The sequence below is a fragment of the Lepidochelys olivacea genome (genome assembly GCF_965140295.1).
Source record: "Lepidochelys olivacea isolate rLepOli2 genome assembly, chromosome: 6".
NCBI lineage: Eukaryota > Metazoa > Chordata > Testudines > Cheloniidae > Lepidochelys > Lepidochelys olivacea.
The window spans coordinates 91710213-91854391 of NC_140416.1; the positions used below are offsets into that span (position 1 = coordinate 91710213).

Genomic DNA, 144179 nt, shown 5'->3' on the forward strand with positions numbered 1-144179 from the left:
TTGGGCCTGTCCTGTAGTAGGTGACTTCTGGGTACTCTTCTGGCTCTGTCAATTCATTTCTTCACTTCAGCAGGTGTGTACTGTAGTTGTAAGAATGCTTGATAGAGATCTTGTAGGTGTTTGTCTCTGTCTGAGGGGTTGGAGCAAATGTGGTTGTATCGTAGAGCTTGGCTATAGACAATGGATCCTGTGGTGTGGTCTGGGTGAAAGCTGGAGGCATGTAGGTAGGAATAGCGGTCAGTAGGTTTCCGGTATAGGGTGGTGTTTATGTGACCATCACTATTAGCACCGTAGTGTCCAGGAAGTGGATCTCTTGTGTGGACTGGTCCAGGCTGAGGTTGATGGTGGGATGGAAATTGTTGAAATCATGGTGGAATTCCTCAAGGGCTTCTTTTCCATGGGTCCAAATGATGATGATGTCATCAATGTAGTGCAAGTAGAGTAGGGGCATTAGGGGACGAGAGCTGAGGAAGCGTTGTTCTAAGTCAGCCATAAAAATGTTGGCATACTGTGGGGCCATGCGGGTACCCATAGCAGTGCCGCTGATTTGACGGTATACATTGTCCCCAAATGTGAAATAGTTATGGGTGAGGACAAAGTCACAAAGTTCAGCCACCAGGTTTCCTGTGACATCATCGGGGATATTGTTCCTGACGGCTTGTAGTCCATCTTTGTGTGGAATGTTGGTGTAGAGGGCTTCTACATCCATAGTGGCCAGGATGGTATTTTCAGGAAGATCACCGATGGATTGTAGTTTCCTCAGGAAGTCAGTGGTGTCTCGAAGATAGCTGGGAGTGCTGGTAGCATAGGGCCTGAGGAGGGAGTCTACATAGCCAGACAATCCTGCTGTCAGGGTGCCAATGCCTGAGATGATGGGGCGTCCAGCATTTCCAGGTTTATGGATCTTGGGTAGCAGATAGAATGCCCCAGATCGGGGTTCCAGGGGTGTGTCTGTGCGGATTTGTTCTTGTGCTTTTTCAGGGAGTTTCAAAAGAAATCTGATGAGGTTCAATAAGGATAAGTGCAGGGTCCTGCACTTAGGACGGAAGAACCCAATGCACAGCTACAGACTAGGGACCGAATGACTAGGCAGCAGTTCTGCGGAAAAGGACCTACGGGTGACAGTGGACGAGAAGCTGGATATGAGTCAGCAGTGTGCCCTTGTTGCCAAGAAGGCCAATGGCATTTTGGGATGTATAAGTAGGGGCATAGCGAGCAGATCGAGGGACGTGATCGTCCCCCTCTATTCGACATTGGTGAGGCCTCATCTGGAGTACTGTGTCCAGTTTTGGGCCCCACACTACAAGAAGGATGTGGATAAATTGGAGAGAGTCCAGCGAAGGGCAACAAAAATGATTAGGGGTCTGGAACACATGACTTATGAGGAGAGGCTGAGGGAACTGGGATTGTTTAGTCTGCAGAAGAGAAGAATGAGCGGGGATTTGATAGCTGCTTTCAACTACCTGAGAGGTAGTTCCAGAGAGGATGGTTCTAGACTATTCTCAGTGGTGGAAGAGGACAGGACAAGGAGTAATGGTCTCAAGTTGCAGTGGGGGAGGTTTAGGTTGGATATTAGGAAAAACTTTTTCACTAGGAGGGTGGTGAAACACTGGAATGCATTGCCTAGGGAGGTGGTGGAATCTCCTTCCTTAGAAGTTTTTAAGGTCAGGCTTGACAAAGCCCTGGCTGGGATGATTTAATTGGGTATGGGTCCTGCTTTTGAGCAGGGGGTTGGACTAGATGACCTCCTGAGGTCCCTTCCAACCCTGATATTCTATGATTCTATGATTCTTGAGCAAATGCTGTAGTTTCTTTTGGCAACCCTCGGTGGGATCAGAGGGTAATGGCTTGTAGAAAGTGGTGTTGGAGAGCTGCCTAGCAGCCTCTTGTTCATATTCTGACCTATTCATGATGACGACAGCACCTCCTTTGTCAGCCTTTTTGATTATGATGTCAGAGTTGTTTCTGAGGCTGTGGATGGCATTGTGTTCTGCACGGCTGAGGTTATGGGGCAATTGAAGTTGCTTTTCCACAATTTCAGCCTGTGCACGTCGGCGGAAGCACTCTATGTAGAAGCCCAGTCTGTTGTTTCAACCTTCAGGAGGAATCCACCTAGAATTCTTCTTTTTGTAGTGTTGGTAGGAAGGTCTCTGTAGGTTAGTATGTTGTTCAGAAGTGTGTTGGAAATATTCCTTGAGTCGGAGACGTCGAAAATAGGATTCTAGGTCACCACAGAACTGTATCATGTTCGTGGGCGTGCAGGGGCAGAAGGAGAGGCCCCAAGATAGGACTGATTCTTCTGCTGGGCTAAGAGTATAGTTGGATAGATTGACAATATTGCTGGTGGGTTAAGGGAACCATTGCTGTGGCCTCTTGTGGCACGTAGTAGTTTAGATAGTTTAGTGTCCTTGTCTAGTTTTTGTAAATGGACGGTCTGTTTATTTATAGCTTGTGTATAGATACTTTCACTCTCTCTCTTAGTGCTATGAAATGCACAAATTAAACCAATTGAAAAAGAGGGAAAATCTATCATGCAGATTTTCTTAAAAACTATGTGGGCTCAAGTCTTTTGAGCCTCACTAACAGACCTAAAATATGTCTTAAAGTTAGGTTTCAGAGTAACAGCCGTGTTAGTCTGTATTCGCAAAAAGAAAAGGAGTACTTGTGGCACCTTAGAGACTAACCAATTTATTAGAGCATAAGCTTTCGTGAGCTACAGCTCACTTCCTCAGATGCATATCGTGGAAACTGCAGCAGGCTTTATATATAAACAGAGAGTATGAAACAATACCTATTCCCACCCCACTGTCCTGCTGGTAATAGCTTATCTAAAGTGATTTCCAGCACAAATCCAGGTTTTCTCACCCTCCACCCCCCCACACAAATTCACTCTCCTGCTGGTGATAGCCCATCCAAAGTGACAACTCTTTACACAATGTGCATGACAATCAAGCTGGGCTATTTCCTGCATAAATCCAGGTTCTCACATCCCCCCCACCCCCATACACACACAAACTCACTCTCCTGCTGGTAATAGCTCATCCAAACTGACCACTCTTCAAGTTAAAATCCAAGTTAAACCAGAACATGTGGGGGGGGGGGGGGTAGGAAAAAACAAGAGGAAACAGGCTACCTTGCATAATGACTTAGCCACTCCAAGTCTCTATTTAAGCCTAAATTAATAGTATCCAATTTGCAAATGAATTCCAATTCAGCAGTTTCTCGCTGGAGTCTGGATTTGAAGTTTTTTTGTTTTAAGATAGCGACCTTCATGTCTGTGATCGCGTGACCAGGTATTGTTTCATATTCTCTGTTTATATATAAAGCCTGCTGCAGTTTCCACGATATGCATCTGAGGAAGTGAGCTGTAGCTCACGAAAGCTTATGCTCTAATAAATTGGTTAGTCTCTAAGGTGCCACAAGTACTCCTTTTCTTTTTGTCGTCTTAAAGTTAGGTATCTCGGGCCCTCTACTGGTTGAATACACAAGCAAATCTTGGACACATCCCACTTTCATAGCCAGAGGCATTAAAAGTTACAAGAGCTGGGGAAAATGGATGCACACCTTGCTCCTGCCCCAGCATCTGCCTCCAATATAAGACTGCTATAAACACACAATATTTTCTGAGAATTTTCAGAAAATGAAGCTAGTGCAGAACGCACCCAGCTACTTATTAAGTGATGTGTCACACAGTCAACCCATGACATCATATAGTTTGGGATCTGTCAGTGACTGCCCATAAGTCTCTAGCTGGAGTTCAAGATGTTGGTTTTAATTAACCTATAAAGCACGAAGCAGCTGGAGGCCTAATTACAGAACTACCACTCACTGCCCAAAGAATACTGTTTATGTGCAGAAAATAGACTTCATGCATAGAAATGCTATGTCTGGTTCTGTATGCAATGAAAACAATTTAGTATAGGCATATACAAGTTTAATATGCTTAAATGCTGGGCACTGAAATGATTGCCATGGATTCCTGATAGGCTTGCAAGGTCAGCATAAAATGCCCATAAAAGCTTAAAAATTCCTTTTGGGCTCCTGAAGAACTTAAAGTTAATTTACATGCATTTCAGCACATGAAATGTTGTGCAGGAGGCTCCTGGTCCTCCTTTCCCCTGATAAAACTAAATAAAACTTAAGCTTGGGGTCTCTGAAGAAGCTGGAAGCTCCCACGGGGATGGAGTTTGGAAAACTAAACAAACCTAGGCCAGAGGAGGATATTTCAAACGGCAGAATTTGTTAAGTAGACACAAATTGGCAAGGGGAAGGACTGCAGCTATTCAACTCAAAATCTTTTTCTTAAGTATATTTCTATGTATAAATCTTTGTCTTTTGGTCACCAAGTATTGATGGGCATAAACTTGTATTTTCAACATCTGATTTACGTACATGACAGTGAATGTTATGAAAGACATCTGCATCTAGTAAGCTGTGTGCCAAGAACATCCTAAAAGTCTCTGTCCTCCAGATTTCACAGCCCTTCCCTAAGTGTACATCACTCTTGAGTTACTGTAGCACTAACTGAAAAGCTCATTAGTTTTATTCTGCCTCCTCAGATGGTGGAACCATCCTTCTCAGAGCTTGGGTGCCTTTTAGGCTAAAATTGTTTTCTCTGAAGATCCCTTCCAAAGCCCATTTGAGGCTCCTAATCAAGTTTGACATTCAAAATTCCCATAAGGGTTTGAATTCCAGAAGTACTGCCATGCTCTTCCCTGACAATGGCCCAGGTGCTGGAAAAATGGTTTAATATTAAGAAGCCAGCCTTAGCCAAATAAGAGGGCAGGCAGCTGGCTGCCACAGACTTCTCTGAGCGCTACTCCACAAATAGCCAGTTGCAATGACCTCCCCAAATGACCTGCAATGACCTCCCCAAAGCAGCCTTCCACTCCCACAAAGGTGCACATGATTGCTTTTAAAAAAGTGGTTATGTCTGTGTCAGCTGCTAATGCCATTCTCTCCCACTCAGGCTGGCCTAAAATGTGAGCTGAGTCCCTTGGGGAACTACTGGTTCCTCTGTTCAGCTTGAGGGTAAGGAGCAACTCCAAGAAATGGTAGTCAGTGAAAAGCTCCTGTAACTTCTACCAAGAGGCTCTCCTAAGTTAAATTTCCCTTCCAGAGTCTTGTAATTCCTCCAAGAAAAATCCTCTGGATTCTAACGGCCCTCATGGTTTCTTGGTTTTTGGGAGGCGGGGGGGTGTTTCTAGGAGAAAATAAAATCAGATCACTTTCTTAGGAAGGAAATAAAAAGGGGAAGATTGGAAACTGGTTGATAACTGGGCAAATTGTCAAGATCAGTAAATCTCTTGAGCAAATGATACATTCAAGTCTCCTTCAAACCTGCTGCTATGCTGAAGGCATTATCAGTCTCCACCAGTAATAAACCCAACAGTTCCTTATGGGCTGTTAGGATATAGATATTCAGGCCTGTCTGTAAAGGCCTATACTCTAAGAATTTAGGTGTATTCTTATCACTTAGCTAGTTATAGAGGTATAGAAGAGAGAATCAAAATCACTGTCTGCTGGTGTAAGGTCCTTCTCTTACTGTGACAGTCTGAGGCCCTGTGCTTAGGCTAAGGCCTTTGGCTAAGCAGCAGAGGCAGCCATAAGCTGGGAAGGGAACGGTCACATCCTCACATTCCAAACTAGTCACATTGAAAGAAGGTGCTATTGGGCTGTTAGGAATACAATCCTGTCCTGATAATGCCTATCGCCTCCAGAGAAAGGGAAGTGCCTAGAAAATGTAAAAGGAAACTTAGTTTGATAGCATCCTGTCTGGCAAGAACCCACTTATCAATAGCTGGGATGTGAAATCCTCATTTCTTTATTGTTCTATCCCTGTAGTCCCCATTTCCCTATTGTTTGTCTGTATAATCTCTGTCTGGTTCTGTGATTGTTTCTGTCTGCTGCATAATTAATTTTGCTGGGTGTAAACTAATTAAGGTGGTGGGATATAATTGGTTAATAATCATGTTACAATATGTTAGGATTGGTGAGTTACATTTCAGTAAAATGATTGGTTAAGGTATAGCTAAGCAGAACTCAAGTTTTACTATATAGTCTGCAGTCAATCACGAAGTGAGGGGGGGGGAAATAGGAACAGGGAATGGGGCTGGGGAAATTGGAATCATGTTTAGCTAAGGGCAGGAATGGGAACAGGGACACAGGTAAGGCTCTGTGGTGTCAGAGCTGGGAAGAGGGACACTAAGGAAGGAAACTGGCATCATGCTTGCTGGAAGTTCACCCCAATAAACATTGAATTGTTTGCACCTTTGGACTTTGTTGCTCTCTATTCATGCGAGAAGGACCGGGGAAGTAAGTGAGTGAAGGAATAAGCCCCCTAACATGGGCCTTAACTAACTAGGAGGGACATGGGTTAGATGCAAAGCTGATAGCTCAAAATACTAACACCTTGGTGAGCAACACAGGATGAAACTCAAGCAGAAAAGGCCTGTGTTTGTCTGTCTTCCCTCCCCTCCCCTCACCCCCCAGAACGTTGCTGTGCTTCCACAGAGCTGGAGAATTCAGCCCGCATCCGACCAGTAATAGGAAGGATTTTAATTGGCAAGTATGCCCACAACCCAAGACAAACCAGCTGACTAAGATTTTCCAGATATTATGGTGGAGGCTTGCCCTCCTGTGTAACCATGGCATAGCACGGAAAGAGATCCTTGTGGAACAATTGATCAGATTTACCCTGAGACATCCAGCAGTAGCTCTTTAGCTAACTTTCCACTTGGTTTGTTTAGCACAGATCTATACACCACGGTGGCCTGTGAACATGAAGCCATAGAAGATGACACCTATCTATATGCCAAAAATATCCCACAGCAGTGAGTCTCAGAGCCTGGGTCTACAGACTAAGGTTTGTGCTACAATGCGAAAACTAAGTGTGTAGATGTTCAGGCTCACGCTCTGAAACCCACACTCTTCCCTGGGCTTCAGAGCCTGAGTATGAACATCTATGCTACTATTTTTAGCACCATAGCGCAAGCCTGAGTCTGTAGACCTGGGCTCTGAGACTCTCTGCTGCATTTTTTTATTTTTATGTTTTTTGCTCTGTAGACCTATCCCTAGGGGCCAAAACATCAATGGTAGAGAACAAGACTGCTCTAGGGTCCAGTTTTCAGGGAGATTATGAACAGTCACAGCTCCAGCTACATTCAGCTGAAGTTGCAAGTGCTTGCACTTCTGAAAGTCAGGCCCATGCAGTCTAAGGGTATGTCTACACTACCCGCGGGATTGGTGAGCAGCCATCGATCCAGCAGGGATCGATTTATCGCGTCTAGTCTAGATGCGATAAATCAACCCCCGAGCACTCTCCCGTTGACTCCTGTACTCCACTGCCGCGAGAGGCACAGGCAGAGTCAACAGGGGAGCAGCAGCAGTCGACTCACTGTAGCGAAGACACTGTGGTGAGTAGGTCTAAGTACGTCAACTTCAGCTATGTTATTCACGTAGCTGAAGTTGCGTAACTTAGATCGATCCGCCCCCCCGTGTAGACCTGGGCCTAGTAAGTGACTATCAGAGTGAAATGCTGAAGGAACAAGACCACACCAGAGATCTGTCCCAGCCTCCCAATAGCTGTTTCCATTGCTCAGGAGTGGGTAGCTCCAGGGGACTCCACTCCTGCTTTTCCCCAACCTGTATCTGCTCCTGCTTCCAGGAGGTGAGGGTAGGATGTGATCTTGATTATCTTAGTGGGGAGGTCTCATGAACTCATGCTTAAGTCCAGGGTGCTTCATTTTTTATATATGGGGAGGGGGAAACATTCTGTTTTCTGCTAAAGTCCATCTGGGAGAGGTTTACTTCAAGGTACATTTCACTATGGAGCCCAAATTACAGCCGTGAAAGTAATGCCATTCTTCTTTTCTGTCCACAGGGGGAAAAAACCCCACTTGTGATTATTTCAGTTGGGTCACTCTTTGGTTCTTGTTTCACTCACATAATAGGACAGAAACCCCTTCCCTGACACCCCCCTCGCCCCCCAAAAAAAATTTCCAAGCAAAAACCTTCAGAAGATTAAGAATTATGGATTTGATTTTCAGGTTTTTTCCTTCTCCATCATTAATCTCATTTCTAATGCTCCAATACCCTTGATTAAGTCCTTAGCAGGGCTGGTGTTAGACTCGCTGGGGCCCAGGGCAGAAACTAAGGCATGGGCCCCCACCTTGCCTCCCAAGACTGAACCCTGAGCTCTGGGGGCAGAAGCCTGAGCCACCTGGCATCACCTCTTGCCTCCCACAAATGTTCCTCCAAACCCCCATAGGCATACCTTACAGTTTGAAAACTGCTGCTTTAGTGTGATTTATTTCCACTTTTAGAGATTAAATTACTGTAATGGTCATGTTACATTTGCCCACAGTGACTCTATATATATGATGCAGTGCCCTGCTTGCTACCCCCCTAAAGACCACTCTGATCCTTAGTAAATATTATTTCCACGATTTTTGTTCTCTGGGGTTACATCTGTTCCCTATGTTATAAATATATTAAGTATTCTTTATTCAAATTCATGATTAAATATCACCTTCTGAATATTTATGGCCATTTTATACCCCTGACTTGTATTAAAGCTATTGGGTTGGAGGTGGACAGAAATTATGAAAGGAACTTACGGTCACTTGATATAAAGAATACTTAATTTCCTATTGCTTTAGAGATCCAACAGAGGATGTGCATGTTTCAGTCTGTTGTGAATTTGAAGCTTATGTTTTCAAACAGAACTCTGGTCTCATACTAAAGTAGTTAAAGCAACTGACAACAAGGGAGGATGGTAGGACTAAGAGCCAAGGGACAGCATCAGTGACACTTGCCTTTCACCAGCAAGGTTTAGTAGTCATTTTATAGCATTGTAATCTGCATACTTGAGGCGCTCTTCTCCCATGACAGAATATGATAACTTCCCCCTTGACCACAATGTGAGCAATTCAATAGCCTGTGTGCACAAACAATGGAAAAAGCAAAGAACCAGTTTGATCATGCATCTGTTCTACAGCAAGATGTTCCCTTACTTGTTAGTCAAAACCAGAGGAGATTGGAATTTAAAAGAGAGTTTGCATTTTTGGCAAATCCAAAACTATATGATTCATTCACTGACCCAACAGGTCTGCATGAGGGATACTCCACTGTGGGTGGTTTTGTTTTCAAAGGAACATAAAGGATATAGTTTACTGCACTAGAAATTAGTATTAATATCTTTTGAGAGTAGTGCTGTAGCATTTTGTACACTTTAGATTGCACTTTACACTGGTTTAATCAATTTGATTAAGAAATGTTTCATTTTTGTTTTAGTCTGGATAGAAATACTACAGAAAATATGTGGCCCAATTCAGCTTGTATCAGCTATTTAAAAGTAGCATTTGACTTGAGAACATCTGTTTCAGCTTCCATTTTACTTACAAAATGTCTATTTAAGAAAGACCAACAATTTAATACCAGAGGGTGAAATGTAGTCCTACCATAACAAACGCAGAGCATGAACAGTGCTTTCCAGAGACATCTCAGGGCTCTTAGAAAGGTAGGTAAGCTTTGCCACAGTTCCTGGGCTCTCTGCCCCTGTGATTGCTCCTGGTCTTCTCTATGCCCCACTCAAATCTCAGGCCTCGATCAGTCACCGGGGCAAGGTGAAATGTTATGATTTTCCTACTTTGACTGGGCCTCAGGCTGCAGTCCCAAAGTACTAACCACAATTACCTCAGCAGGCCATGTTACATTCAGTACCTACAGTTCTGATCCCTCCAGGAGCTATGACAAGTGGTAATCCAGTCACTGTGCTTTACCAAGGTTACCTGATGGTTTATGTAGAATCAAAATATTTTAGAGAAAAAAAGATCTTAAAAACTACCGTCTACATGCATGCCTATCTTTCCCTAAGACTTTCCATTTCCTGGAAGCTGGGGAAGGCCCCAACTGTGTCAAACACTCTCACAGGACCTGTGTCTATCTTCCAAGTTAGTCCGTTTTCCACACAGAGAGCTCTTCCCCTTCTCCCTTCCTTAATAGCTTAGTGTCTCCAGGCTCTCAGCCTTGACAAAACACCTGTGTAATTTTGGGATGGAGCCTGGAAGTCACCTTCACCAGTAACCATAGGTGACACGTGTGTGTGGAGCATACAGGGTCAAGTGCTCCCCCAAATCGGCCTGCTGGGGGGGCAGGGGAGGGGTGGCTCTGTCCTCCTGCTGTGCCTCCCCCCCACGCCCCTGGCCGGCATGCTTGGCCCCTGTCCCTGGCAGCTGGGCCTGGGAGGGGAATGGAGGGGGTAGGACCAGCTGTTTCTCACGCTAGCCACTCTGGGTCGCTGTTTCATGCACTGTGGTGGCTGCATATGAGATCCAGGCTGGGGAGACAGCAGAGGTGAGCCGACCCCTGCTGGGGCCCGGCTGCCAGGGACAGGGGCCAAGTGAGCCAGAACCCTGCCTCCCCTGCAGCATGTTTCCTGTTTGCTCAGACCCTGTCTCCAGCAGCCAGGCTTGGAGGGTGGGTGGCCCACTGCCGCCGTCTCCCCAGCCTGGCTCTTGCAGGCAGCCGCTGCGTGAGAAGTGGCTCTGTCCTGCTCCCCACCTGGGCCCAGCTGCTAGGGAGAGCAGCCGAACGTGGCCAGGGGGCAGGTACAGCAGGAGAAAGAGAGAGCCTCCTCCCCCACAAAGGTAACGGGGCTGAGCATGGGGTTGAGGGGTCGCTGGGTAAAGGAGACCTGTGAGGGGGGTCATATGTCCTCCCCTTTAGATTGCCTCCCCCCACCCTCAGTATGGGGAGGCACAAGTCATCTATGCTGGTAACAGCTTGGCCATTGTCTTAACTGTCTCCTGACCCTCAAGTGCTTGTTAGAGGCTGCTTATCTATGACCATGGTGTGGGTTTACTTGCTTGTTTTTCCAACAGCCCCTACTAAGCTAGCCCAATACATTCATACAATAATAATAGAATCATAGCAGTGTAGGACTGAAAGGTATCTCAATAGGTCATCTAGTCCAGTCCCCTACACTCCAAGCAGGACTATATAATAACTAGACCATTCTTGACGGGATCCGTCTAACCTGTTCTTAAAAACCTCCAATGATGGAGATTCCACAACCTCCACAGATAATTTGTTCCAATGCTTAACCACCCTGATCATTAGGAAGCTGTTCCTAACGTCTAACCTGAACTTCCCTTGCTGCAATTTAAGCCCATTGTTTCTTGTCCTATCCACAGAGGTTAACGAGAACAATTCTTCTCCCTCCTCCTTGTAACACCCTTTTATGTACTTTCAAACTATCACGTCCCCCCTCAGTCTTTTCTTCTTCACACTAAACAAACCAATTTCTTTTTCATTCTTTCCAAATAGGCCATGTTTTCGAGACCTTTAATCATTTTTGTTCCTCTAATAACCCAATATAGCTATAAAGTAAGAAACAGTTACTGTATCTGTGGTTCTTCGAGATGTGATTAGGGTTGCCGGATTACCGAACACCCTTGCCCTGCCCCTTCCCCGAGGCCCCACCCCTGCCCCATCCTTTCTAAGCCCCCCTCCCTCCATCCCTCCTCCCTCCATTGCTCACTCTTCCCCCACCCCTTGCTCATTTTCACCAGGCAGGGGCAAGGGGTTGGGGTGCAGGAGGGGATGAGGGCTCTGGCTGGGGGTGCAGGCTCTGGTATGGGGCCAGGGATGAAGGGTTTGGGGTGCAGGAGGGGGTTCAGGGTGCAGGCTCCCGGCGGTGCTTACCTCAGGTGGCTCCTGGAAGCAGCCAGTATTTCCCTCCGGCTCCTAGGTGGAGGCGCAGCCAGGCAGGTCTGTGCACTGCCAATCTGCAGGCGCTGCCCCAGCAGTTCCAATTAGCCGCGGCACTCAGGGCCTCACCTCCACCTAGGAGCTGGAGGGAAACGCTGGGTGCTTCCAAGAGCCACGCCAAGACAGGGAATGTGCCTTGGCCCCACTGCACCGCTGACTGGACTTTTAACAGCCTGGTCAGTGGTGCTGACAGGAGCCGCAAGGATCCCTTTTCAGCTGGGTTTTCTGGTCAAAAAATGGATGCCTGGCAACCCTAGATGTGATGCAGATGTGTATTCCACTTAGGTCTGTGTGCACCCAGTGCACTGGCATGGAAGCATTTACCTAGCAGTACCTGTAGAGGGGTGATGCTTGCACTTCGTGACCATATACCCAGGGGAGGGGCTATGAGGTGGTGCTACCCCAACCCCTCTTGGTTCCTTTGCACCAAAAGCCTGGAGATGAGACTCTGATGCAAAGAGACAGAGGGTGGGTCATGGAACACTCGTCTTCATCTCAAAGAACCAGTTACAGTAACTAACCGTTTCTTCCTCTTCAAGCAGATGCAGCCATGTATTCCACTTAGATGACTCACAAGCAATACTCCTCCCAGGAGGCAGGGCTCAGAGTCTGCCTAAACGAGGCCTGCAGCATCACCCTTCCCAAGATTGTATCCACCCAGGAAGATGCAGTAATGGCATAATTGTTCATAAACGCATGCATAGAAGACCACGTAGCAGCCCTGCAAACATCCCAGATGGAAACGTCATCGAGGAATGCTATTGACATTACTTGTATTCTCATTGAATGAGTTCACACCCTCTGAGGGGTAGTAGCCAAAGCTATTTCATCCACAGTCTTGATACAGTGCAGGTAGGCCCATGTTAAGGTCCCACAGAGAAACCAGCTCTCGGACTGGAGAATGTAGACGAAGAAGCCCTTTTAAAAATCTTGATACTCTAGGATTGGAGAAGATTGCCCTACCCTGAATGAGGGGCAGAAATGTCAATATCGCTGAAGATGCACTTGCAATAAACTAAATTCAAGTCCCAATGACTGAAAGTGCAGCAGGTACTCCAAGATCTCTTGGATGGACAGCAGCAGTGGTTGACTTCTGCAGGTCAATGACCAAATGGAAAACAATATCCATTTTGCTGAATAGGCCATCCGGGTAGAGGGTTTTCTACTGTTGAGTGGAACCTGCTGAATAGCTGCCAAACACTGCTCTTCCTCTTCAGTCAGCCATGCAGCAGCCAGGCCATGAGATACAGGGAGCTGAGCACAGGGTACAAGGTGCAGCCATGATGGAGAGGAAGCAATATGGGAGACTGAATTGACAGTACAAGAAGGTTGGAGAACCAGCACTGCCTTGGCCATGCCAACTGTGGGATGATTGGGATTGGGGGAAAGGCATAGAAGAGAGCCATTTGCCACCTGAGATGGAAAGTGTTGGACAGGGAGTTTGGACTGAGCCCCCTTGAGAGCAGAACAGATGACATTTCCTGTTATCCCTGTGGCACAGAGGTCAATTGTCAGAATGCCTCAAATTGTGAAGATAGTTTGAAGGATGCTTGTCTTCATGGAAACCACTTGTGACTCAGTGAAAAATTCCTGCTGAGATGGTCTGCAAGGTGATTCTGAATCCTGGGCAAGTGGTTGGCTATCAGAGTGATACTTTCCTTGATGTGAAACTGCCACAACCTGACTGCCTCTTAGCAAAGGATTCTGGAATGTGCTTCTCCTTGCTTGTTCACAAAGTACATTGCCGTGGTATTGCTGGTAGATATGTGAATCACTGAGTCCCTGATATAGATCTGAAAAGCGTGACACATTGTAAATGGCCCGAAGTTCCAGCACTTTAATATGCAGAGAGGACTTTGACTACAGACCCTGGACTTTCAGCAACCCCAGATGTGCTCCCCAGCCCATCAAGGTGTTGGTGACAACAATCCTGGTTGGTAAGGGCTAGACGAAAGGAACACATTGACAAACATTCTTGAGAAGAGGCCACCACTGTAAGGAGTCCAGGACTACTGGAGAAAGACAGACCAATCTGTCCAGGGAGTGAAGAGGCAAACAGTAATTTGTCCTGAGCTACACTTGGATGGGGCAAAGATGCAGCCTTGTAAACTGGACCACCCGAGTGCAAGCAGACAGATGGCCCAAGAGCCTCAGGCACATCCGAACTCTTGCAGAAGGTTGGGATTGCAGACTGAGGCAGAGGTGGCAAATAGCTTGAAAATGGTCGGTCAGTAGAAATGCTTTGAACTCACTCATAGAGTCTATTAGGGCCTCAATTAACTCTATTTTCCAAGTGAGAATCAAAGTTGACTTCCTAGTGTGTAGGATGAGAACCAGATGGTCAAGCAAGCACAGTGTAGTGTTGACATGAGAAAGGACTTCCTCTCTGCATCTGCTTCTCGGTAACCAGTTGTCCAGATACAGGAAAATGGGGTTCCATGTCTATTTGAGATATGCTGTGACAATAGCCATACATTTTGTAAAAGCTCAAGGGGCAGAAGAGAGGCCAAAGTGAAGCACCCCACACTGGAAAGGGTGCTCTACTATGATGAATCAAGGGAATTTTCTGTGGCTCGGTAAAATCACCACATGAAAGTAGGCCTCCTGAAGGTCTAGGGCAGCAAACCAGTCATTCTGAGGCAATGCAGGGAGGATAATTGACAGTGACCATTTGGAACCTCATGTACCAGATATATTTGTTGAGGCTGCGAAGGTCAAGAATGGGTCTTAGCCCTCCCTTGGATTTGGGCACCAGAATGTACTGGGAATAGAAACCCTGACCCTGGTGATTTGGTGGAACCTCCTTCACCGCCCCTACACAAACAGAGAGTGAACCTACTCAAGGAGCAGTAACTCGTGAGAAGGGTTGCTGATGAGGGATGGAGAGGTAGGGAGAATAGGAAGGATGGAGAGGAACTGGATGGCATAGCCTGACCTGACAGAGTTTAGGACCCAGCTGTCAGTGGTGATTACGCCCCAAGCATTATGAAAGTGGTCCAGCCTGTCCGTAAATGGAGGGGATAGGGCGGGGGGAATGTAAGAATGGCCATACTGGATCAGATCAATGGTCCATCTAGCCCAGTATCCTGCCTTCAAACAATGGCCAATGCCATGTGCTTCAGAGCGAATGAACAGAACAGGCAATCATCGAGTGATCCATCCCCTGTTGTCCACTCCCAGCTTCTGGCAGAGGCTAGGGATACTCCGATCATGGTGTTGCAACCCTGCCCATTCTGGCTAATAGTCATTGATGGACCTATCCTCCACAAAGTTACCTAGTTGGTTTTTTTGTGAACCCTGTTATAGTTTTGACCTTCACAATATTCCCTTGCAGAGTTTTACAGATTGACCATACATTGTGTGAAGAAGTATTTCCTTTTGTTTGAAACCTGCTGCCTATTAATTTCATTGGGTGACCCCTAGTTCTCGTGTTATGTCAAGGAGTAAATAACATTTCCTTATTCACATTCTCCATACCAGTCTAGATTTTATAGACCATTTCCCCTCATATGGAAGCTGTTCAAGATCCCTAATCAGTTTTGTTGCCCTTCTCTGTACCTTTTCCAATTCCAATGTATCTTTTATGTGATGGGGTAACCAGATCTGCATGTAATATTCAAGATGTGGGCATACTATGGATTTCTATTAAGGCATTATGATATTTTCTGTCTTATTATCTATCCCTTTCCTAATGGTTCCTAACATTGTTAGCTTTTTTTTATTGCTGCTGCACATTGAGCAGTAGTTTTCAGAGAACTATCAACAATGAGACTGAGGTCTCTTTCTTGAGTGGTAACAGCTAATTTAGACCCCATAATTTTGTATGTATAGTTGGGATTATGTTTTGCAACATGCATTACTTTGCATATAGCAACATTGAATTACATCTGCCATTTTGTTGCCCAGTCACCAGTTTTGGGAGATCCTTTTGTAATATTTTGTAGCCTGCTTTGGACTTAACGGTCTTGAGTAATTTTGCATCATCGGCAAATTTTGCCAGTTCACTGTTTATCCCTTTTTCCAGACCATTTATGAATATGTTTAAACAGCACTGGTCCCAGTACAGGCCCCTGGGGGACAGCACTGTTTACCTGTCTCCATTGTGAAAACTAACCATTTATTCTTATCCTTTGTTTCCTATCTTTTAACCAGTTACTGATCCATGAGAGGACATTCCCTCTTATTCCATGACTGCTTGCTTTGCTTAAGAGCCTATAGTGAGGGATCTTGTCAAAGGCTTTGAAAGTTTAAGTACACTATATCAACTGGATCATCCTTATCCACATATTTGTTGACCTCCTCAAAGAATTCTAATAGTTTGGTGAGGCATGATTTCTCTTTACAAAAGCCATGTTGACTCTTCCCCAACAAATAGTGTTCATCTATGTGTCTGATAAGTCTATTCTTTACTATAGTTTCAACCAGTTTGCCTGGTACTGAAGTTAGGCTTACCAGCTTGTAATTGCCAGGATCACCTCTGGAGTCTTAAAAAAATTTGCACCCCATTAGCTATATTCCAATCATCTGGTAAGAAAGCCAATTTAAATGACAGGTTACATACCACAGTTAGTAGTTCTGCAATTTCATACCTGAGTTCCTTCAGAACTCTTGTGTAAATACCATCTGGTCCTGGTGACTCACTACTGTTTATCACTTTGTTCCAAAACCTCCTCTAATGACACCTCAATCTGGGGCATTTCCTCAGATTTGTCATTACAAAGAATGGCTCAGGGGTGGAAATCTTCCTCACGTGCTCTGCAGTGAAGACTGATGCAAAGAATTCATTTAGTTTCTCCACAATGGCCTTATCTTCCTTGAGTGAGGACTGGAACACTGCTCTGGATGAAAGAGTCAAAACTGATGTTTGAGTTGCTGGAAGAGGGTGCATGGCCTGCCTGAACCCCGAACCCATCTGTTTCTTTCTGTAGGATCTGTGCCCCTTTCTGTGGTAGTACCGCTGTTTTGGGGAAGAGAAAGGCTGCCCAAACGTGCACTACAGACGCTACTGCAGTTGTTGCTGTTGAATGTCATACTGGTGCATCTGCAGTGCCAGTGTTTACACCCCCAAAGGACCTAACAGTAGCCCTAGCGTCCTTTAAGGAGTGCAGTCTTCTCTGTTTTATCTGAGAAAAGTGGCTGGCAAATCCTCAGTGGCCTGCTGGCACTGGGAGCGATGCTCAAGTTCTGCACAGAAAGACCTCCTCATGGTCACCGCAGAGGCCATCACTCTGGCTGAAGTATCCGTGACATCCAGCATGGACTGCCAAGAAGTCTAAGTCTCCAAGCTGCTCTTGGTGACAAATGTTTGAAATTTCTTCCTCAGGGAATTCGCTGGTCTACAAATTTAGATATAGCTGTCCAGTTGACAGTCACATTTGGACAGGAGGGCCTGCTGATTAGCAATTTGCATCTGCAAGGAAGAGGAGGTGTAAATCCTTCTGCCCATCAGGTCCATTCACTTAGTCCTTGTCCTTGGGAGTGGACTTAATAGTGCTCTGTTGGGCTCTATCGTTCACCATAGTTACTACCAAGGAATTTGGGGCCAGATAGGAATAAACCCCCTCAAATCCCTATGTGGGAACAAAGTAGCACTTTTCCATGCGCTTAGCTGCGGGCAGAACCAAACCTGGTGTGCTCCAGAGGACTTTAGCGGCGCAAGGAGCACATTGTTAATAGGGAGGGCAACTCTCCAAGGGGCTGATGGCTGCAGGATATCCACCAACTTGTGAGTGTTCTCCTGCTGGGACTCTGCTTGAATACCTAGGAAAGTGGCCTTGCCCAGCAACTGGTCCTGGTATGCCTTGAAATCCTCTGGTACTGAAGGGGAGGTAGAGCCCTGCATCGCAGAATTGTCCAGGGATGGGGATGAAGCAGTTAACTGTGCAGTGCTGGATCCTGCTCCAGGGCTGACAGGCCTGGGCAGGATGATTTTGGAGGCTTCAAGGGGAAATTTCACCGGTACCTGGACCTGTGGTGGATCAACTTACCACCACAGACCTGGTTGGTGATCTCAGCTTCGAGTGGGACAAGAAGTGGGACCTCTGTGACCCAGGAGTGCCCCACAGAATCCACAGAGGCCAGTGGTATGGATAGGGCATTGGTGGCCAGTAGGCATTGGCCAGGGGACCCAGTCCTAAGCACAAGATGAGCATCAATCCTGGTACCCTTGACGCTCCATGCATGGCCCTCACTCAGGCAATGGAGAGCAGGAGCAGTAAGATCCTGACTTAGACACCGAGGAGTCCCCAGGCTTTGTGATATAGCAATGGGATAAGGGTGCAGCCAGTCTGACTTATCCATAGCCCAGAATGAGGAGGGGGCTGGTGCTCACAGTGGAAATGGTACTGCTGGCACCAAGTACGCTTCCATTATTTCCAGTGCTGAGAGTGGTGTTGGTCCCAAAGTAAGGATCGGTACCAAAAGTAAGTAATGGTGCTGAAGCGGAGACTGGTGACTGCTGCCACGGCAACACTGGGGGCGCCAGTCATGGGGGTACCAGAGAAGCTCCTAGTACCAAGGAAGTCCTCTGTGCTGACTCTGGTACTGGCCCCATTTCCACTGAGTATGGGGTGCAGTGCTGACAGACCCATAGGTTCAGCCAAAGGGGCTATAAAAGATACAGCTCTGGCAAAGTCCTGGACCGAGGGAGAGGTTGGGACAGAAAGGCAGTGGAGGTCTGCTGCTGCATGATACACCACTGGGGTGGTAGCAGTTGGTGCTGGCATTGGTCTTGTCGGTACCAGACTCAATGGATGGATACCCCCAGGCTGGAACCGATGTCAACAGCACAGCTCCCTGCGTGGTGGGAAGAGGTTGACGGGACCTCTTCCATCATGCACACTGGCATTCACGCGGTGCTAATCTACTCTCCCCTTCTGGAGGAGAGAGACAAGTCACCACAGGACCTGGAGTGGCCTCGGTTGGCCTTATGTGAAATTTTCCTCAGAGCACTCAATGGGGAATGACTCCTCCATCTCTTCAGAGAGGTGCCAACTCCAGGATGCAAAACGGGAGCACTCTTCGAACCCAAGGGCTACCTACAATGTGACTAAGGCCTCAATGCTGAAGTAGGCTGCATGGCCTGTTTGAGCAGGTGCTGCTTCAGACAAAGATTTCTTGCCACTTGAGTCTGTTTAGTGAACGATCTACAAATTGAACACTGCTCTTGACATGGGCTTTGCCTAGTTACACCACGCACCGCATGTGGGGATCGTTACTGGGAATCCCCCCCCGCCCCCGCCAACGTTTTAACTACAACTAACACAAAGTCTAACACACACTATACTGGGGTACTAATGAACTATATACAACTAGAAAAAAAAAGTCACTGAATAGAGGATTGTGAAGTTGAAAACTACAGAGTTCCGACTCCAGCTATGGGCAATAAGAAGGAACTGAGAGACACTGGGGTTGCATATAGTCAGGGGTGGGGCTACAGCCATGAAATAGGAGCGTCCCCCTCCCCCTGCCCCGGTACTGCTAGGCACATTCTCTGACTCCAGCATGCACATACATACCTAAGTGGAATACATGGCTGCATCCACTCAAAGAAGAATCTAATTCACTGACCAGGTCAAACACAGTTACATACTATTACAGATCAGTGTTACATAGCAGCTCCATGTCTGCAACAAGCATTATTGCCATTTTAAATATTGGAAAATGGAGGTACAGAAATTAAGCAATATGCCATAGACTTGGTATATGGTACTTGTGCAGATCTGGCATTACAACCCTGGTTTCCCAATTCCCAGTGCCTTACCAACTCTGCCTCCCTGAATTAGCAGATGCAATGCTTTTGTGTGTTCAGGACAGCATTTGGAATTAAAATACAAAGAAGCAGGACTTTATATATAGTTTTAGCCTATGGTTAGAACAGTTTGTTATCAGAACCAAAGTATCTTACAGCATACAGAGGTGGTAACTTTATTTCACAGGATTAAAGACACAGTACAAAATGAATCTGTACATCTTTCTATTAACATAATTTGTTTACACAATTATATTACACTTTACCAGCCTTTATACTGCATTTCCTTAAATACAAAATAAATTTTAAAAATCCCTACAATACCCTCTTAACAGCTGCAGCTGATAAAGACAAAAAGGACTTTTGCCAGTAGCCCTTGCCTGCCCTTATGCACTTGTAGTAATTCTCAAGTCATACTAAGCCTTTTCCTTGTTGTATATTTGTGAATATTTTCTGGAACCCAAACATAAATATCATTTTATGGTTGCTTATTTAAAAAGGAAAGAGTTGGTAAAGTTGAGCTTTCCCCTGTAATAACAATGTGCCAAACTTAATTGATATATTGATGGCAACAGGATTGGTACATAATATTTTTGAACACTATAAATGCTCTGACAATACATTTAACCTTCTTGAAAAGTCACACGGAAAGACAGGTTGATGAGTTTTACTTCAGCAAGTTTATCACAACAACCAAAGTCTCATGGAAAAAGTTTCACTTTTATGTTTTGAAAAAATGATTAAGGACATTTGTATTAACACAAGCTCCTTTCTTCCGCTACTTATTCCCCATTTGAAATTATTAGTCATAGGGTGAAATATTTCCAAACAAATGAATAATGACAACTGATGTAAGCAGACCCTTGGACAAACATCACCAAGGAAAAGGTACATGACAGAATCCTAAATTCTCAACTTGGCAGTTAAATCAACTATTTAAGAGTTTTGTTTTCAAATTACAAGCAACATTTTTAAGTTGATAGGTACATAAGGTTAGTGATTTGAGGTCACTGGAATAAAATTGTCTCCTCAGATCTTCATCTTCCTAATTTCTTTCCATATGTAGAACTCCCACTGATGGCATTTGGGTACTCTACTGTTCAGTACAGTAAGCACTGGGAAGATTACATAGGTAAAGTTTGCACTTAAAACACTGCCGGGTGTGTGTGTGTGTGTGGGGGGGGGGCTAGGCTATACAATTATTTAACCCTCAGAACACAGTATGGTTCACATTCAGAAACCCTGTTCTCATTCAAGCTTCCAGAATAAAGAATGAGAGAAAAGAAATATAGGGGAAAATAAACCAAGCAGAATTTAGGGTCAGTAGATTTTTAACCAAGTACAATCTCAAATTATCACTTATTTCTGACTGAAGTTACCTAACTTCCCAGTGGTGAAGTAGTCAGAACTCGCATATTAGCCTTCAGAGTTAGGCAGGTGCATACGCAACTTTAGCAACATAACTTCATTGAATTAGAAACAGAATTTGAATGAACTGCCACACCAAGTGATTAACTGAATTTTATTTTAAACCCAATCCCCCTTCAAATTGCTCTTGCACACAACTAGAAAGACAAGGTGTGCCACTAAAAATGAAAAGATGCTCTATAAAAACAAATACCAGCAAGATAATTAAAAACCCACTCCTACTTACTTAGGAAATTGAAAGAACTGGTTGATAAACTGTGTGCACAACCTGAAATAATTCAATATTACTAAGTCTTATTTTTGTAAGAAGCAAAAATAGGCTGCAAAGTTTGGAGCAGAACAGTAAGGGATTGTCAGAAAAACTGAACCACCTTGTAGGCAGCGGACTTAGAAAATTTACTCATATTTCTTTAATCCCTGAGTTAGTTTGATGTTATTCATATTAACTAGTTTCTGCTATTATCACTTTATTCAAATGGATGCCATTTGACAAGATTAAGCCATGGTCAACAGTAGGGGAAAACTTCCTTATTGCTTATGTTGTACTCCTCAAAAGGCAATTCTATAAAATGAAAAAATGTTTTGATGATATATTTCCTTCTGTTGATTTCTTTAATGTAAAATGTGTCAGCTATGTGCAAAGCCAGCTACAAAAGACTGCTGTTATAAACCACATAGCTAGGATTAAGCCATTAGAATTTAGCTCTATTAGATTATGGATACACAATGCATTCAGTGGTGGTGAATTGGAAAATGTTTTCCATCCAGCCTTTAACTACCTCATGCTGAGCTAGAGAGATCTACAAAATCAAGGGAAGAGATAAAATACTGCAGAGGGAAAAGGTCTGGAAGTTCACTGAATTTTTTTTTTTAAATAATGCAGGTACTGGACTGCTATACATTTTAATCAGATCATGTAGAAATTCAATACTGTTCCCTCTCAAATAGAATTGAAACATCCTCCTGCCCCAGAATGCAACTTCCATGAAGACCTAGTGAGATTCTGACTCCATGCTCTTGGAGTATCTAAAAGTTTTTTCTGCATTCATAATACTGCAGTCAGCCACAAAACATTAGCTTCCAGAAACGAATATTTAGCCCTTCTCCCAAAATGCAACGACTTAACTGCAAAGAGACCTTGCCCATTCAACTCTTTATAATACATTATGTACAAACGATCTCACAGTTTCGAAGCCTTTTCATATAGGCTGGTTCTTTCTTAAATGCTGATCTACTGAACAAAAGCCTTTAAAAAGGAAGCAGTTAACTCTTTAAATGCACAATGTATGATCTAGAGGAAGCATCAGTCTTGAATATTGAAATTTCAATTTGCTTTAAAATAGTGTATCCACAGGGTATAGCGTTAATATGGAAACAAATATCCATATCTGCTACTGAGAAAAAGGAGTACAGATTTCTGCCTTCTTCCCCCTGAAAGCTATTCTCCTATATTTACTTCGTGCATTTAGCTTCCAAATGGTTATGATCAGTTAAAACAACTATCAAGAATTTTACAGAACAAGAACCTTGAGTTTATAGGTCAGATTCTCTACCCCAGGGTGGCACCTTTCCACTGCTCTGGTGACATGAAGGAGCCATAATCCATTAGGACCACCTCCACTCTAGATGCTCCTGTGTTCCAGTGAGGGGTTGTTACCAGCTGGCACATTTCCGAGCAGTTCTTAGGCTGCTCTGAAGTGCAGCAATGGTGATGAAAATCCAGATCCAATAGTAGGGAGCTGGAATTCACCCCTTTGTACCCCCTTCATTTAGATGTGCTCAGCAGATAGAGGCAGATTCTCTGCTGCACCCACTATGTATGTAGCAAGATATGTAGATTTTAGCTGCATAAGACCTTGTGATACAGGTCATTTCCATTGTAATTACTGACTGGATTGCTGAAGTTGTAAGACTAGCTGGAGAAACATGAGAGTCCCACCTTTTAATAAAAGAAACACTAGAAAAATAGTCTACCTATAACTGAGCTGAGAAGGCTTCTGGCTATGTCCCCCCCATCAGAGTCTTTTCTTAACACTAATTCTTGCTGCATTCTATGGTTAACCACTCTCTCCTTACTAGAGAGACAAGAATAAAAAAATAAAGCAGGAAGACTAACAAATTGCCTTTTTGCTCTTGTGCTAAGAAATCCCACAAGTTGCACAGAGGCTACAAGAAAATATTCACCACTTTTCCAAATGTTTGTGGAGGACATTCAGTGGAGGATTTTTTAAATCATTCTTTTATTTTACAAATGCAATCTATCCCTATTTGCCTTCTGGAATAGAGATTGGCCATTAGCAAAATGTATGCTGCAAGGAAAAAACAAAACCCTGAAAGTGCAAATCACAAAGAACAAGAAATTTGCTCACTAGTTACAGATTTTGCTTTTGTTTTTGCTTCTTCTGAATGGAAACATTCAGTCAAAACATCAAAGGCAAATAATGAGACAACGTGAACGGTGAATAATTAAAATAATTAAAGAATAATTAAAATAAGGTCTGTAGGAATACTTGGGATGCAGACAAGAAAAAAAATTCTCTCACAGTTCTAGAGGATCTCTTTTTCACTCAGAAGAGCAGAGTTCAGGTTTTCAGCGTTCCAACATTTTTTTCTTTCTACATGGGTCAGCTCATGTTAGCCAATGTTTTCCACACACTTTAAGAGATGATGAAAAAGGACTTTGAATAAAGAGAAATTGGATATAGCAGGCATCACTTTTGTAGTAGCACATTTGTGTTTCACGAAAAAAGCCATTGTGTTATTCCATTGGCACTGAAATAACATTCAAATCAGTCTAGAAAAAGTTACTTATCCCTGAAAAAAGGCATCATTCTAAGCAGCTTTCAGAATTTTATGCTTCTTTGAGCCTCTTTTGAAGGGAAAGGACCATTGATCCGTTCTAAATCACAATGAAAATAGTTTCTGCTGGAGAATACAGTTCTTTTCATTGAGATTCCGGTTGCTGCTATTGTGGAGGCTGATGTTCTGGTGGAGGTTCTTGTTGCTGCACAGCTGGCCGCAGCCCTGCCGGTCTGGGGATAGCTTGATGTTGCCTCTGTCTGTAAGCTATAACTGTTCCTAGGAGCAAAGCGATGATAGTCATAAGGTAAAGGTCCCACTCAGGTCCCAACAGCTGGTCCATGTCAAGATGTGACAATATCTCTCTGACCTAAAAACCAAAACAAACAACTCACTATTATGTTCTTCTGGCTGCATGAGTCAGAAATGTCATAGCAGTTTCAGACATCTTTAATTCTGGGGAAAGCCACCTGCATGTTTTATTTTTAGCAGTTTTCTTTTAATACACCAGTACCAATATTTGTCATTACAGATTAACCAAAATCAAGCTCCCGTTTCAACAGCTACAACAGGAAATGCTATGCACTATAAAATGAACACCTGCAACTTCTTCTTATGTGGTTACACATCTTTCATGTGAGCAAAGCCTTTAACCCACCAGTCTTAAGCCTGAGGCAAGAATAACCCATGCTGCCACATTAACAAGTAGAAACTGTTCTGCTCCTCCTTCAGACTGAAGTTTTTTTTCTATCGCATTTTCTTCCTTGGAGCTCAAGACTTAACATTTGCATGAAAACTACAGGAAAAGAATTTTGCAGTAGTTCAGGTATCATTTGCTTATTTTCTGATGAATGCTGAAGTTTTATTATTTTTTTTCTTTTCATTTGCTGGAGCCTGCCAAATGTCCTGAACAAAAGTGCAGAAGTAGAAACCAGAAGTGAAGAAACAGAGAGAAGGGGATGATGGTCTTATGCTTATGGCACTGAACCAGGTCTAAGGAAACTGAATCTAGGCCTCCTACTCTGCCCAGACTTCCTGTTTGACCATCAGCAAATCAATTAATCTCTCTGTGCCTCAGCTCCCTTTCTGCAAAATGGGTATTATCATTGCTCTCACTCTTTGAGTGTTCTGACCTTAGGGGTGTTGAGGGAATACATTAAATTAATGAACATCTGAGGCAGTCAGATAATATGGTGATGGGGGCCATATAGGTACCCAGACAAACATTTCTTTAATGCCCATCACTAAGCACTATGTGGAGACCCTGTTGAGAGAACAGCACCATAATCGTGTTGATAATAGTTTCTGACTGGGGTGGGGTGGAATTGTTATGGTTACATATAAGGGAGTGCAAATACAGTATGATCAAGCCACAAGGAAGAAAAGCAAATAAACACTGGCATGCTGTTCCTGGGATGGTAAGCTTAATTCTGGGGAAACCTGCCCACATAAGTTACCAAGTTTTGGGCGAGGAAAGTTCTCTTGAAGGGAGTATTAGCACAGCGTCTAGAACACTGATTGGGGGATTAATTATTAGGATAAAATGAGTATATCCCACACAATTTCCTGCAACTGCAGAGGTAGGAAAGGCATTGTTTTCCATTTTTTTGGAGACATAGAAGAAAACAAGACAGTGCAGAAAAGCTTATCCTAAAAGGTACGGAGTTTGGGGTGGAGATGTGATGCTTTGCTTCCACTTCTAAGGAGGTTCCAGAGTTAGGAATAAAGATTCCTTGCCATCACTCTTAAGTGTCTGCATTACTTACATTGGTTTCTCGTACATACTGCAAGGAGTAGACAATCCCGAGTTTACAGAGTGCTAGGAAGACAGGAACTTGAGCATCTGGGCTGGCTTCAGCTGCCATGTCATAGAAGCGTTTTGCAAGGTGAATATCCTGTAATTAATACATAATACACTGAAATCTATTTCCAAAGAAATCCAAACAAAATTAAGGTATTTAAGCTGGCAGTTACTTCAGGGCCAAGAGCTTCCGATACCGAAAGGAATTTTTATACTTTGCCTGTTTGCCAGATAAGAGCCAATAATGCCCATTCATTAAAAAAAAGCCTTTTCAAAGGAAGAATTGTTTTGTGGCCAACTTTATTTCATTAAGATCTGTTCTACCCCACCTCCTTCTGTTTCAGGCCATGTATTTGCATCCACATCCATACTCACATGCTGTGAGAGTAAAACTGTCGAAATTGATGTAAGAGTGGCTGTTCAATCAATATATTTTAATACACACACAGAACTTTGCAAAGCAGTAGGGGAGCCTTCATCCTAAAACACCCTTCCGCAGACACTCCTTATAGCAGACTGGCCACAGACGTTAGAGAATATCAACCAATCAAGCACCAGTATTTTAGGCTTCATTGAATGCATTTTAGAATGCAACCCTAACTATGCAGATGCTACCAAGTGACTCCATAATCTTTCTGCTTGCTGCTACATGACAAAGCCTTAATTTATATTGGAATTTTAAGAAATACAGAAAACCATCTTATATACACCTTGTGCTGATGGGTTATATTAGCTATATTACTGTTGGTTGTTTTATTTCAATAAAAGATAGAAAGGTTGAGAGAATTCCTTAGAAATCTCCCCTAGCAAGCTCTTTGTTCAAGCTGATAGAGAACACTTCCCTTTTCACACTTGTGCTATACTAGCAGTAATAAGGGAAATGAAGTTAGCCATAAAGTTTGTTAGTGCTTTTAGTTAGAATCATAGCTGTTGTGTTCAGTTTATACACTATTTTATACACACTTTGTATTTCCATTTCTTTCTGCTATTTTACGAAGGAGAATGTTTAGTGAGTTTGTTCCTTACACAAAATATTTGCTATAAATTTGTTAAGTGCAAACTCAATTTTGAACATTAACGATACCCAGTACTTGTTAAAAGCAGCCCCCCCCATCAAGAGTCTTTTTTAGAAAGAAGCTAATACAACATGGTAAACTCATTTTTCTCAAATATTAAACCAATGCAATAAAAATAGTTCTTCTCAATCCATTCTCCATCCCTTGAAAAACTTCTGTTTTTAAATCCATAATCAAGCATCTCATTTGGGACAAATTCTAGAAATATTGATGTTAACACCATTTATTTATTTATTTTTACAAACACTTCAAAAATTGAGAACTATTGAAGTCTGGAAGCACTTGTTTAAATTAAAAAGCATGAGTTGACTAACTAGTGAAAGTGAAAACAGGGTATGTTCATATCCTTACTTACTGTAAACACAAACTTGGGCTTTCCTTTAAACTTTGTAAATTGCTGTGTTTTCTTAATTGAAAGAGAGTCTGATTTCTAATTTCCTATTATAATTCTTTAATGTGAGTAACGATCTGTATTTTCTTTAATACTTAAGAAGCTGCCTGAAATTCCCTCTCCCCCCACACACACTCTCCACCTCCTGCCCCCCCAGGGGCAAATAAAGATTGTTAAAAGAACACTAAGGTTGCAAAGCCAAGCAATCAAATTTTAGGTAATGCCAGAATTAAGGCTGCCTATGCAATTTTTGGAAATTTAGATGGTAAAATTTAATAACTCTACAGAGCACATAGTAATGATTTTTGAAAGGCTTATAATATTGCCAAATTTGAATAGATTTTCATGGAGATGGCAAAAGGTACATTTCTAATTTCAAGTCCCTGTTCCAAAGCATGGGGACATGAAAGCTTTTCAAAGAAAAAAGGTTGTGTGATTTTTTTAAATGAGCAAAAACATTTTCCTAGACTCATTCTTGCTGACCCATTTGGCTGAAATCTTCCACAAAGTATTCAGCCTGAGGTAGACACCCAGCATGCAAAATTTTTTCCCAAACAGTTACAGTTTAGCAAAATGTTACAAGCAACTGAAAACAGGGTCTTCTAATGGGAAATGTTGGGCCACTTTCAGAAGAGTGTTGCTACCTGCTCTGCCTATTATTATTATAACATACACTCTCCACACACATTAAGAGAATATTAAAGTTTCAAACACAAATACTCTAAAATTATGAAGTGAGAGATTTACGGTTGCCTACTGCAACCATAATTCTGCCTCCTTGTGAAACCAACCTATGCACTGAATAGGGAAGAGGTTCTGTGGAAAATCAGTATATTACCGTGCAATTAAAGATACATAATACATACACATAAGGTGGCAAAATGAAGATAGCATAGCAATCGCAAATCTGGCATTTCATAACTTTCAGTGGCTTGACTTGCCAACCTAAATAAGTTTTTTACATGCAATTTCCTGGCTTGTTGTGTGTACGTTAAGGAAAGATAAAAATTTTTTGTATATCTGGAACAATCTGTACTCCACCCCCTCTCTCATCATCACAGTTTGAACCCCGAATCTTCGGCATTGCATCAAAGACTTCTATTGTTTGAGTTATAGGACTAATCACACTAGCTCACAACAGGAAAAGGCTGCCATCAAAGGGGGGGGGGATTTTTTGGAGAGAGGATTACGGGTCTATGGAGCCATGTGCTAGTTCCAAGAAGTGGATGAGGGGGAGCTCTGGCTTGGCTCCTTTCTTTCCCCCCTACCCCATGTAATGTTCCCACAGTGGGAGACAGGACTGTTAAGGACATGTGCTGGGTCCATGGCCTGGCTCCTTGCCATCCAGGTGTTCTGCTGCTGTTTTGGCAACAGCAGGGATCCAGCATTTTCATGATGAATTATCTTGGCATGCTGCCAAAAGTTTTCTGAGGAACCCAAGAAAGAGAAGAGAAATAGAGATTTTTTTTTAAAAAAGTTTTCTTCCTGAGAAAATTTGAATTAATTTAATTGGGGGTACAAAACAAAAGAAAACCAAAAAACCAAAGCACATTTGCCTGAGCGTATGCTGGATTTCAAAGACCTGCTGCAAAGGAGGTGAGAGATAAATAAATAAATAAAATAAAAGATCTCAAGAATCCTTTCTAGATGGAAAGTAATAGGCAACACAGAGACAGGTTGCTTCTAAATGTCCCTATAATAATGTATGAGAGTTCTGAGCAGTTCTTATATGTACATATATTCTTCTTTGGAAGCGTTAGCCCAGGAGATTTGGGTTCAATTCCTGTCTCTGCCACAGACATCTTGCAACTTTGGGGAAAGTCACTCTTCTCTGTGCCTCAGTTCCCCCAACTCCAAAACAGAGATGATAATATTTCCTGCCGTCCACACTTTGTCAGTCTATTTACATCCTATTCAGGCTTGTATATAGTGCCTACCACAGCAGGGACCAATCTCAGTTGGGGCTTCTAGGGATTACTACAATACAAATATATTTATTAATAAATAATACTTTGAATAAAACTAATAACTTATATCAAGCTGTGCTCACCTGTTTGATGCCCAGTCCTTTCTCATGCATGTATCCCAGGTTAAACATGGCTTGGGCACTATGCTGTTGCTCTGATGCCAGTCGGTAGTGAATAAATGCAGTTTCATAATCAACATCGGTACCAAAGCCATAGAAATGGTAATCTCCAAGCTTAATTCTAGCAACAGTGTAACCTAATTAGAGGAAAGGCAGAACAAGTATAAGAGACGAGTGAGATGTGCAAGGTGTTCTTCTAATTTCATTTTAAGATGCACTGATGATTTCTAGAAAAGCATTTTGTTTCAATATGTCTTGTACATCTTATCATTTGCTTTATTTTTCTTCTTGCACAATGAAAACAGAATCTTATTCCCAAGGTGTTCATAAGAGCATCACCAGCTGAGCTGTCCTGCTTTCATGTAAGTGTTCAAAGTAATAAAATAATGAAGGGTTCCATATTCACAGCAGTATTAGCAAAATAACTGCAGTTTAAGATTGACTGAAGCCTCTGGGAAATCTATAAAATATGTTTGGGTGTCCTGCATAATGGTTTGGCTACTATTTTATTTGCTAATTTTTTACCTTACAATGTCTTTATATTGGCTAATTTAAAAATATACTCACACCCCCACCGGCTCAGAAAAGAGACACTTACAGTTTTAGCTTTTTCAAAAAATACTTGTCAAATGGGTTGGTGTGTTAGTCCTTTTCATACATCAATTTTTCCATGTTTCCAATGTTTTGTTGGAGCCAACACTGCAGATCTGTGCCACATGCCCAAAGACTTTTGGTATGTCTACAATATAAACGCTATGGCAGCACAGGTGCAGCTACACTGCTGTACCACTGTAGCGTAGACACTTCCTACAGCAACACAAGGGCTTTTTCCATTGCTGCAACAAATGCACCTCTCCCAGAGCTGCTACCCAAGTCAATGGAATTCTTTCATCAACCTAGCTGCATCTACTGTGGCCTAGATGCCTTGTGCACTGCAAACTAAGATATCACCATCTGCAGTGTAATTGTAGCTGTGTCAGTCCCAGGATATTGGAGAGACACAGTGGGTGAGGTAATATCTTTTACTGGAGATTGAAAGCTGGTCTCTCTCACCAACAGCAGTTGGTTCAATAAAAGATATTTACCTCACCCACCTTGTCTCTCTGATACCACTGAAATATACCTATCTCTGGGTTGAAGGGCACCAGGTAAGCACTACAGAGCATACCTGATGTGGTGAGGAAAGTTTCCTAACCACACACAGGTAAACCTCTACTTTTATGAAAGGAGCCATGGGACATTCAGTGGCTACAGTGTGCAGAGCCTCAGTTTATAAGGACCCATTCCAGAGATCATCATCACAGTTAACTGCATGGCACTCTAGCTTAGAAGGATGAAAGGCTGAATCAAGCCTGAAGGGATTTAAATCTGGAATTCCAGCGAGCCTACGTAGTTCAGTGTCAGCGCTTAGATCATTAAATTATGTCTTTCAAGGATCAGTTCAGAGATAGTTAAACCAACATATGCTTGGAAGGATGTGCCATCTGAAAGAATCTTAAATATTTGACTTTTTCCTTCTTACCCAGTCTCTTTGTAAACAGCACCAGGACTTACTTTAATCTTGGCCAGTGGCCAGCAAAACAGCTTTCTGAAAAACAGATCTGTTCTTTGAGTCATAGGAAAACATGACCCCCAAGAGATGTGCTCCAAACCAGTGAACTATTGTTTGCACTCACATCAAGGACTATCAAACAGATTTGAGACAGACTACAAAAACTGTCTGATTATTGTCGTAGTAATTATAAATCCTTCAAAGTAGTGATTTAGAAGGGAAATCACTAGGAGCAGTAGCCATGCTAGTAGGAAAGCCTATAAGGTAGGCAGCAAGTGTAAGACTGCAGAGCTGAAAGTCACTGAATCTTGTCTAATCCCCAGAAGACTCAAGTAGTATGTGAGCCAATTCTCATATTGAAAACTGGATAAAGAGTAAGTCCTAGACAGACAGCAGAATATTTCAGTCAAGGAATGACCCAGAAAGTAACGGTCTGTCGATACTAAGTAGGTTACTCTCTCCTTTCAAATAAAACAAGTGTAGTAAAGTTAATATCCTGTAGATAAGAAACTAGACCAGGTGGTCAAAGTGAAATTGTCATCATTGAACTCTGACTTACCTTGGGAGGCTGCTCTATTCCAATGCAGCAAGGCTTGGGGATAAGTCTCATTCTCTCCTACTATGCTGGCCTCTTCTGCAGGAAAAAAAGGAAGTAATTAAGTCAAGCAGGAACAGGGCACAGAACCTCCATACTGTCTTTCTGATTATGTGCACGTCAGTGTCCATGTTCACCATTTACAAAAACCTTTGCTGAGCTGGATTAAACGGCTGTGCCTCAGAGATCATGGGTCAGATTCTGACCTTTGGTTCTTTATTCTCTGTGCTCCACTTATGGTGCAAAGGGGACAGAATTTTGGGTGGTGTAAAGCTGGTGTAGCTACCTTTATGCCTCCCATTCTATACCCTTTTCTAGGTTCCCAAGTGGACCAAAAGTACAAAGGGGCAATCCACATATGGCACAACATTACTCCAGCTAGAGAAATCTAGGGAATTTAGAGCAGCCTGCTCTAAGTTACACGCATGGCCAGTTCAGTCCTTGGGGAACTTGGGCAGCGGCTAGCACATCCCTCGGCCCACGCCGCTTCCCGCAGCCTCCATTGGCCTGGAACGGCAAACCACAGCCAGTGAGAGCTGCAATCAGCCAAACCTGCAGACGCGGCAGGTAAACAAACAGGCCCGGCCCGCCAGAGGGTTTATTCTGGCGGGCCATGTGCTAAAGGTTGCCGATCCCTGCAATAGTAGCACTATACCATTCCTTTGCAGAATGGATTACAAGTTAGAAAACATATATGACATGGTACAATATAAAGTTTATTTCTCTTGTAGACAATTTGTGCTGCAGATAACAGCTACTGTTACTCTAACGGGAGCTGGAATAGTTTGTGATAACAGCCCAAAATTTTTAGTAGCTAGATTTTCCAGCGTACTTAACACCTTTAATGAGGCCAGATTATCACAATTTTAGTTCCCATGTAGGCATCTAATACAGTGAACAGGTTTCCCCCCCCCCCCAAGAGCTCAGCACGCGACAACTCCCACTGTTTTCAATGAAAGCTGGGCAGATTTGAAAATCCAGCCTTAAAAAGCACAGTTTTTGAACACAGGAGTTGAACAATTTTAGTTATTTTAACTCTGAATACAAGTTTCAAAAGCGTGTAACCTCCAAGCATGGTTGAAGGGATAGGATCTAAGTAGTTAAGAAAAATTACCCACTGTGTGCAGTGCTAGAATCCATTTCAGAAACGTGTGGAAGTTTTAGGCTTTTATTGACACAGTGTCACACATAAAGGGATGGCTGTGGAAGTGCTGCATGGGTCAAGAGATTAATATTCCATTTAAAATTCTTTCAATTCTAAAGTATTGGTTTCAAATTTGAAATATTATATGGCAGCAATTGATACCCTATGTAAAATGCATTTGTGTCAGTCTAGTCCCCAATGGACATATGATCACTTCTTAAGAGTGACACCACAAATGGCAGTCTCAGAGTCCATGGAAACTTGTCCTCTTACTCTTAGAGGTGATGTCTTCAGGATCAAGACTGAGACATACTGACAGAACAAGCTTCCAAAATACCCTGCCACTGTTGTATCCCTTTTGGCTATCGAAGCCATCACGGTGCTCAGCGTGGCACCTTTTAGCATCATTCAAAACAAAACTATGAAATCTACTAGCAGTCAATAGGTTGACTTGGTAAGGTAATCACACAAAGCTCATAGCAGTTGTATTTTTGAGATCCGCACAAAACTTTGTGCAGGAACCCAGCATTTTTCTGATAAATGTCCAGATTTTTTTTTAAAAACCATGTATCACTCTACTTCTAGTATGTTCTGATAACTCTGCTGTATTGCCACAGACTTTACTTTGGTCACCCATTTTTAGTGAAGCTTGATTTAATTACTAAACAGTTCTTTCAAGTCTAACGAAAGAGCTCACCTGCCCAGCTAACTATTTGTCATGCTTTCTAGTCAAGAATAAGAGGGTAACAACACTTCACTAAGAAGTAAAGCTCTAGGCCTCACTCTCCCAACCTCTCCTAAGCTCATGCTCAAATAAATTGGTTAGTCTCTAAGGTGCCACAAGTACTCCTTTTCTTTTTGCGAATACAGACTAACACGGCTGTTACTCTGAAACAGGTATGTCCGACTTCAAAATGTTCATTAACACTCAGACCAGAAAAATATCCTTACAGGGCAAGAGAAACAGAATCAATAACTTCTGAATATAGGAGGCAGTCAGGATGGGGGAGAATTCTTGCTGTCCAAGAAACCTTATTCGTTCAGACCAGCTATTTAGTCCTAGGTATGCCTTGCTTGATGATGCATTGCATGTTAAATGTACAGTTACTACTAATCCACAGTGAGCTACTTTTTGACACAAGCTAGCATAGCCTCTTACTCTGATCAAGTATGAAGGCAGCATTGCTCTGTGCCACTTCGTAGCCTTGTTCTGCCAACAGGAGATATTGAACTACAGCAGCATTTGAATCACCATCTTTATAGCTATTGTAGGCAGTCATGAGTCTCTCAGACCAGCGCCCTCGTTCACATACATTCTTAAATAACTGTAGGGAAAAAAAAGAACACACAGTTATCAGAAGCTTCTTCAAAAGTTTACTGTTTAAAAGATCTGAAGAGGTACGTCTTAGATAGCCTTTGAAACAGTTTATTTAAATGGACAATAAGGGTTCTGGAAACAGGAAGAAACACAGAAGGACCTAAGTGGCTTAATAGTCTAATAGAACATCCATAACAATGGAAGTACAGCAGGAATACAACAGCCTCAAAACAAACCACTAAAACACTAGGTTTCTTCGAGTATAACTCTAGATCCAAAGGGCAGTCTCTGTTGTAGGAGGTCCATACCTCAGCCAGTGTGAAGAATAAGTGGCTAACCCAAGAAAAGTGAATACGTATCCCAGACAAGACAGCACAAGGAAAAATGAGGTTACCAGTTTTCTTGTTTCTTTTACGAAAGAGCTGTTTAGTATTCAGAATTGTCTGTATTGCATATGTTTGTGCACAAGGCCCACACATTCCACAAAATCTGTGGCAGAATCCACATTACTTCAGAACTCAGCTTTAAAAAAAAAAAAAGTTTCTAGCTCTCCATTACAAAGATAATATTGAAGCCCTCCCCAGCTGGAGAACTCAAGTTTCAAAATAAATAGGGACTACCGTCTTGGTTGTATCGTTTGCCTTCATATTAAAAATCCTCCCCCCTGCTTTTTTTTTTTTTTTTTTTTTTTTTTCTTTCTTTCTAATTTAAGTGAAGCTATTGCAACACTTCCAGATGCCACTGCAGAGTGCCACAGAATCTAGGAACCTTGCCACGGAATATATAGGTGCTTGTTCATTTATCAAGTTATACTGTGAAACAGGGTCTAAACTCAACAGGAAAAATTCAACACCAGTGGGGACTGGGCGAAGTGTACTATTCCACTGATTTCAACTGAGTTGCAGCCTACTTACATAGTCAGTAACTTTCACTCAATTTCACAAATCAGTAGAACTGGATGGGAAACCCTTTTCCTGTCCCAAGAACATTTAAGAATTTGAAAATTTTCCTGTCCTGTATGGGGACAAAGTCAAAATCTTGAAGATTTTCACAAACGGTCTGGAAAAAAAAAAATTGGTTGGAATCAATTGAAACATTGTTTCAATTTTGACCAATTTTTTAATTATCTTAAAATTTCAAAAACAAAACAAAAAAAACCTGGAATTTTTATTTCAGAAGCATCAAGACGTTTTCAATTTTTTTTCAGAACAAAACCGACTGTTTCTTATGAACAGTTTTGTTTTGACAAATCAGCATTTTCCACAAAAATAATCTATCAAAAACTCCTGACCAGCTCTACAAATTAGCCTGGGTTGTAAATTTATGAAGAGAGGGCCTCACCTCAACAGCAGTATGACAGGAGCGCATCACCCCGGTGCCAGTGGCATGCATCTGTGCCAGGTTATAGAAAGCCAGAATATGACCACCCTGGGAGGCCAAATTAAAATATTTCAAAGCCTGTTTATAGTCTCTCTTCACTCCAATGCCATCTACAAAGAAAGAAGCCATGCCTGAGGTCAACACTATTCAGAGATTGCAAATGAATACCCACAAAGGCAGAACGGCAACCAAAATGAAGGATATAGTAGTTGTGTTTTTAATTTAAAACAATTAAGAAACAGTAGCTGAAGGCAATTTGTTAAGAAAAATGCCATCAGGTAAGGTCTAAGTATTCAGACTGAAGGAACATGAAGACTATTTTACTATATTTTGTGCTAGGTGGTCTAAATTCCTCTGATGAATATACAGTACTGACTCATATGTTAAACACACTCCTACTGTCCCAGTGCCATCTAGTGAATACGTAATGCAACAACATTCTGAAGCCACTTACTGTAATACATGGAGCCCAGCTGAAGCTGTCCATCTACCCAGCCTTGTTCTGCAGCCTTCTGGAAATACTTTAATGCCAGTTCATAATTCTGCAGTAAGACAGCTTGAGTCATTATAGAGCCTAGCAGGGTGGCACACTAAGGAGATATAGCCTCATCAAAATGAGGATGGACTTGTATGCATGTATCTGTGCATCAAGAATGGATTATATGCCCATAAATGTCTATATGTTTTTGCTGACAACAGGAGAATAAATAAATTAATGCTTCTTCTCCAGCTATGTAGAAGAGTTACATATAAAACACAAAGAAGAGTTCTGTTGAGTAAGACAACAATGTGATGCAGCTGTGAAAAAAGCTATCATCATTCTTGGGGGGTGTATTAACAAGAGTGTTATATGTAAGAGACGGGAGGTAACTGTCCTGCTCTACCTGGCACTGGTGAGGCTTCAGCTGGAGCATGTGGCCAGTTCTGGGAGGCATATTTTAGGAAAGATGTGGACAAACTGGACAGAGTTCAGAGAGCTACAAAAAGGTTCAGAAAACCTGACCTATGAGGAAAAAAGTTAAAACAACTGGGCATGTTTAGTCCTGAGAAAAGAAGAGTGAGGGGGAACTTGATAATGGTCTTCAAATTGTTAACGGCTGTTACGGAGAAGATGGGGATCAACTGTTCTCTATGTCAACTGAATGCAGGACAAGAAGTATTCCGCTTAATCTAAATCTCCCTTGCTGCAGAGTAAGTATTAGGAAAAACTTTATAACTATTAGCGTAGTTAAGTTCTGGACTAGGCTTCCAAGGGAGTTTTGGAATTCCTGTCACTGGAGGTTTCTAAGAACAGGCTAGATAGACAAACACCTGTTGGGGTGGACTAGGTATACTACAGTCCTCTGCACTGAGGCACGACCCAACTAGATGACCCTGATAGTCCATTCCAGCCCTACGTTTCTATGATTTTTATGTACTCTTCAGAGTAGACTATTCTCTAGCACTTGTCTGCAAGTGTAGAAAATGGGGCTATTAACTCAGTCTTTTAGGACACCCAAGAAATCACTAAATATTTTACAGGCTCTCCAACAAACCTCTGCCAGTAGCTATAGGACGGGTATCCATAAAGCTTTGATACTACAATGGCTGATTGCAGTGCTGTGCATAGACATAATTTTTGTTTGTTTAGCTACATGGAATGGACACGTTGTACTGTTTCAGGAGAAAACAGCTCTAGAACCTCTTAGCTGCACTATTTAGCTTTGAAATAGTTCAGCTCAACTACAGACACCTTGAATTTATCTGTTTGCAGAGCTGAATACCTGGAGCTCCAGGAAGGTATATCTTGCACATGGAATCACTAGCAAGGCAAGTGATATAAGCATTTGTCCCTGCAGATTTCCATAAAAATCTATGTATAGACTTGCGTGTCCTTGAACCAAGAAATAAACAGGAATAGTTCAGAGCTACGTCTAATTGCAAGACAAAATAAAGCTGGATTTTAAAAGTATTTTATAGTAGGTTTTGTATTTTAAGAATTATTTCAGTCCTGTGACTAGTAACATCTTTAATGGGCACTGGCTGTTCAAGCTATTTGAAAATATAAGGGTATTATATTTCTCAGTACTGGAGTTTTACTTTCACGACTTATATCCATAGGATTTGAGCAACTAAAAATTGATTACCTATGAAGGAAAAAATCAGCAAATAAGATTATTATACCTCTCTTCTACCAACCAGGTATTTTAGAAATTGACTGGTTTTTCCACAAGGTGATCAGGAATGAAAAGATACTATTCAGACTTACCACTGGAACTCCTCTTCCATACAGATAAGCCATTCCTAGCCCACTCTGTCCAACTGGATTACCCTGACAACAAAGGAAAAAACACTTAAGGAGGAAAAAAAAAAAAAAAGGCGGGGGGGGAGGGAGGGAAGACCTGGCTACAAGTTTTACCAAAGTCTTTAATATGTCCTTTAATATCCTCTAGGATAACTACTGTTGAAGATTAACAGATTTTCATAAACTCTTTAAAATGCCACGGTCCCTATTTAAGGCCTATGGTGCTAGCCTCTCCTTGGCGCCTATTGTGCTACCCTTATTCTGTTACCACTCCATTGATTTCAGTAGAAAACTAGGATGTACCCAACTCCTGAAGTAAGAACCTATGCTGTGACTCTCAGAGAGACAGCACAGAACTTGCAGTCCCCAAGGGGAGGTGGCACTAAGATAGCTTTCAGCCACCTGTGTGCTCCTGAGTCTGGGCTGTTCCGAGCACTGGAGGGACCTGTGGTGTAGCAAATAGCCTTGGGGCCCTAAATTATGACAACCTCTCTGGAATGGTCAATTTATGGCATGCCGCACTGCCTAGAATCTCTACCGCACTGCATGCTATGGCTCTGCCCTGACATCCACCTCCATACACCAGGACTTGTGAGTGTTCCTCTGAAGGCAGCTTTACACAGCTGTCTTTCACAGTGCATGCACTGGGGGGAATCTCCCCCTACCAGGGCTGTTAGGATCCTGTTACGCTGGGTAAAAAGTGCTGGAGTGGTATAAAAGGTCTGGAAAGGGGGTGAGAATCTCACCCCAGGTATCTAGACAAATTCAAGCAGTAATCAAGTTGCTAATCTTAGTTGTCATCTTGCAGGGCATGGAAGAGTAAGAAAAGTACTAGCACTTTATCCCAAAACCCAAAGAACTTCACTCTCACCACATTTTATACATGCACTGTATTTCTTTCCCAGAAGGCTACTTCTGCCTCAAGCTAATCTTCCCATAAAATAAAAATTTTAAATGCTCAAGCTTCTTTCGTATTTAAAACTCAGTAAAATAATCTGAGCATATTATCAAAATAAATGAAAGCATATGATGCATGGACAAGAGAAAAACTGCAGCCCGTGGTAGAACACAGTGTCAGTTTAATTTATAGCTTTGCTATACAACCATTTAGGAGAGTAAGTGAAGACCACACACACACACAGCAGGGGAAATTTAGAGACGGGATTTAAACATCTAAACCAGAAGCAATAGTTGCAGGTCATAAAAAAATTGTTGCACCTGTTGCATTGAGCAAACTCCATGAAGCACTGTGGTCAGGAACTTAATTTTAGGTCTTATGAAATAGTCTATGTTTGTAAAGTACTTTACATTTGAATTTTTAGCTATTTAAGTTACAAAAAATGAAGTCAAAGGGAGACTTTTGTGAACAATCACGATCTACCTTTCAGCAGATATGGCCTTTTTTTTTTTTTAAAAAAAACTCAATTAAAAAAATATAACAAAACAAAACAAAAAACAAAAAAAAAACCATACCACCAAAAACATACCATATCAGCAGCTTTCTTGAAATACTGAAGAGCAGTCTCATTGCTCTGGGGTATGATATCACTTCCTTCCGAATACATCTAGGAGACAAAAGCAGAACTAACAGTTAAGTAAGGGGCAAAGTTTAATTTTAAGTGGGAGAAGTGAAGAACCTCGACTAACTTTCCATGTGGAATTCATGTCCATTTCTTTTATTGGCTGTCATTGAAAATATACAAACAATTTCTATTTAGTGCAAATTTCAACATGTATAGATAAGAAAAGATGTGGTTTTAGACTAAGGCTAAATAGTGGTCTTTTAAAAATACAAGAAAAACACATCTATCAAAAGAAATTGCTCTTTAACCAATTAGATGATGTTGATTAGGAGGCTTTGTTATTGGAAACTTTTGTATTTCATCAAAAGGCATTCTGGAAAAAGTTGAGCTACCATATTGCTCCATTAACAGTAGTGTATACCATACACACAGACCGAATATGCTGGAAAGGCTTAGGAGTGAATAACGGAGAGCTAGAACTCTTGTATTACTAAAACAATGATTACTGTGAAGTTTCTTACACCTTCCTCTAAAGCATTAGGACTTGAAGAAGAGCTCTGTGTAGCTCAAAAGTGTCTCTCTTTCACCAACAGAAGTTGGTCCAATAAGAGATTAAAACAAAGCCTCTTTAGAAAGACAAGGAGGGTGAGGTAAAGTGAATGCCTAATTGAGGAGCTTAAGTCTTTAATTAGACAACTAAATAATCATACTGATTTTCAAAAAAAGGAGAATACCCAGCAACCCTCAATGAAACAGTCATCCACATTTGCATGCTTTGGAAATACTAGTGTCTTACCTTTCCTAGAAAGGCCATGGCGTGCGAGTTACCAGCATTAGCTGCTTGGTTGAAGTATTCAAATGCTCTCTGTAAGAAAGAGTCCAAAAGTATTGTAGTCAATAAAAGCATTTCCTCTCCATAAACAAACAGTGTTTATAGATTCTATATTACACTCCACTGGTAACAGGTATATTACCAAATATTGCTTGTGATGTACAGTAAAGGTTCCAACATGAAGATGAACATCTCTTGGCATGCCATGAGTTAGCACGAGGGGTCAGAAATAATGCCATTAATTTCAATTTGCAAAGCAGCTTCATATTAACCTGTTTCAGAAGATGAATTCTCTAGGCATTTGCATAAGGTAAATCCACTCTAAAATTACAGCTCTTTTTCCATAATCCATTTTGAGAGCACTGCCTCCAGGTGCATTTTTTCCCCCCCGCCATAGAAAAAAGCTACACACAGTGTCTGAGGACAACCTGCCATTCATGAAACCTTTCTGGTCTTCTTCTATCTCCAGTATGGCTCTCTCTTTTTAAGCACAGAATGGCCAAAATTCTGACCAAGATTTTAACACTAAGTTGAGTGTCACTATTGGGAAACAGGAGCTGTTTAATTAGACAGTTTGCCCAAGTCCACTGAATGATTAAATATATGTAATAGGAGGTTCCCCCCACATAATTTGCATACCTAGACCAGCAGGCACCCTGGGCCTGGCATTCCCCCAAAATTCAGGGAGGTGATGCCTCATTTTTCCAGTTGTGAGCAGTCTAAGCAGCTGAGCCCTACTAGCCTAGCCTAACTCATCCCAAAAAAAACTTAATTGTAGGGACATGTGTGTCCGTAGGACATTCTCCAATCTGGGTAGATATTTAGAGCTGATTTTGTACTATTCTGAGCTGAATACCCAGGATTGTTTGATGTCACTAGGGAAAGCTCATTTAAATCGGCTAAATTTAAAGTTCAGTTTGACCAGAACTAGCTGCTGGCTCTAAGAGGCCTCCTTGGTTATAAATTCTTGATTGATACTTGAGGAGCGAGTGGGAACACTATCACTCTGGCAGTTACAAAACTCCATGTTAGGTATTTCAAATTGCCTTCATCTTCAGTGCAGACTCTGTGGCTGTGCCCAGTCTGAACGATACATATGGATCAAAAACAATGCTGAACAAAGGATGTTTTTGTTTGTTTTCAGTTGATTTAAAGACAACTGCAGAGTTCACTCACTCTCTTATTGGGAATTAGTCTGGAATAATCATCTTCATGACATGTCCACTCTGAGTCTTATGGGTTACACATAAGATCTTCATTTACCATCACATAAGCTTTTTAAAAATTCTGCCTGCCTTTGCAGCAAGTCAATTTCTTCCTATTGCATAAGCCAACCCAGCAATGAGCTGGGAATTGTGAACACCTGGCAGTACTGAAAGCCACACATCCATTTGCTGCTTATTCAACCATGAAAGAGTATATTTATTGTATAGCAACAATTCTTGTAAACAACAAGGGCCAGATTCTAATTTCAAATCTATGCATCAGCACACCACGAAAAGCCTCTTATGCATGCAAAAGCTCAGTCACTGAGATATGCAATGAAGTGTGTTGTCTCTTCTGTACAGGAATCTTGCACCATGTATTTTGACTTCATCTCCAATGTCTTCAACTAATGTGTAAACAGGGAGAGAATCTGGTCCTTCTACCAATCAGAATAGTGCATACAACTAGCTAAGAAAGCCAGTCACAATTGCTGTATCAACCCAACATTTAGACAACCGTTTTAGTTTTTCAGGAGGACTAGACAATTTACTCTCTTGTAAATCATTATATTTATCACTAAAGGCCAGCAATGATGTAAAATGGATACCTGGTGATTTTGCTCCACTCCTCTTCCTCCATGTAAATGTAACTGCCCAAGGCCAACCTGAAAAACGAAAACAAAAACTAAACGCATTGTGTGTCCCTGTATACAGAAGCTTTATACACAAGCAATATAATTACAAATTGAATAAATTAATCACATGCTCAGCAAACAGCATACCAAATTGTTTATCAGAGATAAAGATGAAAGGAAATAAGCTTGAAAACGAAATTATTCTGCTTTAGTAGCCACCACAGTTTGAGGCAAAAGGCTAAAGCAAATGAGTTAGCTCCTCCAGGTTTAAGATCCTTGTTACGATATAAAAAAAAAAAAGATCGAACATCTTTGAATTTGTTACCTTAGTTTTAAAAAATCATATCTTCTCAATCCTTCTACTTAACTGTGTCACTGCTGCCATACATGGTTGGTATGTTGTTAGTCCAAAGGCCACTCCAGTGTGCCATGTTTATTCCTTAGGGTGAACATTTCTAATGTAACATTAGTGCTACGTAGAATTCTGTTGGGTTCTACTGAACAGAGGCAGAAAACAGCAACAAAGGGGGATGGAGAACATTGATGGTTGCACATGACAGTTCTTCTAGTTAAATCTAGCCACCTTACAACCGCAGACAAGATACCTAACTATGGTCATATTGGTCTCTCCAAGGCCCTCAGCAGTCCTCTGCTCCTCTGTCCTGAAGGCCCTGCACTGTGACAGTCCTTCTGGCCAAGGCTCCCTCCAGAACAGCCAATTCTGCTCTTAAACTGGCCAGAGGAGTTGGAGTGTTGCAAAGCTCTCTCCTCCTCAGGGTGTGAGGAAAGCAACCATTAGAATGTTGATCAAAAAAGGAATTTTATTTTCCAAGCACACCCCCAAAAAAAAAAAAATTGTGTTCGTCAGTTTTTATTGGTGGAGTTTTTAAGTTTGAAAACCAAGAACGTTTTGGTTTCTCAACAAATACCTGAAAATTTTAACAGAACAAAAATATAATCAGAAAGCTATTTTCCATCAAAAGACGTTTCAGTGAAAAATTTCTGATCAGCTCTAGTAACCATGTTGGTCTGGGAGCAAGAGAAGAAACTGGATTCTTGAGAGCTTCACACATTTGCAACTGCTCCAACAGCCTCTGGAAGAGTCCCACCCCACTGTGTCACACTGATCATACCTGTGCTTGTACATCTCCTTTCTCTGCTAGAAACTGGTAATATTGAATCAAATCTTCCTCCAGCATCCCACTGGCCATTCCTGGATTTTCCACTTCATCTGCCAAGCGAATTCTCTGCACAACTGTGCCTCCTGTCAGAGATATATCGCTAGCCACTGGTGACAAGAAGATGAGAAGAACAAGGAAAGCAACATGAAGTTAACATACAAAGACATATAAAGTAAGCTATTTGCAGACAACTTTCAACTGAGAGCTACATTTTTGGCACACCACCAGAAAGACTGGTTTTATCGAAATCAAACATTCACTCAGATCCCATAAACTGGGCATAGGGGCCGGTATATTAGAGTAAGTACTTCTCAAGAACAAACTAGTTATGCTATGATTTTGTGTATTGTAGGCACATGATAAAGGGGAATAGACAGTTTTGGTTGTGACTCTGCCGTACATGGATGGTGCACAGTGCAAGACAGGTTAGGTTCCACAACCAACCTTAACTCTGAATTTCCAGAATTCAAAGGATGTTTTTGAAATAAATACAAAAACCTATTAAGTTTTTCTAGAAAAATCAGTTAATTTATAAGATTAATTCTGCCTGGGAATATCAATTTGAAGTACTTTGGTATCCTTCAGAATTAAAACTTTAAATTTAAAGGTTATACATGGAATAAGTTATCATAAATTGGTCTACAATATCTGTAAGAGCTAACCTACCAGTGTGTTCAACTAATGGAAGTATAAGAAAATAAAATTCTAAATATTTTGAAGTATGCCCAGACAAATATTGTAGGTAATTCTAGATTTGCTCCTTCATTAATATGAATTTTTTTTTACCATGATTAGCCACAAGTCGATAGTGAGTGAGAGCAGATTCACAACTCTGAAGGACTCCTATCCCACCCCAGTACCGGTAACCCTGCAAAGATACAAAAGCAAGGAACCATCAGTTATACAGCCACTTATTGGACATTTATGCAGTTAAATAGCCGGATGCACTCATGTGACTTTCATCAACTTTTCACAGCAGAAGAAATGCTTAAGATTAGACGTACTGTTAAATACAAGGTCAGAAGGATTTTTGGGATGTCAGCCAGTTAGTCCTAACACAAATAAATAGGGCTCTACCAAATTCATGGTCCATTTTGGTCAATTTCATGGTCATAGGATTTTAAAAATCGTAAACTTCATGATTTCACCTATTTAAATCTGATGCTGTAATTGTAAGGGTCCTGACCCAAAAAGGAGTTTTGGGGTGGGGTCGGTGTCACAAGGTTATTGTAGGGGGGTTGCGGTACTGCCTTCAGCACTGGGAAGCTGGAGAGAAGCGGTTGCTGGCCGGGAGCCTAGCTCTGAAGGCAGAGCCGCCTCCAGCAGCAGAACAGAAGAAAGGATGGCATGATATGATATTGCCACCCTTACTTCTGCATTCCTGCCTGCAGAGCTGGGCCATCAGTCAGCAGCTGCCACTCTCTAGCACCCTAGCTCTGAAGGCAGCGCAGAAGTAAGGGTGGCAATACCACAACCCCCCTAAAACAACCTTGTGACCCATCTGCAACTCTCTTTTGGTCAGGACCCCCAATTTGAGAAACGCTGGTCTCCCCCATGAAATCTGTATAGTACAAGGTAAAAAACAAACACACAGAAGACAAGTTTTCATGGGGGGAGACCAGATTTCACAGTCCATGATGCATTTTTCATGGCTGTGAATTTGGTAGGGCCCTACAAATGAATGCAAGTGTAGCCAATGAGCTTTGTGTTTTAAATCACACAAAACAACTAAACAGATTTTCATGCCTCAAGAGCAACAATTTAACACATTCTGTTTAAAGGTTTTGCATCTTATATATCATATTCTATTTGTGCATTTTATACGTGCAGTTGGAGAAAAACAAGATCTTGCTTTGGTTTTTAAGGGCTTGAGTCTCCTCTCATTTATACCAGTGTAACTCTGGAGTAACTCCATTGAAATCCCTGGAGATAAATAAGGGCAAAACAGTTGTGAAGGAGACTCCAGTCCTAAGCGTTAGCTTCCACCTTTTGTGGAAGGTTTCTGTATTAAAAAGTAATGGAATGCATAGGCAAGAAAAGGCACTTTAAACACTAGAGCATGTGTATACAAACTAAGCACCTATACTTTTAGGTGTTTAGAATATAAAACATTCATGATCTTAATAATCGAGATATAAAATTAGATAAAAAAGGAGCATTTCTATTAACTTTAGTTCTGTGAATTAGCTATGAAATCTCACTTACTAAAAACATGTGCGCTATCAGATTTCCTCCGAGAGCTCCAAAAGTGTAATAAACCAGGGCCTAAAATAAGAATAGAAGATATTTAATCATTTGCATCTGAAGTGAAATAAAAGCAAAAGCGAAGAATTGACAGAGTTACCTTAGCTTGACTGGAATTGACACCAAGGCCAGATGCATAGAGAAATCCAAGAGCCTGAAATTAAAAATACAAGCCAATGAATGTTTGGAAGTTTTAGGATTAGGTTTGTAGACTAGGAACAAAAAAAGGTAAATATGTTTAAAATGTCAAGAAAAAGGACTTGTCCCAGTTTAGAAACCTATACTGCTATGAAGTTGCAGTGACCTGGGAAACACAACAGGTACTTGAGTGCATATAAGCAGACCAAAAAATCCACTTTATTTGGGTAACACCCATGTCTAATTCAGTTGCAACAGGTTTTATTTTTAAATATAAAGTACATGATTTCTCCAAGGTCAAGTAGGCTACCATGCATTTCTCTTATGTTCTAGAAGAGGCAGTGCTGTGTAGTATCCCCTGGAGCGTAGAGCTGCAAGCCAAAGACTCAAGAGATCTAATAATGACTGACATACTTGCTGAGTTGCCTTAGGCAAGCACCTTAACCTATGCCTCAGTTTCCTCATTAGTAAAACAGAAATAATTTCTCTCTCACATGGACTGTTTTGCGAGGACTACTTAAATTTTCAATGCTCTATACAAAAAATTAAGTTCTATACAGAGAAGGAGCTGCTGGAAGGGTGTTCTCCAAGAGGGCTTTGGGACTGTGGAACTTTCTCCCCACCTTGGTTCAAAATAGCCCAGAGCTGATGGATTTTCAGATATGCTGCAAAACCTATTTGACATAAATCTGGCCGGGCAGCGTTTGAGTGTATATCCCGGGGGTAGGTGTGTTGCTTTAATTTACTGGCTGGCTGAGCTAATTCATTATTTGTATATGATCAGTTTTGCTGCTGGGTAGTAATCATTTGCGATTGTAAAATTAGTTATGACATCTAAAATTTTCTGAGGAAAAAACAAAAATAAAGTATTGTTCTAGCTCTGCCACCTGGTACAGCTGTGTGGGCCAGCAGAGGGAGAACACAGAAGATATATTTGTGTGTGACACTGTAAGAGCTAACTTCCACAGTTTGACATGTTAGGATAATCAAGAGACTTCACCTACAGCAAACAGTTAATATAATTCCACCAAAACCAGAAGCCACACCAGCTGATCAGTTATCAGTGATGGCTGCATACAGTATTTCAAAAGTAGCAAAGCTACAGGTGAATCATGAATCATGCATCAGTCTTGATCTGCACCTCACTGCCTGAAATTGTGGAGACAGGATCTCAGAGCGTTTGTCTATAGTACTGTTTTTAACTAGAGTTAATTGATAGCCAACAGGTTTATAAATACTAATCTACAGACATCTGTAACCACAATCAAATATGTAATTCCACTTAAAAACCTCTAGTGTAGATGTATGGTAGCGACGGTACTGCAGTATGAATACTAGATGAATAAGGGGCCTATGCACTAGCTCTCTCCCTCAAGAATTCCTTGTTGTGGACAGTCTTTAGTAACTGAAAAAAAAGATCTAAGTATTCCTGCTGATATTTCCAGTACTTAGCAGCCCTACACCGTAAGAGTCACTGAAAAAGTTCCATTGCTTGTAATTTGCTCTCAAGATATTCAGAGCTGCTAAACACATTGATAACAAATTCAGTGAGCCTGACTGCTAGCTCTGAAAAACCTATTGTGTTTGTGCCAGGACTGGGGAGTAAGGGAAGGGGAACAGTACTAATTTAGACAACCGGTTCAAACAATAGTCGTACCCTTTAGACAAGTTACAAATAAACTTGCATGCTGCTAACAAGCCTTTGAATCGCCTGCATTCGTGTGATGGAGCATGCTGTGAAATCTGTTCTCTTAATATCGGTGTTCTAAGATTCCAGGAGGAGGGGTTGAATTAGGTTATGGAGTGGAGTGAGGGAGTTTACTTGAATGGGGCAGGAGATCTTTGAAGTAATACATTACTGGTCATATGTTTAGACTGTATAATGCCTTTAGACTAGCACACGCACTTTTAGAACAAAAAAAAATCCCACTTAATATGATTAGTATATGCACATGGTTATATTTATAGGAATAGCTGTGTTCCATTCCATTACCAGAAGTTTATATATTTTTATAAAAGACATTTTAACAAAAACTATTTTTCAGCCTCCTATTTAGAGCAGGTGCTTCAATGACATTAAGGTCTGTGTGAGGAAGAAGATGGACGCAACAAGAGAAATTAAGGGAGAGAAGTGTGTGTGTGTGTGTGGGGGGAAACCATCTCAGACTAAAGTCTAAAGTGTCAGGATGAGGCTTTCCTTCACAATCAGATATTGATACCTTGCATAAAGTGTATGTGTAAATATTTAATGAAAATTCTGTGTTGATACCTACAGCCTTTGAAACCAAAAGTCCACAATTCTAGAAAATTTAAAACATGTATGTTTGTGACTAAAAGGGCAATTATGTTTCATCCAACAGTTGTTAAATTCCCAGTGGAACCTACATAACCTTGAAAGAGCTTAAATATCAGCAGTTATCTTTATGTAAATCCCATAGCCAAAAACAAACAGCACTGGGCCATTGACTCAGAAGTTTAAAAGATATTTGGTTGGCTAGAGTCTTCAAATTGTATCTGCCTGTATTTTCCTGACCTACACCCAAGCTGGTAGTTAGTTAAAGCGATGAGCAGACCAGAACTCGCTACTTACACACAGATTTAAAAAAAAAAAGATTTACTTCTAAATGTCATTAAGTCAAAACATCAGTTCTAGATGTCAGATTTATTTATTTAAGAGCAAAAAAGATGCTAGGATTGCAGCCCAAGAGACTTAAGCCCTGTTTATCCACAGAACATTTATAGCCCAAGGAAAAGCAGAGCCAGCTTCCCCTATCAACGTTTCTCATCCCATTCTAGAGGTGAGGTCAGTCTCCATGGCCCATCCAGCCCTTGGCCATTGCTGAAGCTGACAACATGAATGCTAAACAAAACTCCCTTTAGACCAGTGCCTCCCTACTGCAATCTGCCCATGTCCCCTCGTGAGCAGAGCCATGGCTGGGAGCCACGACTGGGGCCAGGAGCCGGCAGCTAAGGCTGGAAGTGGAGCCGCGACTGGATCGGGCTGAGCGGCGCTCCCTCTCTGACCCCCCTGGGGACTGGCCAAGGCCCTGCTGCATCCCCCCCACACATTCTTCTGCACCCCCCTAGACAGGCATTTCCCACAGTTTGGGGACTACTGCTTTAGAGCATACATACCGTTTGCCCTTTAGGAGATCCCTCCTCAGTCAGTTTCTCAAACAGCTCTTTAGCAGACTGGATGTTTTGCTTCAGGTAATCCCCAAACAATAGAGCATAAGACACTTTTTCCATTGCCTTGGTATGGTTCATGTCAGCTGCTTTCAGAAGATACTGATATGCTCTTAAAGAAGAATGTAATTATAGGTTTAGTTACCTTTAAACAAACAAAACAAGTTCTATCAGTAAAGCTAAAAGGTACAGAGGAAACTTTTCACTGCCTCACTCTGTCCTAATTATCATTCTATATCCATCACTACCTAATTTGCAGGCGTTTTCCTTTTTAAACACAGTGTGAGGGGTTGGATCACAGAAACCCCCTTGGGGCTGCCAACTGATGTGCCAAGACTACTTCTGCCCCTTCTTTCCCTGCCAGCTTGAGACTCCAGTACCTTGTTTTGTTGAGCCAGACATGCCAGTTTGCTCCAACACAGACCCAGGGTCTCGAGTCCCAAGCTGGCAGGGAAAGCGGGGGCAGAAGTAGTCTTGGCTCATCAGTTGGCAGCCCCAAGGGGATTTCTGTGATCCAAACCGTCACAGTGGCATAGTCGAGCAGGATCTGTGCACAGCTGATTGCTTTGAGATACTGGTAGTGTTTTTAAATGAGTTTTAAGTGTGGTGGCTGGAGAACAGACAGACGAAGTGGTTACTGGTTTGTTATTTTCTGTTTGCTTATTTTGGGTAAGGGAAGTAGGGACAGAAAAAGAAGCAAAATAAATAAAAGTGAGGATCAGAACAAGCTAGAACTGCACAGGTTGCAAATTGCCCAAAAAGGCTGAACACTGGACGCTGCGAACAGGGCCAGCTCTAGGTTTTTTGCCACCCCAAGCAAAAACATTTTTGGCTGCCCTCCACCCCAGCTCTGGGCTCCCCCCTTTCTCCCTGGCTGTCCCAGCCCTGGGCTCTCCCCCCAACCCCACCCGCACCCCCTGCCACCCTAGCTCTGGGTTCCCCCCTTTAGCCCCCACCAGTGCCCTCCCCCCCACCCGCACCCCCCTGCTGCCCCAGCCCTGGGCTCGCACCCCCCCCCCTGCCACCCGAGCCCTGGGTCACTGGTAACTCGCACCCAGGGCGGGTCATCAGCATTCCGCTCATGACAGTAGCAGGGCCGGAGGCTGCATCCACCCGACTCCTTCCCGGCCCCAGGACTCCCCCTGCGCTGCTGCTGGACCCCAGACCCAGGGCCAGATTTGGCCACCCACTGCAGCTCTTCCACCTGGACTTCAGCATCAGCTTGGGGGTCGGGACAGCATCTACCTGGTTGAGCGCCTGCAGGGCCAGCTCCCCCCTCGCTTCCAGACGGTCCAATGCTGGAAAGGTCAGGGTAAGCAGTGGGTCTCCTGGGCCGCGCCTCAGCCCAGGGTCTCTCCAGCCGTGGCTCCCACCTCCAGGACTGGCTGGGAATTGGGAGGGCAGAGCCCGGGGGACCGCCCCAGCAGGGGGCTGAGGAGCCGGGGCAGGGCAGCCACAGAGGGAGCGGTTGGCAGGGAGCGGAGCCCCAGAGAGCGGGACACGGGCCCTGCATGGCAGGGCACCGGTCCCCTCTGTGGCCACACTGCTGCTGCTCCTGGCCGCTCAGCCGTAGCCCCTGGGCGGCTCTGGCTGCTTCGCCCGGCCCCGGCTGCGGCACTTGCAGGCAGCTCCATGCGCCCCATGGGGTGGGCCCCAGCCCAAGTGTCCTGCGCTCCACGTGTTGGAGCCCGCTGGATGGCTCAGCCGGCGGTGCGAACCACAGCGGCCCCAGGGCTCCCCCTACGCTGCTGCTGGACCCCAGACCCAGGGCCAGATTTGGCCACCCACTGCGGCTCTTCCACCTGGACTTCAGCATCAGCTTGGGGGTCGGGACAGCATCTACCTGGTTGAGCACCTGTAGGGCCGGCTCACAAGCAAAAAAGGATAGCCCCAATGCTGCCCCTGCAAATGTGCCACCCCAAGCACCTGCTTGTTTTGCTGGTGCCTAGAGCCAGCCCTGGCTGCGAAAGTCCCTGTCTCTAAGAAGCCCCTGAGCTGAGTACATCCCAGTTTCAGTAAACTGCAGAAGGGGTGTGGCCCAGCACCAGAAAGCAGAAAAATGACTTCCAGTGAAGCAGCTACTAAACTAGAGCTGGCTAGACTGGAAGCAAAAGAGAAAGAAAAACAAACATAAGAGACCGATGGAATAAAGACAATTAGACATTAATGCAGAGGAGGCTGCCCACAAGAGAGCTGTGGAGGCCCAGAAGCATGAACTGGTTGTTATGGAGTTGGAGAGAAAACCCTCCAGCTGCTGGTTCCACTGCCCCAAAAATCCACAAATGAAAGCAACTATGTCCACAGTATGATGAATCCAGCGATATTGCCGAATATTTCATCACCTTTGAGAGACTGTGCACCCTCCATGAGATCCCTGAACATCAAAAGATGATCACATTGATAGCAAAATTGACTGGCAGAACTCTGGACATATCCAATACGATACCTATTGATGATGCTTCAAACTATGGTAAATTTAAGGAACTGGTTTTGAAACAGTTTCAAGTTACACCTGAAACCTACAGGGTTAAATTCAGGAGTCTTGAGAAGGGATCTGGATTAAGTAATGTGGCTTATCTAAATGAAATGAGAAATTTGGTAGATAAATGGGTGAGGGGGAAAGGCATTACAAGCTTGGAAGAAATGTGTGATTTGGTTACTCAGGAACAATTCCTGAATATGTGCAGTGACAATGTAAAACAGTATTTGTGGGACAAAAAAGTGACTGCAGTGGTTGAATTAGCTGGGTATGCGGACTCTTATGAGCAAGCAAGCTGCAATTAAACAAACCACTGGCAGAGGGGTACAAGGTTGGGGGAAAGTAGAATCACCATTTTACCCTGGGAAAAAGGAGGGTGGGGGCGTTCACCTCCCCATTCCCTGTTACTCATCCCAAATTTCCTGTACAAGCAGAGGGGTCCAAGAGGTGCAATCATTGTAAGTCCACTGAGCACCTGAAGAATAAGTGTCCCTTGCTGAGTGGAAACAGGCAGCTGGAAATGGCCCACCTTGATTATCACTACAAAAGGTTCCACCCCCCCCACCGTAATAGCTCACCTTAAGTGATCACTCTCTTGTTACAGTGTGTACGGTAACACCCATTGTTTCCTGTTCTCTATGTATATAAATCTCCCCACTGTATTTGCCACTGAATGCATCTGATGAAGTGAGCTGTAGCTCACGAAAGCTTATGCTCAAATAAATTTGTTAGTCTCTAAGGTGCCACAAGTACTCCTTTTCTTTTTGTGGATACAGACTAACATGGCTGCTACTCTGAAACAACACATTCTGCACTGTTTCTACTAGGGAATGATTTCTTTGATGTGGCAGAATCTGTCCCAGGGTTGGTTAGCAGTGAGAAGGAATCTTATGCTTAGGAGGAGGTCACGTGGACTGCTGGGGGAATAGGAGGGTGTCTCTTAGATTCCTCCATAGCAGTAAAGAATGCAGCTCTGGGGGCAGGGATGGTTGTGGCCAGTTCCTGTAGCCCCGAGGCTCAAGGCAAGTTCCAGAGGGAGGGGCTGGAAGAAGACAGCTCCTGTCCCATAATCATCTCCCCGGAGAAGGGGAATGTACCACCTTGTGGCGGGGGGCCACCCCAGCTACTGACTGCCAGAAAGTTGCAGGTCAGCAGGGGGCAGGGCCTGCCCTGGGCTGCACAGAGACATGTGTCCCGAAGGTGGAATTTGGGTCCTGGTGACCACTGCGGTGGGAACAGACCCCAAGGACACTGTAGCTAGAAGCAAGCCCAACCTGAGTGAAGGGAGGGCAGAGGGGGGGGAATTTTGCTGGCCTGTGAAGGGTCTGTCATAGCTGGTAGCTGTGAGCCCACAGACGGACTAGGGTCACCTTCCCTTTTTAGAGACACAGGAGTGTCTGACCCAGATGGGAGCCCAGAGTGGGAAGCCCAGACAGAAGGTGAGGGGGGACTGGAGAATCCATCCACCTTTTGTAGGGAGGATCTCTCCCAGGAGGAGGGTGAAGAATCTGCATTTAAAATGCCAGACCCCTGTCCTGTGGATCAGGGTTTAAGGGAAGACTGGGGGTTTGATCTCCCGCAAGGGGACACCCACCCCTCCAGCTAGCCTTTTGGGAATTGAAAGTGGGGTGTCCAAAAGGGGTCTTACCAATCCAAGGCACCCCACTGAAAGATGTTGTTCTTGCTACGCTTGTAAGAAATAAAACTGTCTCTTCAAGGCAGGAGGGAAAAAAAATCTCTGCATGGGTGAAACTTCACAAGGGAGTGGGGTCCAGCCCAGAGAAATTTGGGGGAGGGGGGGCGCCAAGGGCAGGCATGGGTGCTGTACACCCTTTCCTTGCCAAAGCCTCAAACACAGGGCTGAATTAAAAGCCTTCTCCAAGGAGGCAGAAGAATCTGCATCAGAGTGCCTACCAGGGGGCACAAAGAAATGGGAAAATGCATCAAACAAGCTAAATCATGTGAACAAAGCCTGTCCACCGTAGATTTGCTGTTCATCTGGTGTCTTTTGCTAATTCATATATGGCTTAAAACAAAGGAGTTAATACTAGTGGTAAAGACGTGGGACAGACCTGATTTGTGGAAGAAACTGTTGTACATGCTAGGGATGGTGACAAGACAGTCCCACAAGCATGTTACTTTTCAGTCTATACCTGTAAACAGGCTGGAAGCTTGGCACAGCAGCAAAAGCATAATAGGCCCATGCTGTGTGTAGAAGGGGAAACCGAGGCACACCACCTCATGGCATTGGTGGCTAAATGCCAAGACACTTACACTTTAACAGATATTGCTGTCTGCATTCTGTTAGCAACACTACACCCCAACCTATTCTCAGGCATCTGGGGACCAGGAACCCCAAAACTTGCTAGAACACTTATGAATGACATCATATGGTTTAAAGGTACTGAAAGGGAGTGTGACCAAAGACAAACAAGGATTTTACATGTACTGCCTCCACCGTGGACAGTGTCCAAGTCTCTGGCAGTAAGTTCAGGAGGACGGTGTGCCGGTGCATCCCATAAGGCTTTATGGAACTATGCTTGTGAATGTATATATGACATAACTGGAATATGTTTTATGCTACATATGCCATGTAACATATCTCTGTAAAGGTTATGATCTACTGAATATATTCATCCTGTTTGTATGCATGTGTCATGGTTGTATTCAAAGTTATGAATATTGGCTATATACTTTTTGATTTTAAATAATCTTAGTAAGGCATTTGGTCAGCTTCTTTAGAAAGGAATTTGCAAGTTAAGTGCTCAATCAAGAAGCACTTAACGCACAATGGATCTTGGAAGGCTCCAATCCACATAAGAAGTCTACATGAGGACATTCAAGGTAGCATATGAACCATGGCTGCTACCTGTAAGTTCTGAGTCATGCATGGACATGTGACTTGCTCATGTGACTCCAAAACTCCATTTTGTAGCTGGATTCTACACAGGGGGAGGGAGGGGTGTCCACCCACAAGAGAAAGACTATTTAAACCCCTGGGAGACCACTCCATTTTGTCTTCAGATGGCTAAAGAGAGCCTCTCCACTCCCAAGGATACCTGAAAGAAACTGGAACAAAGGACAGTAACTACAGGGGGTGTGAGTGATTGCTGGATCCAGATTAGAAAGAGAATAGTCTGTAAAAGGAATCTTACTGGAATTCCTCTAAGGGTGATGTTTTTATCTGTATTCAGTTTTCTTAGACATAAGACTTGCATGTTCTATTTTATTTTGCTTGGTAATTCACTTTGTTCTGTCTGCTATTACTTGAAAACACTTAAATCCTACTTTCTGTATTTAATAACATCACTTTTTACTTATTAATTAACCCAGAGTATGTATTAATACCGGGGGGGGGGGGGGGGAGAACAGCTGTGCATATCTCTCTATCAGTGTTACAGAGGGCGAACAATTTATGAGTTTACCCTGTATAAGTTTTTTACAGGGTAAAATGGATTTATTTGGGGTTTGGTCCCCATTGGGAGTTGGGCATCTGAGTGTTAGAGACAGGAACACTTCTTAAGTTGCTTTCAGTTAAATCTGCAGCTTTGGGGCATGTGGTTCAGACCCTGGGTCCGGGTTGAAACAGACTGGCGTGTCTGGCTCCACAAGACAGGGTGCTGGAGTCCCAAGCTGGCAGGGAAAGCAGGGTCAGAAGTAGTCTTGGCACCCCTAAGAGGTTTCTGTGATCCAACCTGTCACTCACAGTAGAATATTCAAAACCTCACATGATTAAACCACCACAAATTAAGAGAATATCCATGGGTTCACAGTCCTCCACATACATTGTTAGCATATAATGTAATATTATTCATGAGCCTTTTTAACAGTTCCCAGAGTCAGACACTACACTACAGAGGATTTTCTTCTGTTGTTGTTGTTGTTCTGGTAATGGAAGACACCAGACACAGGATCTAGTGACAAAGTGAATTTACCATCACCAGTGCTTTATAGTGGTTTCATAGGTCACATGAAAAAAACGGAGGGCATCAACTTGACTATCTTGATTCACTTCAATATTAAATCAATTTAAAACTAAAAGCACCAATGGATTCCATACAAATACTGGGCTAAAATGATTATGTAGTTGTTACTGTTGTTGTAATGAAGTAGCCAGATTAACCATGAGAAGTTTTTGGGAAAAGGCCTTTTTGCTAAATTAGTTTTGTTGATTTTGCAAGATCCATGGTTGAAATACACACAAAAGGTCTCTTCACTGTGATCCCCAAAAAGTACTATTTAAACAGATTAATGTATAAAAAAAATTGTTTTGTATACTTTAATCTGTGTAAGATATTAAACTACCTTGAATGGTTTAAAGGAAATTGTCTCACTTCTTCCTTTTTCCCTATTTGTTTGCTTTCCAATTTCCCTCCTATTCTCTGCACTTCTTCCTTTCTCCCCTGTAAATAAGTCTTTATGCTTCATGCTCCATGTTGGTTTCTTTCGCACCACTCTCTTGTAGTCTTATGTTTAATATCCTTAGAAAGAGGAGTACAGCGACTTGAAACTGAAAGACCACCGCTACTAATTCCTATAATATTTAAAGCACACAAGGAAGGATGATCTTGCAGCTAAGGTACTGGAATGGAACCAGATTTTCAGAGTCCAATTCCTGGCTTTCTCAAAGATGTCCTGCCTGACCTTGGATAAATCACTTAGCCTCTTGTGCCTCAGTTCCCGTGTGTAATGTGGAATAATGCTGCCTTTCGCATACTCTGTCTTGCCCACACTAAACTTTTGGAGGTCTTTGTATCTTACGATGTCTATGTAGAGTGCTTTAGAACAAGAGGTCCTGATCTCAAATGTGGCCTCTAGATGCTACTGTAATACACATGATTTATAGTATTTACAGTAAGTCGGAACTACCTGACGTTGCTGCTGAAGGAGAAATTGTCATGAGCAGATCTGAAGTGGTAGCTGGATTTACTAGATGGATGGAGCAAAAAGAAACCAGACTGAGCAGAATGAGAGTTTCATCTCACCCTTGTTCTTCCTTGGTTTCCTCTTTTGCATGTATCCATTTACGTTATACAAAATTAAATTGTAGTAACTGAGTTAATTAGCTAGAACAGAGAATAGAATCAATACTCAGCAGTTATATATAGTGCTTTCATGGTAATCAAGCAACCGTAGAGAAGGTCATACTGAATCTTTTTAATCTAATCTTTGAAGAAGTCAGTGAGATCCTGAGCTGAAAGGAAAAAGATCCGAGGAGAGTCAAAGGTGCCAAACAGGCACTGGATATGTCAAATGTCAGTGAATCTAGATATGGCGTTTTTAGAGTTCATACAGGGCAGCTGTTACATCCTGCAGGGGCGGTTTTAAGATATTCCTCTCTGCTGCTGAAGTAGGTACCACATGTTATAACAAAAACAAATTTCTACAATTCATGCTCTCAGCATAGGTTAGGTATAGAGAGGGCCAGGAATTTTTTGACAAAGTCTTTTTTTGATTTTTAACTGAGAAAATGCTGATTTAGCAAAAACTTTTCATGTAAACATATTAGCTTCAATGAAACCAGAGACAAGTGGTTAAGGACTCACCAGGCAAAGCATGGACTTGGACCTGGGTCTCCCACATCTCATGTGAGCACCCTAACCACTGGGCTATTGGCTACTCAGGTTGTTGGGGGGTGAGTCTCGCTTTTTGTTGAAGATTTCAAAAGGTTTTAGGTTTGTCCTGCTTTAGGATGGAATTTTTTTTTTTTTTTTTTTTTTAAATCTTGGAAATTGTGTATGTGGGGAAAAAAAAAAAAAATTCCTCCTGCCTAGCTCTTGTTACATGGCTAGAGAAAAACAATGGTTGTTGTGCTGAAGTAGAGAATTGCACTGCTTAGCAGTACAATGAACATTGTTAGAATTATCTGCACACATGCCATGCTGGAAAAAGTCTGGCTACTTTTTGTGGATCTACTCAAAGAAAGCTGTCATGAGTTTCTGTTCCTGTGAATGTTCTCCAGTTACCATTTATTCTCAATGCCACATGACTGACTTATATGAAATTCAATCTATATAACTTCTAGTATCACTCAAGTCTAAAACCCAGTGTCTCATTAAGCTTTGTCCTGGTTACAAGACATCATACTAAACCAAGTCATCCATTTTTCCCAAGAAAGATCTATGTTAATGTTCAAGCAGGGACTTACTCTTTTTTCTGTGCCTTTTTACTGCTCTCATTAAGGATTTTCATCCCAGTCTGGTAAACATCCTCTGCTTCCTGCATCTGTCTTCTCTTATTAGACTGCTCTTCAGCTAAAAAAGAAAAAAGATAAGTGATTTAAATCAAATGCAAGAGGCTGGTCTCTTAAATCTCTGTTTTTGCCAGTATTCATGGCAGATTCTTCCTTGGCCACATGATTAGGGCGCTACCAAATTCACAGCCATGAAAAACGTGTCACGGACTGTAAAATCTGGTGTCCTCCCATGAAATCTGGTCTTCTGTGTGCTTTTATTCTCTACTATACAGATTTCACAGGGGAGACCAGCATTTCTCAAATTGGAGGTCCTGACCCAAAAGGGAGTTTCAGGGGGGTTGCAAGGTTATTTTAAGGGGGTTGTGGTACTTCCATCCTTACTTCTGCGCTGCCTTCAGAGCTGGGTGGCCGAAGAGTGGCAGCTGTTGGCTGGGCACCCAGCTCTGAAGGCAGCACCCCATCAGCCGCAGCACAAAAGTAAGCATGGCAATACCATACCATGCCCTCCTTACTTCTAAAGTCCGAGCTGCCGCCAGCAGCAGCACAGAGCTAGGCTCCCAGCCAGCAACTGCCGCTCTCCAGCTGCCCAGCTCTGAAGGCAGTGCGGTCACCAGCAGCAGCGCAGAAGTAAGGGTAACAGTACTGCAACCCCCACTACAATAACCTCCGCAATTCATTATTTGGGTCAGGACCCCTACAAATTACAACATCGTGAAATTTCAGATTTAAATCGGTGAAATCATGAAATTTACAATTTTTTGAATCCTCTGACCGTAAAATTGACCAAAATGGACCATGAATTTGGTAGGACCCTACACATGATCTTGTTATTGCAAGACAAGATACAGAGGTTGTGCTGGCAATGAGGGAGAAAGTTGTCTCAATGGGCTGTTGGGTTTTTATAGCCACCCTTTTTTGTGCATTTGCCTAGTCTTTCATTTATTTTGCTATCACCAGGCTGCTCAAATCATCCTCCTGGAAGGTGGGGGATAAAGGAGAGAAAATATCCTCAAACACACATTTTGTCTTCCTTTCTGCAAGAGATAAAAGGGTCATATTCGTGCAGCAAGCCACCAACTTAAATGGGAAGTATACAGTGAATTCCCCATGTAACTCTCAAATTTTATGCATTAAGGTCACTTTCAGTTTCCATGAGCCCAGGAAGTGGGAGTACCACATGATAATGTAGGAATAGGCATCTATGTCACTAGGATGGCTCTCCCTTTCCCATTACTTCTACTGTGGAAACCTTATGTTTATGGGGACACTTGCCCACAAGGGATAAGGAGACCATTAAGCTCAGTAAATATTCTTTGATGAAAGAAATGTATCTAGCTACTCACTTTCACAGAAGCCCCACTTTTGATCTCTCTTGTAATCATAGGTTGTTGCACACCAAAGCCTGCCATCTTCCCTCCCATCAGCAGTACATTCTACATACTCCTTCTCCAGGAACAGGAAGGGGAAGTGGCAGGGCTCACTGTCTGCAGTGCCTCCGATGGCTGTCAAAACTGAAAAAAAAAAAAAAAAAACCCCAGGAATGAGATCTGTCTCTCTCACAATGTAGCAAACAAACTGTTCACCACCACAGGGGACTGTTCTTTGTATGCCAGGTTTCTGAGTTTTACCAACACAAACTCATTAAGCTGCAGTTTCATTATTCATGCAACACTATAAAAAGGGAAATAAAGACAGGACATTTTAATGTTATCTGTACTATATTATTAGCCATTTTAGATTATTAAAAGTCTTAAGATATCAAAGCTAGAATTTAATTTAGCTTCCAGTGCCCATATTCTACTTGCTCCTGTATTGCTCTTCACTCAGCTAGGGCAATGAAAAAGAATTATTAGACTGTCATTTGGTTGTAGGAAGTTTGACTTGTCGGTTCTCATGTATTAACTTGTGCAATACTGCAGTTTGAGTCTCTTAACATCATAGAGAAATATCTAGATCTAAATCTCACTGAATTTTTATGGATTTTTTTAAAAGTGGAGGAAATTTCTACTAGTTTTCATGAAAGCTTCTCATTTTATAAGCACTGCCAACTCTCACAATTTAATCATGAGTCTCACAATTTGGTATTTTCATTAAAGCCCTGGCTCCTGGAGTCACGTGAATAAAAGATACTCTCAACTTTAAACAAAAATGTAGGTTTCTAGTCCTCAGGGTTAGAAAGAAAAGTTTGAAAACATGACTCCCTGAAGGCTCAGAAACTAGAAAGCCATAAAACACTTTACATTTTGGTTTTTTTTAAGTGAGCCAAACTTATGATTTTTGAATGCTGGGTGGTATCAATAATATTTTAAAGATACATTATTATATAGGTTTTGTTTAAGTCTCCTCTATAAAAAAGAAGAGCTGTTTACATACAAGCCTTCTTCTAGAATTACTAGGAACACTGCTATGTTGGACAATTCCAAAGATTTCATTTTTGGGAAGACAATGACGTGTGAGCAAGTTAGTTGCTTGACCAACGGTACACACTAACTAGTGGCAGAATGATTTTTCTTCAGAATATGCACACAGTTATTGGCCAGCCCCAGCAACTATGGCACAGGGGCTTAGCACAACAGTCACGAATAACTGCCAATCCTGGAGTAGTCTGCAGAATTAAACTGACTACATGTATATTCTATTGTCACCTGCTCAAGTACTGAACTAAAAGATGTCCACAATCAGTGACCAACCAACTCAGCACCTTGGCATCAGCCCTGTTGAGAACTTGGATTTTGTCTGTATTGCAGTTATTGTTTTGGAAGGCCTGACAATTTTTTCCATGTCAAGGGGAAGTTTTAAAAGTTACTTTTTTGGTGTTTCCTCCTTTTAACCATGTTAATCAAAAAGCTATGGAAGAATATCCATTCACTTTTTATAAGAATCCTAAATTTACTTAGCATTATCCCCCTAAGCTGGTTTCACATAACACTATGCTAAAGTCTATGAAGTTAGAAAGGTCTTTAAGTACTGGTGACATGGCATAGTAATGAAGGGGAAAAAAATTAAGTCAGCTTAGGTTGCACCTGCTTGGTCAATGTAGTGTAAAACTGAAACTATGATAAAGAACCTCTCTCTCTCGAAGTTGCATAAATAGACAAAAGATGGTTTCATATGAACCAATAGCAATGAACATTTCCCCCTCTTCCACTCACTAGTTCACCTTCTTGGCACTCAACAGCTTTTTTCAGGCCAAGACTAAAGTTCAATGAATTTAGAATTTACCATGCCAGAGCAAACTACTGGATTCATCAAGTCTGGTTCCTGGCCTCTAGCAGTGGAAAATACTGGATGTTTTAGAGGAAGGAAAATAAATACATAAAATGCACCAAGCAAACCATGCAGCACTTTAGATGGTGGCATTAGTTTACAACTGCCTCTCACACCTTATTGCATAGCTATGATATTAGTAGTCAAACATTCAGCTAGCCATATCCTATTTCCTTACCCGCACCACCTTCTTGTTTTTATTTTAAATCCGGGCACAGTATTTGTTTCTCCCACAAACAGGTGTTTTTACTAACACCTAAAACAATGCAAGATGCTACAGTCCACACACTGTGATAGTGCTGTTACAGGAGAAAAATGGAACCATGAACTTTGTATGAGAGGCAAGTATAAGAGGAAGTTATTTATAAACTTATAAATATTAAGATATCAAGTACGGGCTAGTAAGCATATTTACTCAGGTGACAATCTAAGTGGCTGTACACAGTCTAGTCTGGGATTCAGCTATCTTGCTATAGTAGGGAATGTTCCAGGCAACCAGCTGAGGTATTTTTACAGATCAGATTTGAACAATGTGAAAACAAAGCACTTTCATGGCATTATGATGGGAAGATACAAAGTATCTTAATGAAATTTCACCTTCAATTAAGAAGCCTGGCTGACTAAACATGATGCTTGAATCTGAAGGCTAGCAACAATTGCTCATACTACTAAAAAGTCTTTTTACTCACTTTTCCCACTTCATTAATATCTTTCATCTCTGTACGATGTCATACTCATCTACAGCAACATCTACAAGTGCTCAAGAAAAGCGTAGAGCATTTTGTATTAGCAAGAGGCTACAGATGTTTTATAGAATGTCACTTTTTTTTAAGTGTATGGTGCTGGTAGAGGTTAGCAGATGTTATTAGAGGCAGTTCTGCACAATTACTGCTTCCTTTCACCACACTAATCTGCATTTGTGAAAAGGCATATGAAAAGAACTGCTAGAGACAGTGTTGAGTTAAACATTAAGTTACCATACAATCACCATTTTCCATAAGGTTAGAGTAAAAGTTAATTTACTCTGGGCACATTAAAAAAGTTGTTTCCTTTTTATGTACATCAGCCTACGTCAGGGATACCCAAATGCCAGCTGCAAGGCAAGGATATTAACCAGATGAACTCTAACTTTTCATTACGAGTTAAAAAGCTATTCCTACTCAGCTTCCCTGGAAGATCTGACAACAACTAGGCATGGTTTTTATTTGAAAAGTTACCCTAGTTTATATGAAATAAGGTACTGCCCTACGGCTCCTAAGAAGTTGTCAATGCACAAAGTTGCCTCAATGTCAAAGTTTGCTTCCATTCTCCTCAATTTTACTCAAACCTAAATACAATCAACTACCAGAACAAGACGACCACTTATAGTGTTTCCCCTCTTCCCCATATGACAAAGCTATAATCAGGCCAAAAAAGTGACTATTTCTGGGGAGAGAAAAGCTTTAGATCATAATCTATACTTCAAAGTAAGAAGATATGAGTCATGTTCATGTTAGAACTTCAGGATTTGGATTGTTCTCTCTATTCACAAGTTGTTTAAAAAAAAAAAAAGGAGCAAGGCTCTCTAACTTGAGCGAATTTTCTTGTGCTGTGCAATCAACAGAAACTATGGAAAACATTTTAAAGTGCATCTGAAGTAAATGATATAGGTATTAGCCAACATTACGGTAGGGAAAATTAAGGCTGTAATGACCATTGCATTCTGAAACCCCCTATTCAGTTAGACAATTGAGACAAATGAAGATTATTTCTGGATCCCACTAATCTCCCAAATTTTTCCAGATTGATTTTGCTTCTTGCCGTTGGTTCATGAAGCCTGCAAAATTCAAGCAAAGTTACCTGGTTTCTGCCTTGCTACATCTTCCAAGTTCTTATTTAATAGGTTTGACATTTCAAGAGAGTTAAGCTCCTCCAACATGCTCTCTTTCTCCTCTTCTTGGCTCCTATAGTGCTCTTCATCTTCAGTGGGAGAGTCTGATTCCTCTGACTCAAGGAAGATCTGACCTGCGACAACACGGGTTCCTGTGGAGCGGTCCCCGACCTGTTCTTCTGAAGGCAAGGAAGTCTAGAGAAGAAGAGAGCAGAATTTAGGAGACTAGTCCTCTCACTGACTATTGCTATTCAATGTCTACCCCTTTTTGGTTTATGAAGCCTACTAGGAAACTGAACTTAATATGTTACTTCTCTCTCTTGAGGTTAAGATAAATGTGTTGAATTGTTCCTTTCAGCCCCTATTCCCCACTTCCCCTTTAATTCTTAAAGAAACCAAAACCAGCAACTCTTTTCACAATGGAGATGTCCCAAAACTCTCACACAAAATTGGTTGCTCTTCATTCATGCAGATTTGTGTGCACATCACTTCAGCTTATATGAAAAATGGAGCTTCATTTGTGCTGATTTGGAATGACCTGTTTAAAGCTAAGGCACTCAACGACAGTATTGGAAGTATAGCAGAAGGGGAGACTAGTTCCCTTTGTACTTAAGGGAAAAAACTATCACAAGTCACAGGAAAGTCAAATTTGGACACACGGACCCAAGTGTTTAGTGGAGAGCTGACTGTATAAGGCTCTCTAAAGGGGAATCCTTTGTCCTAATGTCAAACAGCTAAGTAGACTGAAATTTCTCCTTCCAAGGGTAAACTTTTCCTGTACTATCTTGTATTCCACCACCAGTTCTTGACTTCATGTTTGAGATATTCCATCTGAATTGTAACAGGCTTTTCTATTACACTTAGTTGAAAGCTTACTAAGGGACTTCACTTGCCCTATCAGTTTTGTAATATTAGTGCTTGTAATATTAGTTTCAAGTCTATCACCCTCTGACCACAATTCTTTGTTTCCTCTCTCCTAAAATCTCCCATTTATATTCTAATATTAGTGAAAAATTAGAAGGCAAGTTGTCTATTATTTAGAGCAAAGAACTAGAATTAAAGATTGATGGGTTTTAGCTTTAATACAGCCAAATAAGGAGGGAGAAAGAAGTGGGGAAAAAACCACCACACCTAGTCTCTTTGCCTTAGTTTCCTGACCTGTAAGACAGGTATATCACCTACCTCACAGATATACTGTAAGGCTAAATTTGTGTTTTTTAAAGCACGTTGATATGCTTTGATGAAAGGAGCGACAAGAGGGAAAATGACCTTACTTCTGCAGTAAATCAACTCTCCTTATGCTTAAGGTTGTGAGTGTGTTATGGATTCTGTGACTTTCTAGGACCTCCATGACTTCTGCAGCGACTGGTGCGGCTGGCCCAGGGGGGCCGCTGCTGGGGCAGTCTCAGGCAATCGCCCTCCTCCCCAGCAGCAGGAGTTGGGGTGCATGTGGGAGTGGGCTCAGGCACGGGAGGGGGTGAGGGCTCTGGGCGGCGCTTACCATGGGGGGCTCCCCCGAAGTGGCAATGTCCCTCCCTCAGCTCCTAGCTCCACATGCTGCCTCACCGCCCCCACAGCTCCCATTAGCTGTGGTTCCCGGCCAATGGGAGCTGCGAAGTCAGTGCACGGAGCTAGGAGCTGAGGGAGAGCCATGTCGCTGCTTCTGGGGAACCCAAGGGGGCAGGTAGGGAGCCTGCCAGCCCCCACCCCATCACCAGCAGGGGTCCCAGGCCACGCGCCCCTCCTTCCCCACCAGATTTAGGCAGGGGTATATAGTACGTCATGGGTGGGTCACGGGCCACGAATTTTTGTTTACTGTCTGTGATCCATCCATGACTTTTACTAAAAATACCCATGACTAAAACGTAGCCTTACACATGCTACATTTTTAATGACTAATACTTCCATAGGTCTTTATTGGTATTACTTAACGAAACCCTCAATGAGGTAACAAATATTCTTTTTTCAAAGAGGTGAGCTGAAGCTCCGAGATGTTAAGTGACTTGGCCAACGTCATACAGCAAGTTAGTGGCAGGTTCTAAATAGACTCCATTGAGTTCTGATTTTCAGATCCTTGCTCTAGTCCAGTGGCTCTCAAAGTTTTGCATTAGTGACCACTTTCACCATAGCGAGCCTCTGAGTGCGCCCCCCCACTTATAAATTAAAAACACTTTTTTATATAAAAGTGTTTAATTATAAATGCTGGAGGCAAAGCAGGGTTTGGGGTGGAGGCTGACAGCTTGCCACCCCCTATGTAATAACCTTGTGACCCCCTGAGGGGTCCCGACCCCCAGTTTGAGAACTCCTGCTCTAGTAGTCCCACAAAGAGGGAGAAGAAAATGGAACGCATCATTCGGTGAGACTTATTGCTTACCTTTGATTCTAATGACTCATCTTGACCGCCTTCTTCATCTGTAAAGAATTTTAAAAATTAGTTCAGAAGCTATTTTAACATGTGTTATTGCCTAAATAAAAGCAATAAATTTAGCTAGAACAAAATAATATTGCTTAGCATTATTCTTTTGAGATATACTAGAGCTCTTGAGTTCACTAATACATCTAAAAGAAGGACAAGGAACTCTAGAACACACAGGTCAGTTGCACAGTCTTGTTTGTTTTTGTGATCTCAGGTAAGAGGGAAATAGAACTGTACCATAGATCTATTTTTAGCAACTTCAAATGTATTTTGTAGATTCCTGTATTTCTCATCTTGATTTGCCCTAGGTCCTGCATAGTTGATGCATTCACTCTATTGTAAACAACTTTTCTTATTTTTTGTTTCCACTAGTCTCCTTGACCAAGAGTCTCGAGTTGTCACACATGATGTGGGACCTTCCCAAGTATGAGAGGAGACCTAATCATAAAATACAACTTGGACAAGCAAAAATACAAGATAACTCCGCAAAATACAGCAGTATCTTAAAACATTGACTATTTCACTTAAACCAAGAGTCAGGACAAATAGGGTTAAAGCTACTGGTCTGTCCTTAACTCACCTTACTATGTTCAGATTATGCATTGCAGGGCCTTAGAAAAGGAAATCTAATGTACTGCAGAAGACTTGGAACAGGCTGAGTTCAGAGAGACAAACCTTACTTTCACCAATCTAGGTATGCTTTATATAAAATAATAGCTATTCAATACCTTGAACACAAAATTCTCTTTGAAGTGCTAAGTACTATATTAGCCAATTAAGGACTGCTATATGTATATAGCATGTAGAATAAAACATTTCTGCTATTAACTTACACACACTGCCTTTGAAGCAAAGACGTGCTGATGGAAAACCAACAGAAGGCCATCACATTCTGCTGCAGAAAAGGGGCTGAATACTTGCAGATTTTCTATCCCTAATAGCTCTGAAACAAGTGATGGAAACTGTGATGAACATGACATTTAATTGACTTCACAACTCTGATGATTCTACCGACACCATCTGGGAACCACTACAGCAGGGGTCAGCAACCTTTCAGAAGTGGTGTGCCGAGACTTCATTTATTCACTTTAATATAAGGTTTTACGTGCCAGTAATACATTTTAACGTTTTTTTAGAAGGTCTCTCTCTCTAAGTCTATATATTATATAACTAAACTATTGTCGTATGTAAAGTAAACAAGGTTTTCAAGATGTTTAAAAAGCGTCATTTAAAATTAAATTAAAATGCTGATCTCATGCTGTTGGCCTGCTCAGACCACCGCCAGCCTGGGGTTCCATTCACCTAGGCAGCAGTAGGCTGAGTGGAGCCTGCGGCCAGGACCCCGGCTGGCAAGAGGCCAGCAGCTAAAAACCCAGACCAGCAGTGGGCTGAGCGGGGCCGGCGGCTGGGACCCCAGACCGGCAGTGGGCTGAACAGCTCAGCGCGGTGCCACTCAGTCTGCTGCCGGTCTGGGGTTTCGTCCGCCGGCCCCAATCAGCCCGCTGACCGCCTGGGATCCCAGCCCTGCCCACACAGAGTGGGTACCTACTTTCTCCCTGGTTCTAGCCCATTCTTTTCCTCTCTCTCTGCACTGAGCTGAGGGTGGGAGTGCACTGAGCACAGGGCTGGGGGTTGAGGTGTAGGATCTGGCCAGGAGCTAGAATGAGGGAGGGGGCCCAGGGTTGGGGAAGGAGGTTTAGGTGTGGAGTGCTTACCTGGGCAGCTCGCATTTGGTGTGAGGGGTGCAGGTAGGAATGTGTGTGTGGGGGTGAGAATGTGTGGGGCTGCAGGAGTCAGGGCAGAGGGCTGGGGGAGTGTGAGGAGGGTGCAGCAGTCAGGGCATGGGGGGCTGGGTATGGGGGGGTGCTGGAGTCAGGGCTGGGGTTGTGGGGGGGTGCAGGGGTCAGGGCAGGAGGCTGGGATGTGAGGGGGTGCAGGGCAGAGGGCTGGAGGTGTGTGAGGGAGGTGCAGGGGTCAGGGCAGAGGGCTGGGGGTGTGGGCTAAGATCGTGGGGTGGTCCCAGCCCCCTGCCCAGAGCGGCTCACGGCAGGGGGCTGGAGGGGATATGCCCTGATTCCACCTCCATTCCCCAAGGCCCTGTCCCCACCTCTTCTCCACTTTCTCCCTGGAGCAGCGAGCTCACTGCGGCTCCACTTCTCCCCCTCCCTTGCAAGGGCCATCAGCTGATCAGTGGCAGGGATGGAGAGGAGATGGGGCAGGAACCCAGCATGTCGGGGGAAGGGAGAGCTTGCCTGCCCTGCAGCAGCATCCGGCAGGACCAAGCTTCTTCACCCTGCCCCCACGGGAAGGGTGGGAGGGGGGCAGAGAAGAGTGCGCCGGGATGGGCAGGATTTTTAATGGCATGCTGCTGCCTGCCGGGGTCAAAGCCTGAGTTCGGCAGCAGGCTGAGCGGGGCTGGTGGCTGGGACTCAGCAGGCAGCAGTGTGCCGTTAAAAATCAGCTCACGTGCCGTCTTTGGCACGCATGCCATAGGTTGCCGACCCCTGCACTACAGTTTACTGCCATGCAATAGCCAGTGTTAGAAGTCAACTACTAGACGTTGCTGCCCTTGCCCTTTTTCACTTAGTCTGACTTCCTGTCATGAAAGATAAGTACCATGTGCCATGTAAGTACCATGGATAAGTACCATGGTTCATTCCTGACGCACTCAGGCCTTGCCCTGGCAGATTCAATAATGGCAGTAGGAAATTATAAAACTACCATAAACGTTTAATAAAGGAGCAATGCTAGCTGTATTTTCCATTTTGAAGCAAACTATAATGCTTTTCAACTCAGAATCTCACACACTGCAATTACTTCTCCCACTACTGGAGTGCAGCACTTTCATGGTGACATGCAACAGATGTTTAGAAGCACATAGTAAATCTGCACATCAATTTAGGTAAGAAAGTGAAGAATCCAATATCTGTTTTGAAAATGTAGGGGAAATTAGGAAGCAGAACATAATCAGTTGGAATTTAGGTATGACACTCAGATTAACATCTTTACTTTCGAAAATGATATAGTTTAGGTCACATCTACACTAGTGAGCTGACAGCAGAGCAACTGTACTGAAGCAGCTGAGCTGCTGTAAGAATGCTCGTGTAGCCACTCTATGTCGACGGGAGAGAGCTCTCCCGTTGACATAATAAAATTACCTCCACAAACAGCAGTCGCTATGTCAGTGGGAGAAGCTCTCCCGCCAACATAGCACTGTGCACACTACCACTTATGCCCACAAAATTTATGTCGCTCAGAGATGTGTTTTTACACACCCCTGAGCAACAATAGATTTTGAAGACATAAGTGGTAGTGACTGTAGACATGGCCCTAGTGTTCTAAATACAGACTTGCAGACTAGCCATCAGGAATGCTATCCCATCTTGCATTTTAATCCTGACTATGACAACCTCTATGGCCTTGGGCAAATCACTTATCCCCATTTTACAGATGTGGAAGAAACTGAAATAGGAAGGTCAAGTTACAATACTATGGGATTAACTGCTTGCAAAGCACTCTGAAGATATCAACAATACTATTTAATGCTTTACAAGTACAAGGATATTTTTAATGGCCACAACTGTTTAGGACATCAGCTTTAGGTGTCATCTGCAGATTCATTGTAATCAACAAATATCAGCTAATACATTCCCAAAAGTAAGATTTTAAAATAGCATTGATAGCCCCTCATTGCTAATTGGCATTGTATATTTTAGCAATATATTTATTCATAGATTCCAAAGCGAAAAGTTACCATTGTGGTCATATAGTCCAACCTCCTGTACAACACAGGCCATAGAACCTCCCTAAAACAATTTCTAGAATTCTATCTTGATTGAAAAATTGTCAATGATGGAGAATCCACCACAATCCTTGGCAAGCTGTTTCAATGGTTAATTACCCTCATTGTCAAAAATGTACACCTTATTTCCAGTCTGAAACTGTCTAGCTTCAACTTTCAGCTTTCATGTTATACCTTTCTCTGCAAGAACGAAGAGCCCATTACTAAATATTTGTTCCCCATGTAGGTACTTGTAGATTGTAATCAAGTTACTCCTTAACCTTTTTTTCTTAGTTAAGCTAAATAGATGGAGCTCCTTGGGTCTATCCCTATAAGGCATGTTTTCTAATCCTTTAACTATTCTCGTGGCTCTTCTCCGAACCCTCTCCAATTTATCAACATCTTTCTTGAATTGTGGGCACCAGAACCGGACACAGTATTGGAATAGCAGTTGCATCAGTGACAAATACAGAAGTAAACTAACCTCTCCACTCCTACAAGATTCCCCTGTTCATGTATCTGAGGATTGCATTAGCTCTTTTGGCCATATCATCATATTGGTAGTTCATGTTCAGGTGATCATCCACCACGCCCCTCAAATATTTTTCAGAGTCACTAATTCCCAGGGTAGTTTCCATCCTGTAAGTATGGCCTACATTCTTTGTTCCAACAAGTATACACTTAACTATATTAAAACACACTGTTTGCTTGCACCTAGTTTACCACGCTAACCAGATTGCTCTGAATCAGTGTCCTTGTCCTCTTCATTATTTACCACTCCCCAAATTTGTGTGTCATCTGCAAACTTGATCAGTGATGTTTTTATGTTTTCTTCCAGGTCATTAATAAAAACTTTAAATAGCGGAGGGCCAAGAACTGATCTTTGTGGGATCCAACGGGAAGCTGATGACGATTCCTCCTTTACAACTACATTTTGGGACCTATCAGCCAATTTTTAATCCATTAATACGTGCCATGTTAATTTTATACTGTTCTCGTTTTTTAATTAAAACATTATGTAGTAACAAGTCAGACAGCTTACAGAAGTCAACATTATTACTTTTATCAACCAAACTCATAATCTCAAAAAATATCAAGTTAATTTTTCATAAATCTATGTTGATTAACTACATTATCCTCCTTTAGTTTTTTGATTAATCCAAGGACTTTATTAATTGTATGGCAAAGTCATACGAAACAAAATACCAACAGTCTAATAGGGTGTATTCCCTCCATACACATATGAAACTGCCCATTCACAACAATTACATGTGTATAGGGACAGAAATGCAAAATTGAGGTGGGACAGGTGAGGGGAATTAGCAGTACAAACCAGGACTAAATTTGTTTTGTTTTTGTCTCAAAAGCAAAACAATGGAACTGTTTCATTGCAGTTGCATCATGTAGCTTCTCTTAGAAGAAACCAGCTCTAAATTAACAGGCTGCAGGTATAACATAGTTAACAGGCTGTTACACAGACGTTCTTTCCAAACCAGACTGCTAAAAAAGGCAAAAACAATTTTAATTTATTTAGCTGTACTGGGCTCTTAAATGATTTTCCAGTTAAATTAGGCAGACTAACTTGCAGTGATACTGGATAATGCAAACAGCAAAGGGATCATTTACAGACCTACAATTCTTGACACAGAACTGCTGAACAGAACATGGACATTACAGTTATAATTAAAAGCACGCCTACTTTGAGAGAGAATTAAAAAGGATCTTTTGGAGGTGTTAATGAGGGGCTAGTGGTAGGTCACGGTTTGAAATAAGAGGGAATTATTAACCAATGTTTGTCCAGTGAATAGAATCAAAGATTATAATGTTTATGCACTTGCCAAACAGTGATTAGAGCTAATTGTTCATTTGTTTTTCTAAATGCAAATCCAAGCTCAGAAAAAGTGGGTCACTTACCATTTGCTGGATCTGTTTGAAGGGTTGCCTAGTGCTATAGATGCTAGTTCTGAAAAGGCTGATTGGAAATTAATCCTACCATTTTTTAAGCAAATGGAGGGATAGTGAAGATTATTAAAAGGTAACAAGCCGACAATACAAGACAAAAAGAACATTTTAGTTAGAAATTTAATGCAAAATTTCTTCATCAGCCCTGAACTGTCTTGTGCCCCAAATGAAATTCTACCTACAGTACTTAAGTATGAGGCATTTCATGTGGATTAATTACTTGTTTTGCCACTTCTTTTAAGCACTCACAAGCTCAAGTCAACCCAACCTATTAATGATGAAGAAAGAGGACTGATAGTGTGTACTATCCACATTAGAAGTACCTCTAGGAACAAGGGTTGGGTAAGACATTTTTTGTATTTTGTGGGAGGAACCAGAAATTAGGAAAAAAGTTGTGCAGTGTGGGCCATCTGAGGGTAGACCACCACCAGAGGTCAGACAGGTTTAGCCCAGACTCCAGGAGGAAAAAAAAAAAAATGGACAACTCAGGTGTCAATGTGCAACACTGTGGGGCAGTCAGCAACAGTAGAGAAATTCTGATAGGTTTAGTCTAGAAAAGTGTTAAAATTACAGGCTAAGATGGCTATTCATCCTTTGGAAATAGCCAGAGATCTAGTAGTGCCATAAGGAATCTCCCAAAAGCCTCATGAATGGCCCAACTTATCTCTGAGAATTAAGTTTTTCCACTCAGATTTTTGTAAATGCTCCAAATTCTGAACAATACCACACAACCAACCAATACCCAAGATATTTTAGTAATGGACTATCAATGCAGGGCTGTGTGTGTTTTTATTAACTAGGGACCATTTCTTTCATTTTGAGAGGGACAATTGATTGTTTATACTTTGGAATAGAATTTGGCCTTTACTTATTTAAGGGGGAAAAAAAAAGATAAACAAACATGAAACATTAAAAAAAGGACTTTCCTCACATGGATAAATTCTTCTGACTATACCAAATTTTGACCCAAAACGCACTTCAGGTAAGAGACTCCTGAACCAAATTTGTACACAATGCCATGCTTATTACAGCCAATCACCAGGAATGTGGTGTTTGAGTAACCATCACTTCAAGCTGTTGCCTCAGCAAGGTTAGTTTCAAATTGTCCTACTCAGTTATTTGTCCCACCACTATTCCATTAGTGCACTGCAAAGACGGTAGCCAGTCAGTATTAGTCCTCTTATGGCAACATTCAAGGTTCGTTCAAACCCCTTTCCAACTACTGGCTGAACTTTTCCAAAGCTACCTCTACAGCAATCCTCTTCTACAAATTACAATCTGGGGTTTAGACTACAAGGGAACTTTGAGGGAATATTTATTTTTGTATGATCAGACTTCAGCATACTACTTCCCACTCAAGTCAGCCAGGATGAGCACAGCATAACAGCAGCTGCCAAGAATGCCTCCTCTATCAGACAGGATGGAAAATACCTCCGGGGGTGGGGGGGAAAAAAAAAAAGAGAGAGAAAAATCCGTGCAAGACAAAGCCTCAAATTGGACCAGCAATAGTTATATGCAACAACAAAAGAATAAAGGATAAAATTTTAGGCTACAGTAATTTGGTTTTGAGATTTTAGTGAAAAGGAATGAATCAGGAAAAAAAACATTATTCTGATGGCTCAGAAGTACCAGAACACCTTGAAGTACAAATGAAATATTTCCAATATGTAACAATAGCAAATGATGTGAAACCTGAACTTGTGTGTGTACAAACAGAAACAGAAAAAAACAAAAACAAACACACACACACTCTTCTCATAAGTCCATGATTATATTAAACTTTCATAATTAAGAAACAGATTTCTTTTATCCCTACTTAACCCATCTAAGTGTTCTCACTGGAGGACTGTCTATGTATTACATAGGAAGAATGTGATTAAAACGAATGGCAGCACTTTTGAACAGCATTAGCAAGTACAATACTGTGACTGAGGTGGTGGGTAAAAAAATAACAACCAGAACTGTACATGAGGGTCTGCAGAAACACATCTCTAGACTCAGCAATTTCAGCATTTGTATTTTACACAGACTTTTTTGGAAGCCACTTATAAAGCCAAAATAATGAAATATCAGGCCTTCTCTTAGTACTTCCACAATTAGGGAACTGATTTGTTGCAGGAAGATCAGTAATACCAGGTCATGATTTATTTCTGACTCTTTAAGACATGAAATAAACCAACACATCAGCACAAGTAAGTATCATACTCCATAAACATACCTAGAAGAAACCAAAGAAGTCCATGAAGGAGGGAAAGATTTGGAACAGTCTTTTCCAGGACCCCACTAAATAACTGTTTAGATATCTCCATACCCAATGCAGATTAAACAAAAACAAGCCTATCATCCAATAACAGGGGGGAGTCCGACACCACCCGAGACTGCAAAGTCTACTGACAAGTGGTGCATACAGAACCTCAACCAAAACGGTAGATGTAATCCTTGCCATGTCTTCCAGTATCTTATAAATTTTATCTGGATTGAGCTACATCAAGAGAGTCCTCATCTAAATCACACTCTCTTTCAAACATATTTACATCTTATTCTATAAACAGATGGCGAGGCGCATTCATTTGAGGCCCAACACTTTTCTTGGCTTAACAGCAAGCATGAAGTCTCCAATAAATTACTGATTTGAGCAAAGTTTAAGGTTTTCATTAAATTAAGATTTCAAACTAGGATTGTGAGTCTTGGTTACAAGGCCAAAAACAGTATTTGATAAGCTATGAACCGAAATAGAAACCTTATCAAAAACTTTTGAATCCAGACAATTAAATTGCAGGTTCAAGAATTTGAGTTTGAGGTTGCTCAGAAATAATTTTTCCACATCCCAGATGATTTAGGATTAGCCTCCAGAAGTTATGGGTGAGTATTTAGGAATTCAAATATCCACTTGGGAGGCCTGCTCCAAGTGTGAAACAACTGAGTTTTAGCATTCAACATCAAGCCTCTAGGCTTGTACCAGACCCGTCAAAGAATGTTTCAAGTACCAATAGGCCTATTGTTGCAGGATATCAGAGAATCCAATGAAAATAGTCACAAGCCAGAACCAGTTCACAAAATAACCTTCTAAAGCAAATGTTAGTTAAGAAATGCCTTTCCAGGATCACAGTGGCTGCCAAAAATCATTTTGATACATTCAAAGTTATATCTGGATCTTGACATGATGACCATTCCAAGTTTTAGCCATAGCAACCCCTTAGCAACACCTAACACACCAAATACATATTACCTATGTATTTTATTATAGATGTTTGTACCTAACTTAAGCATCTGAAAATTAAAATCTGGTGACAGAATCGAACTCTGCAATACATAATACACAGGTGAATATGTGTTCCAAGCCCCTCTCTGTGCTGATCCACAGAGGATATGAGTTGTTACAGCCCTCAGCTACAGAGCCTTGGCTCTTTAGCTGTTCATGCTCTTAGCTCTGGAGGTCCCCAGATCAATCCCCCGTATTTCAACCAAGAGGGCAGCCAACATGCATACATAGTGCCATGTGTTTTAAACATACCCTATTGTTGAGGATATTCATCATACCATCAATTACTCACGATTTAATTTTGTATAAAAAAACAAAACAAAACAAAACAAAACCTTGAGTACTAGGTTCAAAGTTCAACTACCAGGATATCACACTCCAGAGAACACAGCCCTGTCAAAAAAATTACATGCTACATACCAGCCATGCCAATCACATGCACTTAAATATCCTGCATGTACGACTGATTGATTCATATGTGGTGGGATGAGACCAGTTTTCATTTGTAATTTCTTTATAAGCACTCTGAGAAGTGGTAGATAGCAAGTGTATTGGGTAAGTGGGGTTATGTTATCTTTTTGACTTCAGAAAGCTAGATGCTTCTGTACTACACTTTGGGAAACACACAGATGGCCAGTTATGTTATCTACAAAAGCTGTGACAACGGTATTTGAGATCCAGTACTTGAACAAGGCAACCTTCAATTTTTAACCCTCTAGCTGGTAGCATACGCAAAAGATAAAAAGTCTAGGACTTGTTTACCAAAAACTTATCAGGTTGACTATGAGGTCATCTTCTTAAGTGACACCTCCCAATATCACAAATCTTCCAAAAAGCCCATTTGGGAGGCATCTTTTCCCCAAAAAGTTCAGGGTGAAGCTGTCTCTGCCTATGTCTACACTACAGACACAACAGTGGCACAGCTGTACTGCTACAATTGTTCCGGTGTCAGGTCTCCCACGTAGCTGTTCTATGCCAGCATAACTAAACCACCCCTAACAAGTGCTGGTAGCTATGTCAGTAGGAGACGAACTCCTGCCGACATAGCGTTGTCCACACCGGTGCTTTTGTTGGTTGGGGTGTGTTTTTTCACTCCCCTGACCAACAAAAGTTTTACTGACAAAAATGTTATCGTACACATAGCCTCTGTAGCCAGATAACATCCTTTCAAGCATCTGTCTGTAAAAACATGGGAAGGTTGTGTGAACTGGAGGCTGAGAGAATGTGAAAGAGAGATAAATTAAACAATGCAATTAACAAGTATTTGGAATAACATAACGAAGCACTGTCGATGTATTATGCACACTTACAACACTAAAGACATTTTATTAACAGAAGAAACTCCAGCACTGCTTACTTACTAAGGACATGTCTAAATTAGAGAAAAGGGTATTTTTATAAACACACATTTTGGTTACAAGGTGTTTAAAAACATTGGCATCCAGTGCACACAATTCTTAACACCTTCCAGGATCCCCCTTAACGGCACTTTGCTAACATGCTTAAAAAATAAAATCACCTTTTTTTCTACTCTACATAAGAGCCAACAGATTGAGGGCAGTTGATGTGTTAACTCAAGCATGATGTTTTTCAGTCCTTCCCTAAAACAGTTTATCAAAACAGACAAGTCCATCACCAGCAACAATCTAAAGTAGAAGGTTAGAAGCTGTTGACATGTGTTCCCATCTGACCCCACACTACAAGTTAGGTCAGCCACCTGTTACCCATTCCCCTTCCCCTCATCATCTGAGCACCCCATACATCCTGCTGTCACTTATACCCCAACATCTCAACACCACCTCCCTACCTTACCCCAGACCATGGGTCGGCAACCTTTGAGAAGTGGCTCAGCATGCTACCAGTCTGGGGTTCCATCTGCCGCCCACGCTGCCTGTCTGGGGTCCCGGCTGCCGGCCCCGCTCATCCTGCTGCCGGCCTGGATGGACGGAACCCTGGGCTGGCAGCAGGCTGAGTGGGGCTGGCAGCTAGAACCCCGGTTGGCAGAGGCTGGTGGCTGGAACCCCAGACCAGCAGTGGGCTGAGCGGGGCCAGCGGCCGGGACCCTGGCTGGCAGGGCCTGGCGGACAGAACCCCAGATCGGCAGCACACATGGCAGATGGAACCCCAGACCGGCAGCACGCTGCGCCACTCAGCCCGCTGCCAGCCGGGGTGCCAGCTGCCGGCCCCTGCCAGCCGGGGTGCCGTCCCGGGGTTCCATCCATCCAGGCCAGCAGCGGGCTGCATGGGGCCCGCAGCCGGAACCCTGACTGGCAGCTGAGGGCCACTAAAAATCAGCCCGCAGGCAGCCAACCCCTGCCCCAGACCACAACCATCACTGGGTCAGCCACCCAGCTGTCCCCCATCCTCCCACCACCCCAACACACTCTCCCCACCTGACTCTACACCACCCCGCTGTCACTCATCCCCCACCATCCTGACATGCCCTCCCCAACTGACCCCACACTGCCCCATCCACCCCACTACCACCCGTGCCCCCAAATCCCACCATCCCATCCTCACTTAACCCCACACCGCACCTATCCCTGGATCAGCCACCCCACTGTCTCCAGTCCCCACCACTATCCCGACGCTTCTCTCCCCGCGCCCGTGTCGCCGAGCCACGAGTCCCTCGAAGCCCCAGTGCCCCCATCCCCGCGCCACCCCCAGCTCTCCCCCAAGGCCGGCACCCCGCGCTGCCGTCCTGGAGGGGCGGCTACCCCACGGGCAGGGAGGCGGTAGAGAGGCGAGCCCCTTGCCCCGCCCGGGAGAGGGACGTGGGGGTTACGCCCTCGGGGCCCTAAATACTGACCCGCAGTGGCTAGGCCACAGCTCAACAGCGCCGCGGCGCAGAGTAGCCACGCCAGCCGCTTCCGCAGATCCATCGCAGGGCTCCTGTGAGACCACAACGCCGCCGAGGAGCCCCAAGTCCGGCTTCCCCACCCCGCCCACCTGCCTCGAGGGGGCCAATCACGCCACACCAGCTCTACGACAACAACCAAACACTGTGGGCCATTCACAGCGCGGGCGGCCCATTGGACGATAGCTTCTCCGACATGGCCCAGTCGGATTGGCTGAGCACATTATATACCGACGGATACCTTCACCCAGCCAACCGAATCTCAAGAAGGGAATCGCAACCCTGGCAGCGCTGGCCCAGGGAGATCGAACGTCCGGACTACAATACCCAGAATGCATCACGGGCCCAGCACCACAATACCTACAAGGCACGGCGAAGAGCGCGTGGTACAGCAGCTGAGGCGGGCCCTGTGAGTCGGTTGTTGGGAGTCCCGCTGTAATTCACCCTTGACCGTGGGATGGAACAGATTTGTGCTCCCTCAGCTGGGGTGGGGCGCAAATAAGAGCTGGTGGGTTCCCAATAGCCCTGTATTATAACTAGGGTGACCAGATGTCCCAATTTTATAGGGACTGCCCTGATATTTGGGGCTTTTTCTTAGAGAGGCACCTATTACCCTCCACCTCCTGTCCCGATTTTTCACACTTGCCATCTAGTCAACCTAATTATAAGCGACGTCCGGTGTTTAAACAGAAAATTGCCGATGAAGTGAGCTGTAGCTCACGAAAGCTTATGCTCAAATAAATTGGTTAGTCTCTAAGGTGCCACAAGTACTCCTTTTCTTTTTGCAGATACAGACTAACAGGGCTGTTACTCTGAAACCTGTCCCCTACTAAATCTCACCTCTGGACGCCTTTTATCCCGCGTTTCAACAGCAGGGGGCCGGTACTCACAGGTGCCTCATCTTTCAACTCCTCTCTCCTCCCCTCTGACCCTGGCCCTTCAGTGCTGCAGAGGGGAAGCTGTCGGCTGCCAATTTTGGTTCCCCATATTTGGGAGGTTGCATCACATGACATAATCTTTAATTAAAGATTAATCTTTAATAGCTGGAGACTCCAGGACAATCCTGGAGGTTTGGCAACCTGAGCAGATGAGGCGGTGCTCAAGGGCCAGGGTTGGGAGGGGAGTGGAAAGATGCACCTTGTGAGTTCTGTGCCATTGCTGGACAGGGTCCCTGCTGACTCCAACCCTTAAGCGCAGCAATCCCATCTGCTTTCCCTGTGCAGGCTCTGTCAGGCAGAGCAAGTGTACAGATTGTGTGCCAGGGATCGGCAACCTTTGGCACGCGGCCCGCCAGGGTAAGTCCCCAGGTGGGTCGGGCTGATTGCAGCTCCCACTGGCTGCGGTTTGCCGTTCCAGGCCAATGGGCACTGCAGGAATTGGCGGCCAGCACATCCTGCAGCCCGCGCCGCTTCCCACAGCCCACATTGGCCTGGAGCGGTGAACTGCGGCCAGTGGGAGCTGTGATCAGCTGAACTTGCAGATGTGGCAGGTAAATAAACCAGCCTGGCCTGCCAGGAGCTTACCCTGGTGGGCCATGGGCCAAAGATTGCTGATCCTTGCTGTTTGCCCTTGAGTTACACTGAAGGGTGGAGTCAGGAAGGAGCTCTGTCTGGCGGCGGGGGGGAGGGATGTGTGTCAATACTCCCGGGGTATAGCCTCCTGGCTCCCAGAATCTCTACCAATGTCCCCAGCCGGATGCACAGTGCTGCAGCAGTCAAAGATCAGCAACTGCAGTCTCCAGCTTGGCTCCCAGCACCAGTGCCAAACCTGAACAGGAGTTGCAGCGGCTCTGGCCCAGCAACTGAGGCCCTGAGTTCTCTGCTACATCCAGAGCTGGAGAGAGAGAGAGAAACCCTTGGAAGAATGGGGGTGGGGAAAGGGACTTGCCTTCATAGGTTCAAGTCAAATTTGGGGTCCTCTGAGGTCTGGCCCGTGTTTTTTAAATATAATGTTGGCAACCCTACTGGGAAAGACCCTCAAAGGGCAACACCACAACTAATGCTAACCTACACCCTCTCTACCCCAAGTTCCTGAGGAGTGGAGAGCAACCACCAAGCTCCCCTGCAGAGCTGATCAGGAAAAGCTTTGTAGAAAATTCTTCCCATTTTATTTAAATCTCCAGATTTGGTTAGAATTACAACATTTGAAAACTCCCACCCAGACATAAAACTGAATAGAAAACATGGCACTGGTAGTGAATTGTGAACCTTTTGTCAAAATGTCCCTCACTTACTTTCTTCCAGAAATTTTGAAATTTAATCAGAAATTGAAAAGTGTTGACCACTTCTACTGCTAGCAAACTTAACAGGAAATAGTATTGCTCAGACTCATACTTTGTGCTATCATATCATATCATAGCGGATGATACTAAACTGGGAGGAGTGGTAGATACGCTGGAGGGGAGGGATAGGATACAGAAGGACCTAGACCAATTGGAAAATTGGGCCAAAAGGAATCTGATGAGGTTCAATAAGGATAAGTGCAGGGTCCTGCACTTAGGACGGAAGAACCCAATGCACAGCTACAGACTAGGGACCGAATGGCTAGGCAGCAGTTCTGCGGAAAAGGACCTAGGGGTGACAGTGGACGAGAAGCTGGATATGAGTCAGCAGTGTGCCCTTGTTGCCAAGAAGGCCAATGGCATTTTGGGATGTATAAGTAGGGGCATAGCGAGCAGATCGAGGGACGTGATCGTTCCCCTCTATTCGACATTGGTGAGGCCTCATCTGGAGTACTGTGTCCAGTTTTGGGCCCCACACTTCAAGAAGGATGTGGATAAATTGGAGAGAGTCCAGCGAAGGGCAACAAAAATGATTAGGGGACTGGAACACATGAGTTATGAGGAGAGGCTGAGGGAGCTGGGATTGTTTAGCCTGCAGAAGAGAAGACTGAGGGGGGATTTGATAGCTGCTTTCAACTACCTGAAAGGGGGTTCCAAAGAGGATGGCTCTAGACTGTTCTCAATGGTAGCAGATGACAGAACGAGGAGTAATGGTCTCAAGTTGCAGTGGGGGAGGTTTAGATTGGATATTAGGAAAAACTTTTTCACTAAGAGGGTGGTGAAACACTGGAATGCGTTACCTAGGGAGGTGGTAGAATCTCCTTCCTTAGAGGTTTTTAAGGTCAGGCTTGACAAAGCCCTGGCTGGGATGATTTAACTGGGAATTGGTCCTGCTTCGAGCAGGGGGTTGGACTAGATGACCTTCTGGGGTCCCTTCCAACCCTGATATTCTATGATTCTATGATTCATATCTATGCAGAGGGGGCGAACAGCAGCCCCTCATCTCCTGAAAAGTGGAAGGGCTATTCTAATTCAGCTGTGAAACAGAATGTGCTGATGCAAGAAAGCTTATTCTTGGAAGATTTGGACAGGAGCCAATGAGTAGGGAGGGACTAAGTTGCAAAGGACCTTATGGAAAAGACCAGAAAATTGAATTTGATATGGTGAAGAAGAGGGAGCTAGTCCAGAGACTCAGAGTGTGGACGGTGACATAGTCAGGAGGGGCGCTATTTCAGATTTTGGTAGGTGGGGCAATTTTAACCATGATTTCAGGGGTTACATAGGTACATGAAAACTCTAGGTTTTTTGCAGATAACTTAGACAGTAGCTGACAGGAGCATTGTATCTAATTCCTATATAAAGAAAGAAAAATATATAGAAACACCAAAGCCATATTTTAAGTTGATATGTAAATTTAGAACAATCAGGAGATAATTCAGCAAAATATTCCCAATCCCAAACCTTGAGGTATCATAAGAACGACCATACTGGGTCAGACCTATGGTCCATCTAACCCAGTATCCTGTCTTCAAACAGTGGCTAATGCCAGGGGCTTCAGAGGGAATGAACAGAACAGGCAATCAAGTGATCCATCCCCTTTTGTCCACTGCCAGCTTCTGGCAAACAGAGGCTAGGGATACTCAAGAGCATGGTGTTGCAACCCAGCCCATCCTGGCTAATAGTCATTGATGGACCCATCCTACATGAATTTATCTAGTTCTTTTTTTAACCCTGTGATAGTTTTGACCTTCACAACAACGCCTGGCAAAGATTTTTACAGGCTGTGTGTTATGTGAAGAAATACTTCCCTTTGTTTGTTTTAAACCTGCTGCTTATTAATTTCATTGAGTGACCTCTAGTTCATGTGTTATGTGAAAGAGTAAATAACATTTCCTTATTTACTTTCCCCATGCCAGTCAAGATTTTATAGACCTTTGTCATATCCTCCCCGAGTCGTCTCTTTTCCAAGCTGAAAAGTCCCAGTCTTTTTAATCTCTCCTTACATGGAAGCTGTTCCATACCAGTAATCATTTTTGTTGCCCTTCTCTGTACCTTTTCCAGTTCCAGTATATCTTTTTTGAGATGTGGTGACCAGATCCACACACAGTATTCAAGATGGGGGCGTACCATGGATTTATATAAAGGCATTATATTTTTTACCTTGTTATTTATCCCTTTCCTAATGGTTCCTAACACTCTGTTAGCTTTTTTGACTACTTCTGCACATTGAGCAGATGTTTTATGAGAACTATCTACAATGACTCCCACTTCTCTTTCTTGAGTGGTAACATCTAATTTAGACCCAATCATTTTGTATGTATATTTGGGATTATGTTTTTCAGTGTGCATTATTTTGCATTTAGTTTCCTATATCAGTAAATCGGAGCCTTAATACAAGAACTAATAACTTAACGGGTAAATAAAATCCATGCAGAATATTTGCTCAATATCATTGTCCTTACAACGTCACACCAATCACTCCCAAACACCCACATACTTTATTTTCATTTGTATTACCTTCTGGAAGAAAACATATGCACTCTTAATTTGTACATCTCATTTTTCATTTAAAAGTTATGAAATCTAAAGTAGTTGAGTTTCCCCTCAAACATTCTTCTAAAACATGGAATAACTAACAAATTAGAAAACAATTTTTTCCCCACACTGTCTTAAAAAACAGGAAAGACAAAAAAGCTTATAAAGTGATAATTAGAAAAAAAAATCACAATAGATTGGCCGATATGGGTTTCCTATCAACTCTAAGACACCTGAAAGTGTATTTCCAGTAGATAAAAATGTTATCCCCTTTTCCAATGACAGTGTGTTTTCTTTTCATATTAAGTTACTCAGTAATTAGAAATAAAGTCTTAAACATTGTAATCTGTTTATACAATGCATTAGATATTTCTCCAGCACAAATGAAAATACACTTCAATTCAAGGTACAAAAGGTGTAACGATTCAAAACATGAAAATGAATTTAAAAATTTAACTTGCATTTACAAATGACTGATCTGAAAGCCTGTTTTAGCCTCTGGAAACTGTTCAGTTCTATAATGTAATATAGAAATCCTGAATATGTATCTGCAGTGTCCCAAATGGATGATTCTTAAGTACGCCTTTATGAAAATATGACACTATGTCTTAAATGTTAAGAAAATTTGCCCTCTAAACAATGTTATTTCAAGGGCATACTCGTATATTAATGAAACTAGTAAAGAGACCTGTTCCAAGGCTGTTACAACCTAGAAGGATTAAGAGCCCTCCAGGGGTACATAGACAAATTCAAAAATGAAAACTGTGACACTGAGCCATAAAACTAGCAGGCTAAATGACCCAAATTCTACCTTTAAAGACATATTAGAAAAGTATGTAAATGGTAATTAGGGCCATTCCTTATAAATAGCTAGCAAAGCCATGTTAGATGGTTTGCATTTCAAAGCTCTAGTCTATTGTTTAAGTAGAGGTAAATACTAAAAGGTATTTTGTTAGAAATACTAAAAGGTATCTTGTTAGAAATTAATGATGTAACCAGGTGGTTCCTGTCTGTTACTATATTCTATTGATTCAGAGATCAGATGGGAATATTAACATTTAGATGGAACTTTGGTATGATATCATTGGCTATATTTCTCTTTGAAGTTTGTAGTAAACTGTCTATGAACTGCTTAATGGATAATTACCTGTGTATACATAGGAAATAGGAGGTTTTATTTCAAAGCCACAGTGCTTCACCCAAGTAATACTTGCATCAAGAGGCTATCAATGGCCTGCCAGAGATCTGTAAAATAACTTTAGGGACCTGATCCTGTTATCTCAGAGCTGCTGAAGCTTGGTCAGGGGAAGCTTGAATCACAAGACTGAGGTCTCTAGCTCCTGTCTGGATTATCCTGCTAATTCTCATTGAAGAATTTGAACAAACTCTGTCTATGGACTGCCTTTTTGGACTATAATCTGATGAACTGATTCTGGAAAGAACTTTTTGCAGTTCAGCTACTCACCATCTTTATTATAAAACTGACCTAAGAAATTTATTCATATATTTATGTATAATGACCTATTAACCAAAATACTCTTTTCATAAATCTTAGTTTAGTCAAGAAGAATTGGTTTTAAGTGTGTATTTGGGTGAGATCTGAAATATTAATTGACCTGGCAGGTAATGTGTCCGATCCCTCGGGATTGGTAGAACTTTATGTATGACGAACAAGATTTTCAGTAATCCTTATCATATTTGACTTGGCTGTCTGGGTGGGAGCCCAAGGATGGATTGCTTTAAGGGAGCTGTGTTTTTGGCTTGTGGGTAACCAGCAAGGTATTGTAGAAGCTGTTTTGTTGCTGGCTTGGTGAATCTAATTAGAATAACTACCAGTTTGGGGGATTGTCTGCCCCATTCTTCGCAGTTTGCCCTGATTGAGAATGCTCAATGTGCCCCCCCACCCCAAGTAAACAACTGGTCACAAAAACATTTTTATTTTCTGATTGAGAAGTTATAGGTATGTATAATAACTTCCTCTAATTTCCACTAGCAGCAACTGAAATGTATAAGGGAAACACTGGCTGTTACACTGAAAATTAAACTGGTCAGCTTTGTGGTAGAGAGAGAGAGAAAAAAAGAGAGACTTAAGGAGATCAGCACTCAACAGGTCTCTTCTCTTGGCCACAGCTATCCAGAAACTGCTCTCTCCTGTGTTTCATCCTACCAGCTGGGTAACAAGGAGCTATTCACCCACATGAAGTGCTTTGAGTGCCCTTCTGGTCCCAGGGCTGCTACCACTGTTGCTGGCGATGTAGGCTGTCAGCTCTTGCACTTCCAGGCATGAAGCAGCAGACAGAGCCAGGGAAATATTTCCCAGGACCAGGGAGAGCTGCCAGTCCAGCTGCTTAGGGGCAGCCCTGAAGCAACTTCTCAGACCACAACAAAGGGCTTCTGATTCCTCTGGTGAGAGCATGGAGCAGTAGTTCATTTTCCTGTTTCCACGCCACTGTGGTCCGAAACTTGGTGGTGGGGGGGCAAGTACCTCCCCCCACTTTCCCTAAATGGTGCCCTGATAGTCAGAATGACTACCCAGGAAGATGATTGTAACAGCAGTGTTCTGAATAGAAGCGGGTGTCAGGAAGGCCAGAGAGGAGACTGTTGCAGTAGTTGGAGACAATGAGTTGCTGCACAAGAGGCTTAGTGGTATGGACAGAAAGAAAAGGCCAGATATTCAGGGTGATATGGAGGAATTTTTGGATATTGTTTAGAAAGAGGAAGTAGTCTCTGAAGTTCAACAAGTGCAGAGTCCTGCACTTAGGATGGAAGAATCCCATGCACTGCTACAGGCTGGGGACCGACTGGCTAAGCAGCAGTTCTGCAGAAAAGTACCTAGGGATTACAGTGGATGAGAAACTGGAGATGAGTCAGTGTGCCCTTGTTGCCAAGAAGGCTAACGGCATATTGGGCTGCATTAGTCAGAGCACTACCAGCAGATCAAGGGAAGTAATTATTCCCCTCTATTTGACACTGGTGAGTCCACATCTGGAGTACTGCATCCAATTTTGGGCCCCCCACTACAGAAAGGATGTGGACAAATTGGAGAGAGGCCAGTGGAGGGCAATGAAAATTATTTGGGGGCAGGAGGGCTGAGGGAACTGGGCTTAGTCTGCAGAAGGGAAGAGTGAGCGGGGATTTGATAGCAGCCTTTAACTACCTGAAGGGGGGCTCCAAACAGGATGAAGCTAAGCTGTTCTCAGTGGTGGCAGATGACAGAACAAGGAGCAATGGTCTCAAGTTGCAGTGGAGGAGGTGTACATTGGATATTAGGAAAAACTCACTAGGAGGGTGAAGCAGCACTGAAATGGGTTACCTAGGGAGGTGGTGGAATCTCCATCATTGAGACTTTTAAGGCCCGGCTTGACAAAGCCCTGGCTCGGATGATTTATTTGTGGTTTAGGTCCTGCTTTGAGCAAGGGGTTGGACTAGATGACCTCCTGAGGTCTCCTCTAACCCTAATCTTCTATGATTCTGAGTCAAAGAGGATACTCAGGTTATGGGCCTGAGTATCAGAAAGAAAGGTGGTGTTTTTACACAGGAGTGGTGTGGTTAGGGTTTATAGTACACAAATACCATGGTGATGGGTGTCCTTATTAAACTAAAATAAAACAAACCTCTTGCTAGGTAGGGAAGAAGGAGTTAAGTTGTGGTCATATTAAATTTAAGCTGACGGTGAGACATACTGGAAAGAAACATCAGAGACCAGTTGAAATGTGACAGTGGATGGATGGAGATGGGTCAGGATTGGGGAGGTAGATTTTTGAATCATTGTGTAGGATTGAGGGCTAAAGCCATACGAGCACACCTATAAACCTACAAGATGCTGTGTAAGTAGATAATAAGAATTGTACTAGGAGAAAGAGAGATTAGCTTTGTCAAGCTCCCTGGAGTAGCTCATGAGCATGATCACTAACGTCAGGGAAAACTGAAAAAGGGGACAAACTTCAAACAGGGTGTGAGTTAGATTTCTACTTAGATTTCCATCAACCAAATATCAAGTGTAAACTGCTCAAGCACTATGACAGCCTTAATATGGACACACAGACAGTCCCCTTGGTTACTCAGATCTATCTTGCCACGCAGGTAATCTTCCCTTCATGATAAGATGGTCCCTTAATCAAAAATCACAACAATATTCAGGTTATTCCCATTCCTAAAGGGCTGGTCACTTATCCCAGGTCAATTTGCACCTCAGAACTCAAACCAAGGACAACACTCGTAGTCAATCCTATGATAAACTAAAGATTAACTAAGAAAAAGAAATGTGAGTTATGTACAAGGTTAAAGCAGGTAAACATACAAACACAAATGAATTAGTCTTAAGTTCTGTAGGGGCCAGCTTGCAGAAGATTGGTGAGGAGTTAAGTGGTGGACTGAGTATGTGACTGGAGGTAAGCGGAGGATGCAGGCAGTTTCAATGAACTTTGTCCGACAGACCCTGCCAAAAGATATTGTAGCATAGCTCAGCATATTTTTGCCTGTAAACAAGTCAGTTTGTATAATAAGCATAAATTGTACGTATAAGAATGTAGCCAGCTGTGACCCCATGTAACCCTGAGATAAGTGTGGAAAATATAGCACTGCAGAGGACTCCCTGCCCCTGGCAGGGTCCTGCCTGGTCAACTGTCCCAAACAGCCAGAGTCCCCTGCAGCCCCTTTGCGTGTCCTAGGGGCTCCCCGTGCAGATTGGAGTGCAAGTTCTTCCTTCCTTCAGTAAAGGATAGTTCTTAGGGCCAAGTGTCCTCCTTTCACTAGGATCTCCCCCACCCCAGCCCTTGTGGGCACAAGTTCAAAAAGGTAATAGAAGCTGCTGTAATGTGAAAGCTGGGGAACCCATGCTAAGCAGCTGCAGATCTTTGGCTTATGCTTAGTAATCTTTGCCCCACAGAGTCTAAGCAGCATGAAGACACAGTTCCTTCTTGTCAGGGAATTTTATTCCTTTCCCTTAGAGTTCAAACTGATGGGATAAGTTCATCTACACGTCACCTCATCCTGGGTATAGGGGGAGTAATCAACAAAGTCTTTTGTTTACTGATCCACAGTGGTCTGGTGTATATGGGACTTCTTTTGTTGGAGAGGAGATAACACCTCTTGTAATGAGCTAGTATTTCACACTTGGTAATGCTTCTCTTCTGACTGAAGAGTTACAGTTTTAGAGTTAGCACATGTACAGTTACAGTGCAAACTCTTAATTACCTTATATAAACTTCCGCCAGGTGGAATCAGCAACAACAGGATTCAGTATCTAGGAATTCCTCTTACCACTACAAAATGGAACCAAGCATTAGTTTTGGAAACCACCACCACGATTCAAAAGCATATGACCAAAAAACCAAACAGTTTATTGGGCAGTGTTCTTTGCCCAGTTTCTCACCTTGCTGTGTGAAAGTCAAACACTAAGTGCTCCTTTTACACATCATTCCCCTCTTCCTCCACTGCACCCCACGCACAGTTGCTGTCCTTGATCAGTGAAGATCCAGAGTTCAGATGTGCATTCATGTGAGTTTGCCAATTTGTTTACCTGCCGTGTCTGCAGGTTTGGCCGACTGCGGCACCCACTGGCTGTGGTTCACTGCTCCAGGCCGATAGGGGCTGCGGGAAGTGGCGCAGGCCAAGGGCTAGCGCTCTGGTAGCTCAGTTTGCTGTGTAGCGCCACCTGCTGTCATGTTGGGTGATAAGAGCCTGGAGGGGCTGGCTGAATCACCAGCAAAGCAGTATGAGAGAGGCCTGCCCAGCTTGGGGGTTAGGAGGCACAGCTGTTCCCATGGCTCCTAGAGTGCATGCCAGGGGTGACAACCCATCACACATAGTCTAACTGGATTTTTGCAAGCCTCTGACTTTTATACATGGCACAGAAGTTATGCCTGTGCTGTAGGGCTGGTTGTGGCATAAGTGAGTGCAGTGGGGCAGGTGTAGTGGCTGAGACAGGGAGGCAGAGATCACCTGCCCTGAAAGCCAGCGATCCATGGGTTGTCTCCTTCAAATCCTGACCTCTAACAGATCCTGCCTTCTCCCAGATGAGCACTGCTCCAGGAAGGCAGAGCTACACAGAGCCTTAGATCTGTCATCCACTTCTCTGTATTTGAGAGTGCAGAGTAGAGGATTTGGCTCATTTAAATTACATTTTTATTTGAATATATTATGTTTACTGTTATTCCTGGAGTATATGCTATTCATTTGGTTTAATATTTCCATTTTCACCTTGTTGCTAACCCAAAAGCTATGAAGTTTGTGATTTTAATTTGTCTTTGAAGGAAAAGAAGTCCCTTGAGTCATTCTTCTGTTTTGTGCCCCATCTAAAAATCTCAAGGCCAGTAATATTTTCAGAAACAATTTTAGATGATTCAACAAGTTTTCTTTATTAGATGCCAGGTTACAAGTGGTTGATTAAATAGCTACCCAGAAAAGCCGATCTGAAATGAGAAACTCAGAGGAGCCAATTAGCCTAGCTTTATCTTCATGAAAATGTCAGTTCCAAGAGCAATCCAGGAGCTGATTAGTATGGAGCATCACTCAGCTTTCATTAGCTTCACAGGTTTCTGCAGATCAACTCTCTAATATTAAAAGAGCAACAACAAAAAGGAAAAGTGTTCAATAGCCTCAGACACTGATGGATTTAAGACCCAACTGCACAGTAAATCTTAATATGTCACAGGAGCATACTATAACACAGTAATGCCTTCCTTGCATTACGTGGTCTGATCTTCCTTGCATACACAGTGCCAAGCTATGTATTACAGCCCTGGTCTTTACAGTTCTTGTGTAACAGAATTGTGGCCACATGTGTGGGATTTTCAAGAGCACTCAAAGTGGCTTAACTCTTTTTTCCCCCACTGACATCATAAGAGCACATCCATGATATCAAGAACTTTGTTTATGGTGCTGGCAGCGATCGAGCCTAATTCCACCCATTCCAAAGCAAAATCCATACCTCTTGAGCTAACAGACTCCCAATAAGCCAGTATCCATATAGGTCTTTGACAGGTTTCAGAGTAACAGCCGTGTTAGTCTGTATTTGCAAAAAGAAAAAGGAGTACTTGTGGCACCCTAGAGACTAACCAATTTGTTTGAGCATGAGCTTTCGTGAGCTACAGCTCACTTCATCGGATGCATACCGTGGAAACTGCAGCAGACTTTTTATACACACAGAGAATATGAAACAATACCTCCTCCCACCCCACTGTCCTGCTGGTAATAGCTTATCTAAAGTGATCATCAAGTTGGGCCATTTCCAGCACAAGTCCAGGTTTTCTCACCCCCCTCCCAAAAACCACACACACAAACTCACTCTCCTGCTGGTAATAGCTTATCCAAACTGACCACTCTCCAAGTTTAAATCCAAGTTAAACCAGAACATCGGGGGGGGGGGGTAGGAAAAAACAAGAGGAAACAGGCTACCTTGCATAATGACTTAGCCACTCCCAGTCTCTATTTAAGCCTAAATTAATAGTATCCAATTTGCAAATGAATTCCAATTCAGCAGTTTCTCGCTGGAGTCTGGATTTGAAGTTTTTTTGTTTTAAGATAGCGACCTTCATGTCTGATTGCGTGACCAGAGAGATTGAAGTGTTCTCCGACTGGTTTATGAATGTTAATTCTTGACATCTGATTTGTGATACTGTTGAGCCACTGCTTCCTACTGGATGGTAACACCATCCAGTTTTCCAGATCTGTACCATGGTTCAATAACAGTTATAACACAAGTTCTTACCCATCCAAAACAACAAGACCAAACCGTATTACAACATAGTTGCAGCACTACTGTCTTATGATGAAAATCCACACAGCATACTAACATTTACTGGGTGTTTGGAGAGTGTCTTTCCTAGCATAGTTTGGAAAATGCCTAAAACTATGTTTAAACATGATTGCATCCACCTGTAGGATCTGAGAGCAACTAGAAAGCCAAATAATCATTTGTCTGAAATGCTTGGTGGATGGAGAGAGAGGTACTCATTAGAGAGTTAGGGGCAAGATGAAAAGTTGAGATGTAGATCCAAACCTTCCCAGAGTTCTGGGTTGCTTTGATCCAGGGGTTTGGGGCTTATTTTTGAACTGGTTAATTCATCCTGTGTCAGTAATCCATTCAAGTCTTCAGCGTGTGTTAGTTCCAATTAATTCGGTATATACTGTCCTGTATAATCTTGGTAGATTGAGAGGCAGCAATAAAATTATCACTTATTTTAATCAATTTTATTCTGTAAAATTTTTACTAGATATTTTGGCATAGACAAAATGGAAAAAGCACTGAAAAGTAGCATGACCTAGGGGCTTCCATAGAATCTTTTCTGCAGGCATTAGACTGAGAAATGCAGGTCATGATCAGTGCCCCTTTTTTCAAATGAACTGACAAATAGTAACTACTCAAAGTTTAAATAATACTTTGTGCTTTTAAAATACATTTAATCTGAGGAACTCAAAACATTATGGGTCTTGTCTAAAGTCCATGGAAGTCAGTGATAACACTCCCACTAACTTCAATAAGCTTTGGGTCAGACCCTGTACAAAAATTAGACTCTCGGCTTCTATGTACCCTAAAGTGTTATTCCCATTTCACAGATGGGAATGAGAGAACAAAGGACCAGAGAAGTTTAGGGCTAGATCCACAGATAGATTTAGGTGCCTAAGTCAAAAATTTAGATCCTTAAAATGCCTGATCAGCTGCTACCTAACCCCATAGGTGCCTAAGTTTCTTCCAATAAAGTTCCCTAAATTTCTGCTGCTGGACACATGCACAATTGCCTAAGTCCTGATGCCCAGTGCCTACATCATGCTGAAAGTCTGCTGGGGCTTGATCTAGTGAGCATGTTCAGAGCATGCCTAGTAGCTCAGGCAGGCCCAGCACAAAACAAAGCCAGAGGAGGTGCTGCTTCCCTTATACCCCTAAGTTAGAGCACTCACTGAGGATGGAAGAGATGCAGATTCAAATCCCTGCTCTGCCTGACTTTAAGCAAGACTCTGAACTCTGGTCTCTTATCTCACAGGTGAGTGCCCTAACCATTGGTCTTTGGCCCTCTTGATGCTTTGTATGAAATTTTACTATTAATGGGAGTGAGGATTGGAACCCCACTTTTCTACATCCTGGGAGTGTGCCCTAACTGCTAAGCTATAGCGTCACTAATTCTCTGTCCCACTGAATGAATTATGGAATAATTTGTCCAAAGGGAATTTTGTTGCTATTGGTTGGTTTATGCCCTGCTGCACAAGGACTTTACACTGGGTAAAAACTGAATCTGGGCTAAAGTTACTGTGTTATTATGCATATAAATGTGTAATCCTTTTTTTTAAAAAAAAAAATCTAAGCTGTTGGACTTAATGATAAACTGTGGAACTTGCTGCCACAAGCTAAGTTTATTGTTGAAAAGCAGAGATAAAAGGAAAAGGACTGCCCCTCCTCTGACTTAGGTGCCACGGATACTGTAGTTAAGGAGAATTTTAGATGACCAAAAATCCACAATCAAGAAAGGACAACTTTGAGTAAAAACCCATTTAGCTAGGAGAAGTGAAGGCATCAATGAAAAATAAAAATAGAAAAAAGGGGACTCAGACAGCAAACAATATAAATAAGAAGTTATGAAGTGTAGATAATTGATAAGGGAAGCTAAAGATAAAGGAAAAATCCATGGCTGGTGAAATTAAGGACAGCGAGTTTAAATATATTAGGAAGAATGAACAGCAAACAATGGTATTGGTCCATTACTAGAGAGATGGAATGGTTAATGATACAGAAAAAAGGCAAAAGTGTTCAATAAATATTTCTAGTTAAAAATGTATGTTCCTGATAGATGCAGTTTAAAGTCAGTAGACTGAATTTTAACCCAAAAGTTCTAGACAAGTTGGCAAAGGAGATCACTGGGCTAATCCCAGAAGACTGGAAAAATGCTACTGTCTCATGAGAAAAATATTTTGAATTTATTTAAATTCGTGTTACTGCATACACATGTAAAATCACATTTGAAGTTAGTAGGGCTTGCCAGTGCTGCTTCCCCAGGCAACATACTAACCTCTTGTTCTAACTATACTAATCTGTTGATCTTGCAAACAATCCTGGAGAAAGGAAAATAGGTTTTCCATGTTCTTGAGGCTCAACAGTGAGCTGAGTTGATGCTTAAGGACCAATTGGCTCTGAAAAGTATTCCATCCAATCCCCTATGGCCAGAAGGATGTTACCTGTGACATGGAACCTTCAGGAGGCCTGAGATACAGAGGACTCCATATATGCAATAAAAGTAGATAAAGACTAGAATAGTGACTTACTTAGAAATGCTGGAGCAATATTAAATTGCTGCTAAAAATCTCAAAGATTTATTCATTGATTTAAAAAAAATGGCCAAAGCTCCAAAACAGCAACAAGGTCAAGCAAGGCCTCAAGAAATTCATCATTCCTACCGACAACTGGAAAAATCCTACCCACAATTGTTCAGTTCTGGAGAAGAGGGTTAAGACTGGTGCAAACACCCCAGAGAGCCCAGAATGAGGCCTGCAGGTGAGCTAGGAAGCAGTGTATGAATTAACTTCCTTCTGGTTAATAGACCTGTAGCCACTATGGGAAGGTCTTCTGCCTGTACATCTAGCTCTTTTCCCATACCCACTGCTAAGCGCCGCTGCTGGACAGACTTTGTTGTGCCTCCTTTCATCTGTCAAGATGTTGGATAGCCATATACATCAACATAAGTTACCTGTGCAGCTTCCATTGTCACTGACAGAGACAATACTAATGAGAAGGTGGCCAGAGTTGCTGCACTCCATTATTAATACCTGCTCCCAAACCCACTGAAGTCTATGGAAAGACTCCTATTGACTTTAATGGGAGTTGGATTAGGTCCTTATCTGGTAACTGCTGTACTTCTCCTAATCCAGAAGTGACATGCTTTGTTGCCCATCCACTTCCTTCTTGCAATGATTATGTGGAGACACATGCTGGAAATAGGGGTGCTGCCTCATCCCCTTGCTTGAAGTGGTTTCATCATATACAGGGTGTCAAGGTTCCTTCCCCACTCTGAACTCTAGGGTAGAGATGTGGGGACCTGCAAGAAAGACCCCCTAAGCTTATTCTTAATTGTTTAGACTAAAAACTTTCCCAAGGTACAAACTTTGCCTTGTCCTTGAACTGTATGCTGCCACCACCAAGCATTTTAAACAAAGAACAGGGAAAGAGCCCACTTGGAAATGTCTTCCCCCAAAATATCCCCCCCACCCCCCTACACCCCCTTTCCTGGGGAAGGCTTAAGAATCCTTACCAATTTGTACAGGTGAACAGACCCAAACCCTTGGATCTTAAGAAGAATGAAAAAAAGCAATCAGGTTCTTAAAAGAAATTTAAGAAAAGAAAAGGTAAAAGAATCACCTCTAAATCAGGACAGTAAATACCTTACAGGGTAATCAGATTCAAAATAGAGAATCCCTCTAGGCAAAACCTTAAGTTACAAAAAGACACAAACACAGGAATATACATTCCATCCAGCACAGCTTATTTTACCAGCCATTAAACAAAAGGAAATCTAATGCATTTCTAGCTAGCTTACTTACTAAGTTTACAGGAGTTGTAAGGCTGCCTTCCTGATCTGTTCCCAGCAAAAGCATCACACAGACAGACTAACCCTTTGTTCCCCCACCCCGCCCCCTCCAGACTTGAAAGTACCTTGTCCCCTCAATGGAGATTTTGGGTCAGGTGCCAGCAAGGTTATCTTAGCTTCTTAAGCCTTTACAGGTGAAAGGGTTTTGCCTCTGGCCAGGAGGGATTTTATAGCACTGTATACAGAAAGGTGGTTACCCTTCCCTTTATATTTATGGCACATGGTTTACAGTTTGGTTCAATGGCTCTCAGCATCCCTGAGACACTAAGATTTGAAATGCCAATTATGTTACCTACAATAGCACTTTCAGTTCCCTTAAAAAGGGTAACTAGGTTGTAGTCTGCCCTAGAAGAATTGTCAGTATTACCAGGGTGCTTGTCTCTGACCTGCGGAGGGCTCCTGTAGCGAGCGTGACTCACCAGCACAGCACCTCCTGTCAGTCATCCTGGGAATTAGCTCTGCTGCTTTCAGAGCACCCTCTGCAGGCCGCTGTACCACTGTCTCAGGCCCCTGTGTCCCTCCCCAACCCCGGTGCCCCTTTATCATGGGTGCTTCCCCCTGGCAGTACACCTTCTCTCTGGGTCTCCCCACCCAGGGGAACCCCCAACCCTGTATCCCCACCTCACCTCAGCCTGTGAGGACTCCCAGTCACCATCTAGCCCCAACTCACTGGAGCAGACTGCAGTACAAGCCATTCATCATTGGCAAAGTGGGGTTTGGACCTACTGCCTTTGCCTACCCTCTGGGCTGCAGCCGCTGCAACCCCAGTACCTGGTTTGGCCTTACACAGGGCCTGCAGCCTGAGGAGTTGCCAGGTGGGAGCTCCCCAGGTCCTCTTGCCTTTCCTCAGCCCTGCTCTGTTACCTAGCTGCCAGGCAGCTAGATCCTTCTCCCTCTGAAGCTGGAGGAAGACTGACTAGCTCCTGGCTCATAGCCCTTTTATCAGGGCCAGCTGTGGCCTGATTGGGGAAGTAGACACAGCTGGGCCACGCCCCAATCAGCCTGGGCTTGCTGCTTAGGAGCAGGGTAACTGCCCCTCTACAGCTCCCCAGAGCAAGCTAGTCTTGCTAACTCCTGAAAGGACAGGGATGCAGCTTTCCAATCAAGAACAGACACATAAAGCAGTAATTCTTAAAAAAAAACAAAAAACAAACCACAAGAATTATTTCTTTGAAGAAATCAATGGTTACAGTGTTTAGACAGGCAAGAGAGACTATATATCAGAGTCAAATGCAATGGAAATACAATTGAAAGAATTAAAATGGCACAGTAAAATAAAAAGGCACAGATTACATAGGACATTTAACATACACAGGAAATACTGTAGTTTCAATGTAACAAGCATATAGAGATCCTGTATATCCAGAGACCCTTGATCCTACTGTTACAATTTAATTAATTGTAATTGTAAATGTGGCATGAATGGCCTCTACACACACACAATATAATTGTAGCATTAGAGATGAGACATTTACTTAGTACTTAACATTAAATATTTAAATTTAACAGTAACATTTAATACTTAATATTATTCTTAATATTTACATTAACATCCTATGAGGATTGGCCGAGCTGTCAGAGAACACGTAGGGGAGATCTCACTTAAACACAAACATCCAGGTTTATTGATAGGCAAAATCCACACATTCCTTACATAATAGGTAGGAAGATCAAACTTACATGGATACCAAAATCCCTATGACTCATCAGAATGGGCCTTCTGCTCTGTCACAGCAAGCTGCTGTGAAGAATTTGTCCAGAAGATTGTGGCTTCTGCGACTGCTTCCCACCAACTCTGGAGGCAGTTAATGGCAGGTTCTCTGTTGTAGAGAAGGTGGCTTGCTAGAAGGCAGTTGCTCATTGCCACAGCAACCCTTTAGAATTCTGTGGTTGCTGCTTCTTTTCTAGGCAGCTACTTTTCAGGTAGCTTCTTCTTTGCAGGTGTCTTGCAGCTTCTGCTCTTCTTTAAGCCCCAAACCCACTACGAGTTCAGCCTGCTTGCTATTGGCCTTATATACTGGATGCTCTCTCAAGGTCGGCTCCTCTAAGCCAATCATCATTTTGACTTTTATGTTATGTTATAATTAAATGTTTTGATAGGTCATTTGTTTGCAAAATAAAATATTTCAGAATTTTAGTTTTGTGATAAATTCCAAAATGGTTTTTTTTTTGTTCCAGTTTGGGACAAAAGAAAATTTTGAAATGTCAGAATTTCCTGCAGAAGAGATATTTCATCCCCTGACTTGACCAGCTCCAGTTTTGAGTAAAGCTGGCTGGAAAATATACATGAAAATAGTGTCAACAAAAACAGAAACAAAACTTTGCAGATATCACCAATACCCACCACCTCTGCCCATCTTTTTTGTGTCTAGCACTAGACAACCTCACAGGAGTGTTAGGATGTATAAAGCACCTTTCTCCCTTGGAATTTAAATGTTTCATAAAGTTATTTAGAGCTGTCCGCTCCCCTCAGTCAAACCAATCTTCCAGGGGTAGTTCAGGTAAACTTGATTAACATGTCCCTTCATCCTGTTACTCATGGGCGGCGGGTGAACCACGGGCTTCAGGAGGCAGCCCACAGCTGGCCTGCCCCTTATGCCCAGGGCCCCACCTCTCCTGCCCCTCTGCCCTGATGGAGCCCAGAGGCTCCCCCCACAAGTGCCGGGCTACCCAAGTGCCGCCCCACCCAGCTCTGGAGTATTTGGCAGGTGGGCGGGCAGGCAGCATGGCCCCCAGGCTGAGCCCTGGAGCAGCTGAGCATGGCCCCCAGCATGGTGGGTGGATGGGCAGTGCGGCCCTCCCCACCCCGGGGCGCCAGGTGGGCAGGCAGCATGGCCCCCAGCCCCGGGTGGAGGGGTGGTGCGAGCACTGGCTCCAGCTGCCTGGAGTTCCTGGCTGTAGGCTGGCCCCCACTAGCTCCGGCTCGGGGCAAGAGCACCGGAGCCCTGCCAAAAATGGGGGGGGGGGGAGCAGGGGCCCTGCCCAAGGTGGAGGTGAAAGCAGCCCCCTGCCCTTGTCCTAGGCCCCCCGCCCAGGGCAGGTGGAGGGACCCTGGCTCCCCAGAGCTGCCCATGCAGCTCTCCCCAACCCTGCTCCGGCTGGAGCGGAGGCCTTGGAGCCATAGTCAGGCTGTGATAAGAGCCAGGTGGGCAGCTGTGGGGCCACTCTCAGCCCTCCCGCACCCAGGGCAGGTGGAGGGTCCACTGCGGGTCCCCACAGCTGCATGTGCTCCCCGTCCGGGCTCCATGCTGGCTGGGCTGGGCGTAGGGCTTGGTGGGAAGGGGATGGGGTCTGCCCCGGGCAAAAAGTGGATGGGCTGCAAAACAGTGTAGGCTGCAAAACAGATTTATGGAGGCATAGTTAAAGTGACCTAATAGTGTATATGTGGGAGTCATAAAGAGGCCATCTGCTGACACTAACATGAAGCTTGTGTGCATGAATATACTGAATTGACAGGTATGTGAGAGAAAGAGATAGAGCCTACCTATTTTATAGCCCTGTGCCTCTCTTTTCAGCAGATATCAATGTGTCCTGCCTAAGGTGCGGCAGACCCCTGATACAGCACAACATTCTTTATCATTTTATTTTATACATTGTATTTGTCTCCCTTCCTCCTCCTACAGAGCTGCAGAAAGGAGCTGGTTTGACAGTTCTGGTTACTGAGGTGATCTAATTATCATCAGCTTTTCAAATGTATAAGTAGGAGAAGAAGGGAGGTGTTATTACTTTTCTATATGATATTAGTGAGATGATTGCTGGAATACTGTGTCCAGTCCCGAGGTCCACACTTCAAAAAGGATGCTGAAAAATTGGAAAGGGTTTTGAAAAGAGTAATCAGAACGATTTGATGTCTGGAAACCCCAACATCCAGTTACCGACTTAAGAAGCTCAATCCATTTAGCTTATCCAAAGGAAGGTTAAGGGGTGACTTGATTGAGATCCATAAGTACCTTGTGAGGTTCCCCTCTGGTGTTATCTGGACTGGTGATCCGCTAGGTCACTCCAATCCTCGACTCTGGGAGCCAGCCTTACCCTGCTCTGCTCTGAGACCTCCCACTTCTGGGCTGTTCACACACAAACTCTAGCATCTAAGCTGCTTGGATTGTGCAACCAAATGACACTAGCCAATATCTCCGGTCCCAGAACAGCCCTAGGAACCTCCGTCTTATAGTGTCCAGTTATGCCCGCTGGACACTGCAAGCTTATATGAGTTCATCAATATAACAAAGAAATTGATATGTACCAGGCTTGTTATCCCAAGGGGAGTCTCTGACATGCTTCAAACCAAATGCACTGCTTCAGGTAGAATAAACAAACACATTTATTAACTACAAAGATAGATTTTAAATGATTATAAGTCAAAGCACAACAAGTCAGATTTGGTCAAATAAAATAAAAGCAAAACACATTCTAAGCTGATCTTAACACTTTCAGTACCCTTACAAACTTAGCTGTTTCTCACCACAGACTGGCTGATTGCCCTTCAGCCAGGCTTTCTCGTTTGATCAGAGCTTCAGTCATTTGGTGGTGGTGGTGTCTGTAGATGTAGGTGGGAGAGAGTGCGGGCATGGCAAATGTCTCTCCCTTTTATCATGTTCTTTCTTTCCTCTTGGCTTTGCCCCTCCACCTCTTCAGAGTTAGGTGAGCATTACCTCATCGTAGTCCCAAACTGACCAAAGGAAGGGGGGTGACTCACTCAAGAGTCCAACAAATCCTTTGTTGCTGCCTAGGCCAGTGTCCTTTGTTCCTGTGAGGCTGGGCTGGGTTTGTCCTATACATGCCCTCATGAGGTGTGAACCTCCCCTCTGCTCTTGGAGAGTTTTTGCCTGGGCTTGTTTTAAGCCATGAAGACACATTTGCAGCCTCGTAATTATATACATGAAATTACAACCCATAACAGTACTATAACAACAATGCTCAGTGCATCATGAGCCTTCCGAAGACACCTGACATGACAAACTTTGCATTGGACATTCATATTATAAGGATGAACATGGGGGTGCTGGGTGTTCCCCCAAGGTACAGAATGTCCCATACCTACATGAAGAGGAGATTTCTAATAGTAGAGGGCTTCTTAATTCATCAGCCAAAGGCATGATAAGATTCAATGGCTGGAAATTCAAGCCAGACAAATTTGGATTAGAAATAAGGTGGACATTTTAACCATGAGCGTGATTAGCCATCACATTCACCTAGGGATGTGGTAGATTATCCACCACTTAAAATTTGTTAAAAGAAAATTGAATGTCTTTCTAAAAAGATATGCTCTAGCTCAACCAGAAGTTATGGGACTGATGCAAGAATTACTGGGTGAAATTCTATGGCCTGTGTTATATAGGAAATCAGACTAGATTATCATAATAGTCCCTTCTGCCTTAAAGTCTATGATCAGGTATCTAGCACAGATGTTAGCAGCAGTGTAAGCTTCTTCGACACTTCCTTGCTTCATGTACCTCAAACTTGACCTGAAAGCACCACTTCAGGGCCAGAGGGTAGTCAGGTCTCTATTACCAAGTCATTTCTTGGCCTTTTTGCTGACATTACCAACCTGTGACTGAATTATGGTGGTGTTTTTGTGGACATCTGTCTTCTGCAATGGATGGAGACCTCTCCAGCTCACTTCACACAGGTGACTGAACAGCCAGCAGATGGTAATAACTTTTGGTTACTACCCTCTTTGACCAAATTAGAATGTGTGACCTTGAGGTAAAAGGCTCTGGAGCCTAGCTGTAATCCCCTAAACCCACTCTTGGAGTTCCCTCTCTTTGACACTGTTTTGTTTTTCTTCTACCTTTTGAAGTATTTCTATCACTCATTTTTTATTCTTAAGTTTATCATGGAATAGAGCCAGTTAGCTTTGGTGAGGTTTCCTGCAGAAAATAATGAAATCTATATACTGCACATTTGTCATAGCTGTTACATTGTGGCCATCAGGAAAAAAGGTTTCTTAATGCTGTTTGGTTGGTTGTGCTCACTTGCCTGCAATCTGCCTTGTCTCTGAGTTGTTTGAGAAGCATGAGCTATGCCTATTTGGCAAATGTCCTCTTCAGGAAAATATACAACAAAAGCAAAAGAAAGCGTTGTTCAGCAACAGTCAAGAATTAACACAAAGATGGTTTGTTTTAGCTGGCGACAGGGAACGTTCATGTGTTGTCCACCAATTCAAGCCTCCTGAAACTCCAGGATTAGTATGAGGAAGCATGGGGAAGCAATAGTGCTAGAAGAGATCTGCTGCAGGTGATGGCATACAGCAAAATAGTTGAGTGTGCTGTTCAAAATGTCTTGACATGCATCCCAAAATCACAACGGTGCTTAGTACAGAGGCATCACAAAAGCTGAGAGATAAGTCATTCTATATACAAATCTGGTGAGACTGCTTCTGGAACATTGTGCAATTCCAGTAATCTCAGTACCAGAAAAATGTTGATTAAATAGAAAGAAGTCAGGGAAGATCAACCCAAATCATTAAGCGGCTGGAAGGGATGGATTTATGGGGAAAGAATAAAATGAAAAAAAAATCTATTTTTTAATTACAAGCAGCATGCCCTCGTAGTTAAAGCTCTGGAACAGAAACTCAGAAGCCTTGCTTTTCTAGTCACAAGTCTGCCTCAGTCTGAGTCTATAAAAAAAGGTAGATTTTGTACCTCAGTTTCCTGAAAAATTGTGCCCAAGAGGTTTCAATGTAGGATCACTAGGAAAGGAACAAATTCCCCTGTCTTTTGTGCCTTAAGGAAAAGACCTTGCTGCTTTTTGCTTCATTAATTTAACAAGCAAACTTCCATCCTCCTGGAGCTGCTGGCACAGAGGATAAAACTAAATGTCCTCTCCTTTTAGACTACAGGGACCAATTTCTACAGTCCAGCTAATACATTAAAATCTAATCAGATCTTATCACACCCCCTAATGGACACAGACTATATCACTGAGTGACCACATTAGCTCGCAGGCACAGAGCAAACTACAGTCTCCACTGTTAATGAATCCCTTCCCCCTCTAGCAACATTTCTCAACTTTTATTGAGATTGCAATTTTATTCCAAAACAAATTTACCGTTGCAAAACTTGCAAAATGTAGTTGTGGTGATGAATATAGTGATACAACTTGTGTAAATAGAAACAAGCAAATCAGCTCCTTGTAATTCCTCTGTCCTTGGTGGACAAATTACTCCAGGAATGAATTGAACTCCTGGAGTGCAGGCTAGTTTAAGCAAATCTCGGTTGTATTCCAAAGATGTTTGATTAGGGGCTCTCTGAATGCAGATTCAGTAAGTGGCCTTCTCCACATTTCCCTGGTGTGCAAGCTGGGCACCAGAGGAAGAGCTAATCCCCTCTGAGGGACAGAGGCAACAGAAAATGTATCAAAAACTGGCAGGTATGTTTCTGTACAGGGAATAGGACAGAAGTTTCCTGCTAAACAAAGTCAGAGGGAACCTGAGAAGTGCCTCATTCTTAGCCGTGATAAAAATGGAGACACCTTGATTCCTGTGAAGGTGTAAGTTGTTATCACTCCTGAGCTTTCAGTTAGCAATCAACAGGAAGCACCACATAGCACTGGAGAACGCATAACACACATCACTCTAGCCCTTTCTTTTGTCTCTGGTGGAGTGCAGCCCCTAGCCCTTGTAACTGTAGGTCTGGTAGACCAGTGACTCTCAACCTTTCCAGACTACTGAACCTCTTTCAGGAGTCTGATTTGTCTTGCGTATCCACAAGTTTCACCTCACTTAAAAACTACTTGCTTACAAAATCAGACACTTTTATTTTTGTCACAGCACACTATTACTGAAAAATTGCTTATTTTCTAATTTTTACCATATAATTATAAAATAAATTGGAATATAAATATTGTACTTACATTTCGGTGTATAGATCAGTATAAACAAGTAATCATCTGTATGAAATTTTAGTTTGTACTGACTTCGCTAGTGCTTTTTTTGTTGCCTGTTGTAAAACTAGGCAGCTATCTAGATGAGTTGATGTGTGCCCTTGGAGACCTCTGCGTACCCCTAGGGATACACATACCCCTGGTTGAGAACCACTGTGGTAGTCTATTTGAATTTGTCCTGCCTGTTACCTACAACCCCTGGTACAAACTGGCTTTACCTGCATTTGTGGATGTCACTAGGCATCAACTGTATCAATACAGTGTTTCCAAGGTAACGTACACAACTTTAAGTGAGGAAAAGCTCAGAGAGATGAAAAGAGGACCAAAGCAAATTAAATTAGACAAGTAAGTAACACATGGGGATGGCTTCAAGGTTAAATGGGACCTGGACTCAATGCTTTCCTTCTGCCTAACTTAAGGGCTCCATAGACTCTTCCTCCTAATACTCAGCACAGAATCCATCCTGGAGCAAGGGCCCAGAACTGGGCTAGCATGGGGGCCACTATAGGTCAGGAGCAAGGTGGATAGGTACAGCTGTGTGAGGGAGACCCAGGACTGGAATAGCAATGGGTATTGATGTTCAGGATTGAGGAACATCAGCAGAGCTGTGATGCTGCAGAGGAAGTGCAATTGATTGAATAAAGAGAACAGATGTTTGAAAACATGCTTATGAAAGTGTACTTGCAGTACAGCTGTGTTCCTGCCCCTTTTGTTAGTGTTCTGTGAACATGTGTGTGTGTGGTTTCTATTTACAGGAGAATTGTTGGTGCCATTATTTATCTAAATATTCGTATTTAAGACCAATGAAGAACTCCAACCCCTCAGACAGAGACAAACACCTACAAGATCTCTATCAAGCGTTCTTACAACTACAATACCCACTTGCTGAAGTGAAGAAACAGATTGACAGAGCCAGAAGAGTACCCTGAAGTTACCTACGACAGGACAGGCCCAACAAAGAAAATAACAGAACGCTACTAGCCATCACCTTTAGCCCCCAACTAAAACCTCTCCAACGCATCATCAAGGATCTACAACCTATCCTGAAGGATGACCCATCACTCTCACAGATCTTGGGAGATGGGCCAGTCCTTGCTTACAGACAGCCTCCCAACCTGAAGCAAATACTCACCAGCAACCACACACCACACAATAAAAACACTAACCCAGGAACCTATCCTTGCAACAAAGCCCGTTGCCAACTCTGTCCACATATCTATTCAGGGGACACCATCATAGGGCCTAATCACATCAGCCACACTATCAGAGGTTCGTTCACCAGCACAATTACCAATGTGATATATGCCATCATGTGTCAGCAATGCCCCTCTGCCATGTACATTGGCCAAACCGGACAGTCTCTACATAAAAGAATAAATGGACACAAATCAAATGTTAAGAATTATAACATTCAAAAACCAATCGGAGAACACTTTAATCTCTCTGGTCACTTGATTACAGACCTAAAAGTCACAATATTACAACAAAAAAACTTCAAAAACAGACTCCAACGAGCGATTGCTGAATTGGAATTAATTTGCAAACCAGACACCATTAAATTAGGCTTGAATAAAGACTGGGAGTGGATGCGTCATTACACAAAGTAAAACTATTTCCCCATATTTATTTTTTCCCCCTACTGTTCCTCACACGTTCTTGCCAACTGCTGGAAATGGTCCACCTTGATTATCACTACAATAGGATTTTTTTCTCTCCTGCTGGTAATAGGTCACCTTACTTGATCACTCTCGTTACAGTGTGTATGCTTATGCTCAAATAAATTTGTTAGTCTCTAAGGTGCCACAAGTAATCAATTTATTATTTGACATCCATTGTTCTCATGTTTGGAAAATGTCAGTCATCTGGGCAGAGGAAAGAGAAAATATCACGTGACTTAGGCAATCACACAACAAACAATCACAGTGCTCATTTTATGCATGGTTCATAGGATGTAATTTGTTCAGACATATGATTCAACCATTATAAATAATGAACAATGTTGGGAAAGTAACCACTTGTTGAATAATTTTGAATAGGAAATAAGATCAAATAATTTTTTTACAAATAGTTCACCTGTGTCTCATGGGGGTCCAGGCCTGGAATTGTAGGATTGAGGAATGGGAAAGCTGGGGGTCAGACCTAAGGTGTAGTGGTAGATAAGTGTTGGAGTCAGCCCAGGATGAGAATACTGGAGATGCATTGCAGGTCAGGCTCAAGGTGCATCTGCAGGGATCTGTTTGGGGGCCCAGAATTGGAACTGCAGGGGATGCAGCAGGCCAGTATTGATGTGCATCAGCTGGTATGTGGGGACACAAGAGTGGAGTAAGCGTGAATTGCAGGCCAGAATTAGAAGGCGCTGGTAGGGATGGTTGTGAGGAACTTTGCCATTACAATCTTGGCTCCATGGAGTCCATGATTCCATCACTACATTTTCCTTGCAGTTGTTTCCCCTGTGTTTTCTCTTGTAATCAGTCCCTTTTGTAGGTCCATGAAGGCCCACACAAATTGGCCAGATAGGTACAGGATTCAAGAAGGAAAAGCCAAAACCAACCAACCAAAAAATAAAAAAATGCCACCTTTAAGAAGGCCTACAACAGGGATCGGCAACCTTTGACACACGATCCACCAGGGAAAGCAACTGGCGGGCTGGGATGGTTTGTTTACCTGCAGTATTCACAGACTTGGCCGATCGCAGCTTCCACTGGCCGGGTTTGCCATGCCAGGCCAATGGGGGCTATGGGAAGCGGCGCGGGCCGAGGGATGTGCTGGCCCCAAACTGGCAGAGTTCATAATTCTCTTATTGTTCTAAGATGCAGGCAGGCATGCTGGCTGGCCGGCCTTAGGTGCCAGGTCAGGGGAGGAGCCACTTAAGCCAGTTCACAAGGCCCTTAGTTCAGAGCTTTGTGTTAGTGCAGCCAAACTTCTAATCAGAAAAACAAAATGCACAGGACCCACGTCAGGCTAGTGACCGATGGCCTGCAACCTGTAGCAGAACAGCAATGGCTTCTTTGTGGTTGCTTGATCCCTCTTGCTTAGCTTCCTTTTCATAGAATCATAGAATATCAGGGTTGGAAGGGACCTCAGGAAGTCATCTAGTCCAACCCCCTGCTCAAAGCAGGACCAATCCCCACTAAATCATCCCAGCCAGGGCTTTGTCAAGCCTGACCTTAAAAACTTCTAAGGAAGGTGATTCCACCACCTTCCTAGGTAACGCATTCCAGTGTTTCACCACCCTCCTAGTGAAAAAGTTTTTCCTAATATCCAACCTAAACCTCCCCCATTTGTCACGTTTATATAGCCCAGCCCCAAAGGCAGGAAAAGGTGTTCCTTGATTGCACCCAGGCCATCTTGGTGGTAAACTCCAGACTGCCCCTTAAAGGGGTAGTGCACCGTACCACACCCTGCTTATGCCATTCAACCCTCTCCACAAACAAACCCTTTCACTGTATTGAAAGAGATCACAGTAGGCCAGTGGTTCTCAACTGATTACACACTGGGGGCCGCATATGCATATGTTACCTGGTCCGCAGGAGCCAGGTGGTAGGGCAGCAGCAGCCCCAACTCCAATCCTCACTGTGTGGGGCTGCCTCCCCGGGGGGCCAGGAGGCTGCCCTAATCCCCGCCACGCAGGGAGTACCAGGCCAGCTGCCCCAGACCCTGGAGCTTGCGGGGCTGGGCAGCTGCCCTGGACCGCTAGGGGCTGGCCAGGAGCCCCAGGCCCCCAAACCCATTGAGGCAGCCTGGGTGGACTGCTCAGCGCCGGGCAGTGGGGAACCCGGCAGACCCCAAGCACGCGGGCCAGCTTTTAGCACACAGCTGAGCTGGGCTGCAGCTACGTGCTAATTGGGCCACATGCGGAGAATCGAGGTGCATCTGCAGGGATCTGTTTGGGGCAATTAGGCAATGTAGGCTTTGCTGGTTTTGGGGAAACTGTTCCACTGATCAGGAGCCAAGCAAAAGGAAAATGGAATTGTTCATCACACTTGTTTTAATAGTATTTATCTCAGTGAAGAGACTGAAAACAAGATCAGTTTAACCCTCAGGGAAACCAGTGAACACAGATTATCTGCAACCCTCTGTGTTAAAAGCAGAAGCAGTAGTTGGTAGCACTACAAAGGATTTTTAGGCCATTTATAGCACTTCACTTTGCAGCATATGAATCGACTGTGTCTGAGTATGCACCAGATTCATGGCATTTACACCACCTAGAGCAGGAGTAGACTACAATCCATCCCTCCCCCCACTACAGATCAGTCATGTGCTGGAGAAAGAGACAGCTCTCCTTGACACTCTTGTCGTGCGTTTGAGGAAAGGCCAAGGGAGAGAGAACAGAATGGTACTGGGATGAAAAGATCACAAAGAAAAAGAATTAGGCCAAGAAAGGAGAAGAAATGAACAAAGAGCCGGAGAAATGAGACATGAATAAAAGAAAGAAAGTGATTGGGAAAGATAAGGAAAAGGGGTCAAGGAATGGTTTGTGTTGAGAGTGAGGAGGTACAATTTGGCTGGGGCAGGGTTGAGAGAGATTGGTCAAGTATTCTATAAACAACCTACGTTGGATTCCTTTTAAAATAAATAGCTTCTCTGACCCCTTTGTTTGTGACACCCATCAGTTACATCTTGTCTTTTAGAATGTAAGCTGTTTGGGGCAGGGACTTGTAATTTATAATACATTATTACATCTGCTAGCAAAATGTGGCTCCAGCCTGATTTGAGGCCTCTAAGCACTACTGCAGTAAAAACAGACAATGATCCCTGAGTAAGGGGATGAGAGTTTTGTTCTTCCTCCTTGAGGGAACTGATGGTGCCCAGATACTATAAGACTAGATACTTTAAACAGATCATGTGGAAGCCAGGACAAAACTCTGTTTTCAATATAACCTGTGGCAGCCATGAAAAACCAAGATGCATGTAACTCTTCTCAAAAGAAGAGAGAAGTGAGAGAGAGAGAGAGATGGGGCAGGAATTGCAGAGAAGAAGCAGACAATCATAGAAATGTAGGGCTAGAAGGGACCTTGAGAGATCATCAAGCCCTCTGCACTGTGGCAGGACCAAGTAAATCTAGACCACCCCTGACAGTTGTTTATCCACCCTGTTTTTAAAACTTCCAATGATAGGAATTCCTCAACCACCTTGGAAGCCTATTCCAGAGCTTAACTATCCTTATAGTTAGAAGGTTTTTCCTAATATCTAACGTAAATCTCCCTTGCTGCAGATTAAGCACATTACTATTTGTCCTATCTTCATTGGACAAGGAGAACAATTGAGCACCATCCTCTTTATAGCAGCCCTTAACATATTTGAAGACTGTTATCTGGTCCCCCCCTTGTTAGTCTTCCTTTTCAGGACTAAACATGCCAAAGTTTTTTAACCTTTCCTTATAGATCAGATTTTCTAAACCTTTTGACATTTTTGTTGCTCTCCTCTGGACTCCCTCCAATTTGTCCACATATTTCCTAAAGTGAGGCACCCAGAATTGAACACAGTACTCCAGCTAAAGCTTCACCAGTGCTGACTAAAGTGGGACAATTACCTCCCGTGTCTTACATACAACACTTCTGCTAACACACCCATGAATATTAGCCTTTTTTGTAACTGCATTACATTGTTGACTCATATTCATTTTATGATCCACTATAACCCCAAGATTCTTATCAGTGCCTACCCAGTACTGCCATTTAGCCAACTATTCCCCATTCTGTAGTTGTGTGTTTGATTTTTCCTTCATAAGTAAAGTACTTTGCACTTGTCTTTATTGAATTTCATCTTGTTGAATTCAGACAAATTCTCCTATTGTCAAGGTCATTCTGAATCATAATCCTGTCCTCCAAAGTGCTTGAAATTCCTCCCAGCTAGGTGTCACCTGCAAATTTAATAAGCATACTCTGCACTCCATTAGCCAAGTCATTAATGAAAATATTGAATAGTACCAGACCCAGCACGGGCCCCACTGTGGGACCCCACTAGACACTCCCTCCCAGTTTGATGGTGAACCATTGATAACTGCTCTTTGAGTAAAATATTTCAATCAATTGTGCATCCACCTTATAGTAATTTCCTCTGGACCACATTTCCCTAGTTTGCTTATGAGAATGTCGTGTGGGACTGTGTCAAAAACTTTACAAAAATTGAGGTATAACATATCTACTGCGTTCCCTCCACCCATTAGGCCAGTAACTCTGTCAGTGAATAATTATTGAAAATACCATCCTCTTCCCTAGCCATTATTATTAAAAAAGGGAAATGTAAAAGGAGAGTCACCCTGCTTTCAGAGGCTCTTTTCCTCTAAGGATTCTTTATTGATGTGAAAAGAAAAGGAGTACTTGTAGCACCTTAGAGACTAACCAATTTATTTGAGCATAAGCTTTCGTGAGTTACAGCTCACTTCATCGGATGCTCAAATAAATTGGTTAGTCTCTAAGGTGCCACAAGTACTCCTTTTCTTTTTGCATATACAGACTAACATGGCTGCTACTCTGAAACCTGTCTTTACTGATGTGGTAGTCTGCCTTCTTCCCCTCCATCTCCTCTTATTCTAGCTTTCGTTGTTCCAGGATCTCCACTCACTTGTTTTATTTTCCAATCATCTTTTATCTTTTTCCTTTCATCTCTTACTCTGTTTTCCCCTATCCCCCCTTTTCTTTCTCCTTTCCTCCTACATCATCCTCACTGAACTAACCCAGAAGGGGATGTTGGAAAAGCCCCATGTGATTTCCCTTCTCTCCCCCTCATGACTCATCAGTGTACTATGCACACACAAGTGCTGAGGAGCAGCCCTTAATAGTGGTTAGCCAGGAGAAGCACAGAGGTGGTGAGCATCACTTCCTCAGTAGGAGAGGGTGGAAGGTATGGATGGTGTCACCTGCTTTCTTGCTCTTATCTGATCACAGTCACCCTGTTTCCATACCTAGAGAGCCCCCTCAGGCAAAAAGACATTCAGACACTACAGGGATGAGAGTGGTATAAGTATTCAGAGAAACAAACAAGCAAGGCCAACACAGATAGCAATAAAAGGTGATTTACTGGATCAAAGGCCTTTAAGTCAAATCTATCAAGGATAAGATGATGGAGTACTAACCTTTAAATTACCATGGTTTCCCAGGTTTCAGAGTAGCAGCCATGTTAGTCTGTATCCGCAAAAAGAACAGGAGTACTTGTGGCACCTTAGATACTAACAAATTTATTTGAGCATAAGCTTTCGTGGGCTACAGTCCACTTCATTGGATGCATAGAATGGAACATATAGTAAGAAGATATATATATATATATATAGAAGGTGGAAGTTGCCATACAAACTGTAAGAGGCTAATTAGTTAAGATGAGCTATTATCAGCAGGAGAAAAAAACTTTTGTAGCGATAATCAAGATGGCCCATTTAGACAGTTGACAAGAAGGTGTGAGGATACTTAACTTAGGGAAATAGATTCAATATGTATAATGACCCAGCCACTCCCAGTCTCTATTCAAACCCAAGTTAATGGTACCTAGTTTACATATTAATTCAAGCTCAGCAGTTTCTCGCTGGAATCTGTTTTTGAAGCTTTTCTGTTGCAAAATTGCCACCCTTAAATCTTTTACTGAGTGGCCAGAAAGGCTGAAGTGTTCTCCTACCGGTTTTTGAATGTTATGATTCCTGATGTCAGATTTGTGTCCATTTATTCTTTTGCATAGAGACTGTCTACAATGTACATGGCAGAGGGGCATTGCTGGCACATGGCATCTGAGTAAAATAAGAGCCTGAGAACAGGTCAGGAAGCTCTCTCAAGAGCAGAAGCAGGGTGCATGCTCTTTTTTCAAGTGTATTATCAAAGAGAACTAGGCCTCTAATGATTTCAGCTGGCTGCATAGCCCCTCTGTGCAGTCCATTAAATAGGGCTCCTCTATGCAAGGAGTCTTTAGGACAGCAGCGAGATTAAGCATAGCAGCAGCAGGGTGATAAATAATTGGGGCAGTAATTGAAAGGGATCCTGAGTCCTGATAGTCAAGGGTTTTTTTATGGTTTTAGTTATGCCACACAGCTTTTTTGATTTCAGTGAATGTATGGTTTAATTAAGAGCTGAAATTGGCACTGTTTATTTTCATGCATTCCTTCACCACCACTGAAACACAGCTACCTCTTGGGGTGAACTCTGGCAGCTGTGTAACTGCGGAATAACTCTACACAGCTGTGTCAGACAGGAAAAGAAGAAGAAGCATATATTTCCCACTGAAACAGCAGGAGAATTTTCAGGGGGCAGAAAGTAGCCACTAGAGATGTGCAAATTCTGAAAAGAAATCCATTTCAGTGTTCATCACAATCAAAGTTACCAGCTACCTAAGGTTGATGAACATTTCAATGATCCCTGGACTATTTGAATGTATGGTCAGGTAGCAGCTAATATTGGCTATCACCCTCCTATAGGGAGTAAGCACATTACAGTTCCTGTGTCTTCATAACATAGAACCCAGATCTACAAGTTACTCAGGGAATTGATAACTACTGTCTTGTCGCTACCTCTATAATGAGCTGAACCAAAAACCTGGATCTGAACCTCCCCTGAAACTTTGGTGATGGAGAGGCTAGAAATTCAGAGCCAAATTTCTGAAGCTTGGGACCGTGTCTATTATTTTTATTTATATTTCTTAGCAGCAAATTTAGTGGAAGGTGGCAGATTGACAGTCCCGGAGAATGACGTCTTGTATTTACCTACAGAGGATGTAAAAGATCGTAACTGACGGAGTGCATTAAAGGGAAGGAAGGGAGTTCACCTTCCTCTGAATTATCTGTTCTTAGCCACAGCTGGAGGCAGGATATCAGACTTAGTAGACCTAATGGTCTGATAATGTACACCAGCAACTCCTGTTTCTTGTCTCCCCACCTCCCAAATCTGTACGAATTTTTGTTTCTGTTTTCTATTACACTCCACCCTCTTCTTACATCTTAATACGAGAAAATATTACACACAGGAAGGATCATGCTAATGTATTTATTAGCTTATTAAAGCTGTTACCCCAAGTTTTATAGAAAACTCACAAAATCCTTTCAAGCTTCATTGTAGGAGTCAGAGTAGCAGCCATTTTAGTGTGTATCCGCAAAAAGAACAGGAGTACTTGTGGCACCTTAGAGACTAATACATTTATTTGAGCATAAGCTTTCGTGAGCTACAGCCCACTTCATCTGATGCATACAGTGGAAAATAAAGTAGGACGATTTTATATACAGAGAGAACATGAAATAATGAGTGTTACCATACACACTCTAACGAGAGTGATTAAGCAAGGTGAGCTATTACCAGCAGGAGAGAAAAAAAACCTTTTGTAGTGATAATTAAGATGGGCCATTTCCAGCAGCTGACAAGAACATGTGAGGAACAGTAGGAGTCCAGCATCTTTTGGTTAGTGACAGCTACAAAGAAAGAATGTCCATCTAATCTTAATGTTTTAAGGACCTCAGCATGCATCTCAGAGAGCCAAATAATTAGACCCCTTGGCATACTGGAAATTCAGTCTTATCCCTACAGAACATCCCTTCAAATGAACAGAACCATGAGGATGAGACACGAGTCCACATTAACTGGACCTAGTTTCTGGTACAATGATCAACACAACAGCAAAAGTGCAATGTTCTGAGCAAATGTCATTGACCCACCATGTTGGAAAGTCACCTTGTGGCCTGACATGGTATTTCTGCTGAACTCTACCTCATTCTCCTCCACAGGACTTCAGTGGTCTAATAACTGTAATGAGTTGCTTTTCCTGCAACGTCACACTATAGTTCTAGCCCTTCCAGGGTATCAGTGTCCCCAACACTGAATGTCCAACAAAATAATGGCAATCAACATAATACCATCCACGCCTCTTGGGTTCCTTTTCAGTCTCAGTCTTCTTCCAGGGGAATGGCTCACAGGGCTGCCCCTGGGAGTCCCTCAGTAAAACTCAAAATCTTGACAAAACTACACACTAAGCAACTTGCACCTAGTGTACCGGGCTACCTCCCTGGAGCCTTGCCCCTTTTTCAAGACCCACTATAGGAGTTAACTCCACTACAGTGTCTTTTTCCACAGTTCATGGTGTTTTTTTCTCTCTGTGGTTCCTCTCAGGTCCTTCCTATATAGAGAACACTCCAAACCATGTCCCTCCCACACTGTGTTAAACTCCTTCCTTTTAACTCCTCCCTGAGCCTGATACAACCGCCAGGTGTATCAAGACGGGGCTAATACAGCTCTCAGTGTATAGTTAACCCCTTCATGGCCAGAGTGGAGTTTATACACCACATCACATCAAGGCTTTGGCAAGCCCAAACAAGAGACTTCTTCCAGAGAATCCAGCCTTGGTTTATATTCAACCCAGTGCATTCTGGGCCAAGACTTTGGCACTTCAGCATGTATACAGTGATGCAGACATGATCAGTACTTCTTATAGTTCTGTACCTAATCATCAAATCTTGGGGCCTTGATTTAAAGAACTTCCAGTCAGTGCAACCACCACAAATAGTTCCACAATCATGACACTTACGTGATTAGACCTAGCCTTGAAAGTTACCTTTCCATTAAGACGAATTAAATAAATATGCTACTCTCTTGGTTCTGTGGTTTCAGTATCTCTACAGAGTCAACCAGACAACAATGTATCACTTTATGCAGTGAAAGGTAATCTTCACAAATGGAAGGGTTACAGGTTGCATTTTTATGAAAAGGGAGTATTCTGCAGACATCAAGAAAAACAAATCTAATTTGCTGTGGGAATTCTTAAATGTTTGGCATTTGAGATTTTTTCCCCCACTAGAGTTAAAGCTCTCTCACAACAGTAGCATTTGCACAGGTGGATTGCTACTGGTTTGATGTAGTCCTTTTGTTGTTGTTACCATCTGGTCACTGTCCAGTGGCCCACAATATATGAAAAGAATTTGGTGGGGAGCTCAGAACAGGTGTCAACATAACCCCCTCACCCCATCATTACAATTGTTGGCAGGCTCAGCAAGGATGCCACAGACTGAAAGGGTCCTGGAGGCTTAGCTGCTCTCTTGTCTCCAAAGGGGGCCTTGCAAGTCAGGGTTGAGGGGTGTTGCCACTGGGAGAAGAATGGCAGCTTAGCGGGAAGCTTGCACTAGTGGTGCTTGTGTTGCGCATACACAGAGGATATCCATTTCCAGGGCTGTTAATAAGGCACCTTTCACTATCAATGCATGATTTAAATAGTGAAATAACCAAGTAAACTTTGCAGAAGACAAAATTCCTGTGAAAGAGACAACTCACTTGGGGGGACGGGGCAGAGTGAATTTGATTTGCATTTGCTATTTGGTAGTTGACCCTTGCTGTTCCCAATACTCCCTTCTAGGTTGTATGTTGGATCTCAGGCCAAGGTATACGTGAACCAAACCTCAGGATCTGGACATCTCAAACTTTGGGGAAAATTCAGATCAGGATCTGAACTTTATGGCTCAGGCCCTTCCCAAATAGACTAGATGTGATAAATCGATCCCCTCTGGATCAATCACTGCCCGCTGATCTGGCAGGTAGTGTAGACATACCCTGGGTGGAAATGGTTTTAGAGGGAATCCCAACGTTAGGATAAATCTTATTCCTATGAATTAATCTGACCCACCACAAGGTAACAGTGGAAATGCTCTTTGTCCACTAGATGGCACTGTGGTATCAACATTGAACTTTCTGTGACTTGAAAGTGTCTGGTACAACATAGCTGAGAATGTTTTGGAGACTACATTTTACAGGCATTTTAGATACAATAAAATCTAATAGAGGAGGGTGGTTACTAGAGAGAGAAGGATAGCCTTGTGGTAAAAGCACTGAACCAGGACTCTGAAGAGTTAGGTTCAGCTCCTGGATCTCCACAGACTTTTCTGGCTGATTCTAGGAAACTTGCTCAGAGAAAATTTTCAAAAAGTGGCTATTGATTTTGGGTGCTCAGCTTCAGACACCTTGGACTTGACTCATTTCATGGATGCTGAGCACCTTTGATTTCAATGTGAGCTGCAAGTATTCAGCACCTCTGAAAATAATGACCAAGTTGGGCACCCAAAATCAGTGGCCAGTTTTGAAAATATTGGCCTTAACCGTTCTGGCTTCAGTTTCCCATTTGTGAAATGGAGTCTGTAATAATTGTCTACCTCACTGGGGTAGCCTGATAATAAAATCACAATGACTGGAAGGTGCTCAGATATTATATCAATAGGGCTATTTAAGTGTCTAGACAAATAAATACAGGAGACTGAGAGACGGGAGACAGAGTAAGATTAATTTCTTCGGTAGAAAGAATAATATGTCCTATAATGTAGGTTTCATGATGCAGCATCCTTGTGAATAATTTGCAACATGAGGCAGTGAAATAACAGCTGTTTTCTATGGGGTGCAGATAAATTTGTGTATTTAATGGTTGGGGCATCTCGTGATGAGGGTATATTTTTGGAAAACTGATTTGGGCCTAGAGATGGTATTAGGGAATAGAGTTAGCATGGTTTGTCCTCATCTGTGAGGAGGGGCCTAGTGTAGTTGTGGCCTTTTTAGAAAGGTGTATCCTTAGTTGGCTGGTTCAGTTGAGTTATCCTACAGCACTCCTTTGCCACAGGCAGAACTTTTACCAGGACTGGGTAGGTAATGGTGATTTGGTTTCTTAGTAGTTTTTCACAAACCCTTAACATTTTTTTTTAAATCCATGGGATCTTTGTGTTGACTTCTGAATTCCAAGAAATCCAAAATGTCAAAGCAAAGCTCAGCCCAAGTCTCCACATTCTCCTGATTTGGGGTTGAAAACATTGGACCACTGAGTTTTGTGTGTTTTCTATCCAAAGCCATAACACAGTTCTGACACTATTGGAGGCCTAAAACAACTGTCCTGATTTTCAGAGATGCTGAGTACTCACAGCTGCCAGTAAAGTTAAAGGGAATTACAGGGGCTCAGCCCCTCTGAAAATGATGACATTTATTTCTGTGTCTAAATATGGGGTTAGATGTCTAACTGTAGGCCATACAAATTTGAAAAATTTCACTGTAATCTCCTGATGGCTCAGTTTCCCCACCTGTAAAATGGAGATAATAGTACTCATTGAGATAAGATTAATTTGTAAAGGGCTTTGAGATCCTTTGATGAAAAGTGATATGTACATGGGAAGTATTAATTAATGCTTTTATAAAATCTCATACCCATTTAAAAGCATTTCCTAACATATAGCTACAATAATATGTGAAAGGTTTCAGTGGTAGCTATGTTAGTCTGTATCAGCAAAAACAAAGCAAAACGAGGAGTCCTTGTGGCACCTTAGAGACTAACAAATTTATTTGGGCATAAGCTTTCGTGGGCTAGAACCCACTTCATCAGATGTATGAAGTAAAAGATACAGGAGCAGGTATGTGTGGCACTATAAAACAGCAAAACTTTCTCCCTACTCCAGGTTGGCATTAACCCATTTGTACTCTTACAAACAGGGCAAAGTATAATTTTTAAAAAACTGTCCTTAACAAATACAATTTCATGTTTTTTATGTGTATTACAAGTAACAGATGCCTCTCCTGGTGTCTTTTAAAGCTGCTAAAAATAGTCTCAAAGTCTGAGCTGAAATTAATGAGACAAAATTTTCTATGGTGGAAAATATCAGGGTAGGAGGCATTGCAACAATTAGCAATGTGCCAACAAAGGCATTTGCCTTGGGGGAATTGGTAATGGGATACACTAGTGTCTTTAATTATGGGTCACTGGTTTGAATTCAGCTCTGGGTTTTAGGGATCTGAAATTGGTATCATGTGATCGTTGTTTAGAGGCCTACGTGAAACGAGTTATGGTCTCAGGCCAGTATGACTGCATTGTTAATTATCTATAAGCATTGCTTCTGTTGTGCTGTTTAACTGGGTTTGTATGAACAGCAACCATTTCCTTTTTCTCCTTTCTGTGAATATAAAATAAAATAATCATTTGAAAAAATCTACGTCCACAGTTGGTACCTCATTATCAGTCTTAGCAGAAAGGAGAAGCGCTGAATGGGTGATGGAGACTGCATTGTCTTCTGACTCAGTAAGTAGATACCACACAGCACAGAATTAAGATTTAGGATTTGATCCTGCAGGGTGCTGAGTATTACGCCCTCAATCCAGCAAAGTACTTAAGTGTCAGCTTAACTTTGAATACAAGTAGTCTCACTGAGGTCAGTGGGATTGTGCTTAAAGTGAAGCACATGCTTCACTGGGTTGGGTTGGAGTGCCCAGCACCTTCAAGGAACAAGCCCATTATGAGGGTAACCTTGCACTATCACTGCCTGGGCTGTATCTTTTCTGAGGATGTTAAAATTCTTCAGCCTTGTGACCCAAGACAGGATTTCCGTTATTAACAAAGATCTCATTTCTTTTTTAGCACCAATATGCCAGCACAGTACAGTTTACAAATAGAAAGATATTCACTGCCCCAAAGACCTGTACACCATAAAATCTAGACACACACAGGAGACAAGATACATTGGGACATCCAGGGATAAGAAAGTCTTTTGCCTTTTTGTTCTTCTTCCTCAAAGTTACAGCACACTCACTTCTTTTGGGCATTGTAGAACAAGTGGGTTTTGAGGAAGAATTTGAATGAGGATTAGTTGGCGAACTGGGACTAGGAAATCACGGAAGGTAAAAAGCTAATGTATTATCCCACAGCACCATCTAGTTTCCAGTGGCCTCTGTTCACTATAACATCTGAAAGTGACTTCCAAGAATCGATGACTGAAGACTTACTAGACACCCCAGTGATGGACAGATCATTATCCTTATTTTACAGGGGGAAACTGAGGTATGGATAAGTTAGGTGTCTTGCTCAAGGTCACATAGTAAATCAGTGTTAGTGGTGGGAATAGAATTCAGGTCTCTAAATAGAACTCAAGTCCAGAGCTTTAGCTACCAGACCATGATTTTAAAAATAGCATTTCCACCATCTTTCTTTGTCAAAGGCACAATACTACATAGAATGAACTTCGGAATACAAGCATTTGGCACCATGATGTCTAATGTAAGATATCCATAGAGTTACTGCACCAGGGATCTCTGAAGTGGAGAGGGTGGTAATGCCCAGCTTCGCCACATCAGAGGTAGCTGAATTCCTCTTGATCTCTCCCAAATGTCTTGTTTTCCTTCTACCATATCAGGTGTCATTTTATTATTGCAGCTTTCATTCAGCAGTGAATTTGAGTAAATTCAGAATAACAGTATTTAGCATTATTAATATGAAAAATTTCCCCATCTTTTGTTTTACCACCTAGGGTCTGAATAATATTCAGAAACACCACTAGTCGGTGTTCTTAATTTCATTGAGGATTGACTACCTTTTTTGTTTTACAAAAGGTAGAAGAACATCAAAACAACAAGCAGTTCTTCATGATTTGCCATTTATCCCTAGCTTTGCTGAGTATGTGTGATATATTCTGCTGCATTACATTGCTCAGCAGAGTCCCTCAACTTGACTGGGATCAACTTTCAGCAGACCTCCTTTAAGGGCCTGATCCCAAACCCACTGAAGTTGGTGGGAGTCTTTCCATTGGAGTCTTTGGATCATGCCCCAAATGTGCTTGCATGTTCTTGGGTTTGTATGTATAAATCCTGCAAAAAATGACATGTGCACATTCAGTGACCTATTCTGGGTGTGCAAATGTGCTCAGACATTTTACAGGTGCAGCTAAGGATGCCCACTGGAACGGTGATCTTCATTTCTAAACATGAATTTCTGTGGAAAAGTATTGGAGTAGCTCTGATCTAGAAACATTGCTGAGCCAGATCCGATTCTCTTACCAGTTCTAACTTGAATGTGTTAGTGGATTGGGGAGTGCTATGAATTATTACTTTCTAGCCAGTTTCACATGTTGATTTGATTCATCTCTCATTAGCAGCTTTCCATCAGATCACATCAGAGTCATTTTGTATTAGGGTTCTTTTAGTTAATGGGATATGAAAAATAAGGAAAATTTATATCAGCAGCTGACATAATCTACTGGTAAATGTGAATGCTACATGACATTAAGCTCTCAAAATCTATCAGCACAAACACAGTTCTCCCTCTCTCTTTCTGCCTCTTTTTTGCTGTATTAACAATCTGATGTGGAAAAACTCCATTGCCAGAAAGTGGGCAAAAAGCCCCATTTTCACAGCTACAGTAGGATGCAATAAGAGAGCTATATATTTTCAGCTGTCAGGTCGTCTTCTTGTTGTGACCTCATATTGCTTCCCATCACATCCTAGCACATACGATTGCCAGATCATTGCACTCTGCTTGGTCACTGGAAGAGTACTCATGCTCAAGCAGCTGGCATGGCAGTTTACTTCATCTTTTGAGGCTCTCTCCCACCGTCACAGGTATTGGGGCCAGTGATGTAGTCCCACTTGATCAACTCATCTCCAGAGTGGCCAACTCCAGTGTGGAGTCAATTCAGGCAGTGCCATGAAGTCCAGGTTTGATCTGCATCTGGCGTGGGTCCCAGAGTGCACAGGCTACAAGGTTATTCTCATGTTTGCCATGACTGAGCCCTTGTCTGTTTTGGGGGACAATGTTAGGGATTTAACCATGGCAAGAAAACTTTGTTGTAACCTCAGCCAACTCAGCATCAGTGTTATATCATATCGCGGATGTCTTGTATCTATGCATTGCCTTGTGTGCTCTACTCTATTAGCAACTTCCCAGCATACATTAGGAGGAGCAATGCCTGTTAGGTTACAACCAGGGAGATTAGAAAATCACAAGCACAATAAAATTACAGATTTAGGAATGTTTAAGGGCCTTTTCACGAATTTTGCTGTTTTCTGCTGAATCCTGACATTCTTTTATTAAAAAGAAAGTCTGGAGCCCTTTGCATCACCCATGCGCTGCTTCTCCTTAACTTCTCAGCCAGGGAGAAAAGTGCCTTAAACCATGATAGCAGCAGGAGTGTGAACTCTCCTGTTTGTCTTAATGAGGACAAAAACTGCTTGGGACCATTTAACTGCCAGTGTTATTAAATCACAGTGGTCAGGGCAATTTAATCTCTGGCAGAACTCCACTGCTTTCTCTTGTTCCTGCTGATCAGTACAGTTGGGGGGGAAATGGCAGTAAATCTCTGTTTAAAGCAAATTTCTGTTGTGTTTTTTGCAATTTTCTACAGTACATGGTCTGATGCTTCATTCCTTACTGAGGCAAAACTTTCAGTGAAGACTGGGAGATTTGCTTAAATAAGGAGTAGAGAATCCAACTCATGTCATTTGGTAAGATTTCTGAAATAAGTTATGCGAGAATTTATTAGAAAGATAGTTATACACTTTCAGCCTGGTCTAGTGAAGTTGCAGCACAACTACTGATAGGTGGTGAACTCTCTCCACTTCTGTTATTTTCAGTGGGAATTGATGCTCAGCCCATTATAGGAATGGGTACTGTGGAAAAGGAGAATCCCTCTCAGGTTCCTCCATTTCTTTCCCACCATGCCCCTGGGTGTGTATCTTGAAATCAAAATAAGTTTAAAAAAATGTCATGCAATCTTATCCCTGGGGTCCTATATGTCACAAACAGAATCTTCCAGGGGGCTAGGGCAGAGAGATATTTTGTATCTGGCTTAATAAAAACTAGGTTTGTTGTGGAAAATCACATGAGATAGAGATGGGAGTCAGAGGGTGCTAAGAAGTGATGAGCAGATGTGACAAAATTAGTTTTGTCTGTCCAACACTGGAGAGTACACGCAAAATTTTTCTACCATTGTCTTCTTTGCTTGAAAATACGGTTGGGCAAATGGCTTAAAAAAACAATCCAGAAACATTTCAGTGACTCCTAAGTCAAATTTTGGTTTGGTATATTCACTTTCATGAATGTGAGAGGGAGCACAGGGTTTTTGGAGTTTTTTTGTACTAATATTTGGGGAGAGGGAATTTCAGGCCTGTAGCTGAGGTTGTTTAATCAAGAAACAAGGAGCAGTAGAAGTAGTATAGAAAGCTTAGATTATCCAGTCAGGTAATGGAAACTACAGCATGTGACTTAGTTGACCAGTCACACAGCTCTGATTGGGCTTCTCAAATATGCTGAGTCAGAACGCCAGACACTCACACTTATTTGAACAAAATGTTTGGTCAGACAACTGCAAGTAGCCAACAAATCTGTAATAATCATACTTTGTTTGTGGATAGTATGTGAGTAGGAAAAGAGCTACAATTGGGGATTAAATTGTTCATTGTGAATTGCTCACCCAGCTCTTCTGGAAAGTGATCTCCTATATTAGTGTTTGGTGCCTTCTGAGATCATAGACTCATAGAATCATAGAATATCAGGGTTGGAAGGGACCTCAGGAGGTCATGTAGTCCAACCCCCTGCTCAAAGCAGGACCAATTCCCAGTTAAATCATCCCAGCCAGGGCTTTGTCAAGCCTGACCTTAAAAACCTCTAAGGAAGGAGATTCTACCACCTCCCTAGGTAACGCATTCCAGTGTTTCACCACCCTCTTAGTGAAAAAGTTTTTCCTAATATCCAATCTAAACCTCCCCCACTGCAACTTGAGACCATTACTCCTCGTTCTGTCATCTGCTACCATTGAGAACAGTCTAGAGCCATCCTCTTTGGAACCCCCTTTCAGGTAGTTGAAAGCAGCTATCAAATCCCCCCTCATTCTTCTCTTCTGCAGGCTAAACAATCCCAGCTCCCTCAGCCTCTCCTCATAACTCATGTGTTCCAGTCCCCTAATCATTTTTGTTGCCCTTCGCTGGACTCTCTCCAATTTATCCACATCCTTCTTGAAGTGTGGGGCCCAAAACTGGACACAGTACTCCAGATGAGGCCTCACCAATGTCGAATAGAGGGGAATGATCACGTCCCTCGATCTGCTCGCTATGCCCCTACTTATACATCCCAAAATGCCATTGGCCTTTTTGGCAACAAGGGCACACTGCTGACTCATATCCAGCTTCTCGTCCACTGTCACCCCTAGGTCCTTTTCTGCAGAACTGCTGCCTAGCCATTCGGTCCCTAGTCTGTAGCTGTAGATCAATCAAAACAGTCTTGCTGTGTGCCATTGCGTTGCTTCTAGTCACATTCTATTAAGCTAACCACAAGCACGCACCTTCTTGTCCATGGCAACACAGGATTATTTTATTATGTTCTCTCTCTTTCCTCAGATTCTGAATCAGGTTAACCACCATTGTAATACAGTGGCTGTACATTTTTAGTATAATTAAAAATGTAAATTTCTACCTTTCTTTCTAATAGTTAAACTGAGGAAATTATTTTTCATAACCCTCCCAGTTTTCCTGTAGTAATCCTCTATTCCAGGAGCCTCTTTTTGTTCTTGGCTTCACATCTGATGGGGAAATTTCACAAGGTAATCATTCCTGAGAGCATGGCTGGCAGCAAAATAGAAGTAATTAACTACTATTGCACAGCCAGGGTTTTGTGCCCACTAGCATTATTATTATTTCTACTGCAGTTGTGGGTAGAAGCTCAAATCAGGATTGGGCCTGTTATGCCAGGTACTGTACAAAAATACAGGCAGATGTGGCCCCTGCCCCAAAGAGCTTCCAGCCTAAGAAAAGTGCCATATGCAGGGTGGAGGAGAAAGGTAAAATAAAATATAGACAATTTGATATAGCTATAGTCATATGTAATTAAAATATTATAAATACATAAAATATGTGCCAGCTATCCCCTCCTGCCTTCAGTCTAGCCATCATTCATTGGCAGGTTTCTTACAGGGGTAGGGCAGATGGGGATTGTTAGGGGGCTTATTCCTTCACTCACTTACTTCCCTGGTCCTTCTCATGGGGGAGGGATAGCTCAGTGGTTTGAGCATTGGCCTGCTAAACCCAGGGTTGTGAGCTCTATCCTTGAGAGGGCCATTTAGGGATCTGGGGCAAAAATTGGGGATTGGTCCTGCTTTGAGCAGGGGGTTGGACTAGATGACCTCCTGAGGTCCCTTCTAACCCTGATAATCTATGCTGATGACATGAACAGAGAGCAACATTGTCCAAAGGTGCAAACAATTTGTGTTTATTGGGGTGAACGTCCAGCAAGCGTGATTCTAGTTTTCTTCCTTAGCGTCCCCCTTCCCAGCTCTGACACCACAGAGCCTTAACTGTGTCCCTGTTCCCATTCCCCCCCTTAGCAAAACATGATTCCAATTTCCCCACTCCCATTCCCCCCCTTACTTGCTGATTGACTAGACTATATAGTAAAACTTGAGTTCTGCTTAGCTATACCTTAAGCAATCATTTTACTGAAATTTAACTCACCAATCCTAACATATTGTAACATGATTATTTAACCAATTATATCCCACCACCTTAGTTAGTTTACACCCAGCAAAATTAATTATACAGCAGACAGAAACAATCACAGAACCAGACAGAGATTATACAGACAAACAGTAGGGAAATGGGGACTACAATGACAGAACAAACACAGAAATGAGGATTTCACATCTCAGCTATTGATAAGTGAGTTCTTGCCAGACAGGATGCTATCAGACTAAGTTTCCTTTTACATTTTATAGGCACCTCCCTTTCTCTGGAAGTGATAGGCATTATCAGGACAGGATTGGATTCCTAACAGCCCAGTAGCACCTTCTTTCAATGTGACTAGTTTGGAATGTGAGGATGTGACCGTTTGCTTCCCAGCTTATAGCTGCCTCTGCTGCTTAGCCAAAGGCCTTAGCCTAAGCACAGGGCCTCAGACTGTCACAGTAAGAGAAGGACCTTACTCCAGCAGACAGTGATTTTGATTCTTTCTTTTATACCTCTAGAACTAGCTAAGTGATAAGAATACATCTAAATTCTTAGAGTATAGTCCTTTACAGACAGGCCTGAACATCTATATCCTAACAGGGATCAAGCCATTTGGGCTGTGCTAGGTCAAAGAGTCCATTAACTCTAATAAGATTATTTGTTCATGTAGCATGAATGAAGATCTGAATAACAATGTACTTCAGTGGGACTTAAGCATGTACTTAAAGAGAAGCACATGCCTAAACCCTTTGCTGCATATGAGGTTGTTTCTAAGGATTATGCAGCATGTGAAGAAAATAAAACTAGGGCTCCTCTATTAATGATTTGAAACTCTTTTTATTCATTTTTCTGGGCTTGCGATTTATACTCCTCCATCCTATTGCTGAACATTCCTGCAGCAGAAAAACGTCACTGAGATAAATTCAGTGATTCACTTTTGAGAAAAAGAGACAAGAATATTAGTTGAAAATACATTGGAGATTAATTTGTCTGGGGAGTTAGATACACTTCTCCCTCACTCTGCACTACATTTTTACTCCACAGAGCATTAGATTCCAGATGGATGGTTAAATCTGTTAGCCTATGGAATAGTCTCCCAAGGGAAAGAATGGAAGTCTCAACTTCTGGGATATTTAGAACTAGATTGGATAAAGACCTGAAGAATTAATGTTAGTTCAGTTTTTAAAAAATGTACCATTCCAGAGAATAGACTCTCAGGAACAATGCGATGCTGGGCAGAGGGAAGGAAGATAAAGAGATAAATTACTTAGGTCTTTTCTACCTTTAATTGACATGATCCAAAGGAAATTCATTAGGATTAATGCTGAATGTCCTGAGCTTTCTTTTGGGGAGGGTTGGCCTAGAGAAGGTGGGGCATCCTAGCACATTTACCTTTAGCCTTTCACTTTCTGAATAGGATTTAGTCTCCTGACTACACTGCACTCAGAATCATTCCAATAAGATTCTTGCTAAAGGATGAGGGTGAGGTGGAATTAGAAGTCTTATGGGAGGGCCTGAGTATCCCATGAGGACTCCCGACCTTATCCAAAAAGCTGCTTCCTTGTAACTTCTCTCTTCAAAGCCCCCTCTCTCCCCCTCTTCCCCACCGTAAGCAGTACTTGGGGGAATGATGTCCCACAAAGCCTCTCACTCTAAAATTCAATGTCTGAAGGCATACTACTGACCTCTGGGCTAAAGGATGTACGGGAGACTGGGCTGTAGCACCAACTTTATGGGATAAACAATGACCCAGGTAAAAACATCCACCTGCCTTATCCAGGGGAGAGTCTATATTCAAGTGCATTTTACATCCTTTCCAGTATTGTTATTCATGAGGCAAGCATAATGCAGACAAACAATTCTGGTCACCTTCCACTTTTCTGCCAGGGTGAGGTTCAGTTGTCATCTGAAGGAAATCACAGTATTTAATGAGGAGAGATGATTAGTAATGGAGCAGAAGACAGAACAGACTCCTTAAGGAACAGTCTTTTTGTTCTGTGTTTGTACAGCCCCTGACACAAAGAGGTACTGGTTTCCATCTAGGGCTTCAAGGCTCTATGATAATACTAATAAATAATAATTAATAATAGTCAATGAAGTCCAAAAGGTGTGATTTTGATGAACCGCTAAGGTATGTGTTGTTGTCCAGCTATTTTGAGGTCTTCTCTTTTTTTCCCTGTAGCCATCTCTGCAATCCATCCATAACATAACTAGATAGTAATCCAAATTAGAGAAGAGAATTTACTCACTCTCCTAAAATGGTAGGACAAGAAGCAACAGCCTGAAACCAAGGAATGGAAAATTTTATTCAGACAACAAGAAAAAATTCTGAATGGCAAGTGCAATTGAGACAGTAGAATAGGCTCCCCAGTGGAGGTGGTTGAGGTACCATCAGTGCAGAGAATAGATTCAAAAAGAAATTAGAAAACTTCTAACAGGAATGACATAGGGAATAGTCCTGCAAAATTTAGCCTCTGATTGGACATGTGTTTGTGCATATTGTTAAAAACAACAGCACAATACACTGTTTGTCTGTCCATTATCTAGAGATGGTCAGATATTGAAAAAACTGATTCATAAATATTTTTGCCAATCTGAGAGCTAGGTTTGTGCATGCTAAAGATTGAACAAAACAGAGACATCAATATCTCAGCAAATAAAAGTGCCGAGTTGCTAGGATTCCTTATTTTCAAGTGTTTAGCTGGCCACCAAACATTTGTGAAGCAAATCCTGAAAGTTTCACAAATCTTAGCACAAAAGAATATTCTCCTGCAAATTCTTTGTTATTCTCAGACACATAGGAAAATGGTAATTGCCCCATTGATCAGATCAGTGGTGCATCTGGTCTCCAGTATCTGAGAGTGGCTATACCAGATACTTCAAACGAAGATGCAATAAACCCCATACTGGATAAATAAGAAATAAACACTCTTAAGGGAAACGGTCAATTCTAAAAAAGCTGCCACAAAACAGAGCAATTTCTCAGCACAAGATAAAACAATTCTAGAGATTAATTCTGTGTTGTTGTTTTCTAGTTTAAAAGGAGTTATTCAATCAGGGAGCAGAAACAATACCATGTGACTTAGGTGACCATCACACACCATGAATTGTGGTTAAGAGTGGCAAATATTAAAATCGAACAGTTCACAAACAGTCCTTAAGGCTGAAAATTGTTCATCATCCAAGCTATTTGGTGAATAATTATAAATAATAGATTCACTTGCAGGAATCAGGATTAGTTTGCAGACAGTTCACAAATGAGAAAAGGTGACATTCACAAGGAATATTATTTACAATTAATAAATAATTTTCCTTGATCTCTAGCCTTCCTGTAATGTGTATAAACTTCTTCCTCTACTGAATGGAATGCCAGGCCTGATTAAGTGGGTTAACATAACTCTCAAGGGACTCAAAGTAATAGTATACAAGTGACAGTATTTCCTCCTCTAAAGTATGTATTTCATCCTGTTTCCCTCTAGTGCCTGCTGAAGGTCTTAGTCCCAGTATTACCCGCCCAGCATAACTGTTTCATGGGCGACACCAGCTAACACCTGTGTATCTGCCTTCCTGTATTCTGATTAATTTGGTACAATAATGAAAGAGCCTCCTACCTCTTGCTCCATCTGGTTAAAAGCTGCTTCAGTTTTACAAAGTTAGTTGGTGAGATTTTGTTTGTTGTTTAATAAAAGCAATTAGCCAGCCCAAAAAAGCTAATGGCTTTTTATGTCAAAATATGCTGGAGACATCTGCTAAGCGGGATGCTGGCAACGTGTATGCCGCCTGTCCCTGACATATGCACAGCCAGGCACAACAGTACAAAGAAACATGACAGGAGTAGTATGCTTTTCCCCTTCTCATCCTGCAGTGAAACTGACTTTAGGAATGTTTCTTGCATGAAAACCTTAGAAAAAATTCACAGATCCCTTTATTAGTCAGGGATCCAATCAGGCATTGGAATCTGAACGCCTCAGTATGCTGTCTGCTCTGGCCACTGTCCATGCAACCCAGCTGCAATGCTGACAACTAACCCAAAGAGCTAGGCTGGGGTGCTCCCCAAACCCTGTTTGGTTTTGGCGCCATCATGTTGGAAAAAGTCTCCGACTGCCATTTTCTCAATTTCCATCTGACCCATCAACAAATTTTTTTTGGAGAGGAAATGCTCTATCACCTATATACTATCCCATATGCTACTACAGTAGATATTTCTGCACTGAAGGATCATTTCATTAATGCACAGGATAGCTTAGGAAAATGCAATTCAACAGCAAGATTCTTGTGTCCATGGGTATGTCTACACTGGAACTGGAGGTGTCATTTCCAATGGAGGTGTAATTTCCAGCTAGTGCATGAAAAATAGCCAGGGTAGCTATGGCGGCACTAGCAGTGAGGTGGGCTAGCTGCCTCAAGTACAATCCTATCTGAAACCTTGGTACGTACTTGGGTAGCTAGCGGCTCCTGCCGCTCTGGATACATGTCTAGTTTTAGCATGGGTGTATTCCCCTGAGCTGGAAATACCACCAGCTTCACTGTAGACATACCCTATGATTTTAATATGTAGCTTACATGGGTGCTTAAATTTTGCATTTGTGTCTGTTTCCCTTCTATACTTTGTGCTGGATAAAATATCACAAACCTGGTCAAGTTTCTATAACAGATCCTCATCGAGTGGCTGTGTCCTAAAAGGGAGATAAATTCAAACAAGAGAAAGATAAAGGAGAACAGGAGGGGGAATTAGGGAAAGTGAGAGATGGAATGCAGAGGAGAGAAATGGGATGATGAATCCTAAGGCATGAAAGGGAGGGAGGCAAGAAGAGGGAGAGATGAGGAAGACAGAGAAAAAAGGGAAAAGAGAGGAAGGATGATGTTGAACTACTGTACACCTGATGCCACAAACTTCACACTTTTCTCTAGTATTAACTTCTCCTTTCTTATATTATATACCTAACACATTTCATCACAAAGGATCATAACATTAATCATTACCAAGGGTTGTGGTGGATGCTCCATCACTAACAATTTTTAAAACGAGCCTGGATATTTTTCTAAAAATATGCTCTAGGAGTTACTTTGGGGAAGTTCTATGGCCTGTGTTACACAGGGGGCCAGACTAGATGATCACAATGGTCCCTTCTGGCCTTCGAATCTATGAATTAGTTCATCCCCCACTGAAATGGTCTGTTGATCGTTTTTATAAGGTGCCTATCACTTTGGTATCGAAATGCCAAACAAAAGCATGAAGAAGCATCAGAGTCCAGAGCAAGTGGCATTTTCTCCTTCAATATCATTGGATTGCAGAGGGTGTATTATATGTGCCTGGATTTCTATACACTCTGGCTGCTGTGGTAATGTGTGTGTCCAGGAGCCAGCATGACCCCAAGGCTTTGCAGTGTGGTCAATACTGAGATCTGGGTAATGGCCAGTTGCTCCATGTGTTTCCCCCATTCCCATGTATGCCTTGACCTGGCACTCCGACAGGAGAAGTAATCAGGGTGAAAGGAAGAATGAAGAAGTTAGTACAAAAAAGAGTAAGTCATTAAGCAAATATGCCAGATTGCAGAGTGGCTCTGCACTTTGCAGAGATGCCGCAAGTAACATCCTATCTTAACATTCTCCACAGGCTGGCCATGTTTAAGGTTTTCCTGTCGTGAACTCACCAGCCAATTAAAATAATAATCAGTCAGCAGAGCAGAGCACTACAGACAAGTTTGAGATGGAGGTTTATTTACTTCCCTGGTGTATATTTTTTTTAAGGAGACATAAAAGGATCAGCCATTCCTTCTCAGCAGAAGAATGGTGCAGCCATGCATCCCTTGAAGGAGAATGGCTTGTCACTGTATAGACGCCGCTCAGAACTGAAAAGCTTTTCTTCTCACTTACAGAGTCTTTTAAACAAGAATCATAATATTCCTAATAAAATCCCAAGCAAGGGCTAAACCAACATCCATGTACATGACAGATTTTTGAAGCTGGGATGTAAGAGTAAAACCCTGAAGACAGCAACAGCATGTGAGAGAAAAGCAGTTTCCCTTCCATCGCACAGCCCTCCTCATCCAAAAAATCCTTTTGTGTGTGTGAAAGCAACAGAACTGAAGCTGGATTCCATGGAGGGACACAAAATGAGTGGGCTGGGCCTCCCGCTTGTCACGAGAACATGTGAACATCTCTGCAAATGATCTGTCAGGCCTGATCATTTGTCAAATCTGCACCTCTTGGAGTGGAACCACAGGAAGAAGTGGCAGCAACAGCAGGGCCTTGAATTGGGATCTCTCCAGGTGTCAATCTTAGTAACAAAACCAAATTTCTTGCAGGCCTGGGATTTGCAGGCCACTGCTTCTCTCTGGCTGGAGGTTTCAACAACTTTATTTTACAAGTTCTCAGATTTAAAAAGAAAAGAAAAATGCAGCAACATTTGGTAGAGCTCTAAGCTTGAGAAGCTTCCTCATTCTGTTCAAACAGAGTTCCAGGCCTTCTGAACTTGGAATAAGTGGTCCCATCCAGATGTGATTGGTTAAATCTTTGCTTCTGAATGAATTTGAGTGCCAATTAACAGGCTTGGAGGCTGAAAGTCTTTTCTTCATTCATAATGCAGCTGCACCCTGAGTAGTGGCCATGCAAGTCCCCTGAGGTATCCTAGTCAATGTGCCTCTAGCTTTTTCCTAGAAGAACCTCTGCTGGGGTGAAGTGACATCAGTATCCTGTCTATGCTACACCTGCTAATGAGGGCTCTGATCCTGCAGCGAACTCCATGAGGACAGATCCCTGCACCTGCCCAGGGCCCTGTAGACTTCAATGGGTCTCCAGCTGGGCTCAGGGTTCCGCCATCATGGTCATTGCAAGATCAGGGCCCTAGTTTGCAACTTAGCAACATGGTATGGTTCTAAACATGATTTGTGTCTACATACAAAGTATCAGGGGGTAACCGTGTTAGTCTGTATCCACATCTGGATGCATCTGAAGAAGTGGTTTTTACCCATGAAAGCTTATGCCCAAATAAATCTGTTAGTCTTTAAGGTGCCACTGGATTCCTTGTTACATACAAAGTAATTAGTTTTAAATAGATTGCTGTATTCTATTTTCTGCAGCAGAGGGGACTGCCCCCTAGGCTGCCAGTGCTACAACATTACAAACACAATGTTACTTAGGCAGCATTAATGGGTAGTTAAGTCTCCATGACCCATTCATTCCCTGACATCTCTAAGAGACTACACAAAAGGGCCAATTTTAACAGTGTTAACACATTTTATAATGTCCAAGTGTATCAATTTGGCAGGAGATTACTATTCAGAGGAACTGTTCTAATGATCCCTCCACAGTCAAAGGTATTTTTCCCCCACTGCTAATTTTGCTCATTTCATCTTAGAAATTCACTGCACTGGCTCAGATAACTTCAGACACTCGATCACTGTGCTGTTATTAAATAACTACATGGTAATGGGGTCAGATGAATTTGTAAGCATCATGTTATCAAAGACCAGCTGAGCAATCAAAACAGAGGTTAAAAGAAGAAATTTAAGACCAAATTCTGTCTTGCTGGCCATGGCCATTTCTTCTTTTAAAAACAGTTGAAGGGAATTTTATTGCTGATGAAAGGTCAGTAAACAGCTCTGGAGACTAATGCCCCTCTGTTTATCCACAGTACAGCACAGCAGTAAGTTTCCCTTGCCTGCCCATGTTTCTCAGCTCAGTCCTGGGGAACCCATATCTAGGGATAAAAAAGTAGGAACTGCAAAGGAGAAGCTTCTGCAGTACTGCCAAGCTCAATTGTTCAAAAATTATGAGTCTGGCTCCTCCCCAAAATCATGAGATTGACTTAAAGATAATGAGATTTTTTAAAAAATATATAAATTTTGGTTTCTTTTAATTTGCTTTCTGAGCCTTTGGGGTGCACCTGCTCCCATTTTTAAGATTTTCTCTGCAACTATGAGGGCTAGAAGCTTACTTTTTAAAAATGAAAGCTGAGATTCTCATGTAATACCAATATTCCAGCACCTGGAGCTTTAAGAAATCACCAAAATGCCTGAGACTCCTGATAAAAATCACGAGATTTGGCAATGATGGACCAGCTCCTCAGCATGATGTTAAGTTGCTGGGGAGAGGTGCCATCTCTTTTTCACCTGAGATATAAGATGAAAGTCTTGACCAGTTTTGGTCATTAAACGTCCCATGGCATTTGCCCAAGAGTGAGCATGTTTAACCCAAGTGTCCTGGCCTATCTTGCTAAACTCCTCCTGAGATTTCAAATGAATACAGCATTCATAGAATATCAGGGTTGGAAGGGACCTCAGGAGGTCATCTAGTCCAACCCCCTGCTCAAAGCAGGACTAATCCTCAATTTTTGCCCCAGATCCCTATATGCCCCCCTCAAGGATTGAACTCACAACCCTGGGTTTAACAGGCCATGCTCAAACCACTGAGCTATCCCTCCCCCATTCATCGCCTCCTTCTATCCTAAAGTGTTACATAGTGTTGCTTTGTGCTGTTGTGTTCCAGCCAAGAGGTTGCTGCATTGCAGTGTAGGATGAAGTGACTCCTGTATATATACAGTTGTAAAACATGTTGAGATCCTTTGGGATGAAAGTGACTATAAAATATGTGATATTGTTGTTATTATTAAATATCTTATCTTTCTGGAGGTTGTGTAGATCGTATTTTTCCTCCGTAGATTTCCCACTAATTTTATCTGCAGTTTTTCTAGTGCCCTTTAAACTAAAGCTCCTATTTGAAATAACCTTTCAGATGCAGGCTAAGTGTTACTACAGCAAGCCCTCCTGCTGATGGAGCTGTATGTCTAATTCTCGGAAGGGCTGGGGAAGCACTTTGGGCTTTCCAGTTCTTCATTTTTTCACGTAGTTTTATGGGAAATCCTGATTACTCTCAGTCCCAGCTCACAGGGAAAGAGAAATATGGTCTATTTAAAAAAAAATTGCAGGTGAATTATTTACTACATTCAGTTACAAACCTTTATTTGATCCTTTTGTATTTTTAAAACATATATGAACATAATGCAGTTGCTTTTAAGAGGGGATTGGAAAATAAGTAGTAAGGTAACCGGCATCCACTAATGACAGTGACACACATATGCATACACACACAGAGACACATACACACACACTCTCTCTCTCTCTCTCTCTCTCCATAAAAACATGAAAGCATGTTCAGGTTGCAAAATGAAGTGCTCAAAAGTAAGAAAATGCCAAAGTCAGATCTGTCTGTATAACCTTAACTTTTCCCCTTTTCGCACGTGCGTTACGAGATAGTCTTTAATCACAAAATCTATTGTTAATACAAGCTCACCGTCCCATTGTGGTAGGGAGTGCTCAGCAAATGAGGCAGCTTTTCGATATTTTGGATGGATCCTCCACTGGCAGAAATTGGCAAGCCTCCATTGATGACAGTAGCGCTGACTTACACCAGCTGGGGGTCTGGCCTATATTTTTATTCTCAACATTCAGTTTGTGGCCCTCTGCTTTGCATACTGCATAGCATCCAATCTCTACACTGGATGAAGGATGAGTCCTGCTGAAGGAACTGAGAATCCCTGCAGGGCCTCTCGCCCACACAGGGCATGAAGCCCTGCTCAGAGAATCACAGAAATCAGAGTCAGTGAACACTCAACAGGACATCTTGAGCCATGGAACTGAACATTGCACCTTGTGCTGTGGGACTGGGGCAGGGGAAGGGGATTTTTCACAGGAAATCATTGTTATTGAATGGAATTCATCCTGCAGGGCTGGAAACTCCTAGCAGGACAGGTGAAATTTCTAGGTTCCAGGAGTGGTGTTCATCTTCTGCGGGACTGAACAGGATTATTCCATGCAGAGATAGGCCTGAGCCACATTTGGATCAAGCTCTGGATTTCAAGCTCAAAGTTTGAGATATTCAGCTCCAGAGTTTGGATTTAACCCATTAGACAAATAGGAGCTAGCTGAGAAATTCAGATCCAGGTTTGGGTTTTGATTCTAACCCCCCACTCCAAATGTTCAGATCTGGGATTTTGGTTCAGGCCCATTCCCTATAGTCTATTTTCTAGGGCTTTGTCCAATTCTGCTTGAAATGTCCCAAGCAATGGAGTGTCACTGCTACTCTTGGAGATTAGAAAGTGTGGGGGATGTAAACTTTGTTGTATTAGTTTAATTCTAATTTGAGTTCCGGTGGACTGGGCAGAGGAAATCAATTTGTGATTCAATGGCCATGAAGGCGGTTCAGCAACATGCTGTGGGGCATGGAGAGCATGACAATGCATGGAAGATGTCCTGGTCACCCACTGCAGCTAAGGACATCCCCAGCCTTAACAATTCTTTGTGCCACTGGAATCTGGCTTCCACAGCCGAGAGATGGGACTGCCCCATGCAGCTTTTTCCACTTAAAAATTTCCTGCCCAGGTTTTCTCACAGCTCTCATCCCATTAACATTGTTTTATCAAATCTCATCATCATTAACATTATATCATTAATTCAAGTCCTGTGGCAATGGGGGCGTGGCGAAGCGACAGGTGGAGATGACCACTGGCAGTTGTAGCCACAATCTTGCACGTAGGTGGCCCTGGGACTAGTGGCCATTCAGCTCCATCCCTGGGGCAGCACAGAAGTTCGGCAGCATCCTAGGTGACTGAGCAGTCCTTTTTAGGATAGCACTGCTCGTCCTTGTTAAGTGAAAGGGCTAGAAAAGGTGCCCTAAACGTTGCTTTTCCCATAATATCGGGCCAGACTGCCGCAACTGGCAGATCATCCTACAGCAGTCAAAAAACACTTTCGAAGAAACGATTCACCCTGGGAGCATGGAATGTCTGCACCCTTATGGATGGAGGTAATGCATGAAGGCCCGAGAGAAGAACAGCTCTTGTCTCCAGAGAACTTGTCCGCTATAATATTGATATTGCAGCACTGAGTGAGACTAGATTGGCCGGAGAAGATTCCATCAGTGAGCTAGGAGTAATTACACTTTCTTTTGGAAGGGAAAAGCAGTGGATGAAGACAGGATCCAGGGAATTGGATTTGCCATAAGAACGTCACTCCTGAAACAACTTCCTGATCTCCCTGTTGGCCTGAATAAAGGGCTCATGAAATTTCGATTTCCCCTGAATCCTCTACGGCATGTCACTATCATCAGTGCCTATGCACCTACACTGACTAGCACAGAGGAAAGCAAGGAGCAGTTCATCATCAGATGGACTCCATCATCAGATCAACCCCTGCATGTGACAAACTCATCCTGCTGGGAGATTTTAATGCTGGGTTGGTAGAGACAGCAATGACTGGAGAGGTATGATAGGACAACATGGAGTGGGAAAGATGAACAGCAATGGACTCCTCCTCTTGGGTAAATGTGCAGAACACTGTCTGCTCATCACTAACACCATCTTTAGGCAAAATTATAAATATAAAACGACATGGATGCCCCCACGGTCCAAACAATGGCACATGATTGACTATGTTATCACTCGCCAACAAGACATCCCGATGTCAGAATTAATGGAGCCATATGTGGTGCAGAATGCTGGACAGACCACAGGTTGATAAGAGCAGTGCTGAACCTGCATATAGTCCCTTCACAGCGGAAGCATCCCAAATTTAATAGAACAGCCTTCAACATAGCAAAGCTCAGCCATGCCAACTATCAGGTGCAGTTTCAGCGGTCACTTGATGACAAGCTTTTTTCATGCCTACCAATCACTGGCAACCCATCAGAAAAATTGAACCAGTTTACACATGTGATTATTGACACAGCTACATCAGTGCTGGGGCCAAAGAAAAGGGTACACCAGGATTGGTTAGTCGAGAATGAGGACATCTCCAAACTCCTAAGTGACAAGCAGAAAGCATTTGTTGAATGGCAGAATGAGCTCACTTCCATCTCAAAGAAAGATAGGTTTAAATACCTACAGAGCAAGGCCCAGTCTGAATTAAGGAGAATGCAGGATGATTGGTGGGAGAGGAAAGATGCAGAAGTCCAGCATTACGCAGATACAAACAATGCAAAGATTTCTTTGACTCTCTCAAAGCAGTCTATGGACCATCTAAATCTCACACAGCCCCCTTGAAGTCGGCAGATGGCACAACCCTAATCAAAAACAAGGACGGAATCATAAAGAGATGGGTTGAACACTTCAACAGTCTACTCAATAGATCATCCAGTCGATCGGTATATCCTTGACCATTTACCTGAGAAACCCATCAAAGAGGATCTTGATTTTCCTCCATCAGTTGAAGTTATAAAAACCATCAGATAACTGAACAAAGCATCTGGAAAGGATGGTATCCCAGCAGAATTGTATAAAGGAGCAGGCCCAAGGGCTATCCAGGTGTTTCATGACATCCAGAGTAGCATTTGGGAGAAAGAAGAAATGCCACAAGACTTCAGACATGCTATTATTGTATCACTGTTCAAAAATAAAGGCAACAAAGCTGACTGCGGAATCTACAGAGGCATTGCTCTCCTCTGTACACCAGGCAAAATACTAGCTTGCATTCTACTGAACAATTGTAAACATATCTGAGGAGAATCTGCCAGAAGTGCAGTGTGGTTTCAGACCAGGTCGTAGCGCTATGGACATGATCTTTGTTGTAAGGCAAGTCCAGGAAAAATCTTTAGAGCAGAACATGGTCCTGTATACAGTTTTCATCGATTTGACCAAAGCTTTTGATACAGTCAACAGAGAAAGTCTGTGAGCTATTCTACATAAACTGGGCTACCCAAGACGGTTCATACAAATCATCCGTCTCTTCCATGGTCACATGACAGTGCAAATACTCACCAGTGGTGACTTCTCTGATGCATATGAAATCTCAAATGGAGTGAAGCAAGGCTGCGTACTTGCTCCAGTGCTGTTCAACTTGTTCTTGGCTTGTGTTCTCAGCCATGCAACAAGGGACTTGGATAAGGGGATATACCTCTGCTACCAACTCAATGGCTCCCTCTTTGATCTTTGAAGATTCAGTGCTAAGACCAAAACACTGGAGAGGCTTCTTTTTGCAGATGACTGCGCCTTGACGGCGCATAGACAATATGACCTTGAGGTCACGTTGATAGATATTTCTGAAGCATCCCAGCTCTTTGGCCTCACCATCAGTCTCGGGAAGACAGAGGTCTTGTTCTAACCAGCACCTCATTCCAATGCCCCAGTGCCAGCCATCTTCATCCAAGGCATACAGTTGAAAAATGTGGATCAGTTCAAGTATTTGGGCAGTACCATCTCAAGTGACAGCTCCCTTGATAAGGAAATCTCCTCCAGAATTAGTTAAAGCCAGCCAGGCCCTTGCCAACTTCAAACAAAAGTTTTTAACCAACACAACATTATCTCTCCACCAACCTGAAGATCTACAGTGCAGTGGTTCTAAGATCTCTCCCATACGGATCTGAGATGTGGACTCTTTATAGACGTCACATTAAGCAGCTTGAGCAATTTCACATGCGCTCTCTCCGCTCAATAATGAGTATTCTCTGGCAGTTCAGAGTGACCAATATTAAGGTCCTTTAGAGAGCAAACACAACCAGCATTGAGGAAATGTTACTGAGAGCACAACTGCGGTGGACCGGGCATGTCATAAGAATGGAAGACCACTGTCTCCCAAAACAGATCTTGTATGGGGAGCTGGGTCAGGGCAAAAGAAAGAAGGGTCATTCATATAAGCGCTTCAAAGATAATCTGAAGAGCAGTCTCCAGCGAGCTGTTATCAGTCCCAAAGAACTTGAACAAATGGTTCAGAACAGGACTCACTGGCAGTCTCTGACAAGATCAGCATGACACAGGTTTGAGTGGGATCAACAATATTATCTCCAGGCTGCATGTGAAAGGCACCACAAAGCTGCATCATCAAACATCATAGATACAGACTTCCCAAGCCCTCAGTGCGGCCAACTCTGTGCATCAGGTTTTAGACTGCAGAGTCATATGCGTAGCCATATATGAGAAGCATGACAATATTGTCAACATCATCGGTGATGGACTACCAACTGAAAGTGAAAAGGGGAGTTAGGGAGGCAGAATGTATTTACTCAAATTATATATTTTTCTTTACTTTCTCTGAATGGTGTAGGAGGTCACCATTAAACACACTTCACATACAAGATGGCTACCTTCAGTGTCAAGTGATTCTTATCCATCCATCCACCACCCATGCTCTTTGGAATCTCTTGATATCAAAGCTGCTGTTAAGATAATATTAATGGGAAAATACTAGATGTATTATTATCCATTTTTGACTTGCCCTCTTCCCTGCTATGAGATGTGACATGCTTGACATGAACAAAGTAATTCATTCTTTCTATCTCTAGATTTCATGCACAGCCTCACCATATTTTGGTCCTTTCTGTCCTTAAATGCTCAGCTGCTTCCAGATTTGCTTCAGCTGCCTTGATTATTCTTCCTGATATGTCTGTTGATGAGACACTTGGCTTCTTTCAGTTACCTCTGCCACTCTCATAAATGTAGGTGCCTTTGAGGTGTCTAATTAAAGTCACAGGGAAATCACAAAAAATGCTGTCAGTCACAGCACTTGCCCAGCTGCCATTCTTGATTGCTGCTCTTAGCCCTTTATCACTGGTTTCCCTCCCTGCATGATTATCCAGCTTGAGCTGATGTCCTGTCCCACGTCCTTAGAAGAGTGACAACTCCTTTTCTCTTGGGTTAGTCACACATTCCCCAAGAGCCCCCCCACAGTGTAGATTGAGCTGATTCCCATAAACTGTAATGTTACAATCCCCTGTCAGCAGCCCTCTCTCAGTTAAATCATGTGTAAGTCTGAGAGATTTTACTGATTTCAACTGCTGCACTATCACATGGGAAGAAATGCCCTACATACCTCAGAGACCTGCCTAATGCACCATTAGGGGTTTATAGGTCCAACATTTTATTATAAAGCCATAAATATATTAACACATAGATTGGGCCAAATCCTGAAGAACATAGTCAATCTTTTCTTAGTGAAAAATCCCATTGACATGAATTGGTTGAGTAAAAAATGAGTAAAGATTTCACAATTGGGTCCCACTGTTTGTAAAGTGTTTGGTGATCTTTCAAGATGAAGATGCTGTATAAAGTTTGTGATGTATGTTGATAAGAGACTGTGATGCCTTTCTTTTCTGCTGCATGGTTATATTTCAAAGAACACAGACAGTGGCCATTTTGTTCTCTGAGCTGTAGCCTGTCACTGAGGGGATGTGCATGCATTGCTCTCCTCTGTACACCAGGCAAAATACTAGCTTGCATTCTACTGAACAAGCTCATTGTAAACATATCTGAGGAGAATCTGCCAGAAGTAGACTTTACTCCTTGTTGGTCATTTCTCCTAATCTAAACTGAAGTCAGTCATGCAAAGTATATGGCTGGTGTCTGAGTATAGAAAATACAGAGATGGATCTGAATCCAAACCTCTCTGGGGCTCAGAGTGGCGGGGCCTACACCATTCAGTTTGACACTTCTTTATGTGGGAAAAGGATCATGCCCTAAAAAAGGAATAAAATGACAATGGCAGAATCCCAGGTTCTTCACAGATACATTGTGCCAGGGCTATGATGGTCAGCCAGTAACTGACTGCTCAAAAAGTGCCATCTTTAGCCTAGTGAGCTGACAGATCCACACTTCAGCTGAAGTGGACACACTTCACAGTGTGTCTAGAGCCTGCCGTCAGTGTTTGCACATTTCCCTTCATGCCTGGGAGTTAATGGGAACACAAGCTGTAACATGCAAAGCACATTTGGACTCATAAAATATGAATAATCCCACCTGGCAGGGACACATTCTCTTAATTTGTATTTCAGGCTCATTTCTGTGCCATTTACCCAAGGCCCAGGCCTGAATTCCATTGGCTAAAGGTAACCAGGGGAATAATTTCTGTTTTAAAAACTGAAAAAAATAAAAAATGTCAGAATTTTCCTGTCCTGGCTGACCTCCTCCATGTGCCCAGAAATATGACAGCACCTCCTCGTCTCCCCAGTAACATCCCCACAGCATCCCTTCCCTAAATGAGCCAGCTAGGTCTGTCTGTATTGCCTACTATAGAGTTAGATTGTGCCCTAGGTATTGCCAGATGCATTAGAAGGGGCTGCAGCTGAAGTCCCCCAAAGAAACCCAGCCATAATTCCTGTTTTGTGCACTTGTATGGCCACTACACTACCCTTAAAAGGGGAGTGGCATACTAATCCCTCCAGGCCCAGCTGGATCTGTGCTTCATAGAAAGCGGAGGAACAAAGCAGGCATAGGGAGAGCAGGGTCTACACAAAAAAAAAAAAAAAAAAAAAAAAGAGGTAAAGGGGAAAATGTGCCCTGTGGTATATTTGTAAAGTGCGGTGTATATTTGAAGCATTATACAAGTGAATTTTTTAAAAGTAATACAATGCCAGAAGTTTATATGCTGAATTTAAACTCTTTCCCTGCCTGGAGAATGTCCATGAGCGGCTGGGGATTTCTCTGTTATTTCAATTTATTCATTTAATATCTTTGTGCATGTTTTACTTTGTGGACTGATTGCAAATCTCCAGATGTTCCAGGGTGTCTTTAGATGTGTTTGCTCTTAGTAAGTCACCTGGCATTGATTCTTGGTTGAGTGAGAGCATATGCACTTGTGTGAATACTTGTGTGTGCAAATGCATTGTTTCCACCAATATTCCTGCCTGTGATTTTGAAATTCACTGTCTGTGAATATTTGTACCCATAGATCTAGATCCCAACACCTCTCCTTGCCCATCTCTGTACTGTACCAACATTTGTTCTTTATTCAACTGTTTTTCTTGCACATTCACCACTAGGTGACAGTATAGCAACATCACTACAGAACCAGGAGAATAAAGGTTTGGTTTTGAGGCTTACATTGCAGTTACAGTGACAATATATTAACTATGGTAACTACTTACTTACGTAGATGTAGCCAAGTTAAACAAGGTGCAGGAGGGGTTTAACTTCTACCCACAGAGCCCCAGTAGTGGGATTTCAGTAATGCCTGCATCCTGTTTAGCTTGGCCATCACAGAGACTAACCTTTCACTGCTTGGCTACTTTTGTAGCTCTCACACCTCTGTACAACAAACAAGAATCATTAAGATGTAAAAGCATGTCCCATGATCCCTGGGTCCGTGAAAGTGATGCATCCTAAATGGCCCTCAAGGTCTCAGAAAATCCAACTGATCTTAAGAGCACACTCAGAAAAGCATAGCAAAACACCACTTGAATTAAAAGAGACTCTTCATTAACTGCTAGCAGTATAGAATCTATGACACACAGCCAAGCAGTTCAGATTCTATGCAGCAGAAGTCAGTAATTTGTGTGGAGCTCAATGCTTCATGAAAATAGTCTCCCTGTTGTTTTGCTGATGCTGTTCTGGTCCCAATTACTTAAATGATGCTCACAAACTGCAGCAGTGCATTGGAGTGTGCACAGACCTGTACCACTTTTTTTTTTTTGAAAAACTAAAATGCAGCTACCTCTGGTGTGGCTGTTGGGAAAATTTTGGCCAAGGACATAAAAGCAAAACCTGACATGAAAAAGTTTGGGATGTTTCATGTCCCCCAGAGAAGACAGGATATTTGTTTTAACACTTTCCTATGAAAGGCCCTACCACAAAGCAAACAGCATGGTGCTGTTTATCTGCCTCAGAAGGCTGAAAGGCTGATGCAGTCCTGCCAACATCTGACACTGAGTCCAGGAGTCTAATTGTGTCAAGCCTGATGATTAAACCCTTAGGTCATCTCTTCCGGCCTCTTAATTAAAGCAATCAGATAGCAGAACAGTCATGGGAAAACATTTCCAGCTGAGATTGGAAATTAGAGGAGAATGGATGGTATGAAGCTATAGAGAAGCAATTCCAGATGGCAGGAGCTGCAAAAGAGATAGCTCTTGCAATAATAATGGTGAAACCATGGCCATGTCTACACTAAAGGAACTATAGCGGCATAACAACAGTGCTGTAATTATGCTTGCATAACCCTATAGTGTAGAAGCAACCTACAGTGATGGAAGGGGCTTTTCTGTTGCTTCAGGAGTACCAGGGGTTAGGTCAGTATAGCTCTGGTGCTCGGTGGAGTGGGGTTTCACACCCCTGAATGCCATCACTATGACAACCTAAATGTCATGTGTAGACCAGGCCTGTGTGAAGGGAGAGAGGAGTAGTTTGGGGTGGAGAAGAGAGGTATGTGTGTGTGTACAGGGTAGATATCCAGAGAGAAAATCGTTCCAATCTATGGAGAATCTGAACATGTTAAAGATTCACTTTACTCACGAGAGGCTGCTTCTTCTATGCCTTTCACCTTATTATTTTATCTAATCTACCTACTTACAGCACGCTAACTCCTCTAGTGTCTCTTTTCTTATGGAAAGGCAGGAGTTTAATGGCTCTTCTTGCCATGCTTGCTGTCTTACCAGAAATAAATAAAGGCACTTGACCTGTACTCATGGTGAGGCAATTTTGTGCATGAGGTAGGAGCTAAGCTAAGAAAAATATTTGCTTTTCTGATGACACAGAATAATGTTTAGGATTGGTTGAAACACCACATGTTTTCTATAGCACCCTTCACCCCAGCTTCTATGGACTGTGTTAATGTAAGGGTTGAAGTGTCTTTTCTCCAATCCCCTTCTCTTGCTTTTCCTTGCCACCATACTGCCTCTCCTCTTTCTCGCTAGCCACCTTTTGCCTTATCTGCCCTGGTCCTGGCCCTCTTTTCTCTCCTCAGCTCACTCAGATGCGCACAAATTCAAACACAGGCTCTGAAGGAGGAAACAAATCATCAGCTGACAGTGAAAAGAAAAAGAAGCCAAGAGGTGGGCTAGTAGGTGGACAAAAGGAGCAATCCTACTGCTTTTAGAAAGGAAAGACATGACCCCAGCAGGGATGGTGGGGGTGAGTGATGCTTTCCTAACCACTGGGTTTTGAAAAGCACTTGGCTTTGGAAAATCTGGTCCTAGATCTGTGTTCTGTGGTTAGCTCATGTCTCTCTAGTGGATTGAACTGCGAGGCTGCCTCTGAACTCCCCAATTTTGGAAAAAAGTTGGCTCTGTATCCAAACTTTGTAGCTTGTCCGATCTATACTTTCCAGTAACTGAACTTGGGCTGAGGTCTGAAGTTGGGCCAAGGTCTGAAGTTGGGCCAAGTTTCAAAACTGAACTTGTTTATGGTTTCAGGTGGAAACTCAGCAAAACTTTGGCTGAGATTTGTTTTAGGTTTAGGGTTCTTTCAAACCCAGAACCAATATTGCTAACATCAGCCATTCAAACATCATGAGTCAGACCCCCTAAAATTGGCATGAGATTTAAAAAAGAAAGAAAGATTTAGGTTTTTATTTGCCTTCTGGTTTTTGAGTCTTTCCGATGCACCCGGGTCATATTTTGAAGCTTTTCTCTGCCACCACAAGGGACAGAACTTTACCCTTAAAAATTAAATCTGAGATTCTCATGTATTCACATGACTCTGGGAGCTGGGTCTTCAAAAAGTCACTGAATACTGTGAGACTCAGGATAGAATCTCTAAAGTTGACAACAGAGCAAAACTCAATGTGAGAATCCCACATGAATGAAACCAAAACCCTAGCTTCTCCCTGAACGCGAGAAAACTAAAACTGCTGAACTCTGCACACGCTGTACTTCATAACAGATTAGGGTTAAAATCATCCCTGATGTAAATCTAATGAAGTCTGTAGATTTACTCTGGATTTACACTGGTGTCACTTGCAGAAGAATCCACCTGACAGAACAATCACCACCGCTTGAGCTGTTATTGCTGCCTGTTTCACAAGGTGTTTTAATCTCATGGTAATGATGAAATTGACAAACTAGAACTAGAGGATGAGTCTGCCCTTCATGAGGGTCTTTTCCTTTCCCCCTTCAGTGAGATGAATAATATACTTGCTTGTAACTCACACATAATTTTAGCTACCTAGAAATGAAGCATTATGTGCTGCAATTTTCTCTTTGCCGCTCTCTGCTTTAAACAGGGGGCATTTTAAATTCTGTTCAGTTACTGAAGAGCCAATATCTCAGGATCACACCAGCAGATAGAAGTCTGGAATTTGTACCAGTGTTTTATAAGAGGGAAATTTCTGTGAATGGAAAGTAACAGTAATCTCCAGCTGCCCAACTTGATAAGCACATTACAGAGGTGGCATGTTCTCTAGTAGGCACAACAAAATGCTGGGCTGTAGGAGGGTGTTTAAGTTCAAAGGAACACAGTGAAAGACAGATGCTGGTTTTTGTTTTAAAAGTGGATTTAGGGCTGGAGAAAAGGGCAGTACTGAAAGTGACAAGAAAAGGTTTTTCTTAATTTACAGAACAGGTAACAGCAAGAGCAGTGGTAGTACAAGCTTCCCCCATGCTTCCCTGATAAATGCACCTCACATCTAGAGCTGGAGGGAGCTTTGTTGTCTTTATGCTCCTTCAGTTCTTGGCATCCTTGCCACTAGGAATTGGACTGAGACCACGTATACCTTTTAGAGGGGTCATAGCACAGCCATCAAGCCGAACAACTTTCGCATCTGGACCAGATATGAACCCATGTCCCTGCAGTGAGAGACACTGTCGCTCATTAACAATCACTCGAGTCATGTAAATCCCTTAGCCACATGCTGCCTTTGATTTGACTGATCTTGGGTAAAAATAAATGATTAGAAAAAAGAAAGGTGTAAAAAGAGACATACAGTCATTCACAAATAAGTAACCAGCGTTGTTTCTTAATGTGCAGCTGGTTCATCCAAACTACTCTGGTGTGGATGGAACTCATTCTTGCAGAATAATTCACCCTTTCTGCATACCTTCTGACAGCTGCACACACTCAGGTGTCCTAGGAGTGTTTCAGCTACACTATAACCAGTGTCCTCGGTATATCTGATTTCCACTTCTCACCACTGATGTTCAGCAAAGAGAGGACAATAGTGGGTCTTGTCATAAAGTCAGAGTTGAAGGCCAGAAGGGTCCAGCAAATCATCCAGTCTGAACTCTTGTATATCACAGGCCTCCAACACCCCACGCACTAAAGCCAAAAACTGAAATTAGATCAAAATATTACAGCCCACAGGAAACTAAACTATTATGTGATACAGGCAGAGATTAGGAGGGAGCGAGGTGCACCAATGCCCCAAGCCTGCATTGGCAGGGAATTCATTAAATGAGGGCTTGACTACACATAAAACACTACAGCAGCATAGCTGTGCCGCTGTAGCAGTTCAGTGTAGTGACACTACCTACCCCAATGGGCAGGGTTCTCCTGTCAGTTTAGGTAATCCACCTTCCCAAGAGGTGTCTACATGGTGTCTCTCCAAGAGGTAGCACTGTCTATATGAGGACTTAGGTTATCTTAACAACGTCACTCAGGAGGGTGGCTTTTTCACACCCCTGACTGACGTAGTTAAAACGACCTAATTTTCTAGTGGAGAGCAGGCCTAAAATATACCCAGATAATCCCAACACCCTATGCTGAAAGTAAGGTAAAAAACCTCAGTGTCACTGCCAGTCTGACCTGGGGGAAAATTCCTTCCTGACAGCACTTATGGTGATCAGTTAAACCCTGAGCACATGAGCAAGAACCAGCCTACCAGTCACCTGAGAGACAGGCTGCTTGGCACCACCTCAGAGCACTGGCCCACTCACCCAGTGTCCCATCTCCAGCTGTAGCCCTCCCTCATGCTTCAGAGGATGGAGACAGATGGACAAACAAACGAAACCTCATAATACATTGGGTGGGGGAAAAAAAATCCCTTCCTGTCCCCTGGCAGGGACTGGCTGAAGCCCTGAAGCTTGAGTAATTGACGTATATTTCTGTAATTAACATTCCGGCTGAATTTGTAGGTCATACATTTGAGGAAGCTTCAGGCTTTCTGGTGAGATTTACAAGGCTTGTTAACTTCTTGTATGCTGGAAATACCAACAAAATACCAACAAAAGTGACACTCTTTGTAGTATTGTGTCCATCTCCTCCTTCAAATCTTTCCTTCAGCACTCATCTCTTTCATATCCCTTTCTGCCTCCAAGTCAACAACATTTTTTTGGATACCAATACATTTCTTTTTCTGTTTGGTCCTATTCTTACTTTATTGAAGCTAGGTCACCCAACACGAATAATGAGCTTACTGGATTATCATAATTCTTATAGCTACCATAAAAGTTGGCACTACCTTTAAATTCAAGCATCTCAAAGCATTTTACAAATATTAATCAAATAAGTAAGCCTCGACAACTCCTATGAGGTGAAAATTTTTATTATCCCCATTTTATGGATGGGGAAACTGAGGTACAGAACTATTAAATGATTTGCTCAAGGTCACACAGCGAGTCAGAGCTGGGAACAAAATCTAGTTCTCCTGTGTTGCAGTCCTGGGTTAATCATTAGAGCACCCATGTCCTTCCTACCTGTATACAGTTTATTCATCCTATTTGTTATATATTTCCAAATTCTCCTAATAGAATTAGTTTATGAAAATTGTTAGAAAAGACAAATTAAATATTTCCTCCTCATCTGCATTCCTGTATATCTAACTGATTCCGTACTGAAGGGTTCATGTATCACTCTTAAACCTTGTGAAACTCGGGTTGTCTTCACAGCTGGTTCATGCAAATATCTCCTTTGGTTCCAGCTCATGTGGTATCTCTGAGTCTTGTTGTGAGCTTCAGGTCCAAACAACTTCAAAATACCAAAGCAAAACATGGCTGAGACCAAAGTGTTTTACCCAGACTTGCAATGAAAATAGTGTGAAACCACCAACTTTGCATAATAAAAGAGCCACAATCCTGTTGAAACTGGACATAGGCCTGCACACGTTTTGATGAACATGGTCCAAGTCTTGCATTTGTGCAGGAAACATGAAAGCAGGTGAGTTCTGTGTAGTTCAAGGTTTTTCTGCAGTCAGTTCACATGGTTCTATTAACATCAAGGAATTGCGAAGGAGCATGAGAGCTGCTTTCAAGAAGCCATCTGGGATAGATCTGTCAGTGATCATTGATTATAACAAATATCTCCCAACTTCTTGTGGCTGACAGAGCCCTGGGTGAAGTACTACTTGGCTGACACATCTGGAGCCCAATCAATCCATAGAGGTAAATCAGCATCTGGAAATATTAACAATTCAGGCTGAGGAAAAACAGGTGACTATGTCTGATGGAAGTTCACTAGTAAGAGAGCAGCTCAAATGTTACTCACTGACTTGAGAGTTATACACACATAAACTTGTCTCAGGCATTATACTGAACCATTAACATGCAGCTTGAGTGGCACTGAGATGTCATCAGAATCCCCGAGATGTATTTCCTTGTTGCCAAGATTGCTTTTCCTTTTATTGTTCCATGTAAAAACCAATATGCATTAAAAAGAAAATGCAGCAGGAGTTAAATTCG

At 42.7% G+C, this 144179-nt stretch overlaps 1 protein-coding gene across 1 annotated transcript; it reads right to left on the minus strand.

Annotated features, from left to right (window-relative positions):
- Window positions 1-19683: 19683 nt before the first annotated feature.
- On the minus strand, window positions 19684-76485 carry SEL1L (SEL1L adaptor subunit of SYVN1 ubiquitin ligase). Its single transcript, XM_084631734.1, has 21 exons — window positions 76363-76485; window positions 64507-64544; window positions 62102-62327; window positions 58339-58506; window positions 56948-57053; window positions 48270-48432; window positions 45097-45150; window positions 44958-45017; window positions 43539-43620; window positions 42705-42859; window positions 41545-41601; window positions 39696-39764; window positions 38864-38941; window positions 37341-37403; window positions 35547-35634; window positions 35054-35202; window positions 33554-33719; window positions 31215-31289; window positions 29068-29240; window positions 25516-25644; window positions 19684-24119 (listed from the first exon to the last, which is right to left on the minus strand). The coding sequence occupies exons 1-21, from the start codon at window positions 76433-76435 to the stop codon at window positions 23916-23918; spliced, it is 2376 nt and encodes a 791-aa protein (XP_084487860.1). The 5' UTR covers window positions 76436-76485; the 3' UTR covers window positions 19684-23915.
- Between the last annotated feature and the right edge of the window lie 67694 nt (window positions 76486-144179).

What these genes read in the sequence shown, in the direction of transcription:
- SEL1L (XM_084631734.1), bottom strand. Translation starts at nt 76,435, where the DNA reads ATGGATCTGCGGAAGCGGCTGGCGTGGCTACTCTGCGCCGCGGCGCTG. An exon ending in AAAAAGGCACAGAAAAAAGA is followed by an intron (nt 48,433 to 56,947) that starts GTAAGTCCCTGC and finishes TTCTTCTTTAAG; the next exon opens with AGCATATCAGTATCTTCTGA. An exon ending in GAATAGAGCAGCCTCCCAAG is followed by an intron (nt 29,241 to 31,214) that starts GTAAGTCAGAGT and finishes TCCTCTAATTAG; the next exon opens with GTTACACTGTTGCTAGAATT.